The sequence below is a fragment of the Ammospiza caudacuta genome, chromosome 2 (genome assembly GCF_027887145.1).
Source record: "Ammospiza caudacuta isolate bAmmCau1 chromosome 2, bAmmCau1.pri, whole genome shotgun sequence".
NCBI lineage: Eukaryota > Metazoa > Chordata > Aves > Passeriformes > Passerellidae > Ammospiza > Ammospiza caudacuta.
Window position 1 is genome coordinate 120,409,822 of NC_080594.1, and position 143,027 is coordinate 120,552,848.

Consider the following 143,027-nt stretch of genomic DNA (forward strand, 5'->3'; position numbering starts at 1 on the left):
TGGATTACAAATCCATGATTTTAAGCTACTGAATCCCAACCTTCTGGTTGTACACACCAGCAACATTAATTATGCTTTCCCCCCCTCCTTTTTAAGGAAAGCCTATCAATAGACAAAAAATAACAAATTTGCCAAATGAGGGCCACACTCCTGAGCAGAAATGTAAGAAAATAAACTGCCAGGTGATTCCTTGTCATTGTTGGCACTGATATTCTCAGGGTGGGAATGTTTTGGCTGACAAATCCATGATTTTAAGCTGCTCAGCTGCTGGAATAACATCCCTGAGTTATATCTGACCCAGCCTCAGGCTCTGCTGGTATCTTGGTTTGAAAAGCCAGGTGTCTGCTAAGGAAGGCAGGAGCCTCCCTTGAAATGGAAAATGTAAACCCCCTTCCTCCAAATTATTGTAATTTTGAAATTAAGGGGCTCTCAGGCAAAAATATGGGAATAGGAATAACAAAAAGAAAATTAAAAATACAAATGCAATAGTACAAAAAACAAACAAAAAAACCACTGACAAAGTAGGAATAGGAGCTGCCCCCCTGTGTGCCAGGGCGGTGTCCCAGCCCCATGCCAGGGGGCTCAGCCCTCCTGCAGTGCCAGCTGTGGCTCTGCTGCAGCAGGGATCCTGCACAAGGGGGGAGTTTTCCTCTGCAGCTCCGGGGAAGAGGCAGCTGCTCCTCTGGCAATGCAGGGGGCAAAGGCTGCTCTGCTGTCCCAGCACCTCAGATTGGATCCAGGCAGGAATGCTTGGCTCCTCCCCTGGGCGGAGCATCTCCCCATGGGATGCTGGGATTGGATCAGCCCTGCAGGGACACTCAGTGGCCATGGACAGCAGAGATCTCCTGCAGGGAGGGTTGGCTGTGGGAGAGAGAAAGGAAAAACTGCCCCAGGAACAGCAGAGAACTGCCCCACCTCAAAAAATGAAAATAGAACACACACCCCCAGCTAAACCTTTCAACCTGAGGCAGCTGGGGTGGCACAAAGGCCTGGTCTCTGTCACTGAATATTTGTGGGCATTTCCAGCTCTCTGCTCCCCTGAACCTTGGAAAACTGAGGCAAAGCAGAGTGTGGAATGTTCAGCTGGATTCCTGACACCCCCAAACCTCCCCTTGCCTTTACATCTTTGCCCTGATTTTGGGAGCAGCTTCTGCCCAAGCTCTGCCTCCATGAGGGCCTGATAGGGACAAGGAATCCATCACGGCCCTTCTCATAATTTTTAAGAAGCTTTTGCCCTGCCAAAGCAAAGAAATTAAAAGCTGTGGCATGAGAAGGACATGGAAAGAACCTGCTAGGAGAAGGGCAATTAATATTCTTAAATTAAAAATTGAAAGATCGTCCATCATCTTCAAAATTCAGGCACAGCTTAGCTGGGGTTTGCAGCTTCATCCCCACACTTTTCCTGCCTTTATCAGCCTCCAGTTTTTGGTGTTGGACAAAAATCCTGGATTTGCTGAAATCAAAAATCTTGCTCTTGTCTTTGGTGAATTTGTTGCTCTGTTTCAGATTTTAATTTTTTAATTTTTTTTAATATGGAAGAGGAAGGAAGGAAGAAAATTATGAATCCTGAGAATTTCCTGCCTCTCCACGGGGGTGACAAGGCATGAGGGAAAAGCCAATTCTGAGGAGAACAGATAGCAGGGACTTCATGTATCCCCTCAAACCCTCTTCCAAAGCTGTACAAGAGGGATAAATGGGATATTTTGTGGAATATATGGGATATAAGTGGAATAAATGGGATATTTTGCCTCTAAGCCTTCCCTCTTCAATATCCAGGAAGCCCAGGAAGGACACAGGCAAACCCACATGGCAAGTGAGGAAAAAACCCTGAACAAACCCTTTCAGAGCAGCCCAATCCAGCCTTCCACACATGGGTGGCCTGGGAAAAGCCTTTCCCTGACAGAAAACAGTGGAAAAAGGTATTTAAAAAATGATATTTGAGTGGGGGAAATCAACTCTCACTTGTAGAGCATGAGCCAGATTGCAAAAATCATCAGCTTTTACTCAGGCAATAAAATGAGAGTCCAGGACGTCAGTGATGAGTAATATTAATGTGCTGTGTGAAGAAATGTTCTGGGAGATGAAAAAACTTCCATTTAATGTTTTCCTAAGTGTTGCTGGGTTCAGCACAGTCCTGCAAACCTGACCAGCTCTTCTGTCTCTGAGTGGAAGCTGAACTTTTTCCAGAATCTCCTGGGATTTCGAGATCTACGTAGGAAAGTTTTATAGAGAGGCACTTTGGGTAGCACAGAACAGACTGCAGGAGCCCTGAGGACAGAAAATTCAACTGAAATAATAGAAACAATAAGCAGAAAAAAAGAGATTTTGGGTGCTTTCATGCAAAACAAGAGCACAGGATGCTGCACCATGAGTGGAAGAAAAGAAAAAGAAAAGAAAGAGAGCAATGTCTGCACTTAATTTTTTTTTTTTTTTTTTTTTTTTGTCTTGAGGAGGAAAAGCCAAAACACTGGAAAACCTGAAGGTTTTCAGGCAATTTACCACAAAAACCTTTAGTTATGGAATCATCCTGTCCCTCTATGTCCAGCAAGAGAGGGTTGGGAGGTGAAATATCTTTTAAAGAAGCAGAACTATGCAGAAAATGAAGTTTTATTGAGGGGTCTTAAAGCTCTGGACAAGGTTCATTTTCCAAGAGGCTTAATTCTGGGGATGGATTTGGGAAGTTGGCATTTTTCTGTTTATAAATATCTTTGTTGCTCTGACTTTTGTTCTACTTCTGGATCTTGCATCAGCTCCCATAGGGAAGGGACTGTCCTTTTTATATCTTTTTTTAAGCCTTCTTAGATATTTATTCAGCATTGAAAACCCCAAAACAGGGTATTTAATATCCCAGTTGGAAAAGGCCTCTTTTAGGTTGGAAAAGACCTCAAAAAATCAAGAGATTTGGCAAAGTAATTCCCACTGATTCTGTGAGATCCCCCAGCAAACCTGGGAATAAATCCAGCAGCCTGACACCTGGATGTGCCAGTGATCCCTAAATCATCCTTTTTACTCAGGAAAACAACTTTTATCTTTTCCAAATCCAACATTAACCAAGGGAACAAAGTTCAGGGAGCCTTTTTTTAATAAAGCAACAGTGAAAAAGCAGCATTGCCCTTGGTAAAGGGTGTGAACTCCTTCAGTGCAGGGGAAAGGCTGGCAAAAAATCTCCACATTTGCTCTGTGTGACTTGGAAATTCTCTCCAAAACAGGCTCTAGGTTTAACATTTATCACAATTCTTCTCATTTTGTTTATCTACAACTCACAGTGCATTGTGCACTGCACTGCAATCTCATTTATTAAAAAAGATTAAGGTGATAGTGTGGATAAAATTCTTACTTAAATAACATTTATTGTAGAAAAACCACTCTTTGCTGCCTGAAAACTCATCCCTCATTTTCACAACATTTCTGCTTCTCATCACTAAAATTAACAGCTCAACTTAATGACCCAAAGAAGGGGTTATTAATTTTGGAAATCAACTTGTCTTGCCCTCCATGACCACGTTTTGCTAAATGTGTCCAGTTCTTTACATGGTAGTGGAAGAAAATCATCCATGAGCGTCCTCCCTGCAGGGAATGCTCACAGGGAAGGGGGTGGGATGAATAATTTCAAGTTCAGAGAAGCTTTTCCTCGCTGGCCATCAGCACCACAGCCCAGGAAAGGATAAAAGGTTTTGTTTGCACCAAACACCTTCAGGGAAGAGAGCAAAAAAAGCTGGGCAAGGAAGGAGCTTTCCCAAATCTTCCCAAAGTCAGTGGGATACACATTTGAGGATTTGGACAGAAGATCAAACATCACAGAACACTTGGAGTTGAGCTTTTAAGATGGAAAAGTAATTTTTTTAGCATTATTTGCCCACTCAGGTAATAGAATAGAATCCCAGAATCCCCAAATCATTGAGGCTGGGAAAGATCTCCAAGGTTATTGAGTGCAAGCTCTGCCTGATCCCCACCTTGGCCCCAGCCCAGAGCTCCGAGTGCCACATCCAGGCCTTGGACACCTCCAGGGATGGGCACTCCGAACCTCCCTGGCATTGAATATTTCAGCCCAAACTTATATTTTAACATTAAATCCCATATTTTCCCAGTTTTTACTGATGTAAATTATTTCTCTCTCTCAGCTTGGGCACCTTACTCTGAATTTGATGCTGTTGTAATCGCAGACAGGCCTTTTCATCGGTGTCTGTGCTAACCATGAATTGAATACAAAAGTGGAAAATCAATGTGTTCTGACCCAAACTGGGCTGGAAACGTTGGATTTTTCAGGAACAAGAGGGAATCAAGTCAATCACCTTGCAAGCAATGAAGAGCATTGATCTCAGCCAACAGCCAGAATTCATTTTTAAAGGTTACTGAGGGCTGAAAGCGATACTTGAGATGTCATGGAGCAATAATAAATAATAACACAAATAAAATGAAAATGTCAATATTTAATATATTAATAACATAATAATAAATAATAACACAAATAAACAATAATATTCATGTTTAATATAATAAATAATAATATAATAACAAAACAATCACATGTAATAACATCATAATAAACAATACCATACTAAATAATAACATAAATAAATATTATAATAGTGTTGATATTTAATATAATAAATAATAATATAATAACAAAATAATCACAATCACAAACATGTTAAACACTAGTACAAATATCAGTTATTTCCCATGTCTTTTAACCCAAAAAATAAAGTTTATTTACATCTTTAAAATCTCTCACAAAAATTGAAAAGCATGTTATGCATACAAAATAAAAACTCAGTCATCATTGCAAAACAAAAAACTAAAAAAAAAGAAATTAAAAATCAATTATTTTTTAAGAAAAATCAATAAAATCCAACTAATTTTAAAAATCACCAATAATAAACTTACACCACTTTTCAACTTATTAGGAAAAAAAAAAAAACAAAAATAATAAATCTCTCAAAACCATCACACCTAAAGTCCAAAAAACCCCTAAAAATTACTAAAACCCTTTAAAAAAAACCCAACCAAACACAAGGAGGGAGCCCTGGGGAGCCCACACCAAGTGCTGCTCACGACTCCTCTCCCATTGACCCTTCCACATCTCCAGCAGATTTGACAAAGAGAGGAAATGTTCTCCAGAAAACAACATTTCCCACAGTTGTCTTTAATTGCTGCTGCCCTCTGCATAGGAGGTTTTATTTTTACTGTTGCCTGATTGAAGCTGTGCCCAAAATCTCAGCCCCCAAATTGCCCAATCGAGCAAAAGCCAGCAAATGAAATCCATGCAAAGAGACTATTCTTGTTCTGTTATTATTTGGGTTGTTCCCACATCCCACAGCGCACTTTCCCATTAGCAGGGTTGGGAAAACAGCTTTTAGCAGCTGCTTGTTGGCCTGGTGCTATTTGCTTTATACAGTTTATTACTATTAATACTATTATTATTATTATTATTATTATTATTATTATTATTATTATTATTATTATTATCTTACTATTATTATTACATTGTATATAATTATATATTATATTATATTATATTATATTATATTATATTATATTATATTACATTACATTACATTACATTATATTATATTATATTGTATTACATTACATTACATTACATTATATATTTTCTTAGATAATATATATTATATAATGAAAATAATATAATATATACTATATATTATATACTATATATCATATAGTACATTTATTTTATACAATATAATATATAACATATAACAGATAACATATAGTATACAATATATAGTATATAGTATATTATATATTACATAGTATATATTATATATTATATATTATATATTATATATTATATATTATATATTATATATTATATATTATATATTATATATTATATATTATATATTATATATTATATATTATATATTATATATTACATATTACATATTACATAGTATATATTACATAGTATATATTATATATTATATATTATATATTATATACTATATACTATATACTATATACTATATATTATACACTATATACTATACATTACATACTATATACTATATACTATACATTATATATTTATTATATATTATTAAGATATATTATATATTATATATATTTATATTTTATATATATAATAATATATTTATATATCTTTTTTTATATATCTTTTTTTTTAATAGCAGAAAAGTGTTAGAAAGGAAAGCAGGTAAATTGACAAGCAAATTTCTGTTTCTATCCGTGCACCAGGCAATAAATTTTACAAGCTTTAGATACAAAAGCAACACATCTAATCTCATTAAAGATTAATTAATGAAACAGGAAAGAAGAGCCAGAGAGAGAAGAACATCCTGATTCTTCTTGGGATGCTTCCCTCAAACCCCCTGATGTTGTCCTGGCAAACTCCTGGTGTTTAAAATCCCAGCACAGGAATCTGCTGTGCACATCTACTCCTGGTTTCCCTGTTCTTTTTTCCCAAAGAAAATTGGAAATTGCTCTGATTTTCCAAAAAAGAGAGTTGTTCTGCTCTGCTGGGGTACATGAATGAAAAGAAAGAAATATAGAATAAATCTGGATTTTATAACTTAATTTTCTACATTGTACTGTGGCAAAGAGCTTTCATTCCCAGCACTGCTGCTTCTTCCTTCTCATCCTGATCTCAGTCTCAAATGGAAGCAGGATGGAACTCCTCATTCCTCGTCATCCCAGTGGGAGAAGCATTCTCCTCCTCTCCAGGAAATATAATATCAAAATAGAAATTCAAATATCAAATAAAATATCAAAATTTTGGCCAGTTTTTGCAGAGGGAGGTAGAAATCCCTACTCCTGCTGAAATCAAAAGTCCTGTTGCCACCAAAGCTCATTTTTTTATGTCCACAAGGAGAGCATTTCCCTGGATTTTGAGGGGCCAAGGAAAGGAGACCTTCCAAGCAACAAAACCAATTTGAGGTTTAAAAACCTGAGATTCATCTATATTTCCTTTATACAGCTGAATTTCCATTCTCATTTAAGGGTCACGATCATCACTAAGATCAGGAGGAAGGAAAATGAAGAAGTTAAAAATTAGGCAAAAAGATTATTTGAGGCAGATTTATTCTCAGTTAAAAAAAAAAAAATCTCTGACTTGCAGCCAGTTCAGATGTTGTTCCGAGAGAATAAATCTCCTGATAACGCCACAATTTCACCTTTTTAAAGCAGAACTTCTAAATCATAGCACTGTTTTATGAAAACTCTGTGTGTACACAGCAAATTTTCCCTCTTTTGATACAAAGTGACTGTTTATTCCCTCAATGCCTTATTTATAAAGGCCTCACAAAACAGCCATTCACCCACCAGTGACTCAGATTTTTGGGACTTTCCTGCTCGTCTGGGAATAATGTTTATAATACAAATGTCTGGTTAATGAAAGGGCATTTTCTGTGTGTCACTGACCTTTGTGTGCTGGAAGGAGCAGGGAAACAGCCCCTGGAGCTCCTCCTTTGCTCTTGGAAACTCGGGGTGACAGCGGCAGCGTTTCATTAGCAGGTGACACTGACGGGGCCTCTTCTGATCAAGCTTTTTTTTTTTTTTTTTTTTTTTTTTTTCCAACCAACATTTTCCAGCTTAACGCTTTGCTTTCCCTGGAGTTGGATATTGTAATTAAATAGAATTGGAAGTTGAGGTTTTGAGAGGTTTTCCTTGTTTTTACGCTGCCCAATCCATTGGGGGGGGGAGGTTTGACAAATCCATGAGAGTGATGTCATGGTGTGAGCAATGGCACAACATGAACACTTAAATTAATTACAAAGAAAAGGAATAATTAGCTGAATTACTTTGTTTGCCTCACAGCTGAGATGGACAAAGAAGAATTTGAATAAGTTAGGGAATTAATTAGGGGAAAACCCTTTCTTCTCCTCAAGGAATGGTTGTTTCTAGTGGGTGGGTGTCTTAGTTTGAAAAGCCAAGTGTCTGCTAAGGACGGCAGGAGCCTCCCTTGAAATGGAAAATGTAAACCCCTTCCCTGTGGATTGTTATAATTTGGAAATTAAGGGGCTCTCAGGCAAAGATATGGGAATAGGAATGACAGTTCTTTATTAGAAAAGAAAATAAAAATAAATGAAATAAGACAAAGCAACACTGCCAGAGTGAGAGCAGTCCCTGCCCCCTGTGTGCCAGGGCGGTGTCCCAGCCCCATGCCAGGGGGGCTCAGCCCTCCTGCAGTGCCAGCTGTGGCTCTGCTGCAGCAGGGATCCTGCACAAGGGGGAGTTTTCCTCTGCAGCTCCAGGGGAAGAGGCAGCTGCTCCTCTGGCAATGCAGGGGGCAAAGGCTGCTCTGCTGTCCCAGCACCTCAGATTGGATCCAGGCAGGAATGCTTGGCTCCTCCCCTGGGCGGAGCATCTCCCCATGGGATGCTGGGATTGGATCAGCCCTGCAGGGACACTCAGTGGCCATGGACAGCAGAGATCTCCTGCAGGGAGGGTTGGCTGTGGGAGAGAGAAAGGAAAAACTGCCCCAGGAACAGCAGAGAACTGCCCCACCTCAAAAAATGAAAATAGAACACACATCCCCATTTCCAACCTCAGACAATGAGAAAGGTCTGATCCATGGATTCCCCATCCTTGTGGGGTGTGCAAGGAGCACTGGATGGGTGACAAGGTGGGGATCAGTCACAAGTTGGACTCGGTGACCTTGGAGGGCTTTGCCAACCTCAGGGATTCTGGGATTCCACGGTCTGGAGGTGGTTCCTGCACATCCCATTTGTCTCTCTGAGCACAGGGAATTCCTGTGTCCCCACTGCTGGGACAGGGACACTTTGAGCTCCCCCCACGCTGCACTGGGATGTTTGTGGTGACTGCAAATCCTCCTTTCATTTGTGTCCCATTCCTCCCTCCCTGCTTCTTGCACCAGAAGATAGCACAGCCTCAGTAATTCCCTTTCCAGGACTTCATTGGCTTTTCCACTCACTAATACCAATTTCCCTCTTCAATATCTTGGCATTTACCCCCTCTTAAAACCTTATCTCTCTGACCCCCTGTGGGAGGAAGAGCCTAAAAACAGGTGACAAAAACACTGAAACCAACATCAGATATTTCTGAAAGGCAAAATTTTGCAAATCATTTTCCCAACTTGAAGCTTCTCTCAGCATTTCAATTCCCAGAAGGACAAAAGAAGGTTGGAAGTGTCTCCTGGTGTCAACAGCCTCAGTGTCCAATCTGAACCTCCCCTGGTGCAGTTTGGGGCCATTTCCTCTCATCCTTTCCCTTGGGAAAAGGGACGCGCCCTCCCCTCACTGCTCCCTCCTGAGAGGTTAAAAAGAACCCAATTTTTAATTTCTTTTGCCTCTCACACCTGAGTATGAATCCTCCTGTCAATGCCCTGCATTTCTCAGGGTTTTTTTTTCTTTTTTACACATCCTCTGTTGCTGTTACTGAAAGTTGGGCACAGAAGAAGAGAAACCAAGTGGTTGAAGGGTGCAAAGAGTAAAACAGAGCCTTGAAAAACATCGGCCAAACACAGATATCAAATAAACTGAAAAAGGAAAAGGACTTCTGCTCTCTGTTTCACTTCTCAGGTACACTACATTTAAAAGTCAGCACTGGCTAAAAGGGCTTTTTTAAGTAGAATCCCAGGATGGTTTGGGGTGGGAGGGACCTTAAAACCATCTCATTCCACCTCTGCCAGGGCACCTTCCACTGTCCCAGGCTGCTCCCAGCCCCAGTGTCCAACCTGGCCTTGGGCACTGCCAGGGATCCAAAGCTTCTCTAGGAATCCTATTCCACGGCTCCTCACCCTCCTAGGGAACTATTCCTAATTCCCAATATCCCACCTATCCCTGCCCCCTGGCAGTTTAAAACCCTCTCTCACACTCTCAACCCTCTCTCACACTCTCTGCCCCTATAAAAAGTCCCTCTCCCTCCTTTTTATGATCCCTGGAAGGGGCTCTGAGGTCTCCCCAGAGCCTTCTCTTCTCCTGGTGGGCACCTCCAGCTCTCCCAAGGAGAATAAACACCCACAAACCCCACTGGAGTGCTCTGGGAGCAGGAACCCCATGGGAAAAGTTTAAAAAAATACCACTTTTTTTTTTTTTTTTTTTTTTTTTTTCTGGCTGATCTGCTGCTTGTGGCTGAACAATGTGCACTTAAATCTGCCAGTGCTCGCCGTGTTTCCATCAGCTTGTGTCCCATTGTCCATTCTCCAGTGTCATTCAGCCTTATAACATCTGAACAAAACCAGGGCAGCAGGAGTGACTGGTGATTAACTGCCCTGGGCCTTGTCACCCCAGGGAAAGCAGAGATTGAGCTCAGGGAATTTCTTTAATTAATTTTAACCTCACTGCCTTCAGATCTGCATCTCCAAGTGCCGTGGTTTGGAAGGGCAGAGCTGGGAGCCAAGGGCTGATGTGGAGATATAAATTTATATATTTGTATATGGGCACAGCATTGACTAAAAACTTCTTGGAGCCTTTTCTTATTTCTCAGGGCAGTTTCTGGCACAGGCATTGACTTTCTTCGTGCCTCCAGCTCTCTGGGGATGAGATTCCAGCCAGGAAACAGCCAGAGAAGCACCTCAGCACTACATGGCAGCCTCAAAGTAAGGCTTGGATGGCCCTGACTGGGATGGTAAAAGAGAATTCCAGAGTTCCTGAGGCTGGAAAAGCCCTCCCAGCCCATGGAGTCCCAGCTGTGTCCCATGCCCACCTTGTCCCCAGCACATTCACCTCACTCCTGGTGCTCAGTCACCTCCTCAGATTCTCTGCACAGCTCAAGGAGGTGCACCAGGCTTTAAAAAGGGATCAAATTCTGTTTTATGGACACCTCTGGGCAGCCTCATGGGACCTGGGAATGAGGGGCCCTTGTTTCCAAACAGGATGGTCCAAGGAAGGAGAAGAAGCTCACAGAATTCTGGAAAAGGTTGAGGCTGGCACAGCCCTGCCAGCCCATGCAGTGCCAGCTGTGCCCCATGGGCACCTTGTCCCCAGCCCAGAGCACTCAGTGCCACCTCCAGGGCACACCTGCAGGGATGGGCACTGCAAAGCTCCCTGGGCAGCTCTTTCCAATATTTAACAACCTTGTCCTTGGAGAAATGCCTTCTGAATTCCTCCCTCTTCCCTCCTATACTCAATTCCAATCCAACCTTTAGACATCTACACCAAGAGTAGAATTTGCCCTGTGACATTTTGGAGGCCAATGATGTTCAGCAGCCTCCCTGAAGATGAAAACCAAAGGATGTGATAACATCCCAGTGAACCTTTTCAGCTTCTCCAAAAATAAACTTTCACACCTGCAATTTTTGCCCTGAAACCATGAGCTGGAACATCATAAGGGGCTGCCCAGGGAGCTTTGCAGTGCCCATCCCTGCAGGTGTGCCCTGGAGGTGGCACTGAGTGCTCTGGGCTGGGGACAAGGTGCCCGTGGGGCACAGCTGGCACTGCATGGGCTGGCAGGGCTTTGCCAACCTCAGTTATTCCAGGATTTTGTGAGCTGTTTCTCTTTCTTTGGGCCATCCTGTTCAGAAGCAAGAGTCCCTCATTCCCAGGTCCCATGAGGCTGCCCATGAAACGGAATTTGACCCCTTTTTAAAGCCTGGTGGACATCCTTGAGCTGTGCAGAGACTCTGAGGAGGTGACTGAGCACCAGGAGTGAGGTAAATGTGCAACACCCCCCCCCCAGCAGCTGGGTAACGAAGGGTAATGTTCACTAATTTGTTAATTATGGAAGTTTTGCAGCTCAGTGCTTCATATTGACCAAATTGCCAGTTTGGCTCTGCACAATTACTGTCTGCCTTGATAAATATCCCTTTAATTGGCCAAGCTTGCGTGAGATGAACTTTTAAATCACAGCATTTCCACACAATGCAGTGTGAAATTTCTTTCCTCCCTTTTTTATTTTATTTCCCCTAGAAATGAGTCACAAAGAACTGTGTTTAAGATATATTGCTATCTCCTTTTTAAGTGGAGTCAGAATGGCTGCACCAAAGCCCAAACGTTGCCAGCATTTGGTGCCAACACTTTGATCCATCCACATGAACTGGATATAGACATAAGAGCTTACTAAACAAACTGGACAGAGTCCCAGTGGGAACACTCAAAAATGTATTAATCAAAGTCAAGCGGCAGAGCAAATTGAACCAGTTCATTAATTATGAAAATTCTCTCACCAAGTGGCATGTTGTTAACTGTGTGAGGGCTTAACACGTTTCAATCCGTGGGCTTCCCTCCCTAGGTGCAAAATTTAGTTAGAAATTGGAGTTTTCTTCTTTTTTTTCCTTCCCCTTCTGTGGGTTTCTAACCAGGAAAAAAGGGTAGAGCCAGCAGCATGGACACAGCACTGGCTGCAGGAAGAGGCTTTGCAAAGGTCAGTGCTGAAAAGAGCCGAGGGAAAATGGGATGGTCAAGAATTTTGAGAAGAAAACTCTTGAAGGAAAGGTTGGAAAAAGACATTTGGGGTCATCCAGTGCCGCCAGCACCACCCCAAACCCTGTCCCCAAGGGCCACGTCCAGATTCCTCCTGAACACTCCCAGACTCCAAACCTCCCTGGGCAGCTCAGCCCAAGCTGTGACCACCCTTGCAGGGAAAAATGACTTTTTATCTCTAATCTGAACCTAATTAGAGGATTTATCTGGTCACCTGTTACCTCTTAAATAAAGACCAGAAAGCCACAGGTGCCCACAATACCCATCCACATTGTTTTTCCTTGCTCCCAGCAATGGAACATTTGCTTCCAGATTAAAACCTGGGGGGGAAAATGCATTTTTAAGGTGTCTTTTGCTGAATAGGGCCTCAGACCAAATTGCTAGAGACAGCCTGAGATTCCCAGTAGAGATGCAAAGGTGATTTGTTTACAGTCCCTTTAGAAAAGGGGAGCAAGGTGAGTGGGAATTATCAAGTGTTGGAAAGGAATATTGGGTTTGGGATGCTGGGCTCACATATGGATGCTGCAATTATCAGGTTCATGATATTGAAATTTTCTCATCTCCTGGTTTCTAGCACTTCTGTAAATCACAGATCTTTAGAAAAAACATAAAAGAATGTGGTTTCAGAGCTTTTTGCTTTTCAGAGTGATTTAAATAAACACATTTCTAGCACAGGAAAGAAGAGAAAACCTCAATTCCAGCCCTCCAGAAGTCGGACATGAGGCAGCCATTTGGGATTCCTCTGTAATCAATAAGGACAGGCAGGTCCCAGGGGGGTTCATCCTCCCAATCCCACTCACCTCTCCTGGAATGGGATCAATCCTGAGCTGCTGCCTTAAATTAAGGCCTGAACTGTTGGAACCCTGGTGCTGAGAATTCCAGACTTTCTGTGCTGCCAGGCACTGACCCCTGGAGAACACTGCACTGACCTGAGGGCCTGGAGAAGCTTCCAGAATGGAATGACAGAGCTGGGATTGTGGGGTGGAGTTTGAACAGAAGTGTGTGATATCACAGGGTGGGAAACTCAGAGTTCAAGGGTTTAGAATACAGGGATAGACAGAAAGCAAGATGGAGGTTTTGGGGTGGAGGCTGCTCCTCCTTCATCTCCTTCATCTCCTTCTCCTCCTTCTTCTCCTTTCCTTTCTCCTTCTCCTCCTTCTTCTCCTTTCCTTTCTCCTTCTCCTCCTTCTTCTCCTTTCCTTTCTCCTTCTCCTTCTCCTTCTCCTTCTCCTTCTCCTTCTCCTTCTCCTTCTCCTTCTCCTTCTCCTTCTCCTTCTCCTTCTCCTTCTCCTTCTCCTCCTTCTCCTCCTTCTCCTCCTTCTCCTTCTTCTCCATGGTTTTGGGTGGTTTTGTGTTGTTGGACAAAAAAGTCCCCATTGAGGGCACGGGTGGTTGGGTGTTGGGTTAAAAGTGAAAATAATTGAGGTGTCATTTCTCAATTGGACAGTTTATCCTTCAAAGGCCTTGGAGAGAGAAATGCATCACCATTTTTTTACCTTGTTAGAGTAAAATACTGCAGAGCTCAGGGTTTGTGAGACTGTGACAGAGATAAGGACTCATAAACATCTGAGTCCCAACAAAAAATACCCTCTCACACATTTAATCCCAACCTTAGCAGAAAAGAAGCAAAGAATCCATTACTGAACCTGGAGGCCACCAAAGATTTCCAGGAGGATTTTCACCCCCAGTGAATATTCACATGGTGTAAAATATCCCTGGCTTTGACCCAAAGCATTCAACAACACTTAAGAAAAGGATGTGGGCATTCAAACTCTGCTCCTGTAATCCAAAATTACTTCCATAAATTCTCTAATCTGCACTGACTAATTTTTAAAAATTGTTCTAAATTTTTCCTGAATTTTTTTTTTGTCTTCTTCTCCATATTGAAATTAAATTTAAGGCTGGGAGTTCAACGTTTAGGGTGAAATTAAATTCTCTTTTGCACAGTGCTGTTGATTAATTATTATCCACTGAAACCCTCCACAGATTCCAAGGTGTGTCACACATCTACCAAGTGAGGATATGGGAAATATTCCAAGAAAAAGGCACGTCCAGGAGTTAAATCCAAGCTGTTTGTAACCTGTAAATTCAATATTAGGGGAGTTACCAAACAGGAGGCTGAGCTTTGCTCAAACATTGACTGAGATCCTGAGCTTTGGCTGAAATTAAAGGATTTTTTCTGGGAATAACTGAATTTTATCCCTGCAGGTGTCTGGTCAGGGAAAGGTGATCATCTTTTTGCTTTCCCTAAGGAACAGTCAGATGAAAGATGACTTTTTTAGTCCCTCATTATCCCTAAATTCTCCCAAACCCCATAACATTCCTATAAAATCCCCCTTTTTTTTTAACAACAGCAATCAGGACTTAAAGAGACTGCTCAGTATATTTAATTATTATGTATTTAATGCTATTATATTATATTATATTATATTATATTATATTATATTATATTGATTAAACTATATATTAAATTATATAATGTTTAGTGTATATTATCACATATAATACAGACTATATTAAAATGTATTTTATAATAATAATAGTATATTTTTATATGCAATGTGTAATTTTTAATATTGATTAATTAATATAATTAATTAATTTTATCTGCTTTTATCCAGCTGTTCCCATCCTGGGAATATTAAACATGGTTTTTTTGGGAAGCCACTGAGGAGGATTCCCAGGAGGAAAATTTGACTCTCCAAGAGCCTGGGGGAAAGGGGGAAATTCCTTTGGTCCCACTGCAGAACCAGGGCAAGGTTGTGCCTAAATCCTTGTTTTTTACAGGGAAAATGGGATTTTCCTAAATATCTGAAGTGCTAAAAAAAATAAAAATCAAGTCTGAGGCAAGAGAAAAACCTGCTTTGCTCTGTGGAGTCCATGAATAGGGAAGGGTTTATCCTGAAATGAAGTGGGGGCTGGTTTATTAATGAAAATAATAAATTGGGCAAATCTCTCTTTGTGTGGTTATGGAGAGAAATGTTCTTTTCTTACACCTATAAAATCCTCAAAGGCACTGCTAACACAGACATGCAGCATCATCTAGTGACCACAGCAGGATAAGGCAGGAAAAATTTGGGAATGACCTCCTATACACACATTTAAGGCTGAAGATGAGATAAACACCTGGATTTTATTCCCTTGTTTCATCAAGGTTTTGTTGCAGCCTAAAATTAACCACTTCCTACAAAAAATCCACTAGATGGAAAATCTCTCTCCCTAAAAACAAAAATTAAAAAAAAAAAAAGTTTCCCAGATCTCACACAACAAAAATAATCAAAAAAGGAACGTGAAATTCTTGGAAATTGTTGCTGTGTTAATAAAAAATTTGCATTTCATACCCTGCTTTTAAGCAGGTGTAAAATCATTGAGATCTCCATGGTACAGAGTGAGAATTATCTGTGTCTTTATTTTAGGGTTCAGAAATTAGTCTAAAGCCTATTAAAATCCAGGAAATTAAATATTTTAATTAATAATTTTATTTAACAATTGGTGTCTACCCTACCTGACTGCATGAAGTTCTACTTCAGCAGAATTAATTTTTCCTTCTTTTTTTCACATTTAAGTATTGCTTTTATTTTATGGAAAAAGCCATCAGAGGCAGATCATTTCCATCTGCTTTTTTTAACCACTTCCACGCTCCAGCTGCTCCCCAGATGATTTCTATCATTGACCCACGGGACAAAATTCACGATTCCATGAGTAAACAAATTACAGGCAATGAGACCAAAGTGGGAATTTGGTGGCTGTGGACATCAGCAATTCCAGATCTAAACCCCTGGGGGCTAATTTGGAATGTGATCCACCCCCACTAATCTTGGAAAAACTCATCCCAGCCATGACTGGAGGGAAGTTGGAAGCAGAGTTCTCCTTCTTGGGTCCCACCCCATGTGTAGAACTTGGAGCTCTGGGAGGAATTCTGCAGGAATTGGTGGATTTGGGGGTTAGGGGGAAGTTTTGGTGCTGGGACTGGCAATTTTATTCATGCTCAGTGATTTGAGGGGTCTTTCCCAACTTATGGTTCTGTGATTCTCTGAATCAGCCGGGTTTGCACAGGGATCCCCTTCCAGGGATGGCTCTGGAAGGAACCTGGACACAGGGAGTGAGTCCTGAGGGGATGGAACTCAAACCACAGGGGAAGGCAGAGGGGATCAGAGAAAAGGATTGACAAAATCTGGATTTGGGTTGGGAGGGAACTTAAAACTCATCCCATTCCACCCCTGCCATGGCAGGGACAACTCCCACTGTCCCCAGTGTCCAGCCTGGCCTTGGGCACTGCCAGGGGTGCAGGGGCAGCCCCAGCTGCTCTGGGAATTCTATTTCAGCCTCTCCCCACCTTCCCAGGTGGGAATTTCTTCCTAATATCTGACCTGAACCTGCAAAATGTTCAGTGTGGAGCCATTCCCTGGGTGCTGTCCCTGCATCCCCTGGCAATTGTCTCTCTCCAGCTTTCCTGGGGCTCCTCCAGGCCCTGCAAGGCCACCCTGAGCTCAGCCCAAAGCTTCTCCTGTGCAGGTGAGCAATGCCAGCTGTGCCAGCCTTTCCTGCCAGCAGAGCTGCTCCATCCCTCTGCTCATCCTGCTTCCAAATCCCTCCATCCATCAAGGGTTCCATGCCAATCATCCTCCCTGATTTCCCCAAATGATGCTCCAGGAGTCTCAACAGGTGAACATTTAATCCCATTATTTCCTATTTTATGGGTAATTTTCCCTCCCAGCCCCATGGAACAACTTCATTGAATCATTATGGATCTCTTTAAGTCTGGGTGACTGAAAGCCCCCATGAAAATTCATCTGATTATTTAAAGAAATTAATTTAAATGAATGACGTTTTGGGGATCCAGGTTCCCCCAGTCTCCAGAAATTCCTAAACATGGGAAAGGAGCTGTTTTGAGGCATTTCTGATATGATTTGGTTTTGCCTGAAAATCACTCAAATCCAAAGGCTGATCTATCTGCCAGAACAGAAAAGCTCTAATTTTGGGAGAGTGGAAAGATTCCCCATAGCTGCTGAACTATAAAAATGTAGACTCAGGGAAAACAAATAAAATTAATAATTCAGGTAAAAGAAATATCTGATCTACACATCTATTATTATAAACCTCTCTGTTAATCCACCTCTTTAAATAATATATCCGCCACAAAAAGGCATAATCCTCCACCGAGAAAAGAAAAAAAAGGAGTTAATTATTGTGATTTTTGAGGGCAGGAAGGTGAAACATCTCAAATTTTCCCAGCCAGATGCTGTCCTGACAATGTGAGGATCCCCCACCCTTGCAAGAGCCGTTTTGTGTCCATATGTGCCAATTTTGGTCCTTTGAAAGCCTTCAGAAGTCAGGTTTAGCACACATGAGTGCAGCTGATACCTTTGATTGAGGATATTGTTATTGCTGCACACACTTGTGTCACATTTGCTCATCTGAGAGCACCCTCGGAGGAGTTTCTGCAGCACAGCCCTTCCCTGTTTGATTTTACACGTGTTTGTTTTCCTGAGAGGCTTTTAGCCCTCAGGTAAGGATTAGACAATGATTTGGCTGCCTTAAAAGACAGGAAAAAAATAGATTCTGCTGTCGTCCTCAGCAGCCTTGTGTTTTTTACCACACTGGGGATGCTGCTTCTTCCAGAGGATGAAAAATTGAATTATTTTGGTAAACTGAGGCACAGAATCTCAGATTATGAGGAGCTGGAAGGGATCTGGTGGAATCTGAAATGCAGGGAACTCTCAGAACTTTGGGCCTGGCAGCCAAAGCTTAGAATGAAACCCAGGATTTGATCTGAGGCCTTGGGAAAGGCTCCCAAACTGAGGGGCTGGAAGGGACAATGTGGATTTGGGGTTTAAAGCACAGACAGGTTAAGCTGAGGAAAGGGAAGTTCAGAGTTTTAGAGTTTCAGATATAAAAATAAAAGCAGTTCCAGAGGTAAACAAGGAGTTGAGAATGCAGCACTGTGGGTTTGTGTGTCAGAACATGATTGGGTAAGAAAGCTCACACTGTACATGGGTCCATGAGATGAAATATTGAAGGATCGGGTCAAAAACATAAATATCCTTATTAGCAGTGTTTTATTGGTCAATAAATCCATAAAACGTCTTGTAACTGAGGGTCTTGGGCCCTTCTGAACCATGCAGTGAAGGTGCGAGCTGAACTCACCCTTCCTGCCTGTGTAGAAAATAAGAAAAATAAACTGTATCATCAAAACCAATTCAGAGGTCCCATCTCAAATTCCTTCTACAATTCCCCACAAGTGAATTATCCCAGGATCCGTGAGGATCATCAAGTATAGCTCTTCAGGGAGTGGCCCAAACTGGGACCAGCCAGGCGATTTAGCGCCAGGATTTCCACCTCAGTGCTGAGGGGAAAGCTCACACACAAAATTAAGATCTGGGGTCCTCGACACGAGGAAGTTGTGCAGCTCTTGGAACAGATCCAGAGGAGGCCATCAGTGGATCCCAGGGCTGGGAGAGCTGGGGGTGCTCCCCTGGAGAGGAGAAGCTGCAGGGAGAACTCAGAGCCCCTGGCAGGGCCTGAAGGGCTCCAGCAGAGCTGCAGAGGGACTGGGGACAAGGCCTGCAGGGACAGCACCCAGGGAATGGCTGCCAGTGCCAGAGGGCAGGGCTGGGTGGGATCTTGGCAATGAGGAATTGTTCCCTGGCAGGGTGGGCAGGCCCTGGCACAGGGTGCCCAGAGCAGCTGGGGCTGCCCCTGCACCCCTGGCAGTGCCCAAGGCCAGGCTGGACACTGGGGACAGTGGGAGGTGTCCCTGCCATGGCAGGGGTGGCACTGGAAGATCTTTATTAAGGTCCCTCCCAACCCAAATGCAGATTTCATTATTCCTGCTCTGATTCCCTCTGCCTTCCCCTTGTGGTTTGAGTTCCATCCCCTCAGGACTCACTCCCTGTGTCCAGGTTCCTTCCAGAGCCATCCCTGGAGGGGATCCCTGTGCAAACCCGGCTGGGAATGGCCCCAGTGCCAGAGGGCAGGGCTGGGGGGGATCCTGCCCGTGAGGAATTGTTCCCTGGCAGGGTGGGCAGGGCTGGCATGGAATTCCATCCCTGCATCCCTGGCAGTGCCCAAGGCCAGGCTGGGCACTGGGGACAGTGGGAGGTGTCCCTGCACTGGATGATTTTTATTGTCCTTTCCAAGCTAAACTTTGCCATGATTTTATGATTCTGGCTTTGACAGCAGCACAAGCCCCAGGCCTGGGATCTCTGCCTGAGCAGAATCAGGATTTGTGTGGAGGAAACCTGGCTGGGAAATGGCTCCCAGACAATTTGTACCTCAGGAACAGCAACAAGTGCAGGAGGAAATGTTCTCTGATTCAAATCCCTGACATGCCAGCAAATGGTGTTAGAGATTCATTCTGTGATAAGTGGAATTAATGCCCAGGTTTCACCAGATGTGTGTAAAGAAGAAATTAAACATTTTTAGGGAACCAGGTGACTAAAAAATGAAGCCCCCACTGTTGATCAAAGCATCAGCACAGAGCTAATCCTGAGGAGAAACCATCTGGTTTGAAAGCATTTGGTTTCAATATGGGGGAAAAAAGCGAACTTGGGCTACTGATCAACAGATCTGGCTTTGCTTCTGCTGTTTTATTAGTAATTATAGCAGAGAAAATCAGAAAAGCCAACAAAGAAAGCAGCAAGGAAGCACCAAACAGAAGCTGTGGCAGGGTGAGGCAGAGAAAAAGCTGAGACAGTGAATTTTTAATGCCAGCACTGTCAGAAAATCCTGGAATCTGTTGCAAAGATGCTTCTCCTGCTTTATCCAAAGACATCAGACATTGATCCAAGCCTCTGGTTCAAACTGGAAACACCTGGTGGTGCTCAAACTTCTGCCCAAATGCTTGAGGCTGAAAAGGGGACAACAGGGGTTCTCACCCACTTCTGGGAGATGCTCCAGAGCATTATTTTCTTTTCATTATTTCATAATTTAAATCAATTTTCTATTGCATTAGGTGTTGTAATAAATAGGTAGAGCTGACAAAGGTGGTCAGGGAGTCACCCTTGGTGCTGTCCCTGGGGCCTGCCAGGCTCTAAATGAGCTCAGCAGAGCCTCAGTCCATGATTTTTCCACCACAGTGGTCACAGCTCAATGTGTCATCAACAAAATTTGCAACGTAAAAAATATTTAATTTCATTTTTTCCTCACCAAAAAGCAGGAGGAAACCACTGTGCCAAAGTCACTGGTTCTTCCACGAAGCTCAGCCACTTTTGAATGACACAACCTTGGCTGGGCTGAGTCCCTTTAGCCTGGAATGGGATAAGGATTTGTCTGGTGATGCTGCCACATTTGATAGCTAATTATGCTAATGATGTTAATGATGATGTCCTGGATTGCTGCTGATGGGGGGGAAAGAAATGTCAAATAATTCAGCTTGGAAGGACCTGGGGAAGAAAAGGAAGTTTCAGGGAGTCCTCACTGCAGGCTTGCTGTAAAAATGAGCAAGTGGGGCTTTTTATAGGGACAGAGACAGGACAAAGGGCAAAAGTTTTTAAGGGCCTTGTGTCGATTTTTTTGCTTCTTTTCTGCCAAGGTCAGGATTAAATGTGTGAGAGGGTATTTCTTGTTGGGGCTCAGATGTTTATCAGTTCTTATCTCTGTTGCATCTCACAAACCCTGAGCTCTGCAGCACTTCACTCCAACAAACTAAAAATGGAGCCCTGTCTCTCTCTCCAAGGCCTTTGAAGGACAAACTGTCCAATTAAGAAATGACACCTCAATTATTTTCACTTTTAACCCAATACCCATCCACCCGTGCCTGCAATGGGGACTTTTTTATCCAATGACACAAAACCACCCAAACCCATGGAGAAGAAGGAGAAGAAGGAGGAGCAGCCTCCACCCCAAAACCTCCATCTTGCTTTCTATCTATTCCTGTATTCTAAACCCTGAAACTCTGAGTTTCCCACCCTGTGATATCACACACTTCTATTCAAACTCCACACCTTTAATCTCAGTTTTATTATTGAATTTTGGAAGCTTCTCCAGCCCCTCAGGTCAGTGCAGTGTTCTCCTGGGGGTCAGTGCCTGGCAGCACAGAAAGCCCAAAATTCTCAGTGACGGTGGTTCCAGCAGCCTTGGGCACTGCCAGGGATGCAGGGATGGAATTCCATGCCAGCCCTGCCCACCCTGCCAGGGAACAATTTCTTCCTAATATCTGATCTGAACCTGCAAAATGTTCAGTGTGGAGCCATTCCCTGTGTGCTGTCCCTGCATCCCCTGGCAATTGTCTCTCTCCAGCTTTCCTGGGGCTCCTCCAGGCCCTGCAAGGCCACCCTGAGCTCAGCCCAAAGCTTCTCCTGTGCAGGTGAGCAATGCCAGCTGTGCCAGCCTTTCCTGCCAGCAGAGCTGCTCCATCCCTCTGCCCATCCTGGAGCCTCCTCTGGGCTCTGCAGCAGCTCCAGCTCCTCCCTGGGCTGGGATCCAGGTTTGGATGCAGTAGGAAGTGGGAATGCTCTTACCTCAGTGGAGCTTTGGAAGTGTCTGCAGCTGACAGGAATTCACAGTGAATTAATATCATGCATTGGCACAGCTGAAAATTCCTGATTATTCCATTTCCACAATTAGCAGCCAACACAACTGCCCTGAAATCATTTTATCCCGTCAAATCTCTTCTGGGACACCTCTACTTTTGTAGTTTTTGTGATTTATTTTACTGCTGGGGCTTTTTTGTGCTCTATGACTCAAACCAATAAAGTGACTCCATGCTGGTGATAAAAGCTTTGGGCTGGAGGAATCTCACTGTCCTGATGGATCAGGGCAGCTCTGCCTCCCAGACAGAACTCATGGGAAAAGATGAAAGAAGCACATTCCCATCCTTTCTTCTTCCCTGAGGAGAAAATATCCCTGGAGCCTTGCAAGAAGTGGGTGTCAACCCCTATGAAAATCAGATTATAATGAGCTGGCAAGGCTACTATTGTTGGTTAAATGAGCAACACAAGACTGACATGTAAACAAAACTGAACGTTTTGATTTTTAAACCAGGATTAAAGTCGGTTTTCAGTGATCAGGACTCTTGGCACAGAGTGCTCCAAACACCACCTCAGACATTTTTCCTTCCCTTTCATTTCTTAAGGCATTAAAATGAGATTTCATCATGTGAGCACGGGTAAACAAAACCTCGGGACAGCACTTAGGACCCAGCCTTTGTTCAGTTCTAATCTCCTGAGCTTCTGGCTCTGTCCTGGCTGTCCTTAGGGAGATCGAGGTGTTCCTTTTCTGTGCCCTGTTTGTTCCCAACGTTCAGGCCCCAAACCCATCCCAAAGGTGAGATTTATGAGATTTACTGTACCCAACACCAGCTCGGGGCTGTTTGAGGGACACGGTGCAGGGAGCCTTTGTGCACTCTGCCAGTGACACATTAACCCTCACTTGGAGATATTCCAGGTGTTTATTTCAGCCATCTGAAGCCTAAATGTACAGATTTCCAAGAGCTGTCACAGTTCAGTTGTTGTTTATTTTTTGTCTTTCTTTTTTTGGGGTGTGCAGGGTCAGAGTTTCAGCTGCTCATTGAGACACAACGTCATAAAAATCATAAAATCACAGGATGGATTGGGTTTAATCCATGAAGTAAAAAAAAGATATTAACAAGTCTTTTGTGGAGAACAAATTCACCCATTTTCATCTTGTATCCAAAAAGTAAAAAGCTACAAACATCTCAGATCTGCAATGGGGAGTGAGGCCCAGCTCAGTGTCTCAGTTGGCAAACACCTGAAAACTTATGCCTCAAAAACTTCCTTTAAAACTAAAACCTGCCCTTTTTTTCATACCAAAAGCCCTGGGAGAAGGGGTTACACGAATTCAGATATTGCAGGAGTAGCAGCTGACATCTGGCAGAATAAATTAATTCCTGCTTTTCTTCTGAGCCTCAGTTTTAAGCAGCTGGTCCTGGCCTGGAGGACAAGATCCTAAAATCCAGCGAGTCCATGTATACAAAAATAAAGTTGTCAGCCTCTAAAGTGATGTGAAGAGGATGTGGAGCGAGAGGAATCTCGGAGGGAGGTTTGATTTTTATTTTTCTATTAAAAGCACAAAGCATTTTTGCCATAACTCTGTTATTTCTCACCGTGCTCGTGCGTCCTCGCTCTGAGTTTTTCCTCCCGGAATGATAAATTGCAAATAATTTTTTACTCCCGAGATATTTCCAAAGGGGAAAAAACCCCTGACATTTAAAATCTGCATGCTTAGCAGGTCATTAATTACCTCATTTAAGAGCTGACAGGTCTCATGTCAGGCTCGACACTGTTTTTCAAGCTGTCACACCCACGCTCTGCCTAAAAGCTGTGGAGTACAAGCGTCATCGTTTATAATGCAAAAAGGGATCATTGATTATGCCCTGATTATTCATCATAATGCTTTCTTTCATGTCTACTTAATCATTGTGGTTTCTTGGAATATGCAAACCTTTCAGGCAAATCTTGCTGTGGAGCAATCCAAACAAGCTGGGAGCTGACACCAGCTGGGCAAATAGGGCAAAAAGAGGGAACAATGCAGGGCACAAACCCCACCTCTGCTGCAGGAAGGGGGTTTGGGGTGGGGTTAGGGAGAAAGGACCTGTAGCATCTGCAGGGTTGAGTCCCAGTGCTGGAGGAATTCCTGGCTCGGGGTTTGCTGTGATGCCTTTGGGATGATTGTGGCAAACCCGGCCCTCTCCACACAGGGGATCGGAGTAAAAGCATCAGGGAAAGAAAATTCACAGAATTCCAACAATTCACAAAAATAATTTGCATTGAGGTTGGAAAAGCCCTGCCAGCCCTTGCAGTGCCATCTGTGCCCCATGGGCATCTTGTCCCCAGCCCAGAGCACTCAGTGCCACCTCCAGGGCACACCTGCAGGGATGGGCACTGCAAAGCTCCCTGGGCAGCCCCTGCCAAGGCCTGAGCTCCCTTTCCATGAGCAAATTGCTGCTGCTGTCCCAGCTGAGCCTGCCCTGGCCCAGCCTGAGGCCGCTCCCTCTGCTCCTGTCCCTGTTCCCTGGAGCAGAGCCCGACCCCCCCGGCTGTGCCCTCCTGGCAGGGACTTGTGCAGAGCCACAAGGGCCCCTGAGCCTCCTTTGCTCTCTTCCCTCCTCCTTTTCTCTTATCTTTTGTTATCTCTAGACATAACAGTGAGGTCAGATAATTATTTCCACCAAAAAATTCCCTTCATGACTCTTAAGATATAATTTCTAGGAAAAGCTGATGTGGCGGCAAAGTCTTCCAAAGAAAAGGAATTTTTTTCCACTAAGGAGTTCAGGGATGGTGAACACCTTCCTGGAACCCTGTGGATGTTCTTGTTCTTGGGGCTGTTGCTGCTGCCAGACTGATTTGTTGAGGCACTCATGTTCCCCACTCGTGCTGCACACCTGGACTGGCAGTGCCACCAGCACTGTCACAGTGTCACATTGAGTTTTCACTGATCCCAGAGCACCAAGCCCTGGAGCGAAGCAGAAGCTGCCTCCAAAAAGATATCCACTGTGCTTGGACCTCCACCTTTGCTCCTGTGAATGTGTTGTCAGGAGAAAGCTCAAACCTGAAAATATCAACCAGTGAGAGGAGCAGAGCCTGAGGGCCCAAGTGCTTTGGGGAAGAGCCTTGAGGAGCCTGAGTTTTTCTCCGTCTATAAAAGGGTGTGAGGGCATCTCCCAGCTCTGGCTCCAGCAGTGCCTCAGCCAGCAGAGGTGGAATTCACAGAACGCCAGAATGAAACAGATTGGAAAAAACTTCTGAGGTCATCAAGTCCAGCCTATGAGCCAGCCTAACACCTCCTCATCAACTGAACCCAGTGTCACATCCAGATCAACTAAACCCAGTGCCACATCCAGGCTTTGTTAAACACACCCAGGGATGGGCACTCCACCACCTCCCTGGCAGCCATTCCAGAACTTTCTCACCCTGGCTGCAAAAACCTTTTCCCTGCTCTCCAACCTGTGTTTCCCTTATAATTCCCTTGGAATTATCCCCAGGGAAGCTCTGTTTCTCCTGTTGAAACCTTCTTGCTTTTCACCTCTCTGAGCAGGAGATTGGGCTGTTTGGCTGATGGATAGCAAAGTTCTCGGAAAGGCAGAGCATCATTTTGTGGGATCCTGTGGGTTTTGGGATCACTGTGTGGCACAAGTCAGAGCAGGAGGCACCCAAAGCATGGATAGCTCCTTCTCTGTGATATGGGAGGCAAAGAGGGAGGGAGGACTTGGAGTTTTGATCCTAGAGGGGACCTTGTCACCTCAGGCAGGTCCAAAAATGCAGCACCTCCAAGGGTAGTAAAAGATGTTTATGATTTTAAAATGTTCTGAAACATCTGCTGTACCTTTACTAAAATAATGGCATATTTCAAACCATCTTCTTTTTCCTAAAGAGGCCACAGCATCAAGGGAGTTCAGATAAGATTAGATTAGATAAAATAAGAAAAAAATCCCTGGCAGAGTGGCCAAGCCTTGGGCTGAGCTGCCCAGGGAGGTTTGGAGTCACCGGAATTGTCCCAGAGGAATCTGGATGTGCCCTTGGAGACAGGGATTGGGGTGGTGCTGGTGGAATCTTGCAAAATTTGTATTCCTTCCTTGAATAAAACCTACTTAGAGAAAGAAATATCCATCTGCAATGCATTTATTTCTCTATGGGCAATTCTACAGTCCTCAGAATGGAGTTTTCCAGTTTTCCAAAGGAAAACTGAGACATACAAATACTAAAAGGCTGCACAAAACCCATGAAGAAAAATCAGGGATGCTCAGTTTGCTGCCTTGATGCCTTGTGCAGGCTGCCCCAGAGCAGAGGCTGGGCAGAGCTCCAGAATAAAGCAGGGATTTATTCACAGCATCTCCTCCATGGATGCACCTTGGGCAGCACCAGAGCCCAGCCAGGGCTGCACCCAGGATGAACCAAAATGGCCCCAAAATGCACGGCCGGGCACGGGCTCTGTCCCTGGGATCAGTTCTGCTCCATTTGCACCTTGCAGTTCATTGTCCCATTGCAGCTTTAGCCCTGCAGTCCCACCCTGCTTGTTTTTCTCTCTGCAGCCCACGGGGTTTGTGCTCCTGGGCTGAGATTTGGGTCATTTGTCCTTGGTGCCCAGCTGGAGCAGGAATTGTTTTGTGTCCCTGCTCTGTGCACAGAGCTCAGCATCCCTGAATGTGAACCTCACACCCACACACTAAAGCAGCACAGAATGTGAAAAATAGAAAAGCCAAAACCTGAGGCATCAACCTGACCAAATAAACTCTTCCTTCTTTGCAAAATGCAGCCTTGGGGACAAAGGGAAGCTGCTGAAGAGTCTCCAAAACCTCCAGGCTGAGAAAACCCCACCTTCAAACCCTGGAGTTTCTGAAGCAGTGTCAACGTTGAGATTAAAACTGAGAAAGGCATAAAGTTCATAATGGCAGAAAAAGTAATGCTGATAACATTATCTATGAGGTTAATTAATGCACAATCATTCCTGCTGAGCCTTTTCCTTTTGTTCCAGAGCGGGTTGTTTGCCGAGCAAACGCCATGAGATGTGTGAACCACCTACAGCAAATGTTCCTACAATGAAATTCTCAGCCCTAAGTGGGGATGTTTGCTCAGGTTTGATTTCCACCACCTGTGCTGGGTTTACCAAGCGGGCTGGGAGCCCTCCCTATCTTTTGTGTTTCCAGCTTTTGTTGCCCAACAGCCACAGCTCCTTCCCAAGTGTGGGAATGGGAATGGGTCTGGCTGTTTTCTCCCTCTGCCTGAAGTTCAGGGAAAAGGAAAGGGAGTGTGGAAAGGAGACTCCCAGCCTTTGAACTCTGGAAATGTGTTTTGAAAGCCACAGCAGCAATTGTGGAACAGGGAATCACAGAATTCTGGAATCATCAATATGGGAAGAGCCCTCCAGGATCACCCAGTGCCACCCCAGCCCCACCAGCATCACCCCAATCCCTGTCCCTGTCCCCAAGGGCACATCCAGCTCCAAACTCCCCTGACCTTCCTCTCATCCCTTGGACTGTGCAGGAACCTGACCTTTGGCTGGGAGGGACCATCCTGGAGACTCCTCACAGCCCTCAAGGTGCTGAGTCTGGCAGCAGAGCAATTGTGAGTTGGAGCAGCCTCAGTATTTGTTGGGTGGGTGTGCAGGAGCCCTTGGCTTGGATTGCCTGGAATCACCAGGGTGGGAAGGGACCCCCAGGACCACCCAGTGCCACCCCAGCCCCACCAGCACCACCCCAATCCCTGTCCCCAAGGCCACATCCAGACTGCACTGGGACAATTCAGTGACCCCAAACCTCCCTGGGCAGCTCAGCCCAAGGCCTGACCACTCTGCCAGGGAAATTTTCTGTGCCAGTCTCCAACCTGAGCCTGCCCTGGTGCCATCTGAGGCCATTTCCTCTCCTCCTTTCCTTCGGGACAGGGCAGCAGAGCCCGACCCCCCTCACTGCCCCTCCTGTCAGGAGTTCCTACCCATATTTTGTTCCTATTCCCTCAGAGGGGCAGTGCACCCCTTTTTTATTGCCATGTTAGTCGTGGTATTTACCAGAGCACTTCCAAAACAAACACACCTCCCCTCCTTTGTCAGCCCAATTCTCTGTACCTGCTGGGATATAAAACAGGATAAAAAGTTGGCTGGAGCAGATCCTGGGGTAAATCAGTGCTGGGGTTGAGGTGAGAGCTGCTGCTGTGCTGCTCAGGTTTTCTTTGAGCTTCTGGTCCTTATTTAAAAGGTGACAGGTAACCAGCTAATCTTCTATAGCTTCAAAATAGAGATTAGAAACAAAATTTCCCTGGCAGAGTGGTCAGGCCTTGGGCTGAGCTGCCCAGGGAGGTTTGGAGTCCCTGGAATTGTCCCCGAGCAGTCTGGATGTGGCCTTGGGGACAGGGATTGGGGTGGTGCTGGTGGGGCTGGATGGTCCTGAAGGGCTCTCCCACCTTGATGTGTCTGTAATTCTGTGTGATTCTCCCAGGACAATCTCACTTGTAAACACAAATTAATCCTCATCCCGGCGAGTCAGAGATCCACCTCCATAATCCAGGTCAGCTCCTGCTGCCCAAACACAGATTTTGCTGCCCCTTTGCAATCTCCTCATGGGTTTCTTGCTGTCAGCTCAACACCAGGACTGCAGGTGTGGTCCTGACCCCATTCCCTGCCCCCTCCTGCTGCTCCCCTCAGCCGTGGGATGCAGAGCTCTGCACAGCTGCCCTGGCAAGGAGGATGTCCCAGCCAGGGTGGCTGGAGCCATGATATTTTCTGAAAAATCCTTTTGCCAGGAATTTGTCTCCTGAGAAGCTGAGAGGCCTCAGGAACAAAATGTAAACAATGATTATCTGCTGCTGTGCGTAATACATTATTATATAATTTTATTATATAATTATTATATATCATACAATTGTTATATAATTATTATATGGTATATTTTGATTATTAATATATAATATAATTATTATATACTATAATATTATATTATAGTTATATAATAATTATTATATACTATAATTGTTATAATTATCCTGTAGCAGGATAATTATAATAATGATAATTATCCCATAATTATAATAATTATAACAATAATTATCCTGCTACAGGTGCATCTTTGATTGGTCTCATGTGGTTGTTTTTAATTAATGGCCAATCACAGTTCAGCTGTCTCAGACTCTCTGGTCAGTCACAAGATTTTATTATCATTCCACTCCATTCTTTTCATTGCCAGCCTTCTGATGAACTCCTTTCTTCTTTTATTATAGTTGTAAGATATAATTTATTATAGTTTTAAGATATAATTTTATATAGTTTTTATATAGCAAATTTATAGTTATATAATTTCATAATTATATAATATAGTTATATAATTTTGTATAGCTTTGATATAGTAAATTTATACTTATAATATATAATTATATGTTATAAATAATAGAATATATATAATAAAATAATAAATCAGCTTTCTGCAACATGGAGTCAAGATTCTCATCTCTCCCCTCATCCTGGGACCCCTGTGAACACCACCACAGGTGGCAGCTGCTCCATGTGCAGAGCTGAGAGCAGAGGACACAGAAAACCTCCGCGTGTCATCAAAGATCTTCTCATCAAGGAGGTTTTTACTCTTCAGGGTGGAAGCCTGCAGTTGTCTGCAAACCCTCAGGAGGCGTGGTGCCCACACTGCTGCACAAGGAGTGGAAACAGATGGAAACCTCAGCGCAGGAAGAGGAGCTCAGGCCAGAGTGCCTTTTCCTCATCCTGACGCATGTTCAGCGTGCTGCTCTGCAGGCTGGAAACCCTGGGTGGGCCACAGGAGTGGCTGCTGCTACTTCCAGGGTTGGTCAGGGCTTTTATTTCTTTCAGCTCAGGCTGAAGAGGTTCAGCATTTACAGTCCCAAGGTCAGAGCTGCTGCCAGTGACAGCCTGAAAAGCACAGCACCTTCTCACAGACAGGACAGCAAAGGGCAACTGAGCCCTGGCAGGTGTTAAAAACAGAGAATTGCAAAGTTATCAGGGTTGGAAGAGCCCTCCAGGATCACCCAGTGCCACCTCAGCCCCACCAGCATCACCCCAATCCCTGTCCCCAGGGCCACATCCAGACTGCTCTGGGACAATTCAGTGACTCCAAACCTCCCTGGGCAGCTCAGCCCAAGGCCTGACCACTCTGCCAGGGAAATTTTCTGTGCCAATCTCCAACCTGAGCCTGCCCTGGTGCCATTTGAGGCCATTTCCTCTCCTCCTGTCCCTTGGAACAGGGCAGCAGAGCCCGACCCCCCCGGCTGTGCCCTCCTGGCAGGGACTTGTGCAGAGCCACGAGGGCCCCTGAGCCTCCTTTGCTCCAGCCCCAGCCCCTTCCAGCTCCTCAGGGATTCTGCAGCCCCTTCCAGCTCCTCAGGGATTCTGCAGCCCCTTCGAGCTCCCTCAGGGATTCTGCAGCCCCTTCCCAGCTCCCTCAGGGATTCTGCAGCCCCTTCCAGCTCCTCAGGGATTCTGCAGCCCCTTCCAGCTCCTCAGGGATTCTCCAGCCCCTTCCAGCTCCTCAGGGATTCTGCAGCCCCTTCCAGCTCCCTCAGGGATTCTGCAGCCCCTTCCAGCTCCTCAGGGATTCTGCAGCCCCTTCCAGCTCCTCAGGGATTCTGCAGCCCCTTCCAGCTCCTCAGGGATTCTGCAGCCCCTTCCAGCTCCCTCAGGGATTCTGCAGCCCCTTCCAGCTCCTCAGGGATTCTGCAGCCCCTTCCAGCTCCCTCAGGGATTCTGCAGCCCCTTCCAGCTCCGTTCCCTGCCCTGGACACGCTCCAGCCCCTCCAGGGCTCTCCTGCAGGACCAGAACTGGGCCCAGCCCTGGAGGGACCCCAGCACAGAGGGACAATCCCTGCCCTGCTCCTGCTGCACACACAATTCCCCATCCAGCCCAACTGGACTATCCCTGAAGTGTTCAATGCCAGGCGAACATCCAGAGTGCCCAAATCCTCCAGGATTCACACTAAAACCTCTCACAGAATGAAAAGCAAAAACCACTTGGTTTGTGATTCACACAGAGCTCCAGGCGTGTGTACCATGGAAATGCAATGGAATCATGGAATGATTTCATTGGAAAAACCCTCCAAAACTATGAAGTCAACCATTCCCCAGCACTGCCAGGCCACCACTAACCCATGTCCCCAAGTGCCACACCTGCAGGGCTTGAAATCCCCCCATGAGAGGAATGGCAGATTTGTCTTTACAAACCAGCTCTGGGTCTTCTGGTAGATAAAACCAGCACTGGGAGAGATAAGAAACAATGGGAAGGGTTCCACTGAGTGATGAATGGAAAAAGAGATTTACCCTTACAAATAAACTTTAGGTTTGCTGATAAATGAAACTGCACATTGAAAGATGAAAGAAACAATGGGGTAACCCCTAAATTCCATAAGAATTAAAAATTAAAAGGGATTCTTGTACATTAGAGGGGAATCTCTGGTATCAGGTGTTTTGGGAAGTCTGAACCTCTCAAGTACCTCAGCCAATGGGGAAAGAGAGAAGGGAAATGCAGCCAGGAAATTGGGATAAAAAAGGAGGCTGCGTCCTCCAAAATCTGAGAGATCCCAGGGGAATGCCCCATGGCCTTTATTCTTTATTGGAATAAAGTAAAAGGACTCCTCTGTCTCCATTTTGGGCATAAACCTCTGCTGTTTGTGGATGAATTTTCCTAACACCCAGGAATGGTGATTCCACCACTTCCCTGGGCTGGAAAACCCTTCCTCACCTGGCATTGAACCCTGCCCAGGCTGGACAGTGTGAGGCTCAAGGCACCATCTCCTGCAAATCCATGAGCCCATGAATATTCCAAATATTTGGGAAGGACCAGCATCCCAGAGCAGTGCTGCAGCATGCTCTCTATATATATTTCATCTAATATCCAGGTTAATTTGCAGGAAAGTCTCAACACACACCCCCTGTCTTATTCCCTTGATACAGTTCTCTATAAATTAGTCAGAAGCATAATAAAAATTATCCTTACAGGGGGAAAGTTGTAAAACTCCTGTCTTTAAGACATTTCTTTGGCTCTGTAGTGATGTTGGGAGAATTACCCATGATATCACCTTTGGTTTGGGTTCTCCAAGGTGCCCAAGGCAATCAGGCACATGAAATGTTGATTTTCTTTGGGCACAGTTTTGAAAACTCCAGCTGGGTTTTTTCCCAAGCAGTTCATCCCCCTGGGAAAATCTTCCAGCCGTGGCTTTGCAGCTCCTTTCCCCTCTCAGCGAGAGCCAAGGAATTGTTTTAATTCCTCTGCAGGAGTGCATCAGCCCTGAGGTTTTCGTGGTGAGCTGGGAGAGGACTTAACAGCGCTATCAAACCTCAGTTGTTTTATCCCAACACGGCTGTGGTTTGGTCTTCAAACAAACCCAAAGATAAGGAAATATCGGCTGTGACCCTTCTTGCATCATGGATATTTGATGAGAGCAAACAGAGCTGTGTAATGGGTGATTCACACCTCGCTGCTGCGCCTCTAAAGGTGTTCCAAGGGTTTTTATTCCTCCCCAAAGGGCACTGGAAGCTGCCCAGGGAGGTGGTGGTGATGCCTCAAGTTTAGATTTTATGTTTTTTGGGTTCTGTGCTGCTTTAATGTGTGGGTCTGGATTCACATTCAGAGTTGCTGAGCTCTGTGCACAGAGCAGGGAGACAAAACAATTCCTGCTCCAGCTGGGCACCAAGGACAAATGACCCAAATCTCAGCCCAGGAGCACAAACCCCGTGGGCTGGAGAGAGAAAAACAAGCAGGGTGGGACTGCAGGGCTAAAGCTGCAATGGGACAATGAACTGCAAGGTGCAAATGGAGCAGAACTGATCCCAGGGACAGAGCCCGTGCCCGGCCGTGCATTTTGGGGCCATTTTGGTTCATCCTGGGTGCAGCCCTGGCTGGGCTCTGGTGCTGCCCAAGGTGCATCCATGGAGGAGATGCTGGGAATAAATCCCTGCTCTATTCTGGAGCTCTGCCCAGCCTCTGCTCTGGGGCAGCCTCACAAGGCATCAGTGGATTTGCCTTGGTGTCCCTGGGAGCGTCCCAGAGGCGTCCTTGGGGACAGGGTTTGGGATGATGATGATGATGATCATGGCACTGGATGATGCTGAAGGGCTCTCCCGTTGATTTTGAGATCTGCTCTCCCTACAGCCATAAGAGCATCCAGAGGATCCTGAACTGGCTTTGCTCCAATTCTCACAGTGAGTTCCTCATGAAAAACCTGGAGAAAATCAGCTTTTCTGCTCCTATTCTCTGCTTCGCTCCCTCTCTGGCTCCCCGGTTACAATCCCACATTTGATGATTTGGTTTTGCCTTAAAACAACACCAGGATGATACAAAGAGGAGAATTTCATTGCAGAGAAATTGCAAAAGGATCCTGGGAAGAGCAGGAAAAGGCACAAACCCCCATTCACGTCATGAATCACACAAGTTCAAACCCAAAAACAATTGCAATATTTCTCAACTCCCTCCAGACCTGACATTTAAAGCTCACATACATTTCCTGCAAGCCTTACAAGAGCTTCTTAAAAATATTCTTGGCTGCAGATAAGTGGTGAAGCACCAAATCCAAGCCGTGCACACCAAGAATTTTAACCCAAATATTCATTAGCCTTTACTCTTTAAAAAAAATTAAATTAAGGAATAAAAAATCTGTGTAAGATGCACACTGAGCCACATCTGGAGGATTATAAGGGAGAAATAAAACACCACTTGGTTTTGAGATGGATAATCAGGATCTTAAGGTCCTGAAATGCCACTGAAGTCCACTAAACAGATCATGTTTTTCTTTTAAACCCTATTGGATTTAGAATGATGTGCAGTTGAAGGAGTAGGACACAGAGCCAGTCCTTCTCCCTTAAAAACTCATCATGACTAAGTCAAACTTGCAAACCCAGAGAGGATTTACCTAAGAAAGGCTCCTTAAGACTGAAATAATAAAAGTGTTGAGCAGTTGTTAAGCCTGGCCTTAAGTCACAGAGTCAGAGAGCTTAGAGCAGACCTGGGGATTTGTACAGGGTAATTCCTGTGAGGCCCTGGCACAGGATTCCCAGAGAAATTGTGGATAGTCCCTCCCTGGGATAGCAGAAGGTGTCCCTGCCCATGGCAATGGGGTGATTTTAATGTCCCTTCCAACCCAAACCATTTGTTAGAGATACATATTGTAATATTGGCTTTTTGCAAATATTAAAATGGATTTTATAGTGTGGTGTTAAAGTAGCTTTGTTACAAAGATATGGGTTTTGTTTCTGTTGTTAATTAAGCTCAGTGAAATAGCTGATATCAGCATACTTGTGTTAAACTCCTTGCTTGGGTGGGATAACACCCAATGAACACAGGATGAGCACACCTGTACACATCTGCCAGCTATCAGCACTCACCCTCTGAAGGCAGGGTGGGCCAGGGCCCAAAAACTGAAGGTGATGATAAAAAAGGACTGAAACCACACCCAAGGAATACACAGGCTATAAAAAAGTGGACCCAAGAAGAAGATATGCTAAACAATTATTGGAACATGTAAACTGCTTTGGGGAAAAAAGTTTGGTATGCATAAGCATCTATGAATATGCAAAGGGCTGATGCAATGAAAAGGTATTTAAGGGGTATCCCTGATGATAACAGGGTGCTCTTGGCTGAGTAACAACCTTTGCTCTGTGCTCCTTGTCTCCTGTTGTCCTTTATTAAACTTTTTACATTTTCACAGGAGACTGAAGCTGTTTTTCATGATTCTCTCCATTCAGGAGTTGGAGCTCCCCCCCAATGCCAGTTTGTGGCTGCCAGGCACATCCCACACCTTTGGTGGGGACAGAGCTTGAAGAGAGTGAGCAGCAGAAGCATCAGGGCTGAGGAAACATCATCTGGCATCTTCCCAAACCAGAGAGAGGAACAGCAATTCCTATGGGAACAGACAGACTCCATCCCAGTGTCCAGCTGGGACAGAGACTCCAGGGAAAAGCCAAAAGCAGAGAACAAAGTGATGCTCTTGTCCCAGTTTGCATCCATTGGCGCTGTCCTTGTCCCGACCCTTCTGGAAAACGCTTCTCCTTTTGGCCTCCAGGACATCTTGAGGCAATAAAGCTCCACGAACCAATTCCACACTGCTGGGAAAAGCTCTTTCCTTTTGTTTTTTGGCTTTATAATCCCACCAGGCACCCCCCACTGTTTGTGTTTTGGGAAAGAAGATTTCAGCTTTCCCTATCTGCCTTCTCTGTGCTATTCAGGATTTTATAGGCACCCATCGTGACCCTTTCTTACCCCGTTTGTCCATTTTCCCAAACTTAAGGAAATTTCTATCTTTAATCTTCATTTCTGCAGGGATCACTTCAATCTCTGCTCTTTTCTTTAATTCTGCTGGATTTGAGAAGTGATGCCCAAAGCAGTGTCTGTTATTGTACTTATATTATATTATATTATATTATATTATATTATATTATATTATATTACATTATATTACATTATATTACATTATATTACATTATATTACATTATATTCCTATATTATGTTATATGATATTATATTATTTATTTATTCTATTCTAGTCTATTTTATTTCTATATATAGAAATATATATTATTTATATATAGAAATATACATATTTATTTAAATAAATTTATTTTATTTATATTATATCACTTACATATTCTATTCTATTCTATTCTATTCTATTCTATTCTTCCTGTTTGTAAGGATGTACATCCATGAGTTCTAAAGGGCACAAAAAATGCTCTGTTCATGAATTTTTGGCTCTTGCTGCGCACTGAAGCAGCATTTTCACCCACCACAACCCAACTGTCCCAAGGTGACACCTGTACCCTGCAGGCAGCCAAATCCCCAAATTAAATTTGCCAGTGAAATTGAAAGTGCCTCAGGTGAAGAATAAATCTGTAATGGCGTAAATCCATTCCTGAAGAAAAGGCTGGAATATGGCCAGGGCAGCTGGGATGGACCAGGACAGGCTGGATCCATCCTGGATGAGGCCACCACAACCCCAGGGAGCTCCAGGCTGGTCAGAGGGGCTGGAGAGCTGGAAAGGCCCTGGGGGTGCTGTGACAGGGGCTGGACACGAGCCCAGGGGTGCCCAGGGGGGCAGGAGGCCCCTGGCAGCTGGACTGGATGGGGAATTGTGTGTGCAGCAGGAGCAGGGCAGGGATTGTCCCTCTGTGCTGGGGCCCCTCCAGGGCTGGGCCCAGTTCTGCTCCTGCAGGAGAGCCCTGGAGGGGCTGGAGCGTGTCCAGGGCAGGGAACGGAGCTGGGAAGGGGCTGCAGAATCCCTGAGGAGCTGGAAGGGGCTGCAGAATCCCTGAGGAGCTGGAAGGGGCTGCAGAATCCCTGAGGAGCTGGAAGGGGCTGCAGAATCCCTGAGGAGCTGGGAAGGGGCTGCAGAATCCCTGAGGAGCTGGAAGGGGCTGCAGAATCCCTGAGGAGCTGGAAGGGGCTGCAGAATCCCTGAGGAGCTGGAAGGGGCTGGGGCTGGAGCAAAGGAGGCTCAGGGGCCCTCGTGGCTCTGCACAAGTCCCTGCCAGGAGGGCACAGCCGGGGGGGTCGGGCTCTGCTCCAGGGAACAGGGACAGGAGCAGAGGGAGCGGCCTCAGGCTGGGCCAGGGCAGGCTCAGCTGGGACAGCAGCAGCAATTTGCCCATGGAAAGGGAGCTCAGGCCTTGGCAGGGGCTGCCCAGGGAGCTTTGCAGTGCCCATCCCTGCAGGTGTCCCCTGGAGGTGGCACTGAGTGCTCTGGGCTGGGCACAAGGTGCCCACGGGGCACAGCTGGGACTCTGTGACCTTGGAAATCTTTCCCAACATCAGAGATTCTGGGATTCTCTGATCTGCTGGACGCTCCAACATCTCTGTGGGTGTCTGGGCTTCTCTTGCCTTTTCTCTGACCACACACCCCTGCACAAATTCAGAATTAAGTGACACCCTGTGGGGTCTGGCATTCCACTCTCTCCTTCTCCTTTAATAAAATCCTGATCATTTCTCACCCACATCACTGAGTTCTCAGCTCCTCCTGTCAGCAGAAGGGAGAAAAACGAAGAAGGGTTCTTTGTGCATTTAATGTTCTGCTGATTGGTGACAAAAATAAAGCAAAACATCCCTGAATATTCGTTATAAGATTTACAAGAAGACAACAGTAACTGCTGGAGGATAATCACAAAAACACAAAACTTTTGACTGCCAGAGTTTTCCTTTAATTTTCCTCACAATCTTACATGGTTTTGTTCAATAATTGTGCTGTTGGCTTAGGAGTCTCTGATGTAGCATTAATTTGGAAACTGTGAAAAAGTGACAATCAACAGAGTCATGGCAGATGTGGCCCAATAGCCACCAAAAAAAAAAAAAAAAAATACTCATATTGTTGAATTCTGCACTGTGTGTTATCGCACCAAGTTATTCCATAGGCAGCAGAATTAATAAATCCCATTTTCCAATGGGCCTGAATCTGCCAGATCCACTGAGATGGGGTTTGGTGTCTCCTGTCCTGTCCCAAGGGAAAGGAGGAGAGGAAATGGCCTCAAATGGCACCAGGGCAGGCTCAGGTTGGAGACTGGCACAGAAAATTTCCCTGGCAGAGTGGTCAGGCCTTGGGCTGAGCTGCCCAGGGAGGTTTGGAGTCACTGAATTGTCCCAGAGCAGTCTGGATGTGGCCTTGGGGACAGGGATTGGGGTGAGGGCACTGGGTGATCCTGAACTCTCGTCCACTTTGATGATTCTGTGCCATTCCCAAGAGTCTGGAGAGGAGAAGCTCCAGGAGAGCTCAGAGAAGCTGCAGGGAGAGCTCAGAGCCCCTGGCAGGGCCTGAAGGGCTCCAGCAGAGCTGCAGAGGGACTGGGGACAAGGCCTGCAGGGACAGCACCCAGGGAATGGCTGCCAGTGCCAGAGGGCAGGGCTGGGTGGGATCCTGGCAATGAGGAATTGTTCCCTGGCAGGGTGGGCAGGCCCTGGCACAGGGTGCCCAGAGCAGCTGGGGCTGCCCCTGCACCCCTGGCAGTGCCCAAGGCCAGGCTGGGCACTGGGGCTGGAGCAGCCTGGGACAGTGGGAGGTGTCCCTGCCATGGCCCTGGGTGACCTTTAAGGTTCCTTCCAGCCCAAACCATTCCATGATTCCACAATTCCATGCCAGGAATCCCCAGGGTTAGTGTCACATTCTGTCTGTCCTTTCTCTGGGTGACACGAACTCTCAGGGGCAGAGGTGACCAGGGCAGTGCCACCTTTGTACAACTGCACTAGGGAAAAGCTGATTTATGGCACGGGGATCTCAGAGCTGGACATCACTTAGGAAGAAGCCACCAGAAGAAATCCACTTTTAAATACAAACCCGGCTGAAATGCAACAGCCACAGCTATCGCTGAGGCAATCTGCCACTTGCCAACGAGAAAACCACAAGAAATGGCTAATAAAAACCGACCTCTGTGAAGCACAAAAAGCAAATGTACATTACTGTTATGTTGTGGTTAATTCCCAGACAATACTGCAAAATGAGGGTGAAGTGCTACTTCCTGTCACTGAAAGGCAGAGAAACCCAAACAGGGAGAATTCCTCAGGCTGAGGAATGCAGACATACATCATGTCTGCAGGAATCATAAAAAAAGATCAAATGCAATATTTTCTTTCAGTGCAGACAACAGCTTTGAGATTTTCCATCCAGACGGCCTCGAAAAGCGCCTCCAGCGTTTGCCAATTACTCCTGACAAAGACCATTTGGTAGTGAGTGATGTTTTCAGTGAAATAAAGCAGCGGAGAAAACTGAACATGATGAAAGGGTTCTTTTCCTGCCTCTGAAGTGACCGGGAGCCCTGTGCAGGGCTGGGTTTGCGCTTCCTGCCGGGGACAAACCCCGCGGGACGCGAGCGGGGAGGCGAGGTTTGTTCGACAGTAATAGGAAAGGAGCTGCTTTTCGTGTTCTGTTGAGCAGCCAGAGAGTTTCTGGCCATAAACAAAGGAGGAGTTGCTGGGCCTCCTGTTCCACATCATTCCTCAGAAATTTCAGGGCGTTAATGGAGGGAATGATTCCCCAGTGTTGAAGTGGGCAGAGGGCAAAGAGGCTGGATGGAGCTTTCTGCCATCAGCACTTGATTTATGAATCAACTGCAACCAAAAAGAACCAGGATATTCCATATTTTTAAACTAATTATTAGTATTTTATATTATTTATATTTATTTTTTGTGACGGTATTCACAGGGGTTCTTGGATGAGGGAAGAGATGAAGGATCTGACTCTATGTTTCAGAAGGCTTGGATTTATTATTTTGTGATATATATTACATTAAAACTGTACTAAAAGAATAGAAGAAAAGGTTTCATCAGAAGGCTAAGCTAAGAATAGAAAAATGAAGAATGATAACAAAGGCTCTGTCTCAGACTCTCTGCCCAAGCCAGCTGGGCTGTGATTGGTTATTAATTATAAACATTTAAGATGGGCTAATCAAAGATCTACTTGTTGCATTCCACAGCAGCAGATAATCAATGTTTACATTTTGTTCCTGAGGCCTCTCAGCTTCTCAAGAGGAAAAATCCTAAAGAAAGGATTTTTCATGAAAAGATGTCTGCAACAATTTTTAATTATTTATTAATCTTGGAGAGCTTCGAGACAGGTAAAAATAGCTCAGGCCCTCCGACTGTGTTTAAAGAATGATTTAAATAACTCACTGTCAGCTCTCTCTTGACTTTTCTCCTTCTAGACAGAGGATTGGGTCCATTTACCTGCACATTTGTATCTAAACTGTCAGGAGTTTTCGCCTCAGTCCTCTTTGCTGTCTGCTGGGCTCACAAAGCACCACAACCCTGCTGCCCCTACAGCACCAAATTAGCAGAAATTTGTCTCTTCCTCCCAAGGGGCGCAGCATCTTTTCCTGACTAACACAGCCCAGCAGCAGCAGCTGCTTTGTGAATTATCCAAGGAACGCTCCCATTTCCCCCTCCTTGACGTTCAACAGTCGCATTTTGTTATTGCCTTCCATCCAAATCTTGACCCAGCGGGGAGAGCAGGGGGAAGCTCCAGAGAATCTGGGTGCATTAACCACATTTTTCACGCTGTTTCATCTTGCAGGGGTCTGGGGTTTCTTTGTTTCACAAGGATCTGCCCATTTTCTCTAACAAAAACATTTTATTTGGAAATTAGGAATGTTTAACCTTTCAGGGTTTTTCAGTGTTGTTTCTCTCTTCCTTTTTTTTTTTTTTTTTTTTTTTTTCCTTGCTCTCCACAACTCCCTGACTGATTTTTCCAGTGGAAGGTGTTCCTGCCCTGGAAGGAACACCTGATTTTTCCAGTGGAAGGCGCTCCTGCCTGTGGCAGGGGTGGAACTGGAGGGTTCCTTAAGGTCCCTTCCAACCAAAAAAATTCTGGAATTCTGGGATAAACTGGTATAACAGAAAATGAGAGGTTTCCCACCTGGGATCTGTGTCCATATCCATCTGTGCAAGGAGCACTGACACCTCCAGGTGGACCAGTGTAAAAAGGCTCCAGCAATGCCAAAAAAATCCCAAAAGATCCCTCTTGATCCCTCCCCAACATCCTCTGCAGGCCAGACCAGCCCCGGCGAGCATCTCTGTCCTTGCAGAGCTCATCTCATGGGAAGGACACCCAAATTCCCCCAAATTCCATCCCTAGGACACCCAAATTCCCCCAAATTCCATCTCTGTCCTTGCAGAGCTCATCTCATGGGAAGGACACCCAAATTCCCCCAAATTCCATCTCTGTCCTTGCAGAGCTCATCTCATGGGAAGGACACCCAAATTCCCTGAAATTCCATCCCTAGGACACCCAAATTCCCCCAAATTCCATCCCTGGGACACCCAAATTCCCTGAAATTCCATCTCTGTCCTTGCAGAGTTCATCTCATGGGAAGGACACCCAAATTCCCTGAAATTCCATCCCTAGGACACCCAAATTCCCCCAAATTCCATTCCTAGGATGCCCAAATTCCCTGAAATTCCATCCCTAGGACACCCAAATTCCCCCAAATTCCATCCCTGGGACACCCAAATTCCCTGAAATTCCATCCCCGGGATGCCCAAATTCCCTGAAATTCCATCTCTGTCCTTGCAGAGCTCATCTCATGGGAAGGACACACAAATTCCCTGAAATTCCTTCCCTGAGACACCCAAATTCCCCCAAATTCCATCCCTGTCCTTTCAAAACTCATATCATGGGAAGGACACACAAATTCCCTGAAATTCTGTTGGGTTAAGCCTTTTTCTGACCCAGAGATGGGGTAACTGAGAGACATTTTAAAAACTTTTATTCTATTTTTAGCCTCATGAGAAGGGTGAGACAATGCAGATGTTATAATTCAGACCATCACAATCAGAAGCCAATTATTTCCTAATCACAATGCGCTATAAGTTTGTTGTTTATTGACTGTTGTGTACAGCGAAGTACACAAGGCACTATTACTAATATTACTTTAAAAATTAATGTATATAAATTTTATATTATATTATATTCTAATATTATATTATATTATATTATGCTATATTACATCACATTATATCACATTATATCACATTATATCATATTACATTACCTTACATTTCATTATATTACATTACATTATATTATATTATATTATATTATATTATATTATATTATATTATATTATATTATAATATTATATTATATTATATTATATTATATTGTATTATATTACATTACATTATATTACATTATATTGTATTATATTATATTATATTATATTATATTATATTATATTACATTACATTATATTACATTATTGTATTGTATTATATTACATTACATTATATTACATTATATTATATTATATTGTATTATATTATATTACATTATATTATATTATATTATATTATATTATATTATATTATATTATATTATATTACATTATATTATATTATATTACAGTATATTATATTACATTATATTATATTATATTACAGTATATTACATTACATTTTATTAAGTGTATAAACTTAAAATAAATTGATATAAACTTCTGTTGTAACACACCATACTTACTGTAATAAACTTATTTTGTCACACATTATATAAATATTCCATTAAACTTTAAAAATTTTCTATCAATCCATTTCCCACACAATTCCCTGTTGCTTTATCCCGGACAAGCTCTGGGAGCCAGCCCGGGCAGGCTGGCACAGCCTTGATGGCACCAGCCCCTGCTGAGAGTGGCCCTGGTCCCCTCCTCGCCTGCCCGGGGTCCCAGGGCCCGGCCGGCCCTGCAGGGCAGCCCCGGCAGGAGGGAGCCCTGAAGGGGCACATCCAGAGCCCTGGAACGTCTGCAAGGGATGCAGAGCCAGCTGGGATTCCTCCAGCACCGTGGGATGCTTTGGGCTGGGAGGGACCCCAAATCCCACCCAGTGCCACCCCTGCCATGGCAGAGACACCTCCCACTGTCCCCAGTGTCCAGCCTGGCCTTGGGCACTGCCAGGGATGCAGGGATGGAATTCCATGCCAGCCCTGCCCACCCTGCCAGGGAACAATTCCTCATTGCCAGGATCCCACCCAGCCCTGCCCTCTGGCACTGGGGCCATTCCCTGGGTGCTGTCCCTGCATCCCCTGGCAATTGTCTCTCTCCAGCTTTCCTGGGGCTCCTCCAGGCCCTGCAAGGCCACCCTGAGCTCAGCCCAAAGCTTCTCCTGTGCAGGTGAGCAATGCCAGCTGTGCCAGCCTTTCCTGCCAGCAGAGCTGCTCCATCCCTCTGCCCATCCTGCTTCCAAATCCCTCCATCCATCAAGGGTTCCATGCCAATCATCCTCCCTGATTTCTTCAAATGATGCTCCAGGAGTCTCAACAGGTGAACATTTAATCCCATTATTTCCTATTTTATGGGTGATTTTCTCTCCCAGCCCCATGGAACAACTTCATTGAATCATTATTGATCTCTTTAAGTCTGGGTGACTGAAAGCCCCCATGAAAATTCCACCCAGCCCTGCCCTCTGGCACTGGGAGCCATTCCCTGTGTCCTGTTCCTTCATCCCTTGGAAATTATCTCTTTTCATGTTTCCTTCAGGTCCTGCAAGGCCACAATGAGGTCACCCTGAAGTTTCCCTTCTCCAAAATCCCCCCAGTCAGAGGAAATGTTTCAATCTGCTCCATCCAAGGACATCGTTGGGAAGGATCTGTGCCAGAGATCCGTCAGGCCCCTCATTGTGAAGGAATAAAACACAGGAACAGACATTTCTCCACTGCAATCCCACTCATTAATCCATCAAAGTGGAGTTCCTGAAACCACCAGGGTTGGAAAAGACCTTCAAGATCATCCAGGCAATGATTTGAACTGTCTTGAGTGACAGTTCCAAGAGGAATGCCATGAGGAAACCTGCACAACAAAGTTAAATCCCAATAAAACTGAGAAGATAAAAGACTACAAACCTTCATGTTTCACTTTCAGAGCACGAAGAAAATGACATTTGAAGTATTTATCTAAATACAGTTATGGTACATCACTGGAGACAATGCTTTTTTCTGTTATAAATGTAATGCAGTAAATAGGATCATAATTGGACATGGATTTACTGTAACTCCTTGTTTCTCTGCGGTACAGCTGCATCATCTAGTGGACAGCACAGAGATTGCATTGGTTTTACATTTTATACAATTGATTTGGGATTAATTATCTTTGGTTTTCCCCTGAATACACTTCAGTGCAGTGCTTTCTAAAGCTGAATTCTGGGACTACAGATATCCACTACAACATGCAGTGAAATGAGCTGGAAATGGAATTTTTTTCTTCCCATTTCTGGAATGGTTTGGGTTGGGAGGGACATTATAAATTATTTCATCCCCTGCCAGGTTACTCCAAATCCCACCCAGCCTGGCTTTGGACACTTCCAGGGATCCAGGGGCAGCCACCTGACCCTGCCACTGTTTAAAGAAACCCATAAAGTTTTTTGGGGGTATTTTCCTGCGTTCCAGAGAATATTAAATCCATCACTTGAATCACTGACTGCAAACAGACATTACGAATTCTGCCCAAGTGTAGCACTTTTGGACAAGATCATTTTAAAAAGCTCTTTCTTTTGGAAATGTCATTGGCAGTGTTTTCATAGCTTATTTAAAAGCTTTAATTATCAGGCTGTGAAGTTGATACTCCCTTATCTTGTCCCAAACCAGACGGGCCTGAGGGCACTCGGCAGTGATGGATGAGCTGCACACATTACAGGAGAAAACTCTCAACTGGGAGCCACTTTCTGCAGGAGATCAAAGGAAATCCAGGGTTTATTGACATAAACTGACACAGCAAAGATTTTGTCAGGAGGTTTCATGTTTGTAATTTTTCAGTGACTTCGGTGACTGCACTAAATCAACACCTCTGTTAAAAACTAAAAAAAAATCAACTGTGCTATTTTTGCCTCGTGCTCTTTACACATGAAATCTGGCTCTTATTACCTAAACGAACCCAGTTTGTCTTTGAGTGCCTTCCCACTTCAGCCTTCCTTGAATCCCAGGATCACCAAGGTGGGAAAAGCCCCCCAGGATCACCCAGTGCCACCCCAGCCCCACCAGCACCACCCCAATCCCTGTCCCCAAGGCCACATCCAGACTGCTCTGGGACAATTCAGTGACTCCAAACCTCCCTGGGCAGCTCAGCCCAAGGCCTGACCGCTCCGCCAGGGATTTTATTTTCCCAATATCCAATAGGAATGAAATTTGAGGCCATTTCCTCTCGTCCTTTCCCTGCTCCAGGCTGAGCCCCCCCAGTTCAGCTGTTTCCCCCAGGATTTGCTTTCCAGCCCTTCCCAGTTGTTTTTCCCCTCTCTGGCCCAGCTCCAGCCCCTCAATGTCATTTTTTGGGTGACCCTGCACAAGCTGGGAGTGAATCCAACTCCCTGCCCTGCTCTGGCCCAGGTTTGCAGCACTCCAGGGCAGAAGCTGAGTTTATTCCCACTGTTGCTCAGATTTCAGCTTCAATCCAAAAGGGAATTTAGACCAAGAGGGAAATCAAACTTTTCTCTTTTTTTCCCCATAGTAAGGTCCCAGCTCAATCCTTTCCCAGGGAACAGAGAGCCAGAGTGAAATGTTATCAGCACATCACTGAGATGCTGTTTGCAGCTCAAAGTAGAGGCTGAGAGGGAGAATTTTCACTCTGAAAATTTGATTTATTCTGTAAAACAGGTAGAGAGCACTCCCAGGGCTGCTGTCTCCTCAGGCACCTCAGCTCTCAGCCCTGTATTGCACATAGTTTAGGTTGAATCAAAAAAGTTTAAGCTTAAATTTAAGGTATATTTATCTATATACACATAAATTGCTGTGCTCTGCCTTCTTTCCTGCACTTCCAGACCCCCTTTCCTGCTCTCCCTGGAGGGTGTGTGGGAGTTCCAGGAGCAGAGCTCATTTCCAAAGCACCTGGAATAAATGTGGAGCCCCCAGAAAAGCAAATCAACTTCTGTCAAACTCGTATTCACCTCGCCAGACACACTGTACAGGAGCTGTTCTTGAAATAAACATCCTCAGAAAAAAGAAATATATATATATAAATAAACCAGCCAAACAGCCTTATCTCCTTTAACTCTGGCACCGTTTTGTGATAAAATGATAAAATTAGAAACACAGCTGGTGGTAGAGAATGAAAAGGGGTTTATTAAAGGAAGGTCAAACAGTCACAGGGGCAGGGGACCTGCAGAAAATCTGGTGAGAATTCCCCCAAACCCAAAGGAAATCCCAGAATCCTTAAGGCTGGAAAGGACTTTAAGCTCCAAGTCCAACCATCACCCCATGGTCACCATCAAACCAAGTCCTCAGGTGCCACATCCACGGTTTTGGGCAGTCCCAGGGATGGGGACTCTGCCCTGGGTATGCTGTTCCAATGTTTTACACTCTTCCCATGAAAAAAAAAATCCTGTAAGAAATGGAGTTCCAGCTCCAGGAAGGATTTTAGAAAAATAAAACAGACAAGTCTGGTAGAAAATGAAATAATATCTTTACAAAAATAAACACTTTTCAAAATCACACCATGGAAAATAATCACAAGAGAATCCCAATTTCCAATTCCCAATTCCAATTCCCAATTCCAGTCCCAGGGATGGCAACTCTGCCCTGGGTATCCTGTTCCAATGTTTTACACCCTTCCCATGAAAAAACAATTCCTGCTATCCAATCTAAACTGAGCAGGGCCTAACGGGACTGATTAGAGAGTAAAATATGGTGGCAAGTGACTTAAAAACATAATTTAGGCAAATCTGGAGGTGAATTGGCCTCAGGGATGTAAGAAATGGAGTTCCAGCTCCAGAAAGGATTTTAGAAAAATAAAACACAAGTCTGGTAGAAAATGAAATAATATCTTTACAAAAATAAACACTTTTCAAAATCACATCATGGAAAATAATCACAAGAGAATCCCAATTTCCAATTCCCAATTTCCAATTCCCAATTCCAGTCCCAGGGATGGGGACTCTGCCCTGGGTATCCTGTTCCAATGTTTTACACCCTTCCCATGAAAAAACAATTCCTGCTATCCAATCTAAACTGAGCAGGGCCTAACGGGACTGATTAGAGAGTAAAATATGGTGGCAAGTGACTTAAAAACATAATTTAGGCAAATCTGGAGGTGAATTGGCCTCAAGGATATGAGAAATGGAGTTCCAGCTCCAGGAAGGATTTTAGGAAAATAAAACAGACAAGTCTTGTAGAAAATGAAATAATGTATTTATAAAAATAAACACTTTTTAAAATCACATCATGGAAAATAATCACAAGAGAATCCCAATTCCAAATGAAGTTTCTGCAGTTTAAATAAGGGTCCTGCCCTGAAATGCCCTTTAAAAAAATTCTCTTTTCTCCAAACCAAGGAGCTCAAACTCTTCACTTCAGCAGAACCTTTTGTGTGAAGGTCAGCAAAGAACAAAATTAATCTGATGAAATTTAAATTATTCTTTGCTGCTCAAATCCATTGAAAGAGAAATAATCTGGCAACAATCCCTGAGCAATTACAGCTGTCTCAGCTCCAGGGGGCTCAATCTGTTCCTAAATTCAGGTTGCAAAGAATCTCAGCTGATTTTTGAAGGATCTTGAGGTCTTCTGAGCGCAGCATTTCCACCAGAGCCAGGTGGGTTTTGAGGTTCTCTTTGTCCTTTTTCAACTGGGAAATCTGGAGTTAAGACAAATGGGATGAAATGATTCAAATTTTTGATTATTTAATAGGACATGAAGAGAAAAATCTGTGGAAATCTGTAAGGATTTTATTGATTATGGTAAAATAGTGGGGTTTTTTAATTTCACAAGAGAAACTTTGATAGTAAAAAGGAAAAAAAAAAAAAAAGAGGGAAAGGGAAAAATCATCAAAATCTCATTCAGAAAATTACATTGTTCTGCTAGAGAAAGGAATCTGAGCTCCCTTGTTTCCCAGATTACCTGGATAAGGACATGCTGGGTCTCCTCTATTAAAAACTGACAAATTTTTGCTGCTGCAGCCAAAGCCTGCTGCTCATTCCTGGCTGAAGAGACATCACCAAGCAGGACCCTCCTCCAGCAGGCACTGCAACCAAAATGTTTGAAGAATTCAGAATCCAGAACGATTTTCTGCCCTCCCCAGCTGGATGCCAAACGTGGCTCTGCTGCCCTGGCCCTCACCGGGGCTCATAACCCAGCCCAGGGATTTATTTTTAGTTCTCAGATCAATTTATTCCACTCAGCAATGAATCTTCAAAGCACAAACAACTCTGAACAAGCCTTTGCTCATTAATTTATTCCCTCATTTCATTTATTCCAAGCAAAGTGCAGGTAATCATTTCCCAGCCCTGATGTTTGAGGCAGATTTGCCATTTGGAATTTGGAATAAATGCTCCAAGTGCACTGAGAGTCCCTGAGGATAAATTTCAGCAACTTCCCTGGCCCTGCAATTCCAGCCTGTGGAACACATGACTCAAGGAAATCAAAACAGGTTAAAAGCATTTAAAATTTCATCAAACCAACAGGAAAAAGGCCTGAAAGGAGTCTGAGCCTTGAGGGAATATCTGGGGCTTGAAATAGAAAGGGAAAATAATACAGGAAAGGAAATCACCAAAGCAGCAAAAGGGGAGGGAGTTTACAGCCAATGGTGTTCTCTGCCTTTCTTCTTTTCATTTCTCACCTGGGCTCCACAAATCAGACACAGGAGATCCAAAAATTGTCCCAGTGTGGCACTCACAGCCAGCAGGGAACAAAGAGTGAGGGGAAACAGAAAATATTGAATGGCTGGGAAACAAATCCTGGGAGGAGCAGCTGAGGGAGCTGGGAAAGGGGCTCAGCCTGGACAAAAGGAGGCTCAGGGGGGACCTCAGTGCTCTGCACAGCTCCTGCCAGGAGGGGCAGGGAAAGGAGGAGAGGAAATGGCCTCAGATGGCACCAGGGCAGGCTCAGGTTGGAGATTGGCACAGAAAATTTCCCTGGCACAGTGGTCAGGCCTTGGGCTGAGCTGGGACCTGACTGTGGGGGAAAAAAAGAAAAGCTTGATTTCCCTCTTGGTCTAAATTCCCTTTCATATTGAAGATGAAATCTGAGCAACAGTGGGGATAAACTCAGCTTCTGCCCTGGAGTGCTGCAAACCTGGCCCAGAGCAGGGCAGGGAGTTGGATTCACTCCCAGCTTGTGCAGGGTCACCCAAAAAATGACATTGAGGGGCTGGAGCTGGGCCAGAGAGGGGAAAAACAACTGGGAAGGGCTGGAAAGCAAATCCTGGAGCAAAGGAGGCTCAGGGGGGACCTCAGTGCTCTGCACAGCTCCTGCCAGGAGGGGCAGGGAAAGGAGGAGAGGAAATGGCCTCAGATGGCACCAGGGCAGGCTCAGGTTGGAGACTGGCACAGAAAATTTCCCTGGCAGAGTGGTCAGGCCTTGGGCTGAGCTGCCCAGGGAGGTTTGGAGTCACTGAATTGTCCCAGAGCAGTCTGGATGTGGCCTTGGGGACAGGGATTGGGGTGGTGCTGGTGGGGCTGGGGTGGCACTGGGTGGTCCTGGGGGTCCCTTCCCACCCTGGTGATTCCAGGCAATCCAAGCCAAAGGCTCCTGCACACCCACCCAACAAATACTGAGGCTGCTCCAACTCACAATTGCTCTGCTGCCAGACTCAGCACCTTGAGGGCTGTGAGGAGTCTCCAGGATGGTCCCTCCCAGCCAAAGGTCAGGTTCCTGCACAGTCCAAGGGATGAGAGGAAGGTCAGGGGAGCTTTGCAGTGAGTTTCCTTCCTGAGACACATCAGCCATGGTGGATCTCCAGCTTTGACACTGGGGTTTATAACTTCTCCATCTCTCTCAAGCAGCGAGTTTGTTAAAAAACAAATAATTCTATTTTTTTCTTTTTGCTGGATTTTGATACTAGAAGCAAAATTTGACTTCCAGAAAAACTGATTTAAAATCTCACCAGGACACAAAAAACTCCAGATACTTACTCTAGGAAACCATGATCCTTTAGAATGGAAACTTTGGCCTTTCTCTGCTTGTCCAGTGGTGAGAAATATTTGAGGAGAGTATCTGCAGAAAAATACAGTTTAAATATTTAAATATTTAAATAAATTGTATGTATGAGAAACCACAATCATCAATTCTGAGAACAGATTTCAACCATATTTTTAATGTAGGACTAAGACCAAAACCTGTTAAATTTTGGAGAACTTTTCAGAATTCTCAAAAGCTATCAGCACTCTCCAGGATTGTGTGTCTATAACAGAAATCCTGACTCCACCTGAAGCTATGAAACACTCCAAGCAAGTCCAGTTTGTGGAGATCTGGATTTCAATCCTCACTGCTGCAATCTAAGACATCCAGCTGAAATCTCTACACAGATGTTGTTAATAATAACATTTTTTTAAAATAAAATGGTAACAAAAAATATTTTAAATTAAGCAAAAATTAAATCCTTAAAGAGGTATCAAACCCTTTTGCACTCCTTGAGAATTCACACACTCAGTTCTCAGGTTTTGTGCCTTTCAGTGCTCAGGCAATCCATGAATCCAACCTGCTGAGACATAAACACTGCTGTGAGGGTTGTCCATGGCAACAAATCCATATTCCAGCAGCAGCCTCTGATTGTCATGAGGTCCATAGCAGATCAAAACTTCCTGGTATTTTTTGCACGGCGAATTTGTCCAAATTTCATAGCTCCTTGTCTGCTCATTAAACCCAGCCTTGACCTTCAGGGAGTGAAAAATAAAAGGTAAAAGGGTGAAAAAGGAAACAAACCTTTGAATTTTGAAACCCCTGAGGATTGAAATTCTTGTTCAGTTGTGGGGACCTCTGGGGCAGACCCCAGATCTGCAGACACAGATGGTTCCATGCAGGGTTGGCCTCTCCTGTGCTGCCCCAGCCCAGCGGTGGCACCCAGAGCCTGACAAAGTGGGAATTCTCTCTGCACTGCCCCCAGGCTGCTCTGAGGCTGCAGCCAGAGGTGAGGTAACACAGGGACCCTGGAATTTGTGTCAGGACAAGGAATTTGTCTTGCTTTCAGCAGCAGATCAGGGGGTGTTTGCAAGTGGCTCCTCCCAACAGTTGGTTTGGATGCCAAACTCCCCCAGCCACTGTGGGCTCTCCCTGCACCTTGGCTGTGCTGCACAAACTGAAATATTTCAGTTATAGAATCACTGAGTGTTTGGGTTGTGAGGGAATTTAAACATCTTGTTCCACCCCTGCCATGGCAGGGACACCTCCCACTGTCCCCAGTGCCCAGCCTGGCCTTGGGCACTGCCAGGGATGCAGGGATGGAATTCCATGCCAGCCCTGCCCACCCTGCCAGGGAACAATTCCTCACGGGCAGGATCCCCCCCAGCCCTGCCCTCTGGCACTGGGGCCATTCCCAGCCGGGTTTGCACAGGGATCCCCTCCAGGGATGGCTCTGGAAGGAACCTGGACACAGGGAGTGAGTCCTGAGGGGATGGAACTCAAAGCACAGGGGAAGGCAGAGGGAATCAGAGCAGGAATAATGAAATCTGCATTTGGGTTGGGAGGGAATTTAAAGCCCACCCAGTGCCACCCCTGCCATGGCAGGGACACCTCCCACTGTCCCCAGTGCCCAGCCTGGCCTTGGGCACTGCCAGGGATGCAGGGATGGAATTCCATGCCAGCCCTGCCCACCCTGCCAGGACAGGATTCTTTCCCAACATCCCCCCAGCCCTGCCCTCTGAATGCATTCCCTGTGTGCTGGCACTGCAGCTCCTGAGGGGCTGAGCCATTTCTGCCCCTGTGAGATCCATCCCTGCCCTCCCCACTCCTCATCCACCACATCAATGCAGATGGCATTGACAGAGTGCACTTTATAAAAATAAAGAAATTTACTGCTCTATTTTGAGTCTCTCACCTGAACATTTGGGCTGTGGTTTAGCAAATCTAAATATGGTGCCAGTGCATAAACATCTGGCTCCAGGGAGAAACAGTCCCTGTGGGGATGCTCCATGTAGACTGTCCTGGTATTTACAGTGCACCAAGCCCACTCCAAAGCACTGAAATTAAAAATACTCCCTGTGCTCTCAGCAAATAAAGGCTGCAGGGAAGAGAAGAAAGCTCTGGAGGATCTGAACAGCTCTTGGATCATCATTTTCTGCTCCTGAGCTTTCTTTTTCAAGGGGTTTGGGAGGAGATTGATGACATCAGGCTCCAGGCAAGCAGGGCAGGTGTGAGTCTCGGGCAGAACATCCAGGTAGGGCTTCCATGGAGATCTGTCCCCAGCGTGTTTCTCTGCCATCAGAAACGTGCACAGGGCCAGCAGGGGAGACACAGGCGGCTTCCAGCTAGCGGGAATGAAAAATGCAATAAAAATACAATTAAAATTGAAATAGAATTTTGTTTAAAAAATAGAAATAAAAAATAAAAGGTAAAAATAAAAATAAAGAAGTTTTTCAAAGGTAAAAAAAAAAAAAAGGTAAAAAGGTAAAAGAAAAGAAAGAAAAATTAGAAAGAAAAATAAAATAAGGGTAAAAATAAAATAGAAAGGAAAATTAAAATAAATAAAAATAAAAATAAAAATAAAAATAAAAATAAAAATAAAAATAAAAATAAAAATAAAAATTAAATAGAAATAAAAATAAATATTAAAATAAATATTAAAAATAAATAAAAATAAACAAAAGTAAAAATAAAATAGGAATAAAAAGAATAAGAAAATAGAAAAATAAAATAGAAAGAAAAATAAAACAGAAAGAAAAATAAATAAAAGTAAAAAGTAAAAATAAAAAAGTAAAAGAAAATTAAAACTTAAAATTAAAAAAGTAAACATAAAAATAAAATAAATAAAAATAAAAGTAAAAATAAAAATGAAATAAAAATAGAAAAGAAATAAAAATAAAAAAGTAAAAAGTAAAATAAAAATTAAAAGTAAACTAAAAATAAAAGTGAAATAAAATAAAAATAAAATTAAAAATAAAAATAAAAATGAAAGAAAAATCGAGATAAAATAATAATAAAAACAGCAATGCAGCAGACCCGCAGAGGTGAGATGGGAAATGGACACAGCAGTTTTACCTCTCTCAGAGCTCTCTGAAGTTATAAACAGTTTCTATTTAAAACTTCTTTGTAGTTCATCTCCAAGTGCTGTGGCTGATTTCCAAGGGGCAATAAAAGCTGGATTTAATAACAATTCCAGGTTCACCCCTCGGGCTGGCTTTTTTCAGGAGACACAAGTATTGTATATTCCAAATTTTCCACATTTCCAATTTGTTCCTCACTTTCTCAAAGGCCCCGGCTCTGCAGCCCAGCTTTATCTTCCTTCTCCTATTGCAGCTGGCTCCCAAATGCCCAAAACCCCATTCCTAACTGGCATTTAGGGCCAGGCAGGCTCTGAGGCAGCTCCAGCTGCAGCCTGTGCCCTCTCCAGCTGTGCCAAGCTAAAAGGGGATGCTCAGTACTTAGCAGATGTTCAGGATTTAGCAAATGTTCAGGATTTATCAGATGTTCAGGATTTAGCAAATGTTTGGTATTTATCAGATGCTCAGGATTTATCAGATGTCCAGGATTTATCAGATGCTCAGTATTTAGCAAATGTTCAGGATTTATCACATGTTCAGGATTTATCACATGTTCAGGATTTAGCAAATGCTCAGTATTTATCAGATGTTTGGTATTTATCAGATGCTCAGGATTTATCAGATGTCCAGGATTTATCAGATGTTCAAGATTTATCAGATGTTCAGCATTTAGCAAATGTTTAAGATTTATCAGATGTTCAGTACTTTATCAAATGCTAAGTATTTAGCAAATGTCCAGGATTTATAAGATGTTCAGTATTTAGCAAATGTTCAGTATTTATCAGATGTTCAGGATTTATCAGATGCTCAGCATTTATCAGATGCTCAGTATTTAGCAAATGCTCAGTATTTAGCAAAGGTTCAGTATTTATCAGATGTTCAGGATTTATCAGATGTTCAGTATTTAGCAAATGTCCAGGATTCATCAGATGTTCAGGATTTATCAGATGTTCAGCATTTATCAGATGTTCAAGATTTATCAGATGTTCAGCATTTAGCAAATGTTTAAGATTTATCAGATGTTCAGTACTTTATCAAATGCTAAGTATTTATCAGATGTCCAGGATTTATCAGGTGTTCAGTATTTAGCAAATGTCCAGGATTTATCAGATGTCCAGGATTTATCAGATGTTCAGCATTTATCAGATGCTCAGTATTTAGCAAATGCTCAGTATTTAGCAAAGGTTCAGTATTTATCAGATGTCCAGGATTTATCAGGTGTTCAGGATTTAGCAAATGTTCAGTATTTAGCAAATGTCCAGGATTTATCAGATGTTCAGTATTTATCAGATGTTCAGTATTTAGCAAATGTTTAAGATTTATCAGATGTTCAGTATTTATCAGATGTTCAAGATTTATCAGATGTTCAGCATTTAGCAAATGTTTAAGATTTATCAGATGTTCAGTACTTTATCAAATGCTAAGTATTTAGCAAATGTCCAGGATTTATCAGATGCTCAGTATTTAGCAAAGGTTCAGTATTTATCAGATGTCCAGGAATTATCAGGTGTTCAGTATTTAGCAAATGCTCAGTATTTATCAGATGTTCAGGATTTAGCAAATGTTCAGGATTTATCAGATGTTCAGCATTTATCAGATGCTCAGTATTTAGCAAATGCTCAGTATTTAGCAAAGGTTCAGTATTTATCAGATGTCCAGGATTTATCAGATGTTCAGGATTTATCAGATGTTCAGCATTTATCAGATGTTCAGCATTTAGCAAATGTTCAGTATTTATCAGATGTTCAGTATTTATCAGATGTTCAGTATTTAGCAAATGTTCAAGATTTATCAGATGTTCAGCATTTAGCAAATGTTTAAGATTTATCAGATGTTCAGTATTTATCAGATGTTCAAGATTTATCAGATGTTCAGCATTTAACAAATGTTTAAGATTTATCAGATGTTCAGTACTTTATCAAATGCTAAGTATTTAGCAAATGTCCAGGATTTATAAGATGTTCAGTATTTATCAGATGTTCAGTATTTATCAGATGTTCAGGATTTATCAGATGCTCAGCATTTATCAGATGCTCAGTATTTAGCAAATGCTCAGTATTTAGCAAAGGTTCAGTATTTATCAGATGTTCAGGATTTATCAGATGTTCAGTATTTAGCAAATGTCCAGGATTTATCAGATGTTCAGCGTTTATCAGATGTTCAGCATTTATCAGATGTTCAGCATATATCAAAAATTGTCCCCGTCTGAGCATTCCACACCCCTGAAATGCTGGCACCACTCAGGATATTCACTTGAAAGCTCCACCACCCCTTCAGAGGGTTCATTCCTGCTGAAAACCCCACTGAAGGCCACCAAGTGTCACTTGTCACTTACCTCTCAATGTGCCCTCCCAGGCAGCTGCTGAGCACGGTGCTGGTGGTGAGCAAACACTTCTCAGGCAGTGAAATAATCACATCTCCTGCCTTGGAGGGAGGAGGAAAGAAATTACACACAAACCCAGCAAAAATCAAGTGGAAAGATTCATTTCATTACTGTGGGGAGTGGTGGGGTCACATTCCGGCTGCCACAGTCCAAAAGTCAGAAATTACATTCACAAGGGATTTCTGAGCTTTGCTTGTTGCAAAAATCATTAAATGTAAAAACCTGAAGGGCTCCTGCATCACCAACAGCATCACTCACCTGGAGAGCTTTTGTTGTCATCAATCCCCTGCCTGTCCCTGAAGAAGGAACAAAGGGCAGGAGTAAATAAATGCAGATATGGAAAATCAGGGATCAGGGCAGCAAGGAAAAGCTCCAAAAGAACAGGCAGCATGTGTAACAAAACATAAATTCAATTATGGACTGCTCCATATATAGGTCGTTTATTTTTCTCCAATTTCCTTTATTTTTCAGGATCTTTTCCCTGCATATCCTGCAGCATTTGCTGTCTAATTCTAGCAATTGTTCAGCTTTTTTTTCTCCCACTCATAGCAATTATTCACCTTCTTTTTCTCCATTTTTTCCTCACACAAATCTTTCATCACCAGCTGCAGCTCTTGGTTTCAGAGTTTGAACTGAACTTTAGCATTTCTTGTCACAATATTTTTCTCTGATCCATTCTGTTCTTTCTGCTCTATAATATTAAAAAACATTTAAAATAAAACCTAGAGAAAGAGAAAAAATATAAGTATAAATCTTTGCAGTAAAGATTACTAAGTGAACCTCAGCTCTCTGCTGAACTTGCTTGGGGATAAAAAGATAAACAAATTATAACAAGGTTAAATTCCAAAAACTGTATTGTTCACACTTCAAATTTTGGCTTTTTCAGGCCTCCATTCTATTTTTTCATGTTAAATTGACATTCCAAGAATCCTTGGAAGAGTATCAGTATCTTTTTTTTTTCCTGATGCCAGACAGGGGCATAATTCAAAATGAAAGCAGGAATCTAAAATTCTTAGAAGATTCAGAAATTTGTACCATCAAGAAATAATTAAAGCATTACCCCAGAACTCTGCTGGCCTTAAATTACTGTCTTCAAATCCTCTCTCTTTTAGCCACTTCTTAAGTTTTATGTATTCCAGCTTGTGACTGCAGTTCACTAAAAACAGAAAAATAAATTAATGCTGTTAAAGAGCATTCTGATAGACAATAAAGGAAACATAAACATTTTACTGCATAGTCAGAGAAACTGTATTTTGGACATTTTAAAGCATAACAAAATGGCAAGAAAGAATTAAACTAAATAAATTTGGGGTCTGTGGGCACTGGGAAGTCTCAGAAATGTGTGAGTTATTCAGCATATCCAAGGAATTTTAGAATAATGTAATATTTGCCATTAGGCAGAAAAGTGAGCTCAGAAAATTCACCTTGCTCTGCTTGGGACTGTAAACTAACACTCAGATATTTGCATATAAAAAGCTAACATTTATGAATGTAATTTTCCAAGCACAAAGGCTTTTGAAAATATAAATAATAAAGTGACACCTTGAGGAACAATTGGTTATTTTCTTATTTAACTTCCAGGTATGATGATACCTCCATCCATAAAACTCTTCAAGTGTTTCCTTCTTCTATTTCGACCTGTCCGACCTCTGCTTTTCTTCATATTAAGCAACAGATTTTGCCTTTTTTACACAACCTGAATTAAAAAAAAAAATTAAAAATAACTGATTTAGAAACATTTAAAGTCAAATTTATTACTGTGAGGGTGGGCAGGCCCTGGCACAGGGTGCCCAGAGCAGCTGGGGCTGCCCCTGCATCCCTGGCAGTGCCCAAGGCCAGGCTGGACACTGGGGCTGGAGCAGCCTGGGACAGTGGGAGGTGTCCCTGCCATGGGGATGGGATGGGATGGGATGGGATGGGATGGGATGGGATGGGATGGGATGAGATTGGATGATATTTCATGGACTTATGGAATATCCTGAGTTCACAAGGATGATCCAGTGCCAGCCCTGCCCTGCCCAGAGCCCACCAAGCCCAGCCTGGGCATCCCTGGCAGCGCCGGCCAAAGGCTCCTGGAGCTGTGGCAGCCTCGGGGCCGTGCCCATTCCCTGGGCAGCCTGGGCAGTGCCAGCACCCTCTGGGGGAAGAACCTTTCCCTGATCTCTTTCCTTTTGCTAAAATTGCCCTGAACTGAAGCTCGAAGCGCAGCTTTTCCCTGCCAGGACGGAGGGGCCGCAGGGAGCCGGGATCACCCACAGGCGCTCGGCCTCCTCAGAGGCCGGCCCTCCATCACATCCCGTTCCTTTGGGTAGAAAATCCTCAGAGATCATCGAGTCCAAATCCCATCCCCTATCATCCCATCCCACCCCAGAACTGGGAATCCTGTGCTAACCAACCTCCATTCCCCGCTCGGCACAAACCCCCGGGCTGGGAGGGACAGAACCGGCCCCGGCAGCGCTGCGGGAGCGGAACTTCCTGAGGGACCGCCCGTGCTCCGCGCACTGCCCCGGGAGCCCCAACCGCGTCCTCCCCTGCCAGCCCAGACTGTGATTCCCGAGTCTCTCCCGGGCTGGAATTGCTCCCCGGTGTCCCAAACCCACCTGCAAAGGGGACACGAGCAACGACATTCCCTCGCTGTCCCTCTGCGCGAGTGCCCGCCCGCTCTCCCGCCCCTGAGGCGGGGCTGCCCCGCCATCTTAGGGGCGTCTCCATCTCCCTTCCCCGCGGTGTGTGGCTGTTTGTACTTTGGATAAAACGTGCTCTGTCCTCGCTGTGTGGAGCTGAGGGACGAGGGAGAGGTGCCCGCGGTGCTGGAGGTGGGTGATGGGGTTCTGGGTGTCCCCTCCATCGGACGCTTCACTCCGGTGTCCCCCCCGAGGGCGTCGGGGTTGGAGGCGGCGCGCGGGTTCCCTCCCGTGAGGGGGACGGGAGCAGGGGGACAGAGGGAGACTTGTGGTGAGGGGAGAATGGCGTTCCTGACCCTGGGGCGTCACTCTGGAGATTCCTGGAGTGTTGTATATTCCCTGGATGCCTGCTTAGGGTTACAAGTAAATTAGGAAGAGAGAGATGGTAATGATGTGAAAAGCCAGCGTTTAAACTTGTTTTTGTGGGGGAAATGCAGCTTTTTAAATGCACTGTATCTGTTAGAAAAGCAACAAGCAGTTTTCGGATGCTGTGTTACACAACCAGCCATTGCAGTCGGCCTGTGCTCTGCTGTTTTTCCCGGAATAGGCTGTAAGTGTTCCGCCTGCCTGGCACTGGAAGATAAAGATACCCCATCCTTTTTTTAATATTGTTTGGGACCTTAAAGATCATCCAGTTCCAGCCCTTGCCATGGACAGGGATACCTTGCACTAAACCAGGTTGCTCAGGTTTGGAGCCTGAAGTTTTCAGCAAAACTTGAGCTGACCCAATTGAATGTTCCCAAAAGGTGGAAGGTCTTTCTGTGAGGTGTAAGTGCAGAAGAGCTTACTCCTACATAAAGCTAATTTAGTATGAAAAATTAGTCACTGGTAATTTTTAGTCGAGACATTTCTTCTTTTTACCCATCACTGGTTGGCTTTTCTTCAGAACACTTAACACCAGATATCTCTGTGAATACTTCGTGTTGCCTTAGGAATTTACATGGCTTGCGCAGAAATGTAGTTTCACATAATCCAAGATGGAATTTTAAATAATACTTTAAAGAAAAAACACTTACCTAGGGAGGCTCCACACTGCTGGAAATGTTCCAGGCCAGGTTGGATGGGAGTGACCTGCGATAGTGGAAGGTGTCCATGGCAATGAGATAATCTTTAGGGTTGTGAGAGTTTTAATTTTTGGTTTCTCTGGGTTTGGATTGAAGGCACTCAAAATGGTGTTTCATGTTTGGATTTAAGAGTTTATTATTTGTTATCAGTAAAACAGTCTTACTACTGTGAGTTCAGCAGCTTTTCATTAGAAGGCATAAAATGGCCAACAATCTCTTGTTCCAAGGTCTTTTATGACTAAACTCTCCAATTGAGAACTGACACCTGGATTATTTTCCCTTTTAACCCAATAACTGATCCCAAAGAGCTGCAATGGGGACTTTTCTGCCCAATTACAAAATGCCACCCAAACCCATGGAGAAGAAGGAAGAAGAAGCGTGAGAAGCAGCCCAGGGCAACACCCTGTGCCCTCCATCTTGCTGCCATCCACAACACACTAAAAACCCCAAAACCTCAATTTCTCAGGAAGTGATACACCTACACTGCTCTCTATAATCTGTTTCAGTTTGGTGGATTCAGTCTATTCTGGAGTTTAGGAGACTTTCTCCATGGATGAGAGTCAGAGTCAGTACACCCCAGAGCAGACAGAGGAAGTGCCCTGGGTTTCCACAGTCCCTTCCAACCCAAACCATCCCATGTTCCCAATTCCTTTCCAGGCAGCCATTTTGTGTGTGTGACTGGCCTTTTCCTTGCTGCTGGCAGTTCCCGTGCCCTTGGCTCCCGTTCCCAGGGGACAATGTCCAACGTGCCGGTGGCTGTGGTGACGGGCTCCAACAAGGGCATCGGGCTGGCCATCGTGCGGGCGCTGTGCCGGCAGTTCCCGGGGGACGTGTACCTGACCTCCCGGGACCCCGGCCGCGGCCAGGCCGCCGTGGCACAGCTCCAGCAGGAGGGGCTGCGCCCGCTCTTCCACCAGCTGGACATCGACGACCTGCAGAGCATCCGAGCGCTGCGCGACTTCCTCAGGGACAAGTACGGAGGCATCAACGTGCTGGTGAACAACGCCGGCATCGCCTTCAAAGGTGGGCAGGGCTCTCCTGGGGTGCTTCTGTGCAGAGGGCAGGGGGTGCACCCAGCACTTCTGCTGCATTTCTGCTTGGGCAAACTTCCCATCTTAGGGATGATGTGAGAACGGTGTGCCAGGGGAGGGTCAGATTTGATCCCAGAAGGAATTTCTCCATGGAAAGGGAGCTCAGGCCTTGGCAGGGTCTGCCCAGGGAGGTTTGCAGTGCCCATCCATCCCTAGAGGTGCCCAAGGAGGGCCTGGACTTCCTCAAGGAGAATATGGAGGGATCAACGTGAACAATGCTGGTATCGCTTTTAAAGGTGGGAAGTGCTCCTGTGTTCTGTGGAGAGGGCAGTGGGTGCATCCAACACTTCTGTGCCAGTGCCACGCTGCATTTTTGCTTGGGCAAACATCCCATCTTAAGGATGGTGTGAGAACAGTGTGCCAGGGGAGGCTCAGCTGGGACAGCAGCAGCAATTTGCCCATGGAAAGGGAGCTCAGGCCTTGGCAGGGGCTGCCCAGGGAGCTTTGCAGTGCCCATCCCTGCAGGTGTGCCCTGGAGGTGGCACTGAGTGCTCTGTGCCCATGGGGCACAGCTGGCACTCCGTGGGCTGGCAGGGCTTTGCCAGCTGTAACAATTCCATGTTTCTGTCAACATGCTTCCCTGAGGGTTGTGTTTGCACCGCGTGGAAGTGCTGAGGCACACAGGGCGGTGAGCTGGGCTGGGTTCGTTGCCTCAGTGCCCATCTCCATTGGGAATGGCTCCCTGTGCCTCAGGCAGCTGCTGTGTTCTGTCTTCTCCACCCCCTGCTCTGTTCTGTGCACTCTCTGCTCAGGGATTCCAGCTGATGGAAAAGCACCTTCATTGTCCCTGGGTGGGCTTTGCTGTCTCCAGGCCATTCAGCCACCTCTAAACCACTCAAATCCCGCTGTGCTGGGCAAGAATTTAACCCTTTCACCTCCCAGTGGGCAGAAAGGCAGGGAAAGTGAGAAGGACCCAGCAGTTTCAAGGTGGAAGGATAAATTTTTGTTGAGTGTATGAAATCCAGAATCAGAATTTGCTGCAGACAGAGCAAATCACAAGTCTGGCTGCTGGTTTTATGGAGGGGATTGTGCCCCTGTTCCCCCCTCAGGTCAGACCCCACCTGCAGAGCTGCCCCAGCCAGGGAGGAGCTGGAGCTGCTGCAGAGCCCAGAGGAGGCTCCAGGATGGGCAGAGGGATGGAGCAGCTCTGCTGGCAGGAAAGGCTGGCACAGCTGGCATTGCTCACCTGCACAGGAGAAGCTTTGGGGTGGCCTAATTGGGGCATTCCAAGGGGGAACAGCTTCACACTGAGAGAGAGCAGGGAACTTCTTGTGGAGTGGGAGTGCAGTGATGATCTTCTGGCTCTTTTGCTTGTTACTTTATAGGAAAATTGCTTAAGATCAGCTTCTTGGGAGGCAGCTCTTAATAGAATTGTCTGAGCTTCAGGGTGTGCTCAGCAAGGATTCCAGCAGCAGTTAAAATATCATTTCCAGATGTTCAGCCTTGACTTTTCTCAAACTGACAACAACTGAGTCAGCAGCAGGTCACAGAATTTAGGAACTGTTAAACTTTAACTGTTAAAACTGTTTTATGTCGCAGACATTTTTTCACAGAAATCCTTTCTTTCAGATTTCTGTGTCTTCTGGAGGGCAGAGGCCTCAGAAGATAATGTAAACAATTGTTATCAGCTGCTGTGGAATGCAACAGGGGCATCTTGATTGGCTCATTTTCTATGTTTATAATTAAGGGCCAATCACAAAGTGCAAGCTAGGGACTGAGTCCTTGGACGCAACTTTGTTATAGATTCTTTTTTTCTATTCTTAGGCTAGCAAGCTCTCTGCAAACTTCTCTCTTTATTCTATTTAGTATAGTCATAATGTAATATATATCATGTATCAATAAATCCAGCCTTCTGATCAAGAAACAAGATTCACCATCTCTCTCTCACCCTCAGCGACCCACTCAGGACGCTGTAATATCTGGTGACCCCTCGTGTCAGAGCAAAGATTAATTTGATAAGACCAGAGGAGCAAAATTGCTGCACTGGGTAAAAATCCTGTATGTGTAGCATTTGATGGTTGCTTTGAAGTGACCACAAAAGTGGATTCAAACCAGGAGCTGAAGAACTGAAGATCCTGATTTGGACAGAGTTCACAGCCAAGGCTGACCACAAAGAGAACCTTCTTCTGGAAAACCTTCAGGAAACATGATAGACAAGAGCAGCATACCTGCAGAGCTGGCCAGAGCAAGCTGGACTTTTGAAAAAGGTACTGTTCACTTTTCTATCCCTGAGGGTTCAGCCGCGAGAAAATTATGGCTGTTTATATGGGGGAGATACCCCTTGAAGTACGTGGTTCATTTTACTCCTTCAGGGAAGAAGCTTATTGCCCTCTGGAAACACTGGTGTAGAGAAGATGGGTTTTTTCTGACAGCAACAGATCTCTGAGTTCTTTTGATGGGCAAAGCTTTTTGGGTTCTTTACTGATGTCCTATATGCTTTGGATGTTTTTGTCTGGGAGTGCATGGACTCGATTATCCAGTGCGTCTACAGTCAGGGACGTCTTTTGCCTTCTATCTACCCAGCATTTATAAAGCTTTTTCCAGTTCTGAAATGCAGAGCAGCTACCTTTCAATGGATTTCTAACTGTTACGGCCAGGCCCCGTTTCCACCACCCCTGGTGGGTGATGACATTCTGCTTCCCAGCCCCCCCTGCTTCACGGAGGGGGGGGGGGGTGAAACTGCGCTGCGTGAAGAAGTTTTTTTTACTCTTGCTCCGGAGCATGCTCAGATGGAGTTTTCTCCTTCCCCCCTTCTCTCTCTCCAGGGGGATGGGAGGAGGCTGCGCCGCTCAAGCCACAGCCCAGACTCCACCTCCTTCAGACATGGGGGCGGCACCAGTCTCTGAGGTTTCTCCGCCTCTGCCAGCTCCTTCTCTCCAGGAGATCCCGTCTCCGCCGCTCCAGGCGGTCCCGCCCACGGCTCCACCGGCCTCCCCGCCCCTGCCAGCGCCTGCATCTGATGCTGCAGAAGATACAGCACTTCCGGTCCCTCATGAGCTGTTGCTAAGCAACAGCGATGCTCCGCCGGCGCTTCTCCCGGCTCCAGCGCTGCCCGTGTCGGCTCCACGGTTGCGCGTGTGCACTCCGACGGAGACCGCGGCTGCGCCTCCGCAGCGGACCCCAGAGTCAGCGGCAGAAGACGGCGCCAACCCCGTGCCGTGCCTGCCGCCGCTTTCAGAGCCAAGGGACGCAGCAGCAGCGGCGTGTTCCCGCGCGTCCCCGCCGCCTCAAACCGAGACGGTCCCTGTTCAGGACGGTGTGGGAGACGGCCCCAAACCCGCGGGAACCTCGGGGCAGCCCGCGGCTGCTCCTTTCTCCAGCGTGATTCCCTCCTCGGCCGGCTCCTCCGCGGCCAGAGCCACTGCCGCGCTCCAGGCCAGCCCCAGCGTCACCCACAGCCCCGCGGGCCCGCCCCAGGAAGCGGCCCCGGAGGCTGGTCTCTCCTTCCGTGGAGCGGGGGCTGCCCGCCAGCTGACTCTGGGGGCAATCTGGCTGCCTGTTTTTAAGATCAGCATTCTCGGCGGGTTCGGGGGTGGTTTCTCGGGGATGGTCCCATGGCGGCTCCCATCTCTGCCGCCTCTCCTGCGTCCTAGTGGCATGGGGGGGCAGGTGCACCCCGACAGCCCTGCCTCTGGTCCCCAGCCCGGAGGGGGTGTGGATGATGAAGCCATGGGGCGGATGAGAGACAAACTCAATGCAGTGCAGGGGAAGATGGTACAGCTGGAGGAGACCATAGCTGGTTTGCTGTGGGGAACAAACATCTCCGGACCCCAGATGGCATTTCTGGAGAAGGCTTCTATTTCCCTGCTGCTGGCCTGCCTCAGTGGTATTGGGGAAAGGAAGCATCTCACTACCCAGTTTGGCCTGGGCCGTTGGGCTCTGGAGGTTCCTGGGCTGGGCCCACTGCGTGGCCTCCTTATGGTTTTGGGGATTCTGGTTTCTCCTACTGGCCCCTGTTGTGGGCCAGTTTTGGGGTTCCTGGTCCAGCATGGGCCAGGGCCCCCAGGGCCTTTCCTTCTCTGGCACTGCTCTGCTCGGCTGCTGCTTTTTTGCTTTTCGATTAAAAAAAAAAAAAATTAAAATTAAATTAAAAAGATTGAAAATAGCAGGCAGCAGCTCTGAAGCACTGAAGCATTGAAGGGCCAGAAAAGGACATTCCAAAATTGTTTGAAATTGTTTAAAATTGTGTTATGACTGTCAATGGGTTTTTGATAACTATTGATGGGATTCTTTTTGCAGCAAGTTTGTTTCCAAAAAGGACTCTCAGATGTCCAAAAGAAACAACTTCAGCTGATGGACTGTTCCTGAAACTCAGCTGCATGGACTTGAATTTGCTTTGCATTGTTTTTTGCATTTCCTTGGGTTGTAGGATTGTTTTGGTGATTTGTTGGTGTTGTGTGTTTTACAGGTGAAGAAATTTCCTGTTCATTCCACATCAGCATTTTTCTTTTAATTTATACAATTTAGAAAGGTGAGATGTCGCAGACATTTTTTCACAGAAATCTTTCAGATTTCTGGAGGGCAGAGGCCTCAGAAGATAATGTAAACAATTGTTATCAGCTGCTGTGGAATGCAACAGGGGCATCTTGCTTGGCTCATTTTCTATGTTTATAATTAAGGGCCAATCACAAAGTGCAAGCTAGGGACTGAGTCCTTGGACACAACTTTGTTATAGATTCTTTCTTTCTGTTCTTAGGCTAGCAAGCTCTCTGCAAACTTCTCTCTTTATTCTATTTAGTATAGTCATAATGTAATATATATCATATATCAATAAATCCAGCCTTCTGATCTAGAAACAAGATTCACCATTTCTCTCTCACCCTCAGCGACCCACTCAGGAGGCTGTAATAGTTTCATTATCAGTTAAACTGTTTAACTGATACGGGAACTGTTGCTGTGAGTATCAAGCACACAGGGTGTAACATCTGTGTAAGAACTTGCTGTGATGCTTCTCCCATGGTTACCAATTTTGCTTCCCACATTGGTATTTCTACCCAAGATTGTTTCTTGCCTCACCAAGTTTTTGCTGCCATCCCAGAATTTCTGCTTTCCTTTTTGAGTTGTAGCATTATGTGCTATTGCAGCCTGTCAAAGATTAGATTTGCCATTAAGTTTTGTTATTTTGGTTTTGTGCTGCATTTCTCCAGCTAAGTCCTTGAACCAGCAAAAACTTTCTGTATCAAATGGTGCTGGAGCTGTGGTTGTCTTGTGGATGAGCCTCTCTGGGAAGAGTTGTCTAATAAAGCTTCTTAAACCATGCAATTTCAGGATGTTCCCTTATACCCTGTTAGGCACATGAGTGGGCTTTGGGTGTAGGGAAGTTCTCCCTCACAAGGAAGGCAGGATATGGAGCAGGATTTGGGGTTCTGTAGGATTTCAGTTCTCCCCCTGCCATAACCCTGGCCATGGCTCATGATCTGGCTTCATGTGTGAGATTTAAATGCAAGCCAGTGATTTGCAAATGAGTGTGGGTCATTAAACGTGTCTTACAACAAAAACCACATCAAATAATGACCTGTTACAGTTTCTCTTTTGAACTATCACATCCAATAATGACTTGTTACAATTTCTGAATTGTCATGGATTTGGAAACCATGAGCACCTGCCCAGTCTGTGATCATGTACCTGTTTTCTAAGTATTAAAAACAGCAACTAAGATAAACATTTGGGGTTTGGCAACTTCTATTCAAACAGTGTTACAGTTCTAATTTTTGTTATTTTTTTTCCCCTCCTTCCTTTTATGACCAGTTCATGACACCACTCCATTTGCAGTCCAAGCTGAGGTTACACTGAAGACAAACTTTTTTGCAACCAGGAATGTTTGCACAGAATTGCTGCCTCTTATGAAGCCTTATGGTGAGTGAAACATAACAAGTGGAGAAAGAGTTTTGTTTGAATTTTGGCCCTTTTCAATGGGAAATCCTCTCCAGTCTCAGGCTCTGCAGCAGTGTTCAGATGTGTTTGCTGCTATAAAGGAAATGTGGTGTCTCCTAATATTTAAATGCATTGAGGTTTTCAAGGAAAAAAGAAGTCAAGTAGATGAAAAACAGGTTTTTGTTTCCTGAGGGAGAAGGAATAAACAGAGTGAGTGAATTTGGGGAGGGAGGAAACAGTGCCAAGGTTGCAGTCTAGTGCTCTTGTACTGCATTGAAGGATGACTGTTAATAAAGTCATTAACAGCATTAATTTCTGTGGCTTTTAAGATTAAGTCACCAAATTCATCACCAGAAGTGGCAGGTAAGAGGGGAAACAGTGAAACATCATTTTGGAGATGAGTGATTTACTGATTCAGCTGGCTTGTCCCTTTTACTGAAGTGCTGGGAGATAAATCCTTGAATTTGTAAATCTCCAGGTGATATTTCTGCTGTAGTAAGAGTGTACCTGCTGATTGTAAAGTTGTTTCCTGGATGTTTATCTGAGACTTTTGCAGGTTCACACCTTAAATTAACTCTCATGGTATTTACTAGAAATCAGAACATTGAGTTCATCTGATTTTCCAGGAGCTCTGCAAAACAACCCAGCTAAAATATTTTGCAGATATTGACCTGAGGAGTGAATCCAGAACTGGAGAGCAGCCCCACTTCAGTGGTGGTGTTCCCAGGGGTCCCAGGATGAGGGGAGAGATGAGAATCTTGACTCCATGTTTCAGAAGGCTGATTTATTATTTTATTATATATATTATATTAAAAGAAAATTACATGCTAAAAGAATAGAAGAAAGGATTTCATCAGAAGGCTTGAAAGGAATAGAAGGGAATGGAATGATAAAAATTCTTGTGACTGACCAGAAAGTCTGAGATAGCTGGACTGTGATTGGCCATTAATAAAACACAACCAAGATGGACCAGTCAAAGCTGCACCTTTTGCATTCCACAGCAGCAGATAATCATTGTTTCTCTTTTCCTCTGAGGCTTCTCAGGAGAAAAAATCCTAGCAATGGATTTTTTCACAAACTATGCCTGTGACAGAAAATGTGTGTAAATAATTGATTTTTATTCTCTTTTCAGGCCGGGTGGTGAATGTCTCCAGCATGGTGAGCTGCTCAGCCCTGCGAGGCTGCAGCCAGGAGCTGCAGCAGAAATTCCGCAGTGACACCATCACTGAGGAGGAGCTGGTGCAGCTCATGACCAAATTTGTGGAAGACACCAAGAGAGGTGTCCATGAGAAGGAGGGCTGGCCAAACACTGCCTACGGGGTGTCCAAAATCGGGGTCACCGTCCTGTCCAGGATCCAAGCGCGGCTGCTGGACGAGCAGAGGAAGGGCGAGCACATCCTCCTCAATGCCTGCTGCCCTGGCTGGGTGAGGACAGACATGGCAGGTCCCAAGGCCCCCAAGTCCCCCGAGGAGGGGGCTGAGACCCCCGTGTATTTGGCCCTTCTGCCTTCCAGTGCTGATGCTCCTCATGGCCAATTTGTCAGTGACAAAACTGTCAAACCCTGGTGAGCTCAGGGATGGAAAGGCTGAGCTCATTTTCCTGATTTCGTTCCTCACTCCATCATTCCCTTTTCCCTCTCCCCTGGGATGGGTCTCATGGAGCTGGGATCAGGAAGCAGGTGCCTTATCTCTCATCACAGTAGAATTTTCCAGGATCCAGAGCTGTTCTGGAGGCTGCACAGGGGTTTCTAAAGAGGATGGGGCTGTTCTAGAGCTGTGATCTGTCTGGGGGGAGGCTCAAGACCAGAATCGCTGTTGGACAGACATTCCTTACTATCAGAACTAAATGGAATTAGGTGACAATAAAAATAGCACTGATCCATCATTCGTAGCCAAACATAATCAGTTGGTGTTATTAATATATCAATAAATAATTACTGATTTATATTCTGGTACTTAATTATTGTGGTACTAAAAACTTAAAAACTCAAAAAATATGTTTTCATTCTCTGCAGCAGAGTTTGTGGCTGGGATTTGTGATGTGTGCATTGGAAACAGAAAATAAACTACAGACCTGACACAGCAAAGTGTTCCTCAGTTCCTTTATTGCACAGCCAGAAGTTTCCTTAATAAAAGCTGAATTAACTGCTCTCCAATTAGCAACAACAACTGTAAGTGATATGGAGAAGCTCCACATTTGTTGAAATGTTGCTTATTGCCTTTCAGACTCTCAGAGTTGAAAAATTGCCTATTCTGAGACTGAAGGAGCTGGAAACAAGTGCCCATAAAGCTGTTGTTAGTAATGACAAATCAATAACGGGTTTGTTAATTGTTAATCAGGAGTCAGGGGGTGATGCTGGCTGGCTTTGACATTGGCCTCCCCCAGAAGAGCTGGGGCTGGGAAGCCTTGGAGTGTAAGGCATTGGGAATAAATATTGTGGGGGAATATTAATTGTTTATCAGCACAGAACAAAGGGCTGGTTACAAGTTGGTTTTTTAAGCATACAGGAGCATTGTTTTTGTGAGGAATTACCTCATCAGTCATGGCCCAGAGCCCCTGGAAGGGAAGGCCAAAAGTTCTCAGCGAAATCTATTCTGTGGGAGGAAAAAAAACCTCAGAGGCCTTGGGTTTAGGGGAAAACTTACAAAAGTTGGAACCCTGGCTGCTGAGAATTTCAAGCTTTCTGTGCTGCCAGGCACTGACCCCCAAGAGAACACTGCACTGACCTGAGGCTCTGGAGGATCTTCCAAAATTCAATAATAAAACTGAGATTAAAGGTGTGGAGTTTGAATAGAAGTGTGTGATATCACAGGGTGGGAAACTCAGAGTTTAAGGGCTTAGAATATAAAAATATATATAGAGCAAGATGGAGATTTTAGGGTGGAGGCTGCTCTTTCTTCTTCACCTTCTCCGTGCGTTTGGGTGGTTTTGTGTCATTGAACAGAAAAGTCCCCATTGCCAACTTTGAGTGATGAGTTATTGGGTTAAAAGTGAAATTAATTTAGGTGTCATTTCTTGATTGGACAGTTTAGCCTTAAAAGACCTTGGGGACAAAGACAGTGAGCCATTTTTGTACCTTGTAAGTGAAATACTGCAGAACTCACAGTTGGTGAGATTGTAACATGGACAAGAAGAAATAAACATTTGAGTCTGAGTATGAACTATAATCTCAAGTGCCTTCAATCCTCATCCCACAGAAGAGAAAAGAAACCAAGAACTGGCACAAAAGCTGTGAAAGTTTTGGCTGCTACACTGTAATAACCCTGCTGATGAGGAAAACCAGTTTGTGTGTGTCCTTGCAGTTGTGTTACTGGGACCTCAGCAAAACACAACGTGGCTCTTGGATTTAGTCAGAGCTTCGAGACTGAATCCTGCAGTGGGGAATCCTGCCTAACTCTTCATCCCTCAGGTGCTGCCTGAGTCACTGAGCTTCAAAAGCTGCTGTTCCTCCGTGTGGCATCTGCAAACATGGCAAATACACCTTGGCCTTGGTTTGTGCAAGGGCTATGCAGGAGCCTCATTCACAGCTGGCCTGCAAGCAAAGCTGAGTTAATTGAACAAACAACAATGGATGATTTCTGAGTGCATCATAGCAAGGAAGAAGACAAAGCCATCAGCATGGAAACAGGTTAGAAAAGATACATGAAAATCTTTGTAAGCTACACTACGTGCATAAGTAGATGTGTATACGTGCCATATTGAATTTCTGTAAAACTTTGCCAGTTATACTGATGTTAGTTGCTTTGCACCAATGAATTTAATAAGTTATTGTGATGTAGTTAACGACTTAAGATCAGGCTTTGTTAAGAGTATATAAGCTGGCAAACACACAGCATAAAAAAACTTTTCTTCTTGGACCCTGATCATGTGTGTATATGTTACATCCGACATAACAGTGACGCTTTTTATTGTACAGAAGCATTCCACTGCTTTCTTGCAATATCTCTTAGCTTTACCATAACTACTTCTCTTTCATTCAAAGCATCAGTCATCTTGTCACTTCATCTCTTCTTCTCTACTACACTTCTTTTATTTTCATGCTTTACTTAGCTATTGGGTCAGAAAGTTTCAAAGCCGTTCTGTGCATCTCTTTTTCACACAGCAGATACAATTACCAATGAACACAAATCACAAAACCATTTTTCACAGAGCACAAAGACAGACGGTGCTGAAATTGTCTCCGTGCCCTTCCAAATGCACCTGGACAGCGGCCCCAGGGGCTGGGCTGGGCTGCCACGATGTCACCCCTGGGCCCAGCTGTGTGAGATGTGACACTAAACCCACAGGATTTCATCTATTTGGGATAAAGAAACGAGGCTTTAAATGTCCTTGGGATAGAAAACCACCTTGGATTGCTCCAAATATTATCTCCTGGGATTGTTACATTAATGTTTTTATATCATAGACCATAATATAAATATTTAATATGAAATAAAAAGAAATTGTTTTCTAGTTTTATTTATTCATTCAATTTCCTCTTCATTTTTCTGTTCTTATCATTCTTAATGTTCTTATTCGTCTTCGTACTACTCTTTCTTACTAGCCTTCTTCTTTGCTACTTCTATGTATTTTTAGATTCCTATTCCTACTCCTATTCCTATTCCTATTCCAATACCTATTCCAGTTCATCTAAATACTTCATATTCTTATTCCTATTCCTAGTAGTCTTCTTCTAAGAATTTCTAAATTCTTATTCCTATTCTATTTCTATGGATCCATAAATAAGGCTTCTCTGTCTTGTCTTCTTCATCTTAGTCATCTTCCTCTTTGTTGTCGTCTTCTTCATCTTCTTCGTCTTCTTTGTCTTCGTCTTCTTCATCTTCTTCATCATATTTGTCTTCATTCTCTTAGTCATCACCTTCTTCCTCATCTCCTCCATCTTCTTTGTCTTCATCATCTTCTCCTTTTTCTTCATCATTTCTCATTCTTCCTCGTTTCACTCCTCGGGCCGTGGCCTCAGGCAGGGACAGCGGAAGAGCCCCCGCAGCGCCCGCAGCGCCCGCCTGAAGCGGGAGGGACGTTTCCTGGCCTTGGCTACACCAGGCAACACCTCCTGAGCAGCTCCGCCCCGGGCAGCAGCTGCCGGCTCGGCCTCCGTGGGACAGCCCGGGGCAGGAGAGGCGCTGGCCAGGGCAGGGGCTGCCAGCTGGGACACCTCTTCCAGAGAAGAGTCTGCCCAGAGCAGTGACGGCAGGGACTTCACTTCACCTTCCTCCTCCTCTCTCTCGCTGTAGGCGTCCCTCTCACTGCAGGGCTCACTGGAAAAAGGCGATGTCTCCTGGCTGCCCTCCAGGAACAGCCGTGGCCCTGCCAGCTCTGACCCTGGCACTGCCCACTCCTCTTCCCAACCCACACTGTAGATGTCCCACTCAGGGCAGGGCTCACTGTCCCAAGCCGAGGTCTCCTGGCTGCCTTCCAGGGACAGCTGTGACCCTGCCAGCTCTGACTCTGCCCCTGCCCACTGCGGCTGCTCCCCGGGGGCCGGGAATGCCAGCGGGGCAGGGCAGGGCCCGGGGGGGCTGTGCGGGGCAGGCGCCGCCCCCGCTGCCGCCTCCTCAGCAGCTCCGCCCCGGGCAGCGGCTGCCGGCTCGGCCTCCGTGGCACGGCCCGGGGCAGGAGAGGAGCTGGGCAGGGCAGGGGCTGCCTCTGCTGCCACCTCTGTGCCCACGGGGCTGCCACAGCGGGGCCCCTCTGCGGGACAAGCCTGGCTGCCCTCCTCCTTCACTGGGCCCACACTGGCTCGCAAGAAGTCCCAAGAGCTGGAGCTCACATCATCCTCCAGCTCGGACACTTCTTCCAGAGAAGAGTCTGTCCCTTGGGACAGCTCTGACTCACTTTCCCCTTCCTCACTGGAAGTGTCCCAGTCACTGTCCCAAGGCAAGGTCTCCTGGCTGCCTTCCTGTGCCAGCTCTGACTCTGCCCCTGCCCACTGCGGCTGCTCCCCGGGGGCCGGGAATGCCAGCGGGGCAGGGCAGGGCCCGGGGGGGCTGTGCGGGGCAGGCGCCGGGATCTCTCCCCTCTCTGCTGGGCCTGTTCCTGCCACTGCTGGATCCTCACTTTCTTCCAGCTGCCTCTGCTCCTGCGGCTGCTGCCCGGCTCCCTGGATCTCCAGCAGCACCTGGCTCACGATCACACAGCTGATGAGCCACGCTGAGTGCAGCAGAGTCTGGCTGCAGCCTGGGGGGCTGACAGGGGCAGGCACTGGGCTCTGTGTCCCTGCTGATGGCAGCTCCTTCCTGGGGGCAGGAGGCTCTGCTGCCTCTTCTGCCTCAGGGGCCACAGGCTCGAGGGGCTCCTCCTGCTCAGCAGCTCCCGCTGGGGCAGCAGCTGCCGGCTCGGCCTCCGTGGGGCTCTGTAGGGAAGGAGAGGCGCTGGTTGGGGCAGGCACTGCCTCTGCTGCCACCTCTGTGCCCACGGGGCTGCCACAGCTGGGCCCCCTGCGGGACAAGGCTCAGGCTCCTCCTCACTCACTGCTAGCAAGGATCTGTCCCACGTCTCAGAGCTGTTGGCATTTCTCCACTGGGACAGCTCCTGCCTGCTCACATCTCCCTCCCACAGGGACAGCTTTCCCTCACTGCCATCGTCCCACCAGGGCAGCTCTGGGGCTGCAGCGTCTGCTCCTTGGCACAGCTCCTTGTCACTGCTGGCTCTCACCTGGGACAATTCCAGCTCTCTCCTGTCTTCCCACTGGGACATGTGACAGTGCACATCTTGTCCCCATGGTCAGAGGTCTTGGTACCTCTCACCTTCCCTCTGGGAAAGCTCTTGGGCATCGTCCCACTGGGAATCATCTGGGACACTCACATCTCTCTGCAGGGACAGCTCGTGGGATCTTTTGTCTTCTCCCCATCCCAACTCCTGCTGCCCTCTCATGTCTATTTCCCACTGGGATATCTCTTGGGTTGTGAAACATTCTTCCCCCTCGCACTCCTCTTGGTCCATCTCACTGAGGACTCTGCCCATTTTCTTTCCCTTCCTAGAGCTCTTGGTGTTTCCCACCTCTGCACTGTGAAACTATCCCAACTCCCACATGTACCTGGCATTGGTACAGCAAGTCTTGGCTGCTCCTGGATCTCCACTGGGACATTTCTCGAACTCTCGGTACTTGTCTCTCGTACGTCCTTTGCACACCTTCCCACTGGGAAAGCTCCTCCTCACTGTCACCTTCCCACTGGGAAAGCTCACAGTCCACTCGGGCAAAGGGCCTCTCCTCCTCCTCAGTCTGTGACAGGGGCAGCACTGACCTGCCCACTGCCCCCGACCACTGCCCGCTGGGGGCCTCCAGCCAGCTGGGCAAGGGGCTGGCGACCGGGAGTTGGAGTTGCCTTTGTCCTCCTCGCTGTCCTCGTCTGTCGCTGTCGGCCTCTGTCGCTGTGGGCGTCCAGCGCAGACAGACACAGGGAGCTGCTTCCTGCACAGAGAGCGGCTCTCCTGCGACTGGGCACCGCAGGGCTCTGCGCCCCTTAGACACCCTCAGCCAGGCCGGGGCTCCCTGATGTCACAAGGCTCTCTGGCCACCACCACGTCCCACATCACAAAGGGCCCCGACACCGTGTGCCTGTGTCACCAAGGGCCACCCGGGGCAGCCCAACATCAGTGCAGCAGCCAGGAAGTTGCTGGGAGCAGCCCCGCACTTGTGGCCTTTGGCCCTGCTGTGCCCAGAGCCCTGAGAGGCTTTGGCCACTCTTAGAAATGATCAATCGAAAGCCAAATTATCAAAAATGCTGAAAGATTTATTTATCTTTTTCTGTGACCAAAATGCAGTCCTCAAAACCACCACAGCCAAAGAGACAGCGTCGAGTCCGGGTTCGGCGCTGGGTGAGCATAGATCTGACCTCTACTGCGTCCGATCCCCTCTTGCTCACAACAGCTGCTTTTAGAGAGGATGTTTTATGCAGTTTAGTATGCCTGAGGCCAAGGAGTCCAAGTTTCTTTTGTAACTTTGCATATTCATAGTTGGTTCTTTCACTGTGCAGAGCTGGACAATCGCCATTTCCTGGGTGATAGCCAGCGTTGATCAAATCCCAGGAAGATGCGTACTCACATGTATCTTTCTGACGGCTTCTGCTATCTTGATCGATGCTAATCAACAGGGCAATGATCCCTCTTAGGTGTCTTCCATGGCTCAGGATGGCGGTGACCATTGTGCTGGGTGGGTCTATTCATAAGCTAAATGCCGATCGTTATCCTGCCCCCGTCAGGAATTTCAAAGTTTGAATAGATGTCTGCCTCTCAGGCTGCTTGTGGTCAGAGACTCGTTTGGATCTCACAATCTTTATAAAATACATTCCTTTATAGCATGGATTATTTCTAACATATATTACAGCCACACTGCCACAGGACAGCCCCAGCCCCACAGCTCTTCATCCTCGTGTTCTTCCCAATGGGAGAGCTGTTTGTTGTCATCCTCTTCCCACGGGGACATGTCTTGGACATCATAGTCTTCCCCAAACCACAGCTCTGTTTTGCGTTTGACGTCTGCTGGGGAAAGCTTCTCATCCTCGTAGTTAACCCCATGGGACAGCTCTTTGTCACTGTCACTGTTCCCCTGGGACAGCTCTTTTTCATGCTTCTCTTCACCCAGGGACAGCTCCTTGTAACTCTTGCTGTCCCCTCGGGAGAGCCCATTGTCACCTTCCACTGGGGACAGCTTCTCGTCATTGCTGTTTTCCCTGGGAAGAGCTTGATGGCCTCTTCCAATTTGGACAGCTCACGGTCACTTGTGGTGTCCTCTGGACCAACCTCGATGTCCTCTTCCACTTTGGACAGCTCCTCATCAGCTGGGCCATCCCCCAAAACCACCACGATGTCCTCTTCCACTGGGGACAGCTCCCGGTCACTTGTGCTGTCCACTGGAAAGAGCTCACTGTCATCTTCCACTGGGGACAGCTCCAGGCCACTCTTGCTGTCCCCTAGAGAGAGCTCGATGGCCTCTTCCACTGGGGACAGCTGTGGTCAGTGCTGCTGTCCCCTGTAAGGCTCTCGATGGCCTCTTCCACTGGGGACAGCTCCTCATCGCTGCCATGTTCCCTGTGGGACAGCTCGTTGTCATTGCTCTGTCTCTCCAGCTCTGTGCCTGTGAGGCTGTGCCCCACGGCTCGAGCCCCCGAGGGGATGGGCAGCACAGGCAGCAGCTGCCAGCTCGGGGACACTCGGGCTGTGCCCTCCTGGGCCACCCTGAGAGGGGCAAGAACATGGGACAGAGATGGCTCCCTTGGCAGAGCAGACTCTGGCCCTTGCACTGGCCTCTCCTTCCTGCCTCCTCCCTGACTCTCGGCCTCCTCTGCAGGCTCAGCAGTTGGCTTTGGGCAGCAGGGGAGGTGGGGTTCCCCTTCCCTTGTCCATCTCTCTTTCCATCCCAGCCATCCTCTGCAAAGCCATCCAGGGAGATGCTTCCTCCAGACAGGCAGCAGCTCCCTGGTGCTGCGTGCCTCCTTTGGGACAGCTCAGTGGGACTGTCCTGTGCTCCTCAGCAGAGCCCTGCATCCTCATCCACTTCCCACTGAGAGAGCCCTTTGTCCTCATCTGCTTCCCAGGGGACAGCGACTTGGACATTGTCAGTCCCTGGGTTCACACACAGGAAGGAAAAACGAGACCTGTTAACCTGGAATCAGGCGGGGGCTGCGGGGGCTCTTCCGCTGTCCCTGCCTGAGGCCACGGCCGGAGCAGCGGCACAGACACGGTGCTGACAGCAGCGAGTGCTCCCAGAGCTCCCGTCCTGCAGGGCTGCGCCTCGCACTGCACGGACAACACCAGGGGGAGCTGGGGCAGCGAACGGGAGCAGCGAGACGAGGAGGGAGAGGAGAACCAAAATGAAGACAAACAGCAGAGATGAAGAATGCGAAGAGGAACAGGATGGAGAACATTTTCAAAATTCAGTAAGGAAGAATATTATTAAGAGGAATAGAATAGAATACAATACAATACAATACAACACAATACAATACAATACAATACAATGCGATACAATACAATAATTATGGAAGAAGAGAAGTAGAATGAGAAGAATAGGAAAAATAATTTAGGAATACAGAAATGAAGATAAAGTGTAATGGATAGCTCTGTTAGAACATACTTAGCATTTAGTACATATTGTATGTTTATACAACAATTCATGATATAAAAACATGAATATACAATAAGTTCTAATTACTATACATTATAATGTCCAGGAAATCACCAGTTCCAATTACTTAAGAATTAGCATGTTTTCTAATAAAGTTTCTGAAAAGGCACAAGAACAGAGTGCCCAGGTTTCATTTCTGTCTCTCGGCGGTGCCGATGCATTTTCCCAGGCAGTGGCACGGAGTCCCCTGTGAGCAGGGAGTGCTCAGCCCCAGCGCAGCGGGAGAGTTGCCGGCCGGGCGGGCAGGGCAGGGCTGGCGCTGCTCTCTGCAGCTGAACTGAAGGCGCCCGTTGGGGCCGGCTGAGAGAGAGCTGTGCTGGGAGAGAGCCCTTGGCAGCGGGGCTGTGCAGCCGCCAGAGCGGAGCCAGCACAGCCCCGCTGGGACGCTGCCCGTGGCCCGGCAGCCCGGCTGGGGCCGTTCCTCAGCAGCCCGGCCCGCCTGGAGCAGCCCCGGCCCGGCGGGAGGGGTTCCCCCGCTGCAGCCCCAGCCGAGGCAGCGGCAGCAGCAGCCGCTCTGTGCTGCTCACACCGATCCCTGGGCAGCAGCTGCTCGGGGCTGTGCGGCCACAGAGCCCAAAGCAGCGCAACCAAGCCTGAGCAGCGGCTCTGGGGCTCTGCTGCTCCTGCTGGGCAGCCCCACAGGGCTCAGGGCTGGGCAGCCGGGGCTGGAGCCGCTCTGGGCACCTCCGGCCTCGGGGCTGCTCCTGTGCTGCCCCAGGGCAGGGCCTTGCTCCGGCATTAGGGTTTCTTTCTTCTGGGATCACTCTCACAGAATCCCCAAATCCCTGGGGCTGGCACAACCCTGCCAGCCCATGCAGTGCCAGCTGTGCCCACCTTGTGCCCAGCCCAGAGCACTCAGTGCCACCTCCAGGGCACACCTGCAGGGATGGGCACTGCAAAGCTCCCTGGGCAGCCCCTGCCAAGGCCTGAGCTCCCTTTCCATGGGCAAATTGCTGCTGCTGTCCCAGCTGAGCCTGCCCTGGCCCGGCCTGAGGCCGCTCCCTCTGCTCCTGTCCCTGTTCCCTGGAGCAGAGCCCGACCCCCCCGGCTGTGCCCTCCTGGCAGGGCGTACAGAAGGATTGTTCCTTTCTTAGGCCCTCTCCTCCTCCTCTCTGCTTTCCAAAACCAAATAAGAATCACTGAAGGATGAGAAATCTCTCATGAGTATTTGTTACTGGATGCTCTGCATTTCCTCTGTCCACAGGGACAGCCAAGTGTTCCCTCCTCCCTTGCCCAAAATCCAACAGCAGAGAGTCCCCAGGCCAGCGTTCTCTCTGGGGGAGCAGCAGGAGGGAAGTTTGAGGATTCTGCAGCTCTGACAGAGGGGAAGTGTCACATTCACATTCTCTGAAAAATCCCTTCACCCAGGATTTTTCTCCTGGGAAGCTGAGAAGCTTCAGAGAAAAAGGAAAACAATTCTTATCTCATTTGCTTCTCCTGTGTAGTGCTCATGTGGAATGTTTGGAGATTGTTTACCCACAGGTGATTGTTTCATTGGATTCTGCTGTGAATTATTTTCACTCATTGGCTGTGTTGGGACTCTGGAGAGAGTCAGGAGTTTTCATTATTATCTTTTTAGCCTTCTGTAAGTATCCTTTCCATATTCTTTAATAGGGTTTAGTTTGGTATTCTTTAATATAATATAGTATCTTAAAATAATAAATCAGCCTTCTGAGAACATGGAGTCAGATTCATCATTCCTTCCTTCATCTGGGAGAACCCAAATACAATAGGGAAGGCAGGAATTCTCCTTTCTTTCTGTCTTTTCCACACCAAAGGAGACTCCTGCAGTGGAAATAGGAACTGTTCATGGTGGAGCTGCCCTGCAGGGCTCCAGCCCAGAGGAGAGGCCTGGGGGACACCAGGTGTGGTCCCACCTGCAGGCTGGGCTCTCCCCTGGGTCACTCAGGGGCTGCTGGCTCAGGGCAGTGAAGCAGAGAGAAACCATCCAGTCAGAGGTGAAATTTGGCAAGAGCTGTGTGGCACAGACCAGAGGCAGCACTAATGAAAGGTTCAAAGTGTTCAAACAGCCTCGTTCTTCCCAAAATGCAGTGATTTGTTCTGTGGTACTGCTGTAAGCGTGTGACCCACACTGCTCCCCTAAATCTACAAACCTTTACCACTGATGGATGCCTTTCCCTTGGAATGGACAACCCACTTTGCAGCGTGCAAGACACACAAACACAAGCGCACACTTAATTTAAGAAGGAGTAAATAATGCAATACAATCATTATAAAAGGATTGGCCAATAGCAGAACTTAAAATCACACTGCAGAATCTCTGCTGGTTTGTGCTTTTCCAGCTTGGCTGTTGTCCATCACAGAAGCAACAAACAGAGGCATCTTCAGGTTACTTCATTCTCTTTGCCACATCCAAGTAAGCGTATTCAATCTCCTGGTCAGCAGGGCACGTGTTTGTGAATTCATCTCTTGCATATGCATTTTTCAAGTATCTGGAAATCCCTGTCATTTCAGGTGGGAAGTGAAAATTTCGGTATTTTTTTGCAACGACCTTTCATGAAAAGAAAAAAGGATAAAGAAGAAAAACATCATTGCACATATAATCTGCAAATCCCAAAACATCCCAAGCCTACTCTTTATGCCTGTTTTTCATTTCCAGTGTGTGGGTCTGGTGTTGTTGGTGAGCAAGGGCAAAGAAGGAAAGACACAAAAAGAAGACATGGGGTGGAGAAAGTTGCTGAACTCCCTGTAAAGGATTTGTTTTGTGTCTATATCTCTATTTTTATCTATATCTTGCTAAAGATGTGCAAAGCCACATGGACCAGTAGAACAAACTGGAAGAGATCCAGGTTAACCCAGCAAACTTAAGCTAGAATGAACAGAATAAACCTACAGGAATAAACTTGAAAACTTTCACAGAAACACATGAATAAAAAAATTTAAAAGATGAATTTTAAAAAATGAAAAATATGAATTAAAATGTTAAAAATATGAAATAAAACTAGGTATTAAAAATAAGAAAATATAAATTAAGAATATAAAAATAAAAATATTTAAAATTAAAATTTAAAATATTTAATATGAATATTTAATATGAAAAATATTTAATATGAAAAATATTTAATATGAAAATATTTAATATGAAAAATATTAAATAAAAATATGAATAAAATAAGAAAAATATGAATTAAAAGGCTTAATTTCAAATGATCAGGGAAGACAGCTCTTGGCTGAGCCCCGATCCCTGCCTGCAGGCAGCAGGGCTGATGTGGCAGTGTGACGTTCCTCCTGCCTCCCTCTGCAGACATCCCCTGACCCAGGGGATTCTCCCCATGCTGGCCCTGGCTGCTTCCCAGGGTTTGCTGTGCCTGAGTGTGGGAAGGGCTCAGCCCTGGCTGCTGTCTGCAGCAGGATCAGCCAGGACACGGCTGGGCAAAGTTCTCCCTTGTGGAAAGAGATTGGATCCCCTCTTCCTCTGGCAGAGTGGGAGTCTAACAGGGAACTTCCTGAGGTGACCTTGCTGTTTAAAAGCAGTGAAATTCCAGTGTGGCCATTTCTCTTCCAGAGCCTTGCAGAGTAGAATCACAGAATCACAGAATGGTTTGGGTTGAAGGGACCTCAAAGCTCATCCAGTGCCACCCCTGCCATGGCAGGGTCACCTCCCACTGTCCCCAGTGCCCAGCCTGGCCCTGGGCACTGCCAGGGATGCAGGGGCAGCCCCAGCTGCTCTGGGAATTCTCCAAGGCCTCCCCAGCCCGCCAGGGAGGAATTCCTCATTCCCCATACCCTGTGTAACCCTTCTCTCCTTCAGCTCAAGGCCATCCCCCCTTGTCCTGTCCCTCCATGTCCCTCTCCAGCCTTCTGGGCTGTGGCAATGCCAGTCCCAGGCCACTGGAGCTGTTCAGGTGTTGGGGTTCCCCTGACTTCTGGGCCCTCCCGGGGGGCTCCTCTGTCAGGGGAGACCCTCCTGGGGTGGTTTGTGTCAGGAAAGAGAGATGTACTGGATCTTTTCAGTCTTCAGATTCTTGTTTATTGTTATCCTACCTAGAGTTTTGCACGCTGTCCACACCAGGCTTAGTGCACTGGAAAAGCACCACAAAAATGGCCAACAATCTCTTGTTCCAAGGTCTTTTAAAGCTAAACTATCCAATGAAAAACTGACACCTGGCTTATTTCCCTTTTTAACCCAATAACTGATCCCAAAGAGCTGCAATGGGGACTTTTCTGCCCAATTATAAAATGTCACCCAAACCCATGGAGAAGAAGGAGGAAGAAGAAGTATGAGGGAGAAACCCAGGATGACACCCTGTGCCCTCCATTTTGCTGCCATCCACAACACATTAAAAATCCCAAAACCTCAATTTCTCACCAAGTGATGCACCTACACTGCTCTCTATAATCTATTGCACACCTTAGTGGATTCCAGTCTATTTTGGAGTTTAGGAAACTTTCTCCATGGATGAGGGTCAAAGTCATCCATGACTTTGACCAGAGCAGACACAGAAATATTCCCTGTGCCCTGGGTTTCCACACTCAGGTTGTGTGGATGCCCCACAGTCCTGCAGGAGGAGGCTGGGAGCCTTGCCTGGGAGGCGCTGGGTAGAGGCCAGCCTGTCAGAATTGGAAATTAAACATGGCAGAAACAGAAATGGGGATGGACAGTATAAGGTAGCCTTCCTTGGCTGTGCTCATGTGCACCTTGCATGTGAAACCCAGATGAGAACACCTCTGCAGCCCTGCATCCAGCACTCACCTCAGCCCCGTGCCTGAGAGAGGCTCAGCACTGCAGCCACAGCTCAGATAGGAAACAGCTCCTCCAGACCTGCAGCCACCCAAGTGAGGATCCCCCTGGCTGTAGGGAAACAGCCTCAGTGTCCCTGGGTGTGCCCCCAGAATAGAGAAAGGATCCCTCTGCCAGCTAGTGCTGGAACCCAGGGCACAGGGAATGCTTCTCTGCCTGTCCTGGGAAGTCCTGATCCCCAGGAGAGCACTGCCTTTAACCTGACCCAAAGGAGAGCACTGCCTTTAACCTGAGCCATGGAGAGCACTGCCTTTAACCTGAGCCCCAGGAGAGCACTGCCTTTAACCTGAGCCCATGAGAACACTGCCTTTAACCTGAGCCATGGAGAGCACTGCCTTTAACCTGAGCCCAGGAGAGCACTGCCTTTAACCTGAGCCCAGGACAGCACTGCCTTTAACCTGAGCCATGGAGAGCACTGCCTTTAACCTGAGCCATGGAGAGCACTGCCTTTAACCTGAGCCAAAGGAGAGCACTGCCTTTAACGTGACCCAAAGGAGAGCACTGCCTTTAACCTGATCCCCAGGAGAGCACTGCCTTTAACCTGATCCCAGGAGAGCACTGCCTTTAACCTGAGCCATGGAGAGCACTGCCTTTAACCTGATCCCCAGGAGAGCACTGCCTTTAACCTGAGCCCCAGGAGAGCACTGCCTTTAACCTGAGCCCAGGAGAGCACTGCCTTTAACCTGAGCCCAGGAGAGCACTGCCTTTAACCTGATCCCCAGGAGAGCACTGCCTTTAACCTGACCCAAAGGAGAGCACTGCCTTTAACGTGACCCAAAGGAGAGCACTGCCTTTAACCTGAGCCATGGAGAGCACTGCCTTTAACGTGACCCAAAGGAGAGCACTGCCTTTAACCTGACCCAAAGGAGAGCACTGCCTTTAACGTGACCCAAAGGAGAGCACTGCCTTTAACCTGACCCAAAGGAGAGCACTGCCTTTAACCTGAGCCCAGGAGAGCACTGCCTTTAACCTGAGCCCAGGAGAGCACTGCCTTTAACCTGATCCCCAGGAGAGCACTGCCTTTAACCTGACCCAAAGGAGAGCACTGCCTTTAACCTGACCCAAAGGAGAGCACTGCCTTTAACCTGAGCCATGGAGAGCACTGCCTTTAACCTGACCCAAAGGAGAGCACTGCCTTTAACCTGAGCCCCAGGAGAGCACTGCCTTTAACCTGAGCCCAGGAGAGCACTGCCTTTAACCTGATCCCCAGGAGAGCACTGCCTTTAACCTGACCCAAAGGAGAGCACTGCCTTTAACGTGAGCCATGGAGAGCACTGCCTTTAACCTGAGCCATGGAGAGCACTGCCTTTAACCTGAGCCCAGGAGAGCACTGCCTTTAACCTGAGCCCAGGAGAGCACTGCCTTTAACCTGAGCCCAGGAGAGCACTGCCTTTAACCTGAGCCCAGGAGAGCACTGCCTTTAACCTGACCCAAAGGAGAGCACTGCCTTTAACCTGAGCCCAGGAGAGCACTGCCTTTAACGTGACCCAAAGGAGAGCACTGCCTTTAACCTGAGCCAAAGGAGAGCACTGCCTTTAACCTGAGCCAAAGGAGAGCACTGCCTTTAACCTGAGCCCCAGGAGAGCACTGCCTTTAACCTGAGCCAAAGGAGAGCACTGCCTTTAACCTGAGCCCAGGAGAGCACTGCCTTTAACCTGAGCCCCAGGAGAGCACTGCCTTTAACCTGAGCCCCAGGAGAGCACTGCCTTTAACCTGAGCCCAGGAGAGCACTGCCTTTAACCTGAGCCCAGGAGAGCACTGCCTTTAACCTGAGCCCAGGAGAGCACTGCCTTTAACCTGAGCCCCAGGAGAGCACTGCCTTTAACCTGATCCCCAGGAGAGCACTGCCTTTAACCTGACCCAAAGGAGAGCACTGCCTTTAACCTGAGCCAAAGGAGAGCACTGCCTTTAACGTGACCCAAAGGAGAGCACTGCCTTTAACCTGAGCCAAAGGAGAGCACTGCCTTTAACCTGAGCCAAAGGAGAGCACTGCCTTTAACCTGAGCCAAAGGAAAGCACTGCTTTTAACCTTCATCCATGGAGAGCACTGCCTTTAACCTTCATCCATGGAGAAAGCTTCCAAAAAGCCTTTGGGATGAACTGGAATCTGTGTTTGTCAAGTAGGCATTGGCAGAGTTTATCACAGGGTGAAAAACTCAGAGTTTGGGGTTTTTGGTGTGGAAGTGGGTGGGAGATAAGGTGGAGGATTTGGGGCATTGTCTGATCTCCTTCTTGTTCTTCACCTGCTCTGTTTTCTGCAGTGTTGGGGGCACAGAGGGATTGGTGAGAAAGAGCCACAATCAGATGTTGTTTGAACAGACAAATAATTAGTTACTAGGTGTTAATATTATAAAATAATAATATTTTAGGTAGAAAGGTAGAAATAAAATACATTCTAAAAGTTAATTGAACAAAATAGCTTTAAAAGACCTTAAACCTGTGTGTCTGGTGACTTTTGGTGCCTTTTTCTTCATACACTGAGATGCAGAGGAGTGCTAAACTATTGATAAGAGAAAAATAAACAACAGCCTGAAGACAAAGAAACAAAAGTCCCATCCATCTCTCAATCCTAGCACAAAACTTTTTAAGGATCTCCCCATCAAGGGATTTTTTTGGGGAGAGGTTTCCACAATCTAGAAAAGGATTTCAGAGCTGCTGTGCTTCCCTTCTCTGCAGGAGGCTAAAGAAGCAAATGCAAACCTTGATGATGTGGAGCTTTGGCAGGAGGTTGCAATCTGCTAAAGTGAGCTCATCCCCGTCCAGGAATTTCCGGCTGGAAGCAGCGATCTCCTCCCTGCTGTAAGCATCGATTTCATCTGGCAGGGGGCTATTTAAATAGTTGTCCAGCTTCTTCAGGGCTTTAAGCAAAGATTTTTCCAAATCTGGGTTAAGACAATAAAAAGATCATTCAAGGCTGTACCAAGGTCCCCGTGACACCAAGCGACTCCTGCATCGTGTCTGCTGGCACCAGCCCAGACATCTGGCTGTGCCAGCTCCTGCAATTCCCTGATCCAAGCTTAAACCTTAATGCTGGGATAAAGGCTCTAAGGAGCTAAAGGGAGTTCTGGGAAAAACCATCCTGGGGCTGTTGTTACCAGGAATGGCTCCTCAAACCCCTCTGTGGGGTGGGGTTTGGCTCCGTGGCCTGGCCCTGCCTTCACACTGACTGCACTGCTGGCCCAGGCAGGGCAGCACAGCTGGAGCGACAGCAGCAGGTCCTGGGGTGCCCCTTTGGGGTGTCACAGCCAGGCTGCAGTGACAGCAGCAGGTCCTGGGGTGCCCCTTTGGGGTGTCACAGCCAGGCTGCAGTGACAGCAGCAGGTCTGTCACAGACATCTTTTTATGAAAATCCTTTCCTTAGGATTTTTTCCTCCTGAGAATCTGAGAGGCCTCAGGAACAAAATGCAAACAATGGTTATCTGCTGCTGTGGAATGCAACAGGTGCATCTGGGATTGGCCTCATGTGGTTGTTTCTGATTAATGGCCAATCACAGTCAGCTGGCTCGGACAGAGAGTCTAGGACAGAGCCTTTGTTATCTTTCCTTTCTTTTTCTGTTCTTAGCTTAGCCAGCCTTCTAGTGAAACTTCTTCTATTCTTTTAGTGTAGTTTAATGTAATATATATCATAAAATAATAAATCAAGCCTTCTGAAACATGGAGTCAGATCCTCGTCTCTTCCTTCAACATAAAACCCCTGTGAGCACGGTCACACAGGTCCCTGGGACGCCCCTTTGGAGTGTCACAGCCAGGCTGCAGTGACAGCAGCAGGGCCCTGGGATGCCACTTTAGGGTGTCCAAAGCCAGCCCAAGGGTCAGGCCTGAGAGCTGAAGGACACAGACAGAACCCTGGAATGGTTTGGGTTGGGAGGGACCTCAAAGCCCATCCAGTGTCACCCCAGCCATGGCAGGGACACCTCCCACTGTGCCAGGCTGCTCCAGCCCCATCCAGCCTGGCCTTGGGCACTGCCAGGGATGGGGAGACCACAACCAACCTGTGCCAGGGCCTCACCACCCTCACAGGAAAGGATTCCTCCCTAATATTTCATCTCACCCTTCCTCCAGCCTAGGGCCATTCAAGGTGCTCACGAGGCTCCTGCTTTGGGGATGTGCCAAAGGCTGGAGTCCTCATCATTCATGGAAACAGGGAATCCCTCACTTGCAGAGGGCTGGGCTGTTGGCAGAGCTCTGGGGAAGGTGCAGCCTCACAGACCCCAGGGCTGAAGGAGTGAGGAGAGGCTGGAATTGGTGCTGCCCTGGTGACAGCAGCTCTGCTTCCACCAACTCTTGGAATCCTGCACTAAAGGAGGGAACAGGCACAGATTTCCAAAGCCTCCACCCTCTGGAATATCAGTTTGAGCTGAGCTGGAAATGGAGCATCCCCAGCAGTGTCCTACAGCTGCACAGGAATGGGTTCTCCCTCCCAGGGCTGATGACAGGAATGCAGCACCTACTTTCATTTGCGTCTTTTCTTGGGTTCTTTATAAATGCAGAGAATTTTGCAAAGACATCATTTCCTGCAGAGTTCGACTCGGGGTGCTTCGGTGCAAGTTTTGGGTACCTGAGAAGTTCAGAGAAACAAAAAGAAGTGACCCAATTATCCTTTTTTTTTTTTTTTTGTCTCCATAATTAATACACATTTATTTGTAGGGTGACCGCATAGAGCCACACAGGACTCAAAAGGAACCATCCTAAACTAAAAATCCCTTATTCTAAACCCTACCTAAATAATCTTGTCCTGAGGGCAATGGGAAATGATGGTTATTGCTGCAAGCACTGCCCAAACAGCCCAGGCTGTCTCCCAGGCTTTCTCCTCCAGAGCTGAGGCTGCCTGGTCATGCGTGGATCCTGCCATGAGGAGGAGTGGAGGGAAAATCCCCACTCCCAGGAGCTGCTGCTCCTTGGGCTCCTGGCCCAGCCCACTCAGGCCATCAGCAGGCTGGCAGCAGCCAGGGATGGAGAAAAATGGGAAAAAGCGGAGGCAAGCAGCTGCTTGCCTGGTTTAAGTTTGGCTGCTTGAGAAGGGAGCACAGGGAGAGGGCTGATGTCCCTTCCTCTGATATCCCAGAGGAGAGAAGGTCTCTGGGGTAGGGGACACAATGCTGGGACAACAGAGGGACAGAGGGGTTTGGGGTGAGGTGGGAAGAGCTGCTGGGGTGGGGGAGGACAAATCTGAAACTGAGACCCTCGTGTGCAGCCTGGTGGGCCCATGTGGACACTCTGAAAGAGCCCCAGCACTGAGGGGAGAGGAATGGCAGATTTGTCTTTTCAAACCACCTCTGGGTCTGCTGGTAGGTAAAACCAGCACTGGGAGAGAAAAGAAACAATGGGAAGGATTCCACTGATTGATGAATGGAAAAAGAGACTTGCTTTTACAAGTAAACTTCAGGTTTGCTGATAAATTAAATTATAGACATTGAGAGATGAAAGAAACAATGGGGAAGAAAAACCCCTAAATTCTGTAAGAATTAAAAATGAAAAGGGAGGGTTATACATTAGAGGGAAATCTTTGGGAAATCTTCAGTATCAGGTGTATTGGGGAGTCTGAACCTCTCAAGTACCTCAGCCAATGGGGAAAAACCCCTAAATTCCATAAGAATTGAAAATGAAAAGGGAGGGTTATACATTAGAGGGGAATCTTTGGGAAATCTTTGGTATCAGGTGTTTTGGGAAGTCTGAACCTCTCAAGTGCCTCAGAAATGAGAAAAGAGAAAACAGAAATGCAGCCAGGAAATTGGGATAAAAAGGAGGCTGTGTCCTCCAAAAATCTGAGAGATCCCAGGGGAATGCCCCATGGCCTCTCCCTTTATTGGAATAAAGTAAAAGGACTCCTCTGTCTCCATTTTGGGCATAAACCTCTGCTGTTTGTGGATGAATTTTCCTAGCAGAAGCGTTCACTGCCCTCAGCTTCACAGAATCCCAGAACCAGCAGGAAACACCTTCAGCACCACCCAGTCCCACCATCCCCACCCCAAACCATGTCCCCAGGGCCCCATCCAGACCACTGGAACCCTTCCAGAGATGGAGATCCACCCTGGGCAACTCACTCAATACCTGACCACTCCTGAAGGGAGCACATTTTTCCAGTCCCCAATCTGAACCTCCCTTGGGGCCATTTCCTCTCATCCCTTCACGTGGGACCCGGCAGGAGAGCCCAGCCCACCTCACCGCAGGGTCCCTCAGGTGGTTTTGGAGAGCAGAGAGGTGACCCTGAGCTGCCTGCGCCCGGTGAGCACCGTGAGCTGTGTGGTGTGGAGAGGGGAGCCCCAGACCAGGCCAGCTCGGAGCAGGAGCAGCCCAGGTGTCCTCAGGATGGATCCCACGCCCTGGGAATGGCCCAGCAGCGAGCTCGGCATGAAGGGCAGCAGTGGGAGCAGCACAGCCGTGACCTGGGGACAGCCTGGGGACAGCCTGGGGACAGCCTGGGGACAGCCCAGTGACTCCCCAGCCCCAGGTGTGTTTCAGAGCCCCCCTGAGCTGGTCGGGAGTGCGGTACCGGGGCGGCGCCAGCTTCTCCTCCAGGAACTCCTCAATCTTGTTCACGTCAGTCTTCACCTCCCCATCGAAGGTCATGAACGGGGGGTTGGTGCCTGGGGCCAGGTTCTGCAGGTCTGCAGGTTTTCTGGGAAAGGAAAAGCCATAAAAAGTCCTGTCACGGACATATTTTATGAAAAATCCTTTTGCTAGGATCTTTTCTCCTGAGAAGCTGAGAGGCCTCAGGAACAAAATGTAAACACTGATTATCTGCTGCTGTGGAATGCAACAGGTGCATCTGGGAATGGTCTAATGTGGTTGTTTCTGATTAATGGTCAATCACAGCCCAACTGTCTCAGACTCTCTGGTCACTCACAAGATTTTATTATCATTCCATTCTTTTCCTTTTCTAACCTGCTGATGAAATCCTTTCTTCTATTCTTTTAGTATAGTGTTAGTATATAATTTTCTTTCAATATAATATATATCATAAAATAATAAATCAGCCTTCTGAAACATGGAGTTAAGATTCTCATCTCTCCCCTCATCCTGGGACCCCTGTGAACAGCACCACAAAGTCCCTCTCCCTCCTTTTTATGAGGCACTGGAAGGAGCTTTAAGGTCTCCTCAGAACCATTTCTCCTCCAGGCTGGACACACCCAGCTCTCCCAGCCTGGCAGAGAAGAGTCACCCTTGAAAATCCCCGGTTTTGGGAAAGTTGTGCTGCACGGTTAAAATGTCAGAATCAAAAGCCACAATCTCACCTTTTCAGATCCACGGTTGTGACATTAAAAATGACACCTTTGAGCCACAGGATCATGAAGAGGCGCTGAGAGAACGGGCAGTTCCCAATGCTTTCCCCATCACTGCCAGCCTACAATTGGAAAAATTACAAATGATAAACACATCTGTGTGTAAATCACAGCAGTCCCCCCAGAGGAAACAGCCTCCACCTCATTTGTCTGTGTGGGCATAAATCTGCACAAGTCACCGCAAGATTAAAATGAGTTAAATCAGTTTATGACCACAGGAAAGGAACAGAGAAATATTTACCAGCCTAAGCAGAGATACGATGTCTAAAGCACTGAAGGGAACAAGCAGAATAAATCAATTCATTTAGAATTTCAACCTGAAGGGCAGTGGGAGCCCTGGAGAAGGTGGCCAAGGAAGTGTTGCTCTCAGGTAATTTATATTGCAGTTTGTGAAGAGGCTTTGTTAAAATGAGGCAGAGTCTTGCAGAGGTGCTGCTGAGAATTGGTGTGACACTGCATGAGATCAGGGGTCTCATTTTTAAGCCCTTCACATGATTCTCCTAAAGCACAGCTTTAAAATTGAGATTAAATCAGGGGCAGAAGTACTAAAACCCAAGTGTCTCACAGTTAATAAGTTAATTCATTAGGATTTGCAGCCCTTATAAGCCAACAAAACACAGAATCAAACCAGTTCTGTTTGTCCTTTTTCCCTCACTCAGTGCTATGAAATAAATCTCAAATACAGCAAAAACTCCTGCATAAACAAACACACACTGCACAGTGCTCACCTTCACAAACACAGCAATAACTCCTGCATAAACAAACACACACTGCTATCAAAGAAATCTCAAATATATCAATCTCAGTGCTGATATCAAATAAACATCAAAAGAAATCTCAAAGAAATCCCAAATATATCAAAAACTCCTGCATAAACAAACACACACTGCACAGTGCTCACCTTCACAAACACAGCAATAACTCCTGCATAAACAAACACACACTGCTATCAAAGAAATCTCAAATATATCAATCTCAGTGCTGATATCAAATAAATATCAAAAGAAATCTCAAAAAAATCCCAAATATATCAAAAACTCCTGCATAAACAAACACACACTGCTATCAAAGAAATCTCAAATATATCAATCTCAGTGCTGATATCAAATAAATCTCAAATCTCAAAGAAATCTCTGCTGCTATCAAAGAAATCTCAAGTACCTCAATAACTCCTGCATAAGCAAACCCACACTTCACAGTGCTCACCTTCACAAAGAGCTCAATGTCTGGAATGAAGGGCCTGGCCAGGGGCAGGCAGGAGCTGGAGGGATGCATGGCAAAGGGCTGGATAAATTCTCTGGTTCTCCCTGTGAACCTGAGGAATCTCCTGGAGAAATCCCTCCAAAACCACTGGGAAAAGCAGGAGTGCCTCCAGCACTGCCAGGGGATGAGAGCTCTCAAAAATGCTGGGCCAGCTGTAAAGTACTGCTGGCTTAGAAAAGCCTTGTTTCTGTCAGGAGTGCCTGGTTTTGTAGGTGGCAAAGCTGAGAGCTGCTCAAAAGCTGCCATTGTGGTTTTCCTCCCACTCAGAGCAGTGCTCTGCAGCCAGGAGACACAAAACCGCTGTGGAACTTGGAAAACTGAGCCTGGAACGCTGCCAGCAGGGCTTAGAATGGAGGGTGTGCATTTAAATGTGCATTCTAATGTGCATTCTAATGCACAACAGCTCCATCTGGTCTCATCCTGCCTCTGGTGCCAGGTGTCACCCGCCCCAAAGGGAAAAGCAGGGGCAAAGTCCCATGGTGACCCCTGGGTGCTGGCAATGGACAGGAGTCTCATGGTGAGCCCAGGCTGTGCCCAGGGCAGGGGCAGCAGCCTGGGGACGCTGCTGGGGACAGGCCCTGTGTGGAGGAGCAGGCTGGGGCATCTGGATGGCACCAGCTCCTTCCTGCTGGAACCCTGGTGCTGAGAATTCCAGACTTTCTGTGCTGCCAGGCACTCACCCCCAGGAGAACACTGCACTGACCTGAGGCCCTGGAGAAGCTTCCAAAATTCAATAATAAAACTGAGATTAAAGGTGTGGAGCTTGAATAGAAGTGTGTGATGTCACAGGGTGGGAAACTCAGAGTTTCAGGGTTTAGAATACAGGAATAGACAGAAAGCAAGATGGAGGTTTTAGGGTGGAGGCTGCTCCTTCTTCTTCCCCTTCTTCTCCATGGGTTTGGGTGGTTTTGTGTCATTGGATAAAAAATGCCCCATCCATTGTGGGCACGGGTGGTTGGGTATTGGGTTAAAAGTGAAAATAATTGAGGTGTCATTTCTCAATTGGACAGTTTATCCTTCAAAGGCCTTGGAGAGAGAGACAGGGCTCCATTTTTAGTTTGTTGGAGTGAAGTGCTGCAGGGCTCAGGGTTTGTGAGACTGTGACAGAGATAAGAACTGATAAACATCTGAGCCCCAACAAGAAATACCCTCTCACACATTAATCCTGACCCTGGTGGAAAGAAGTCAAGACTGCACAGCCTTGGAGAGAAAGACAGTGAGCCATTTTGTAGCTTGTTAGTAGAATGCAGAAGAACTCACAGCTTGTAATCCAGACAAGAAATAATAAACATCTGAGTCTGAACACGAAATGCCATCTCGAGTGCTTCAATCGTGAGCCGGACAGAGGCAGAAGCCAAGACCCAGCTCCTTCCCAGCTGCACCTCTGGAGCTGGAGGAGCTGCCACCGCCCTGCTGCCCCTGCCCAGCTGTGCTGCCAGCTGTGCACCCAACACCAGCCCACACTGGGATGGGCTGGGAGGGACCTCAAAGCCTCCAGTGCCACCCCTGCCATGGCAGGGACACCTCCCACTGTGCCAGGCTGCTCCAAATCCATCCAAACTGGCCTTGGGCACTGCCAGGGGTGGAGAATCCACAGCCTCTGCAGGCGCCTGTCACAGATGTATTTTATGAAACATCCTTGTGCTAAGATCTTTTCTCCTGAGAAGCTGGGAGGCCTCAGGAACAAAATGTAAACATTGATTATCTGCTGCTGTGGAATGCAACAGGTGCATCTGGGATTGGTCTCGTGGTTGTTTCTGATTAATGGCCAATCACAGTCCAGCTGGCTCAGACTCTCTGGTTTTATTATCACTCCATTCCTTTCTATTCCTTTCAAGCCTTCTGATGAAATCCTTTCTTCTATTCTTTAGTATAGTTTTAATATATCTTTTTCTTTTAATATAATACACATCATAAAATAATAAATCAGCCTTCTGCAACATGAAATTAGGATTCTCATCTCCTCCCTCATCCTGGGACCCCTGTGAACACCATGAGAGGCACCCAGTGCCAGGCCCTGCCAGGCTGTGCTGGGCACCCTGCTCCCTGAGGCTCCTGGAGGGTGGAGAAATCCAGAGGAGCTGAGCAGCTTTGGGCAGCTGACCCAGCCATGGCAGAGCTGAGGTGACCCAGGGGCCTCCTGAGATGTTTGTCCTGAGGAGCAGCAGGATCCTGCTCTGGTGGCACCTGCAGTGCCCTGGGCACCAGGAGGCACCAGCTGTGCCCGGGGTGGGCGCAGAGACACAGGGAGGGGACAGGGACAGCCCTGGAGCTCAGTGACACCCACAGGGCTGGGAGCTGTGCCAGGAGAACCTGAGGGGGTTTGGCTGATACCAGCACAGGAGCTCAGGCTGATCCCAGAATCAGAATCCCAGAATTCAGCTCAGGCTCAGGCTGATCCCAGAATCAGAATCAGAATCAGAATCAGAATCAATATCAAAATCAGAATCAGAATCCCAGAATTCAGCTCAGGCTCAGGCTGATCCCAGAATCAGAATCAGAATCATCAGAATCAGAATCAATATCAGAATCAGAATCCCAGAATTCAGGCTCAGGAGCTCAGGCTGATCCCAGAATCAGAATCCCAAAATTCAGCTCAGGCTCAGGCTGATCCCAGAATCAGAATCAGAATCAATTTCAGAACCAGAATCCCAAAATTCAGGCTCAGGAGCTCAGGCTGGTCCCAGAATCAGAATCACAATCACAATCAGAATCAGAATCCCAGAATTCAGGCTCAGGAGCTCAGGCTGATCCCAGAATCAGAATCAGAATCAGAATCAGAATCAGAATCAGAATCAGAATCAGAATCAATATCAGAATCAGAATCAGAATCAATATCAGAATCAGAATTCCAGAATTCAGCACAGGAGCTCAGGCTGATCCCAGAATCAGAATCAGAATCAATATCAGAATCAGAATCCCAGAATTCAGCCTCAGGAGCTCAGGCTGATCTCAGAATCAGAGTCAGAATCAGAATCAATATCAGAATCAGAATCCCAACATTCAGGCTCAGGAGCTCAGGCTGGTCCCAGAATCAGAATCAGAATCCCAGAATTCAGGCTCAGGCTCAGGCTGATCCCAGAATCAGAATCAGAATCCCAGAATTCAGCACAGGAGCTCAGGCTGATCTCAGAATCAGAATCAGAATCAGAATCCCAGAATTCAGGCCCAGGAGCTCAGGCTGGTCCCAGAATCAGAATCAGAATCAGAATCAGAATCCCAGAATTCAGGCCCAGGAGCTCAGGCTGGTCCCAGAATCAGAATCAGAATCAGAATCAGAATCCCAGAATTCAGCACAGGAGCTCAGGCTGATCCCATAATCAGAATCAGAATCAGAATCCCAACATTCAGACTCAGGAGCTCAGGCTGATCTGAGAATCAGAATCAGAATTCCAGAATTCAGGCCCAGGAGCTCAGGCTGGTCCCAGAATCAGAATCAGAATCAGAATCGCAGAATTCAGGCCCAGGAGCTCAGGCTGGTCCCAGAATCAGAATCAGAATCAGAATCTCAGAATCAGAATCAGAATCGCAGAATTCAGGCCCAGGAGCTCAGGCTGGTCCCAGAATCAGAATCAGAATCAGAATCTCAGAATCAGAATCAGAATCTCAGAATCAGAATCAGAATCGCAGAATTCAGGCCCAGGAGCTCAGGCTGGTCCCAGAATCCCAGAATTCCTGAGGCAGGGAGAGCCTTTCAGCACCACCCCAATCCCTGTCCCCAAGGCACACCCAGAGTGCTCGGGGACAATTCAGGGACCCCAAACCTCCCTGGGCACCTCAGCCCAAGGCCTGGCCACTTTTGTGATATAAATTATATAAATTTAGATTAAAGTGTATAAAATTAATAATTAATAAAATAATGAGTCAATCTTAATTTTATATAAATGTACCTAAACTTTATATAAAATTTAGATAAATCAATATAAATTTCATAAAGTATATCAATTTATATAAATTTATATGATCACTATAATAATTAATCAATCAAACATAATTTTATATATATTTTTAAACATTTTTTATAAAATTTAGATAAATTTATATACATTTTATAAAGGTTATAAATTTATATAATTAATATAATAACTAATCAATCATAATTTAAGATATAAGATTTATAAAAATTCTATATAAATTTACCTAACTTTTATATAAATCTTATATAGAATTTTTATAAATCTTATATAAATTTTGGAATCTTATATAAAAATTTATATTATGTTTATGCTATTTTTATATTAATTTCATATAAAACGTTATATATAATTTTATATAAATTTTAGATAAAATTTAGATAAATTTATGTAAATTATATAAAGTATATAAAGTTATATCGATTAATATTTATCCTTTTTATTTATTTATATATCTATACATATATACACACTATTTATATCATTTAATAAAAATATATAATATTGAATATTTTAAAATATATACTGGCTATAAAAAAAGTTTTAAAAATTCAAAATTACTTCTGTCTGGCAACAGTGCTGCTGTTAAAAAATGCCATAAAAATTAAAATTGTAATTAATTTATGTTCACTCAATGAAACTCTTATAAAAATTTTATGTTCTATTTGGGTCAGATCCCATCCAATCCAGAGCTTTTTGTCAGGAAGGGATCACCTGGAATTTTTCTCCCTGGTTTTATTCCATGGCCTCAGGTGGAGAACAAACACCCAAACACTGAATTTTACAGAACCCTTTTGATGCCACCTACTGGGCTTGAAATGTTCCAGGCTCAATTTTAAGATTTTTAAGATACAGCAGCTGCAATTAAAAATTCATTATCAGGGAGAAAGTCCCAATTTTGCCACTTATTATTCCAATGATTTTCAATAGCCCCAGAGCTCTGGCCCACCAACACCCAGCTCTAAAATCAGATATTTCAGCTGCTGTTTATTTTCTCAGCCAAACAGCAGAAAAAAACCCCCCAAAAATATGTTTAAGTTAAAATGTGGCTGGTGATTTCTGCAGATAAATTGTATTTTTGGCACTTGCAGGGTTGATTCTTGCTGTGTGTGACATCCCCAAATGGAAATTCAACAAGAGAGGTGTGAAAGCAGCAGCTGGACACTCCTTCAGGTAAAGAAAAGAAACGAATTTTCCTTTCATTTTTTTCAGTTAATTAGCACTTTCCACTATCCCAGTTTGCCCCAATTAAGTTGTTATTATTTATTTATAAGTTATTATTCTTTATAAGTTATTAATATTTTTTATAAGTTGTTTCCTTCCTCCTCAGGGGCATGGAAAGAACCCTTCAGAGCAGCATCCAGGCACCATGAACTCAGTGCTGAACAAAAATTGAATGAAAATTCTGCTCCTCACTTAAAATCCAGCAGAAATTCTATTCACAGACCATGGGCAGGGCTCAGGGAATGCCACAGGATTTTTGGAAGTGTTTTTATAAAACTCTGGGTGGATTAAAGGGTTTTGACCCAAAGGAGACACCAGGGGAAGGGGATGGAAAGAACTGAGAGCAGGGGACGGCGATGGAAGGAATGAACTTTACACTAAAGGTGATAAAAGGAATTAACTTTACACTGGAGGTGATAAAAGGAATTAATTTTACACTAAAGGTGATAAAAGGAATTAATTTTACACTGGAGGTGATAAAAGGAATTAGCTTTACACTGGAGGTGGCAAAAGGAATTAACTTTACACTAAAGGTGATAAAAGGAATTAATTTAACACTGGAGGTGGCAAAAGGAATTAATTTTACACTAAAGGTGATAAAAGGAATTAACTTTACACTGAAGGGGATAAAAGGAATTAAGTTTACACTAAAGGTGATAAAAGGAATTAAGTTTACACCTGCACAGAAAGGAATTAAGTTTACACTGAAGGTGAAGAAAGGAATTAAGTTTACACCAAAGGTGACAAAGAGAATTAACTTTACACCTGCACAGAGAGGAATTAGCTTTACACTGGAGTTGAAGAAAGGAATTAACTTTACACTGGAGATGAAGAAAGGAATTAACCTTGAAAGGAAATAACTTTCTACTGAAGGTAGAGAAAGGAATTAACTTTACACCTGCACAGAGAGGAGTTAACTTTACACTGGAGGTGAAGAAAGGAATTCATGAACAAATTAGGAATTAAAGAAAGACATGAATTATCTTTACACTGGAGGTGATAAAAGTGATGAAGTTTACACCTGCACAGACAGGAATTAACTTTACACTGAAGGTATGGAAGGAATAACTTCAACTTTACAACTTCATAGAAAGGAATTAACTTTACATTTGCACAGACGGTAATTAACTTTACCCTGGAGGTGAAGAAAGGAATTAACTTTACACTGGAAGTGAAGAAAGGAATTAACTTTACACCTGCACAGACAGGAATTTACACTTGCACAGAAAGGAATTACCTTTACACTGAACATGAAGAAATGAATTAACTTTACACCTGCACAGAGAGGAGTTAACTTTACACTGGAAGTGAAGAAAGGAATTAATGAAGAAATTATGAATTAAAGAAAGAAATTATTTAACTTTACATTGGAGGTGATGAAAGGAATTAACTTTACACCTGCACAGAAAGGAATTAACTTTACACTGAAGGCGATAAAAGGAATTAACTTTACACCTGCACAGAAAGGAATTTACACTTGCACAGAAAGGAATTAACTTTACACTGAAGGTGATGAAAGGAATTAACTTTACACCTGCACAGAAAGGAATTAACTTTAACTTTACACTTGCACAGAAAGGAATTAACTTTACACTGAAGGCCATAAAAGGAATTAACTTTGCACCTGCACAGAAGAGAATTAACTTTACAGTGAAGGTGACAAAAAGAATTAACTTTACACCTGCACAGAAAGGAATTTACACTTGCACAGAAAGGAATTAACTTTACACTGAAGGTGATGAAAGGAATTAACTTTACACCTGCACAGAAAATAATTAACTTTAACTTTACACCTGCACAGAAAGGAATTAACTTTACACTGAAGGCGATAAAAGGAATTAACTTTACACCTGCACAGAAAATAATTAACTTTAACTTTACACCTGCACAGAAGAGAATTAACTTTACTCTAAAGGTGATAAAAGGAATTAACTTTCCACCTGCACAGAGAGGAATTAACTTTGCACCAGGTTTATCCTGGCCATGGATGATCTCCTGACAGCCACAATTCCATTTTTAAGCCTTCCCACTCTGTTTTGCTTTCTGGGATTTGATATTCTTGCTTTCATGCAGCGTTGGAGTCGATCTCCTGCCATTATTTTATTTCAGGATTCATAACTTGTGTGCTCAATAAAGCTCTCAGCTGGAAATTGTCCTTTGAATGCTCCTGGTCCTCAGGCCATGTCCGGGATTTAAAAAGTTGGATATGTTGGGTGTTTATGGGATATTTTTAACATTTTATTTATGGATATTTATGACTTTAAGTTATTTATGTTATGGTATATTTATTTATTTATTTATTTATGGGATATTATTTATGTTGTGGGATTTTTTTAATATATTATTTATGTTATGGGATATTTTAACATATTTATTTATGGGATATTTATTATTTATTTATGAGATATTGTTTACGTTATGGGATATTTTTAACCTATTTATTTATGGGATATTTATGACTAAGTTATTTATGTTATGGGATATTTATTTATGGGATATTTTTTATGTTGTGGGATTTTTAAATATATTACTTATGTTATGGGATATTTTTAACATATTTATTTAAGGGATATTTATGACTTTAAGTTATTTATGTTATGGGATATTTATTATTTATTATTTATTTATGAGATATTATTTACGTTATGGGATATTTTTAACATATTATTTATGTTATGTTTATTTATGGGATATTGTTTATGTAATGGGTTATTTTTAACATACTATATATTATGGGATATTTTTAACATATTTATTTATGGGATATTTATGACTTTAAGTTATTTATGTTATGGGATATTTATTTATTTATGGGATATTATTTATGTTGTGGGATTTTTAAATATATTATTTATGTTATGGGATATTTATTATTTATTTATGAGATATTATTTGTGTTATCAGATATTTTTAACATCTTATTTATGTTATGGGATTTTTATTGTTTATGGTATATTGTTTATGGTATATTATTTATGTTATGGAATATTTTAAACATATTATTTATTTATGGGATATTTTAACATATGTTATCGGATATTTTTACTATTTTATTTATGCTATGGGATATTTTTAACATATTATTTTTAAGATATTATTTATGTTGGATTTTTATGGGATAGCTCCCTCAGCCCTGTTTTTCTGCACTGAGCAGTGCTCACAGCTCAAGGGGGTGACATCCACCTGGAAATTCTAATTCTCTCTAGACCCCAGAGAGCACAGTGGGCCTGAAGCTGTAATTTCATAGAATTATGGAATGGTTTGGGTTGGAAAGGACCCTAAGACTCATCCAGTGCCACCCCTGCCATGGCAGGGACACCTCCCACTGTGCCAGTGTCCAACCTGGCTCTGGCACTGCCAGGGATGCAGGGGCAGCCAGGGGTTTTTGGGAATTCTGTTCTATTCTATTCTATTCTATTCTATTCTGTTCTGTTCTATTCTGTTCTATTCTATTCTGTTCTATTCTGTTCTATTCTGTTCTATTCTGTTCTATTCTGTTCTATTCTATTCTGTTCTATTCTATTCTGTTCTATTCTGTTCTATTCTGTTCTATTCTGTTCTATTCTATTCTGTTCTATTCTGTTCTATTCTATTCTATTCTGTTCTATTCTATTCTGTTCTATTCTGTTTTATTCTATTCTGTTCTATTCTGTTCTGTTCTATTCTGTTCTATTCTATTCTATTCTATTCTATTCTATTCTATTCTATTCTATTCTGTTCTATTCTATTCTATTCTATTCTATTCTGTTCTATTCTGTTCTGTTCTGTTCTATTCTATTCTATTCTATTCTATTCTATTCTGTTCTGTTTTGGGGGGGAATCCTCCTCCCACTCTCCCAGGGCAGGATTTTCCCTCTGGATGCAGCTCCCTCTCTCCCCTGGCTGCCTCAGGGCTCTTTTCTTCTCTCCCTGCTTTATTTACTGCCCATGGGGAAATAATTACTGCACAAATTAACTTAATCACTCTGTAAGCCATTAAATGTTTTTGATGCAGAGGGAGAAACTCTCCTTCACTAAGAAGCAACTTTGTGGCACTCAAATTTTTACCTGTGGCCAGTTGCTTTATAAATAATGAGAAACAAAAAGCCCAAACTCAGTCCTGCTATTTAGATCAAATGCCCATTTAAATTTGATTTTGATATTAAAACCTGCCCAGAATTTCTACACCCTTCCTAGTTCTGGTAAAGGTGATAAATAAATGAACTATTAAATGAGAATTCTGTAAAGTGAGCAAAAACCAAGGGAGTGCAGGTGAAAATTAAAATGTGAGATGTCTTGTATTGCATTTTTAGAGACTGTGGTTTACCAATATTCACCTTATTTACAATTAATAAATTAAAGATTAAATTTATGTGTGAAAGCACTCTTTACAAAAAGAGGAAAATAAACAAATTCTGTGATTTTCAACATTGCTGTTGCATTGGGCCAGGCCCCTCATGGTGTCACAGGAATTTCCAGCCACAGCCATGGCTCTCTACAGTTGTTTGGTTTTTTTTTTTAAATCCCTAAAATCCAATGAAATTACAATGGCAAAGTACAAATTTCAGCTTTCTTTTCTCAAATGTGTCTCCCTGCACCAGACCTGCAGTAAAAGCCACTGCAGCAGCTACAGGATTTAGCAGAGGCTACGAAAATTAAATGGCAAAATAAATGGGAAATTAGATTGTGGAGTGAAAGTCTGAAAAACTTGAGCTGCAAAACTTGAGTGTGAAAAACTTCAGTAGAGCTTGGATTAATCTTGCCCAATTTGGGAGCATCCTTCTCCTACAGCAGTAATTGCACTTTTGCAATTCTGGTTTGCATTTTGGGCTGTCCTTGGTTGTGATTGGAGTCAGCACCATTTGTTTGCTTTTTCAGCAGATGATTGATGATGATTATGATGATGATGAATTTTTGTCTTCTTTTAGGAGGAAATTCCTCCCTATGAGGGTGGGAAAGCTGCCCCATCCCACAGCCTGCTGTGATCACTCCTCTAATCCTCCCCCAGTCTAATTCCAGTTTTCAAGACGATTTCCAAGCCTTTGCAGGAGCGGAAGAAGCCCCGAGCCCTTTGAGCAGGGCAGGTGCATCAGTTCCAGGGCAGAGCTTTGGGTGTGCCAGCAGCAATCCCACCCTGCTGTGCAGGGAGTTCTGTGCCCAGGAGTTTGTTCTCCGGGCCCAGGCCGTGGAATGAAAGCACGGAACGCTCCAGGCGATCCCTTCCCGGCAGGAATGTTCTGGAAGCACTCCCAGGTCACAAGCACGGCCCAAGGCTCTCACCCTTAGCCAGGGCAGCAATCTGGGCTCCGGCCCTCCCTGCTGCTCCCGATCCCAGCTCAGCCCGGGGACAAAAGTGCCCACGTCCCCTGGCACCCCTGGCAGGGAATTACCGCAACAAAAGGGGTTCTGTTCCTCAAAACGGGCTGGGCAAAGGGATCAAAGGGGATTTCCTGCTCTACACTGCATTCACACAGCCTGCAACACAGCTGGGCCAAGCCAAATACAGAAATGGCACTAGAAATGATATAAAAACTACCTATGTAACTCGGAATTAATTTTAAAAACAAATTATATGTATTAATTGATATGCATATTATTTTATATATGCATAAATTCTTTGTAAGAAATTATATATATAATTATATATATTATATATTTATACATATAAAATAAAATCACATATATTATATTATATTATATTATATATTATATATCATATAATATGTAATATATAATATGTAATATATTATATATTATATATTATATATTATATATTATATATTATATATTATATATTATATATTATATATTATATATTACATAGTACATATTACATTATTACATATTATATATTATATATTATATATTATATATTATATATTATATAGTACATAGTACATAGTACATATTACATTATTATATATTTATATTATATATAAAAATATAATAATATATATTATTTAATATGTTATTATATACCTATATAATACAATTATATATGTTATGTAATAAGTTCAGTAAAAAATGAAATTTTAAATTCTATGTAATGTAATAAATACATATAAATAGTAGGTATATAAACTATAATATATATAATTATATATAATATATATAAACTAAAAATTGTATTTATAAATTGTATGCATATTAATTTTATATGTGTATAAATTATATGTAATGAATTATATGTAATAAATTCAGTGAAAACTGAAATGATAAATTCTATGTAATATAATAATAGTTACATAAAATAAATATTTAATTAATAGTATGTAAATACTAATAAATAATAAATAGTATGTAAACTATAAATAGAAACAAGAAATAGTATGTAAACTATAAATTATATCTATATATTATATAGATAAACTATAAATTATATTTCTAAGTTGATATGCATATCAATTTTATATGTGTATAAATTCTTTGTAAGAAATTGTATGTAATAAATTCAGTAAAAACTGAAATTATAAATTCTATGTAATATAATAATTAATACATAGAAATAGTATGGATATAAATGATAAATTATATATAATTATATATTATATTTATATATATTTGCTGTGCATATCAATTTCATTTATGTACATATATTCTATGTAAGAAATTTTATGTAATAAATTCAGTAGAAATTGAAATTATAAATCCTATGGAATGTAATAATTAATACATAGTAATAATATGTAAACTATAAATTATATTTCTAAATTTTAAATTGATTGCATATCAATTTTATATATGTGTATAAATTCCTTGTAAGAAATTCTGTGTAATGAATTCAGTAAAAACTGAAATTGTACATGCTATGTAATATAATAATTAATACATATAATAAATACATAATTAATGGTATGTAAATGCCAAATACTAAATAGTATGTAAACCATAAATAGAAATACTAAATAGTATGTAAACTATAAATTATATATAATTATATATATTATATATAAAATTATAAATTATATTTCTGAATTGATTGCATATCAATTTTATATATGTGTATAAATTCCTTGTAAGAAATTATGTTATAATTTCATTAAAACTGAAATTATAAATTATTTGTAATATATGTAATAAATTATATGTAATATAATAATGCAGATAAATAGTATATGTGTTCTAATAAATTATAAAATAAGTTTAAATCAATAATAATATATTAATTTATTAATAATAAATTAACTAATTTATGTGATAGAAATTAATACGTATAAATTCTATACAATACATACAAACAAAATAAATATAAATTATATGTTTAAAATACCTATGATTTGTGCTGGAAACCAATAAATAAATAAGAAATACTAAAGAATAGTAAGAATACTTAAAGAATTCTAAGAAATACTGAAGATAAAGAAGGTCCTTTGTGCAGCTTTGGGTAGAAAATACTTTGCCAATGATATTCCTAATTTAAATCAAGAGGTAAAAGTGAAACATTGGAAGAGTGTGGGAGGTTTTTTCACCTCAAATCATTTGTGATGTTTTGGTCCACATAGAAAGAATAAACTAGAAAGAATAGAAATAGAATAAAGGTGATGTTTTGGTCCACATAGAAAGAATGAAATAAATCCTGTCAGCTGCAGTGGGAAGGTGCCCTCCAAGAACATGTAAAAATGGAATAAAATTGAATTTCCATTCCCAGTGTAACTTCCAATTCCCATAAAAATGTTGAATAATTTTGGGTATATTTGGAGCCTGTTTTGAGTTTCATCTACTCCATTATGAAAAAACTGATTTTTCTGTATTTATAAAACACAGAAAATTTTAAAGATCATTTCCACAGCAGCCAGCAGGGAAATGTCAATGATTCACCAAGACAAAATGGGAATTTCTCTGCAATCTGAGTCAATGTTTAACTCATTTATAACTGCCCCATTTGAATAACTCAGGGAAGGCTCCACTTCCACCGCTCCCATTCTGCTGCTTGGCTCTGGTCTCTGACAACTCCACTTCTGAATATTTGCAATATTTTTATATGTGCTCAAATATGGAGAGAAATGAAGCAAAAAGGGAAATTCCACTTTTGTCCTTGTGCCTCCACCAGCAGTGCCAGGCTGTGGAAGCTGTTTCTGGGAGAAAATCGGTATTTTTAGGAAAGAATTAAAACTTTCAGTGCTGAGACAGTGCTGCCACTGAGAGCAGCTGAACAGAATCCCTTGAGCTGAGTTTTGATCAGGAAATAATCAGATTGCAAATGGAAATGCACACAGGGCCTCAGCACAGGGGGACATTGGATCATCTCAGCAAAGAGATTTTTATTTAAAGAATGCCCTTTCCAAAGTTCCCCTGATGTTTTTAATAATTTGATTTTAGTACAGTTATATTTTGCAAGTAATTGGTCAAATCTCTTTCCAGAACATCACTCCCCACACTCTGATGTTTTATATTTGTGGATGCCAGGAGTTTTCTAGACTGGTTTGTTATTCCTCCACAGAAAACATCAATATGTGGTGGTGTTTGTGGATCTCAGGATGAGGGAAGAGATGAGAGTCTTGACTCCATGTCTCAGAAGGCTGATTTATTATTTTATGATATATATTAAATTAAAAGAAAATTATATATTATAACTACACTAAAATAATAGAAGAAAGGATTTCATCAGAAGGCTTGAAGGGAATAGAAAAGAATGATAATAAAATCTTGTGACTGACCAGAGAGTCTGAGCCAGCTGACTGTGATTGGCCATTAATTAAAAACATCCATAAGAGGCCAATCCCAGATGCACCTGTTGCATTCCACAGCAGCAGTTAATCAATGTTTACATTTCATCTCTGAGGCCTCTCAGCTTCTCAGGAGAAAAGATCCTGGCAAAAGGATTTTTCATAAAAGAATATGTCTGTGACAATCAATCAAACCTCAGAAAAATTGAATATTTTTTGGCAGAGTGAGAACTCCCTGGCAGAGCTGCAGGATGATCCCCTCATCCCAAAATGGTGACATTTGGAAGAACCCTTCCAGCTCGCCCAGTCCCACCATGACCACCTCTGAGCCATGTCCCACGGGCAGGGGGACACCCCGGAGAGGCTCCTGAGCAAGGCTGGGGCTCTCCCACGGGATTTGGGGGCTGAAGTGGAATTTCAGACAAGTGAAATTCAGCAGGAGCCGAGGGGGCTGAAGTGGAATTTCAACCCAGCAGGGCCTGAGGGCACCAAGCAGAACGTGCACCCTCGGCCCGCTCTGTGCTGCTCACATAAAGAGCAGTTGTGCAAAGACAAAATTCAGGGGCAGAGGCCCCAGGGGTGGAATTTGGCACTGGCTGATGTGTCAGGAGACTCTGCTGGTTCCAGGCAGCCCCAAATCCAGGCTGAGTCCTGGGCCTGGATCAGGAGAGGGCTCCCTGCTTAGTGAGGGGCTTACGCTGCACGTGACCCTAAGCCTGTGCTTAAAGCACAACACATGGTGTGGGCTTTACTGCAGGGAGGAAATAAAAATAGGAATAGGGCCAGGAGCCTTTGAAGACCTTGACTTTCCTTCAATTTTTTTTTTTTTTTGGGCTAAAACCAACCTTCAAACCACAGAGATGGGCCCTGGGGATGAGCAGGGGCCTGAGGCCTGAACAGTCCTGGGGGAACATAGAGATTATTTAACACTTCCACAGAGATTATTTAACACTTCCAGGCAAAGGATTACTCCAGGAAATGTTTTCCCAAAGGGGTTGTCATTCCCTGATCCCTGGCAGTGTCCAGGGCCAGGTTGGACAGGGCTTGGAACGATCTGGAATAGTGGAAGGTGCCCTGCCATGGCAGGGGTGGCACTGGGTGGGCTTTGAGGCCCTTTCCAACCCAAACCAGTCAGTGGCTCTGACTAAATCATACAAAAATAACTTAGATGCAACTTTGTATTTCTGATCACTGATTTTTGTCTGTTGGTTTATGTCAATCTGGAAAGGATGTTGGTCCATCAGTTGTCTAAATCCCAGAATTACCAAGTGGGAAGAGCCCTTCAGGATCACCCAGTGCCACCAGCACCACCCCAATCCCTGTCCCCAAGGCCACATCCAGACTGCTCGGGGACAATTCCAGGGACTCCAAACCTCCCTGGGCACCTCAGCCCAAGGTGTGACCACTTCCAGAAGGAAAAATTGTTTCTAATCTCCAACCTGAGCCTCCCCTGGTGCAATTTATGATAATTTATTTCCTCTTGGGACACAGCAGCAGAGCCCAACCCCACCTCACTGCCTCTCCTGTCAGGGAATTGTAGGTCTCCCCTGAGCCTCCTTTTCTCCAGGCTGAGCCCCTTCCCAGCTCCCTCAGCCCCTCCTGGAATCACGGAACCACAGAAAGGTTTGGGAGGGACCTTGCAGCCCACCTCACTCCCACCCACAGAGAAGCTGCTGCTCATGGAGCCCCCAGCAACAACCCCGGGAGTTATGAATGGAATTTGTAATGCCAGCTCCTCTAAGCTGCTTTAGGGAACCTGGAATTGCCATGTTCCAGCTGAAACAAAAAACAAAAAACATTCAAAGGGAGCTGTGAGAGGGCAAATACCCACAGGAAAGGAGCCAACTTCCTGCTCAGGCTTGGGAGAAACGCTGCTCTGGAGATTTTGTGCAGCCACAGAGCCCAAATCAGCACAGCCAGGCCTGAGCAGCAGCTCTGGGGCTCTGCTGCTCCTGCTGGGCAGCCCCACGGGGCTCAGGGCTGGGCATCTTTCTTCTGGGATCACTCTCACAGAATCCCCAAATCCCTGAGGCTGAAAAAGTGGCATTCACATTCTCTGGAAAAATCCCTTCGCCCAGGATTTTTCTCCTGGGAAGCTGAGAAATCTCAGAGAAAAAGGAAAACGATTCTTATCTGATTTGCTTCTCCTGTGTTGTGCTCATGTGGAATGTGTTTGGAGATTGTTTACCCACAGGTGATTGTTTCATTGGATTCTGCTGTGAATTATTTTCACTCACTGGCCAACTGGGGTCAAGCTGTCAGGACTCTGGAGAGAGTCACAAGTTTTCATTATTATCTTTTTAGCATTGTGTAAATATCCTTTCTGTATTCTTTAGTATTCTAGAATAGAATAGAATAATCGATAATTATATTATAATAGTATATTATTATTATTAATATTAATATTATTATTATTATATTATAATATAATTCTTTAATATAAAATAGTATCTTAAAATAATAAATTAGCCTTCTGAGAACATGGATTCAGATTCATCACTCCTTCCTTCATCTGGGGGAAATGCAAATACAATAGGAATAGGAAATACAATAGGAAACACAAATACAATAGGAAAAGCCCTCCCAGCCCATGGAGTCCCAGCTGTGCCTCATGCCTACCTTGTCCCCAGCTCAAAGCTTTCAGAACTCCCCAGTTAAAAAAGCAGAAGTCTCACTTAAAATGCAAATGAAAATATCCAAAGGAATGGTGGAGAGAAGCAACTTACAAAAAAATGTCAGGGTTTTTAAAGATTTAACTTTTTTTAAAAGTGGCACCTTGAGGTCCAAGGAGTGGAGCTCAGGAAGGAGAAAAAGACGGAGTGAGGAGAAGGGAGCAGAACCCCCAGGTGTGGAGCTGGTGGAAGAAAAGGGAACAAAACCCCCATTTCCATTCCAGCTGGGCACAGACCCTGCAGGCAGGGATGCAGCTGTTCCCATTCCTGTACTCCCAGCAAAGCTTTCCCTTTCTCATTTTTCAGCTCTTTCTGTGACTCTGCACAAGTTACAGGGAGTGTAAAATCACTCAAGGGTATCCGAGGAGCAGTGCAGGGAAATTCTGCACACAGAAATCTTTCATTTCCCTTACTGAGATCACTGAAATACTGAGCTCCTGTGGTGAGTCTGCACCAAGAAAGGCCCAGAAAGAGCTGCCCCCCTGCATTTGGACACAGCACAACAGCTCCGGGCTGTGTGCCACACTCACCTCACCCAGTTACACCCTGAGTGAGGAGGAAAAATCCAGATTTTCAGCACCAGCACCTCCTCAGTGGTGACAATTCCAGTGTTTACACCAAGCACCAGGCGCAGCCCAGACTCCACGGAAAGGACATCCAGGTGTTCAGGGAGCTGAGCTCCTGCTGCACATGGAATTCTCACCTACAGCACTCAAAATTCAGTTGCTGCTTCATAATGCAAGTTCTATTTAAGGCCCAGATTCATCACATCAGAGAAAAGAATGATTTTTTTTTTGTAGGAAACCCCCATTGCCATTCCAGCTGGGCACAGACCCTGCAGGCAGGGATGCAGTTGTTCCCATTCCTGTACTCCCAGCAAAGCTTTTCCTTTCCCATTTTCCAGCCCTGTCTGGGACTCTGCACTGCTCTGTGCAAAGTCACTCGAGGGTATCTCAGGGAAATTCTGTCTCTGATGAGAATGAAATCATCCTCTGAATGGAGAGAAATGATGTAGAGACCAAGAATGCCACCAAAGTGGATAAATCCCCCTGCTTCTCCTTGGATAAAATCTATCACCTTGTGCTCATGGCCAGCTTTGACTAAAATCCATTTAACCCTGAAACTGAGGGAGATGAGCAAGGCCTTGTGCTCCAGCTGGGCTGTTTGGCCAAGTGTTTGTGGTACAGAGAAATCCTTGGGCATCTTTGGAATTCTGAAGTCTGCAGCTGTGATTCTGTTGAGTTTTTCCATCCATAAATAATTAGATAGCAATTTCAATTTAGAAATAAGCTCTTCAGTCTTGAATAAATGTTCTGTTGCTTAAAAATCAATGGAGTGAATTTGAGTGAGAGTTCAAGTATATTCAAATGGTAAAAAAGAAATAAATTCTGACATTTACAGAAGTTTTCTGATCAATAAAGAGCTTTGGCTACAGAAGGGGAAAAAGCCCTTGAGGAGCAGAGAGCACAAGGTACCAGGGACACTGAATTCCCAAGGAAAGGATATCTGGGTGACCTTGGGGAACATTTGCCTTTGGAACACCTGGAGTAAAGGGTATTGTTACCGAAAGGAAATAAATGCCATTGTTCCATGAGCTAATGGAAATCAGGGAGCACCCGGTGAAAGCCTCCAGGGAATTCTGGTGTTCTGTTCTTCCAGGGGTTCCTCCTGAGGCTGATGATTCTCAGAACATTATCACTGCCACAGCATCTTAATGTGGGCCTGGCCTGGGGTAATCTTCCCCAGCAGGGGAACTGCCAGGATTATTCCAGCTCTGTTCCTGTGCTGTTTTATTACACATTTTCCCCCATTTTGGGGTTTATTTTTATATTTCTCTGTATATCTGTTGCGCTATCAAACCATGGCATGGCCATTTGGGTGCCTGGGGAGACACTGAGCTCTCCAGCTGGATTTTTTTTCCTTTTCCTGGAGAAACTCATGCCAGCCTCTGACTAAAAACTAATCCAAGCCCAACTACAAAAATCCAGCTCCAGGTGAGGTAAAATACTCACCTTTGTAGTACAGAAATAATTAGAAAAGCAGCTGGATTGTTTTCTAGGCATTCTTAAATATGAAGCCCATATAAATATATTCTTAAATATGAAGCCCATCACAAAAATGCTCCTCCCTTCTCCTTCTGCCTTTATTAATTCACAAATTTTTTCAAAGCCCACGTTTAATCCTGATATTTGGGGACCACAGAGTCACAACAAATGCTCTTGTTCTCTAGACTGCTCTCTTGTTTTGGCTGTGATTTCCTCCCATAAAGTGGAAGGCAACACGTTTTAATACTAATTTTAATATTAATATTGTTTTAATGTTAATTTTAATTTTAATTTTAATTTTGACTGTGAATTCTGGCTGGCAGAAGCAGCCTCAGCCAGCTCAGGAGGGACAAGATGGGATTGTTTGTGGAGGAGAAGGTTCCCAAATGCCTTCTGCTTCCCCAGGTTTATTTCCTTAGCTTTATGTTTGTCCCAGTTTGTCCCACCCTGCTCCACATTTTAGTCCAGAGGGGTCAGAGAAGAGGGAAGAAATCAGCTCCAGATGCTTCCAACACACCAAAAATCCCCGTTGATAAAGGCTCTGTGGATGGCTGCTGTTCCCATGCCAAATCCCAGGGATTTTGGGGGGATTCCAGGCACAGGATAGAAAGGTCTAAAGCTCTACTCAGTAAAATATCAGAAATTTGGTTTAGTTTTCCCCTCCTTTTTTTTTTTCTTCCCCTATTTCCCTGTAACCCAAATCTTCCCTTCAAACAAACAGGAACTGGGCAATTCCAAGTGTACTGACTGTGAATTCAGCCTTGCCAAAATTTGGGACAATTCTCTAAATGTCGCCTATAATTCGTGTTAGAAAATAGAAAATCGCAGCATTGCATTTGAAATGACATTTCCCAGGTTCTTCCCTCCCAGCCCCTATGACGAGAGCCCCTCTCCCTGCACTTTGGAGATCTGAAAACCCGCGGGGAGCTCCTCACGCCAGCGATTCCTGAAGGAACGGGGAGGCAGGGACACGTTTATATCGGGCGTTAATGACCAAATCACCTTAGCCAGGCTGGCCCCGCGCCTGCCACACTCAAATTCCTCCCCACAGGATCCTCTGGAACACCTGGGATAACGGGAATTGTTACCTAAAGGAAATAAATGCCATTGTTCCGTGGCTAATGGAAATCAGGGAGCACCCTGAAAGCCTCCAGGGAATTCTGGTGGTTTGTTCTTCCAGAGGGTCCTTCCTGAGGCTGATGCTTCTCGGAACATTATCAGAGGAAGGGGAGCTTCCCTGCGGAGATTCCCCGGCAGCCCCTCAGCCTTACCTTGACGAAGAGGGAGATGTCGTGGTCCTGCTTCTCCTCCTCCTCCTCCTGCTCCTGCTCCTCCGGGGCGCCCGGCGAGCCCGTCCCGTCCTCCCGGAGCTGCTCCCGCTCCCCGTTCAGGCTCCGATCCCAGCCGCTCTCGGGGCCCGGGGCTCCGCTCCCCGCCGGGGCTGCCGGTGCCCGCTCCGCCTCCGCCTCCGCCTCGGCACCGGGGCCGCCCGGGGCCCGGGGACAGCCGGGCAGGGCCCCGCGGCTCTGGGGAGCGTCCGCGCTGCCCTCCGCGGGGACCGTCCCTGCTGGGACAGCATCCTCGGGGACTGTCACAGGACCTGGGACAGCATCCGCGGGGACTGTCACATCAGCCGGGACAGCATCCTTTGGGACTGTCACATCATCCGGGACAGCATCCGCGGGGACCGTCCCTGCTGGGACAGCATCCGCGGGGACCATCACATCATCTGGGACAGCATCCGCGGGGACCGTCACATCACCCGGGATAGCATCCGCGGGGACCGTCACATCATCTGGGACAGCATCCTTTGGGACTGTCACATCATCTGGGACAGCATCCGCGGGGACTGTCACATCATCTGGGGCTGCATCCTCGGGGACTGTCACATCACCTGGGACCGTGTCCTCAGGGCCTGTAACATCACCTGGGACAGCATCCGCGGGGACCGTCCCTGCTGGGACAGCATCTTCGGGGACTGTCACATCACCTGGGACCGTGTCCTCAGGGACTGTCACATCACCCAAGACAGCATCCTTGGGGACTGTCACATCATCCGGGACAGCATCCTCAGGGACTGTCACATCATCTGGGGCTGCCTCCTGCGCTTCATCCTTGGGGATTGTCCCTGCTGGAGCAGCCTCCTGCACCGCATCCTTGGGAACTGTCACATCATCCGGGGCTGCCGCCTGCACCGCATCTTCAGGGACTGTCCCTGTCAGGACTACATCCCTGGGGACTGTCACATCACCCGGAGCTGCCTCCTGCTCTTCATCCTTGGGGACTGTCCCTGCTGGAGCTGCCTTCTGCACCGCATCCTTGGGAATTGTCCCCAACGCCTCCTGGGTGACTGTCCCTGCCGGGGCTTCTTCCTGCCCCTCGTCCTTAGGCACTGTCCCTGCTGGAACTCTCTCCTGCACCGCATCCTCGAGGACTGTCCCCAGCCCCTCCTCAGAGACTGTCCCTGCCTGAGCTGCCTCCTGCCCCTCGCCCTTGGGGACTGTCCCCAGCGGGGCCGCCCCCTCCTCGGGAACTGTCCCTGCCTGAGCTGCTTCCTGCGGCTCATCCTTCGGGACTGTCCCCAGCGCCTCCTGGGGGACTGTCCCAGCGGGGGCTGCCTCCTGCACTTCATCCTCGGGAATTGTCACATCTGCCGGGGCTGCCTCCTGCACCGCATCCACGGGGACTGTCCCCTCTGGAGCTGTGCCCGCGGCCTCCTCGGGCTCTGTCCCCGTCGGGGCTGCCTCTTGCATCGCATCTTCAGGGACTGTCCCCGTCGGGGCCGCCTCCCTCGGAGCTTCCTCGGGATCTGTCCCGGACGGGGCTGTCGCGACAGCGTCCTCGGGCTCTGTCCCCTCTGGGGCCGCCTGTCCCACCGCCTCTCCGGGCTCTGCCCTCGATGGCGCTGTCCCCTCTCCTTCCCCGGGCTCTGTCCCTGCCGGGGCTGTCGCCTCTGCTTCCCCGGGCTCCGTCCTCGATAGCGCTGTCCCCTCTCCTTCCCCGGGCTCCGTCCTCGATGGCGCTGTCCCCTCTGCTTCCCCGGGCTCTGTCCCTGCCGGGGCTGTCGCCGCAGCCTCCTCAGGCTCTGCTTCTGCCGGGACAGTCGCGGCCGCCTCCTGGGGCTCTCTCCCCGCCGGGCCTTCCTCCCTCACCTGGGGCTCCGTCCCCGCCGGTGCCACCGCCTCTCCCTCAGGCTCCGTCCCCGCCGCTGCTGCTTTCTCGGGCTCCGTCCCCGTCGGAGCAGCCCCTGCGCCCTCGGGCTCCGTCCCTGCCGGGGCCGCGGCTCCGTCCTCGGGCTCTGTCGCTGCCGGGGCCGCCTCTTCCTGCGCCGTCCCCGCCGGGCTCTCAGCCGCGTCCTCGGGCTCCATTCCCCCCGGGGCTGCCCCTTCAGGCTCCGCCGCTGCCCCCGCCTCTCCCTCGGGCTCTGCCCTGCCCGCCTCGGGCCCGTCCGTCACCCCCGGCTCCCCGCCCGGCCGCCCCTCGTGCCCCGCGCTGTCCCCGCTCGCTGTCCCCGGGCTGTCCCCGCTCGCTGTCCCCGGGCTGTCCCCGCTCGCTGTCCCCGGGCCCTCGGGGGAGCCGCTGTCCCCGGGCGCCCCCTCCGCGCTCAGCCGCGGCCGCTCCGCGGGCCCGTCCGGGGGCTCGGCCGCCCCCTCGGGGCACAGCCCGGGCCGAGCCCCCTCCCGCGGGACATCGCTGCTCTCCGGGGGCCGCCCCGGGCTCTCCGCCATGCCGGGACCGCCGTGAGCGCGGGACGAGCCGGAGCAGCGGAGCGGCCGCGGAGCAGCGCCGGGCACGGCCGGGGAACGGGGGCGGTGCCTGCGCGGCGGGGCCGGGGCTGCGCTCCTCCCTCCGCCTGCCCCTGCTCCGGGCACTGCCCCTGCCCGGGCACAGCTCCTGCCTGGGCACAGCCCCTGCCCCTGCCCGGGCACAGCCCCTGCCTGGGCACAGCCCCTGCCCCTGCCTGGGCACAGCTCCTACCCTGTCCCACCGCTCCGGGCACAGCTCCTACCCTGTCCCACCGCTCCGGGCACAGCCCCTGCCCTGTCCCACCGCTCCGGGCACAGCTCCTACCCTGTCCCACCGCTCCGGATACAGCCCCTGCCCTGTCCCACCGCTCCGGACACAGCCCCTGCCCTGTCCCACCGCTCCGGACACAGCCCCTGCCCTGTCCCACCGCTCCGGACACAGCCCCTGCCCTGTCCCACCGCTCCGGACACAGGTCCTACCCTGTCCCACCGCTCCGGGCACAGCTTGTACCCTGTCCCACCGCTCCGGGCACAGCCCCTGCCCTGTCCCACCGCTGCGGACACAGCCCGTGCCCAGCCACGCTGTGCAGCGGGACCGCGGCGCACCGAGCGCTGCCACCCCCGCCCGCCGGCACCGGAGCCTTTGCAGAGTGGCCCAAAATCTCCACTCTGTGCTTGTGTGTGTTGCCAACACCTGCTCGGGGCTGCCCTCGCACCCCTCGCCCCGTCCGTGCCCTGCTTTGCTGCTCGCAGTCCCCAGGCCGGCTCACACCTGCGGGCAGGTGCGGCTGGGGCTGTGCCGGCCTCATTTCCCAAAGCAGCTGTAGGAAGGAGCCCTCTGCACACCCACACCGCTGCTGATGCTCTGACCCGGCACAGCCCCGCGGTCCTGCACGGCTGGGTAAAAACACGGATGAGCCGCTTCGGGCTGCTCCAAAGGCTGTTAAAAAGGGAGATGTGTCCTTATCAGCTCGCGAAAGTTGTAAAAGGGAACAACACAACGCTCTGTGTAAGGAAATAAACACCTGGATTCGATGCTTTTAAGTAATTTTCATTCATGTGCGAGGATCCTCTGCGAGCTTGCATTTAAATGGGGTGGGAAACGGCGTGTCCTGAGCAGAGCCATCAGCTGCTGAGAAAGAAGTCAGAACTTTTCCTTCAGATGAGGAAAATAATCCTGATTTTCGAGGTGCTGACAGAACAGCGGAGGCAGAGTTGGCTGACCAGAGTGAGGTATCCTAATTAAAAAAAAACCCGACAGTTAAACAGTTTTATATTTGTATATATACTTTTGTATACATACAAATAGTGTATATATATATAGAGAGAGAGTGTATATATATATATATATAGTGTATATATTTGTATATACACTTTTTATATTTGAGTATATAATCCCATTATAAAATATAAATATTTTTACATTTAAGAGGGAACAAAGCAGGGATAGAAGCCGGGGTTTGGAGTGGGTGTGAAGGGGGGAGATGCAGCCGACAGGAGCGGGGAAATCCTGCAGAATAAATCATTGCAGCAGGTCAAACACTCTGCCCCGATAAAACACGGGCAGCCAAATCAGTGAACAATCCTGCAGCTCTTTGATGCTGGCCCGGAGGTGCATCCCGAGTGAGACAGAAGAATGGAGGCAGCTGTGCTCAGAAGGAACATCCCTGGAAGATGATTTAGGAACAGAGGGTCATCCCTGGAAGATTTAGGAACAGCGGCTCATGAGGATTTAGGAGCAGGAACTCAGCACCTGCCAATGAAGGTATTGCAGGTGAGACAATCCTGAGGCAATTATCTCCCCGATCTCTTACGGGGTTTGATAGCACTAGAATGACACAACTCGGTAACTTCTGGAGAGATAATACTGGTTTATTCATCCTCAGCTGAAGGGCTCTTAACCTTGGCCTGAAGGCTGGTCATGTCAGAGAATTCCAGAAGGGTTTGGGTCAGAGGGGACATTAAAGATCATCCCTGCCATGATCTTTAATGATGATCCCACTGTCCCAGTGTCCAGGCTGGCCTCGGGCACTGCCAGGGATCCAGGGATGGAATTCCATCCCAGCCCCTGCCCACCCTGCAGGGAACAATTCCTCATTCCCAATATCCCAATATTGAATATTTTGGGTTCTCACACAGCTCCTTTGGGTCCATCAATATTTTGAGTTCTTACACAGCTCCTTTGAGTGATTGAACATTTTGGGTTCTCACACAGCTCCTTTGAGTTTGTCAATATTTTGGGCTCTTGCACTTCTCCTTTGGGTGATTGAATGTTTTGGGTTCTCACACGGCTCCTTTGGGTGATTGAACGTTTTGGGTTCTGGCACATCTCCTTTGGGTGATTGAACGTTTTGGGTTCTGGCACATCTCCTTTGGGTGATTGAATGTTTTGGGTTCTGGCACATCTCCTTTGGGTGATTGAACGTTTTGGGTTCTGGCACATCTCCTTTGGGTGATTGAATGTTTTGGGTTCTGGCACATCTCCTTTGGGTGATTGAATGTTTTGGGTTCTCACACGGCTCCTTTGGGTGATTGAATGTTTTGGGTTCTGGCACATCTCCTTTGGGTGATTGAATGTTTTGGGTTCTGGCACATCTCCTTTGGGTGATTGAATGTTCTGGGTTCTGGCACATCTCCTTTGGGTGATTGAATGTTTTGGGTTCTCACACGGCTCCTTTGGGTGATTGAATGTTCTGGGTTCTGGCACATCTCCTTTGGGTGATTGAATGTTTTGGGTTCTGGCACAGCTCCTTTGGGTGATTGAATGTTTTGGGTTCTCACACAGCTCCTTTGGGTGATTGAACGTTTTGGGTTCTCACACGGCTCCTTTGGGTGATTGAACGTTTTGGGTTCTGGCACAGCTCCTTTGGGTTTGTGCCAGGTTTGGCTCAGGTTCCCAGTGTGACCCAGGATTTGTGTCCTGCCGATCAGGTGGAGCCCCAGCAGAGCTGCCTGTGCCCTGTTCCCTGCACAGCTTATCCATTAACACACGATCCTATTTTCCTTTATTTACCCGTTCCCTGCCTTCAGTTCTCACAAGGTGAGGATTTCAAGGCCAACAAAGCCCAAACCCTTTCAGTGATAACCAGACCAAAAACCAACAGAAATCCCTTTCTGTGCTAAGCCGTGCCTGCCGCGAACATCGGCGCGGGGTTTAAGCCTAACAAAAGATTAACTCGTTAAACACTCTCGGGAGCCTTACAAAGACAGAGCTGAGCACTAACAGCTCCCCAGGCTGCCGCTGATTCTCTTGGTAGGACACAAACTTCAGGCGGAGTGTTTGAGGCCATCGCGGCAGGAATCATTTGTTAGGGATCTCCCTGAGCTCTCCCTCTCTCGATTTTTGTCATTTTGCTGAACTGAGCTTGTGAGGGCACCGGGACAGGGGGGGGGAAGCAGGGACAGACAGAGCCGGGGACAGGTGAAGAGGTCCCTTGTCACTTCTGGGTTTCCCGAAGGAATTTTGGGAATACAGAAATGTTAAACCCAGACCTGTCCCAGGGGCATCCCGGAGCTTTGCATTTCTTGCTCCCCTCACTCATCCCTCAATTACTTAACAATTAATTAATTAATTAATCCCTCGCTCTCCGCGCTCCCCCCCCCCCCCCCCCCCCCCGTTCCGTCGAGCTCTTTACACCCCATCTGTTCCTAAAGCAGCCCTTGGCTAATAAATGTGATTTTCGGAGCTCGGCTTCGGGGAGGATTAGCGCACACTTCTTTATTAAAGGATGAGTGGAGGCATTAATTAATTAATTAATTGATGCTCACAGATGTCAGGCTTTAGCCACAGCCGAAGATCCCCTCGCAGTCTGGTGGGGACAACTTTTATCCCCGGGGGGTTTTAATTAGGCTGGACTCGCTCGGATTATTGGAACTCCTTTTTCTTCCCCACTGCAGACCAAAGTTGTAATATTTTTTTACAGCCAGAGATAAGGAAAAAAAAACCCAAAAAACTCCTTTTGCTTCGGATTTTTTGCACTGGGAATTAGAGGGAAGTCGAGGCTCCAGAAAAAAGGGGGGAATTAAATTGGGTGTCCCCAGTTTGGGATGGAGGGAGGGATTTGTCAGGGTAAACACAGACAGGTACAAACTGCCTGGCTGGAGAAAAAAGAAGCACTTGTGGTATAAAAAAATTATCTATATAAGAATATGAATACTGTATTATCAATACTTATATACTAATACCGAATATTAATACACTTTGAGATGGAAAAAAATAACCCCAGACCCCTTTATTTGTGTATAAGCCAGTCCTATATCCTATTTAAAATGCTATTTTAACTGTGGGAAAGGCAAAGTTGCAAGTGAAAGAATTCTATGGGAGGACTAGAATTCTTTCCTGCTTTCAAAACACATGGATGTTTGTTCCGTTTGTCCCGGGTTCCTTGATTTTCCTGGTGTGAAATTCCGATATCTCGTATTCAGAGAGGAGGAGGAGGAGGAGGAGGAGGAGGCGGCTGCTCCGGGGCTCGGGACAAAGGCAGGAACGTTCAGGGCACAGGGGAATCCCGGCTGCTGCACTGGGCAGCACAGAAACCCCCCAAAAATCTCCCCAAAAATGAGGCTGAACAAGCAGAGAGAAGGAGGAGATGCTCCGTCATGCCGAGCCCCACTCTTCCTTCTGGTTTTACTCAATTCCTGAATCCCCGGCTCCCACAGGAGCACCCGGAGTTACATTCTGAAAAAAATCATTCTGGAATGTGTTGAAAAACAGCAACAAAGCTTGCAAAGAAATCAAACTCAGTCACTTTCATTATATTCAAGTACTTTAAAGCTGCTCATTGTCCAAAAGAAGCTTCGATTTTCCTTTTCTGCTCATTGTCCAAAAGAAGCTTCGATTTTCCTTTTCTTTTGGTTAAGCAGCACAATTATAATGAAAAAAATAGAATAATGAAGCCAAGGTAAAAACCAGACACTATATATTGTTTTTTTAGTCTAATTCAATCAAATCGTGGTTTAGGATTAAATTTGGAATTTGAAAAGCAGCAAAGTCCTGGTGATTGCCCTGGAACCTCGTGTTGGCTCCTTTTGGACAACTCCAGGCTTCTGATTCTGCTCGGGAAATCCCTGCCGAGCTCTGAATTCCCTGCTCCCATCGCTTCCAGAGGCTCTTCCTGAATTCCTGGATTCCTGAATTCCTGGATTCCTGGATTCCGGGATTCCTGAATTCATGGATTCCTGAATTCCTGGATTCCTGGATTCCGGGATTCCTGAATTCCTGGATTCCTGAATTCCTGAATTCCTGGATTCCGGGATTCCTGAATTCCTGGATTCCTGGATTTCTGGATTCCTGAATTCCTGAATTCCTGAATTCCTGGATTTCTGGATTCCTGAATTCCTGAATTCCTGAATTCCTGGATTCCTGGATTACTGAATTCCTGGATTTCTGGATTCCTGGATTCCTGAATTCCTGGATTCCTGCCTTAGGGAGGGACCCCCAGTTCCAAACCCCTCCTTGCTCGGGGGATCGCTCAGGTGTTTAACGCTGAGAGCCTTTGCCAGGCTTATTGAGGAGCTGGGATTTCATTATTGCCTCCTCTTCATCCTCTTCATCCTCTTCATCCTCTTCATCCTCTTCCTCCTCCTGGAATTCGGGAGGTGAGTGTGGAAAACGACCCCGACCTCAGCTGGATTTCACCTGCTCCAGGCAAATGAGAACCAGCCCTTAAAATAAAATGGCAAATAAATCTGCAAATAGATCTGCAAATAAAACTGCAAATAAAACTGCAAATAAATCTGCAAATACAACTGCAAATAAATCTGCAAATACAACTGCAAATAAATCTGCAAATAAAACTGCAAATAAATCTGCAAATAAAACTGCAAATAAATCTGCAAATAAAACTGCAAATAAATCTGCAAATAAAACTGCAAATAAATCTGCAAATAAAACTGCCCCGAGCCCGGTGCCCGGGACACCTTCAGGCTCGGAATGAATTAAATAAACTCGCGTTTTCCGGGCAATAAACGCTGCTTTCCTCACAGTGCTCCGCAAAATTCGTTAGCGAGCCTTAATTAGAGCCATTTTACTGGGAGCCTGGAAATAACTCCAGGCTTTTGGAAGCTCCCAGAGGTTTTGTTCATTTTAAATAAAGTGTCCAGATTGTCTTGAACTCCATTATTTTAACTCCTGCTTCATCAAACTTTGATTTCAAATGTTTCCTATTTATTGTGCCTATTGTTTCTTGATATAATTTCTTGGAATATAACCCCTAATCACACTTCACTTGATTTTTAAAAAATATTCTTGTTTTAAATTTAATTTCATCTTTCACAGCTTTTATTTTCCCCCTCCATTCTGCACCACTGCCAATCGATCTTGGCTTTTATTCCAGTTCTTCTTTGCAAAACTCAGGGAATTCTTATGTTTAATATGTATTTTAAAGGAACTGTTGGGGCTCAGGGGTGATGCTGGGGTGACAGCAGGGCTGGACCATCCTGAAGGGCTCTTCACACCCCAGGGAATTTGTGATAATTATGGATGTGGGGAATAAAACCCGGAATATTTCAAAGCAGCAATGTAAATATTCGAGTTGCTGATGTAGAAGAATGTGACATGTGCAGTCAAGAGGTACAAGGAGAATTTGTCTTATTCATAATGACCATTTTATTTTATTTTCATGCAGGTTATGCCACAATCCTTTCCTTTTCCCTTCTCCTTTTCTTTTGCTTTTTTCTTTTTTCTTTTTTAATTTTCTTTTTCTTTCTTTGTCTTTTCTTTCTTTCTTTCTTTCTTTCTTTCTTTCTTTCTTTCTTTCTTTCTTTCTTTCTTTCTTTCTTTCTTTCTTTCTTTCTTCTCTTTTTGTTTCTCCTTCTTCTCTTTTTTCTTTTTCTTTTTCTTTTTCTTTTTTTTTTCCTCTTCCTTTTTCTCTTTTCCTTTTCCTTTTCCTTTTCCTTTTCCTTTTCCTTTTCCTTTTCCTTTCCCTTTTCCTTCCCTTTCAATGATTTTTCCTTTTCCCAGGATTAGGACCTGCCCTTGCCCTTTCTCCCAGCAGCTCTGGCAGAGGTGTTACTGAAACGTTCTCACATTTATTTGGTTGTTCCCTCAGCAGCTCTGCCTGACAAACCCGTTTGTGCCCCAGCACCCGTGACCGAGCCCGGCTGTAAATCAGTAACCGGGGCTGGTACTGATTGCTCTGGAAGAAATAAAAGAATAAAAATAAAAACAAGCTCCAAGGAAGCTCTTAGCTCTCCTGTTATTTCTCCTCCCCACCTCATTCCGGAGCCGAATTTTATTTTATATTTTATTTTATTCCAGCCAGCTCCATTTCCCTTGTGAAACGTGGCTTTTTTGAGGCAGATCCCTGCCATAAACTGTGAAGTCCACTGTGCTGCTTTTGTTTCATGGTGGTTTATTTCTATCTTTCAAAAGGAATTCTCAATTTATAACCAATATTTTATTTTTTATTTTATTAGTTTATTATTATATAATAAAAGAATATGTAATTACTAAATATAAATATAAATATAAATATAAATATAAATATAAATATAAATATAAATATAAATATGATATATGATATATGATATATGATATATGATATATGATATATGATATATGATATATGATATATGATATATAATATATAATATATAATATATAAAAATTATTATTATTATTACTACTACTACTACTACTACTATTATATTTTCAATATTCTATTTTATTTCATTTCAGCCAGCTACATTTCCCTTGCGAAACGTGGCTTTTTTGAGGCGGATGCCTGCCATAAAACAACACCACTGTGCTGGTTTTGTTAAACAGCATTTGATTTTAATCTTTCATTAGAAAGATGGAAATAAAATGCTGTTTAAGAAAAATTAGTTAAATCCAGTATTTAATTAAATTAAATATAATTTTAATTTTTATTATTGCAGTTGGGGTTGGGGCTGGGATTGTGCCCCTCAGGTGATTTCCCAGCTGCAGAGCTGCCCCAGCCAGGGAGGAGCTGGAGCTGCTGCAGAGCCCAGAGGAGGCTCCAGGATGGGCAGAGGGATGGAGCAGCTCTGCTGGCAGGAAAGGCTGGCACAGCTGGCATTGCTCACCTGCACAGGAGAAGCTTTGGGCTGAGCTCAGGGTGGCCTTGCAGGGCCTGGAGGAGCCCCAGGAAAGCTGGAGAGAGACAATTGCCAGGGGATGCAGGGACAGCACACAGGGAATGGCTCCACACTGAAAAATTCCAGGTTTAGATCAGATATTAGGAACAATTTCCTGCCTGGCAGGGTGGGCAGGCCCTGGCACAGGGTGCCCCTGCATCCCTGGCAGTGCCCAAGGCCAGGTTGGAGCAGCCTGGGACAGAGGACGATGTCCCTGCCATGGATGGGATGAATTTTTAGGTCCCTCCCAACCCAAACCATTCCATGATCTGTGATCCTGCCCTGCCCTGGAACAGCTCCTGCTTTTGCCAAGGGCACTTTGACCTTTCCAGGCCGTGGCTCCCTCACAGGCCGGCCCTGCTTGCTGCATCCCTCCTGCCAGCCTGGCATATTGCACTAAAAATCCTCTTCAGCAAAGTCTCCCTTTTACTTTCTGAGGTAAATTACCACTTTTTGAGGTGCTTTTCCTGTGCCAAGCAGCCCCTCTGGGCTGATTTCTCCCACACAGGTTGCTCCCCCCAAGATTGTCCCACACCCACAGGCCTGAGCGTCCCCAGCACAATCCAGACACTCAAAGGGAGTTTATAAAGTCCCCCAAATCCCAATCCTTTGATTTAACCTCACTCTGAGCAAAGCGGGTGCCCTCCAAAAGAAAACAGACCTAAAGGAAATCCCCAGTCTCGTTTAACAGTTTATTCTGATACTAAATGTTAAAGTTATGTTTAATTTCTTGCTGAAATCTGTTTAATCACTGGGGCCATTTGTTCTTGCTCTGTGACCAGAACTCTGCTGGTGCTCCAAGCTGAGCTGGAGCCTCTCACTATTCTTTGTGCTCAGCTGAGCACATCCAGCCCTGGAAACATCTCAGGAGTGGCTTTTTCCCTCCTAAAGCTGCTAAAAGGGGCTTCACACCTGGTCCCGACCTCTTCCTAAGGAAAATGTTCATCTTGAAACAACACAGGCTGCAGGGACAGCAATTTCTTGCTGCTGGGTTTTGCTTCTGAATTTGTTGAATTCTGTGGAACAGCAGATTTCAGGTGGAAAATGTTCACCAGATTTTCTAATTTTTTTTGTTGTTTTCTTTCTTTTTTTTTTTAAGTTATTTTTGAATAGATCACTATTTTAATATTTGCTGGTGTTTTTATCAACAGCATTCAAGGAATTCACCATTTACATTCACTACTTGCAGCTGCATTAGCTGGAAATATCTCGTGACTTTTTAAAGCAAAATGCGCAAGCTGAAGGTTGAGGTTGGATTTTAGGAAAACGTTCATGGACAGAGCGGTGAGGTTTGGGATGAGCCGCACAGGGAGCCTTGGGGGCACTGTCCCTGTCCCTGGGAGTGTCCCAGACGTGTCTGGGTGTGGCCCTTGGGGACAACGTTTGGTGCTGCTGGGTGACCTTAAAGGTTTCTTCTCCCCTCGATAGTTCTGTGATGTTCATTCTTTCTCCGTTGAATGATAATCAATATTTTATTCTATTTTATTTTATTTTATAATTTAATTTCATATTTAATTTCCTTTTATTTTATTCTATTTTATTTAATTTCTTTTTTCTATTTCATTTCATTTCATTCTATTTTAATATTATATTTTCGTTTATTCATTTTTTTAAAATTTCATTTTATTTCATTATGTATATTATATTACGTTACGTTATATTATATTATGTTATATTATATTATATTATATTATATTATATTTCATTTCATTTTATATTATATTTTATATTTTATTTTATTTTTATTTTCTTTTATTCTATTCTATTATATTTGATTTAATTTCATTTTATTCTATTTTATTTATTATTTTATTTAATTCTATTTAATTCCATTTTGGTTTCTTTATTTTAACTTTATTTCATTATATTTTTATTTGAAATTATATTTTATTATATTTTGTTTAATTTAATTTCATGTTATATTTGATTTTATATTTTATTTACTTTTATTTTATTCTATTTAATTTCATTCTATTTTACTTTATTTCATTTTATAATTTAATTTCATATTTAATTTCCTTTTATTTTATTCTATTTTATTTAATTTCTTTTTTCTATTTCATTTCATTCTATTTTAATATTATATTTTAGTTTATTCATTTTTTTAAAATTTCATTTTATTTCATTATGTATATTATAATACGTTACATTATATTATGTTATATTGTATTATATTATATTATATTATATTATATTATATTATATTATATTATATTATATTATATTATATTATATTATATTATGTTATATTATATTATCTTTCATTTCATTTTATATTATATTTTATATTTTATTTTTATTTTATTTCCTTTTATTCTATTCTATTCTATTTGATTTCATTTCATTTTATTCTATTTTATTTAATATTTTATTTAATTCTATTTAATTCCATTTTGGTTTCTTTATTTTAACTTTATTTCATTATATTTTTATTTGAAATTATATTTTATTATATTTTGTTTAATTTAATTTCATATTATATTTGATTTTATATTTTATTTACTTTTATTTTATTCTATTTAATTTCATTCTATTTTACTTTATTTCATTTTATATTTTAATTTCATTTTTAATTTCCTTTTATTTTATTCTATTTTATTTAATTTCTTTTTTCTATTTCATTTCATTCTATTTTATTTAATATTATATTTTCCTTTATTCATTTTTTAAAATTTCATTTTATTTCATTATGTATATTATATTACGTTACATTAAAATATATTATATTATATTATATTACGTTACATTATATCATATTATATTATATTATATTATATTATATTATATTATATTATATTATATTATATTATATTATATTATATTATGTTATATTATCTTTAATTTCATTTTATTTGATATATTTTATATTTTATATTTTATTTTTATTTTATTTCCTTTTATTCTATTCTATTCTATTCTATTTGATTTAATTTCATTTTATTCTATTTTATTTAATATTTTATTTAATTCTATTTAATTCCATTTTGGTTTCTTTATTTTAACTTTATTTCATTATATTTTTATTTGATATTATATTTTATTATAATTTGTTTAATTTAATTTCATATTATATTTGATTTTATATTTTATTTACTTTTATTTTATTCTATTTAATTTCATTCCATTTTACTTTATTTCATTTTATATTTTACATTTTACGTTTTCTATTTTCTATTTTACATTTTCCATTTTCCATTTTATATTTTACATTTTATATTTTACATTTTACATTTTACATTTTATATTTTACATTTTATATTTTATATTTTACATTTTATATTTTACATTTTATATTTTATATTTTATATTTTACATTTTATATTTTATTCTATTGATTTTATTCTATTGATTTTAATTTTTATTTTAATTTTTTTATTTCATATTTTATTTGATTTTTCATTTTTAAATTTCATTTTATATTTCATTTTTACATTTTATTTTCTATTTCATTTTTGAATTTTATTTTATTTTTCATTTTATTTGATTCTATTTTCTATTCTATTTAATTTTATTTTATTCTATTTAATTTTCTCTCGTTCCATTCTGTTTCATTGCATTGCAGGCAGCCGCAGGCGGATTTTTGGGGGCAGCCGCCAGCAGAGAAATTCCCTCGGCACTGCCGGGGCTCCACGGCCGCCAGATGGAGGTGTCCGTGCCGGGAACCCTCCCGGCCCCTTTCCCGCGGGAAACCACCGGCGTTAATCATTAGCGTTAATTATTAGCGTTAATCACGTGAGAAATGCACGTATTTTCTGATTGGCTTTTCGCAAATATTCAAATGAATGTTGTATGTGTTGTGTTAGAAGGTAATGCTGCATTCATTCTCTTAAGTAGTGTGTTAAATATAGTTTTAGGTTATAAGAAATGTTCAAATAGAAACGATGCTATGTAAGATACTTTTTTTAAAATAAAGGACTTGCGGTGAGACAGCAGCCACAGGACACCGGAATCTTTCCGAGAAAGAGAATTCATTGCTCCATTATCAGAAGAAATGAATTTCTTCCCGCCCGAAGGCGCCGTCAGGATCCAGAGGAAGGAGCTGACCCTGCCCAGACAGAATCCTGTGTTTGAATGGAATTTATGCACCATGGATGAGCTGTATGAATATGCAACAGGTTATTGTTGTTAAGGGTTAATCCTCTGTTAACGTGGGGCCTTTTTCGGGCTTGTGCTGCCCAGAAAAAGGTACCCAGACATCCATAACTCTTTGTATTTATTGTCTCATATCGTCCTAATTCAATTTGTCCAAATTGTTATTACCATAATTGTGTTACTATTTTTATAACCACTTTATTACTATTAAACTTTAACAATTTTAAAAACAAGTGATTGGCGTTTTTCACAATCATTAGCGTTAATCACCCTCACTTACACTCAAACCGGCCCCAAACATTGCAGGAAATTCCTTTTTTTGGCCCCAAACATTGCAGGAAATTCCGTTTTTCCCCCTCTCTCGCCACCTCTTCCAGCCAAAAGCACCATCGCGTTCCCTTTCTAGGAAAAAGAAAAGATGGAAATTAAATCTCACATGAGGGAGATTCAGCTTGGTATATTTATTTTTTCTCACGTCTGTGGTTGAATTAATGCTGAAAGCTTTGAAGATCTTAGGGCAGAGAGGTCCTTTGGTCCTGGAGCCCTGCAGGGCAAGATCTCAGTTCCAATTAATTACATAAAATACAATTAATGACATAAAATGCAATTAGTGGCATCTTTTCCCCTTCAGATGTGCCACCTGAAGTGGTTATTGTGAATATTTCCCGGGGGTTTTCCTGCCAGGCTGCAGGGACGGGGATTTCTTGCTGCCAGGTTTTACTTCTGGGTTTTCTGAGTTCTGTGGAACAGCAGATCTCAGGTGGGAATTCCTCAGGTGGGATTTCTCCAGGGGGCTGCAAAGAATCCAGAGATGCTCCTCAGAGGGGAAAGTGTCACCAGCCCTGTCGTGAAACACCTCTGGAAAAAAAAAAAAAAGTCAAAATTGGCTTTATTTTGGCTGGATTTAGCATTAAACACCTGGCCTTGCTCAGAGAAGTTATTTTCTTTCAAGAGACCATTTGTCTGCATCTGAGAGGACGAAGATTTTATGGCAATTAGCACAAATGAGCACAAAATCATCTTTTATTTAGCTTATCCCTCAGAAAAATACTTAAATTACTCCAAATCTGTCAGAGAGGCTGAAGAAATTTGGTGTGGGATGTTTGGAGATGCACAAATGTCACAATAACTTGAGAAAAAGTAACTTCATAAAGTAACTTCATAAAGTATCTTCATAAACAATAACTTCATAAAAAACTTCATAAACAATAACTTCATAAAAATAACTTCTTGAAAATAACTTAATAAAAAACTTCATAAAAAACGGTAACTTAATAAAAAGCAATAACTTCATAAAACTCTGTGACCTTTGAAGCTTGGGCCTTCTCCTGGAAGGTGGTGCTAAGTATATATAAAAATAAACGGAAGGGTAATATTATAGAAGATATTTTATATAGATACAGGCACATTATATTAAAAATATAATAAAAATATTTGTCCAGGTCTCTTAGGTCAGACTAACCAGCCAAGCCCACCAAGGCTGGGTCAGCTGGTGCCTAAGGCAGATAAGTGAATTATAACACACAGTGGCAATTTTCAGCTGACTTGTAAGTCTTTGAGTGAGGAATTTTTATATTCATGTGGCATTTTTATATAAATATTTAATATTTATCTTATAGACCATCCAACCTGGCCTTGAACACTTCCAGGCATGGGACATGGAGCTCATGTCTTTCTCTCTCTAGCAATAATAAAGTATTATATATAGAAACTTATATATATCTATATACATACAGTATATTATTATATACAGCAAATTTTATAGGTATTATATACACTATGTTATTTATATTCCCACATACACAGAGTATATCGTTACATAAAGCACCTTTTTATGTATTATATACTGTGTATTAGCATAGACATACAGCATAGTATACACAGCATATTTTTTAATATTATATTACACATAATATAGCAAAATGTTATAAAGACAGTACATACACTATAGGATATATATATATATGTATATTATATGGTAAATTATATGGTAAATTAGATATGGTATAATATTGTATGGTATTATAATATATATGGTAGTATAATTATAATATATATGGTATATTATATTAATATATGGTATTATAACAATATATGGTATATTATGTGGTAAATAATAAGGTATACGGTAAATAATATGGTATGTGATAAATTTTCAGCTAGAATATATTATATATAGTAGGCACGTGTATTACATACACAATGTATACAAAATACACAGTACAGACGGTAAATATAGTATATTTTATACATATATATTTTATTTTGCGGGTGGGAGCCCAGCCGCTCCCTCACGGCGCTGCCCTCGCCCAACATGGCGGACGTGGCCTCACGCCCCACCTGTTGCCGCAGCGGCGGCGGCTTCCGATTGGCTGACACGGCCCAGGGTGGGCGCGGCGGCGGCTTCTGATTGGCTGCTGCAGGGCGGGGGCGAAGGAAACAAGATGGCGGGCGGGGGGTGGGAGAAGCCGCCTTCGCGACGTCGCTGCTGCCGCCTCCGCTCGCCTCCGGCCATGGAGGAGCCGCCGCTCCAGCAGCCGCCGCCGCCCGGGGAAGACGAGGAGGAAGGGGAGGAGGAGGAGGAAGAGGAGGCGGACGCGGAGTGGAGCTTCGTTGACCGCGAGATGGAGGCGGTGGCGCTCCGCGATCTGCCCACCGCCACCATCGCCTGCAACCTGGACCCGCGCGTCTTCCAGGACGGCCCGTGCCGGGTGAGGCGGGCCGGGAGCCGGGAGGGGGGCGCGGGCTGCGGGGCCGGGGCTGCCGCGGGTCTCTGTAGGAGAGAAACCTCCGGGGAGCGGGGAATGAGGGGCGAGGCTGTGGCTGCGTGTCCCGCCCGTCCCCTCGGTGCCGAGCCGGGCTGAGCTGAGCCCGCTCCGAGGGTGGAGCCAGGAGGGGCCGGGCTCGGCTCCGGGAGCGGAGGGAACGGGCTCGGGCTGGGCCAGGGCAGGCTCAGCTGGGACAGCAGCAGCAATTTGCCCATGGAAAGGGAGCTCAGGCCTTGGCAGGGGCTGCCCAGGGAGTTCTGCAGTGCCCATCCCTGCAGGTGTGCCCTGGAGGTGGCACTGAGTGCTCTGGGCTGGGCACAAGGTGCCCACGGGGCACAGCTGGCGCTCCGTGGTGCCCAAACCTCGGTGATTCCACGGGACTTTCAACACCAGCAGCTGTTTTACCTTCATTCCTTTGATTCCTTCATCCTTCGGGGTGAAGCTGTGCATGAAACAGAAACGAAATCAAAAATCCCTGCACCCCCTAGGCTGAGCTTTGTGCTTAAGGTTGTGTTTGGTGCGCCCGATGTTGTGGTTTTATTATTGTTTTCTTGCTTTTGCTGTCAAACCCTTTCATACTGGAGGAGGTGCTTAGTTTTTAAACGGATTTGAATTAAACAGAATGGACTTGAAAGATGGGGCAGTGGTGACAAATGAAAGATGGGGCAGTGGTGACAAATGAATTTGAGTCTCATCATCTCAGCACAAACTGTGTCGTCTTCACCATGCACAGATCCTGCATAAATTACATTTCTAAGGTAAAGAATGGGAGAACTGCCTTGAACTTGAATACATGTCTGTCTCCAGGTGGGAAGAAAGGTCTCAAAGTTTTAGAAATAACACAAAACTCAAAAGTAAGGCAGGTGGAGGTCCTTGGAAGGTAGGTGCACACAGACTTTTGATGGATGAAAAATCGGTTTAGGTGTGTGGTCACTGGATTTCAGCACTGAAATACATAATTTAGCTTCGTTTGATCAAGTGACAGAGCTGGCAAGAGCTGATAACTCTTGAAAGCTGGAAATAAATGACATTTTTAGGAGCCCACATGGACTGGCCACGTTTTTAATTTATTTTGTTGGCCACGTGTCAGGCAGGTGCAGAGAGGGACAGTGGAACGAGGCCCTGAGGCTGAATCCCAGATTTTGGAGGTGTCAGAGGTGCCCTCAGCATTTGGATGGTATAAGAAAAACAAAGTTTTATTAAAAATGAGGAAAATACTGCAATGTGCCATGGTTTATCCAGTTTTGCAGAGCTTTTGGTGCTTCTGGTGTCCCAGGAATGCAGGAGTTTTGTCCCTCAGGTGTGTGAGGTGATGTGGTCACACTGAAATGTCACTGAACCACCTGGGAGGGATTCCAAGGTCATTTTAAAAGCTGCACTTGCTTAGGGGGTGAACTTTAAGAAAATCCCTTTGGTTTGGTGCAGAATGTGCCCAGAAAATCCCAACTTGTGCAGCAGAGCTGTGGAATGTGGTGCTGATCAAGGGATCCCCACGCTCAGTGTTTGTAAATATTCTGAATTTTGCTGTGTTTGGTTGGTTCCACTCTGTGAACACTCTGCTTTTCCCAGCAGATGGAACACTCCTAAAACACCTTTTCCTTGCAGTTAAATGGGAATTTTTCTCTCCATTGAAATGGGAATTTTTCTCTCCATTTAAATGGGAATTTTTTCTCTGCAGTTAAATGGGAATTTTTTCTCTGCAGTTAAATGGGAATTTTTTCTCTGCAGTTAAATGGGAATTTTTCTCTCCATTTAAATGGGAATTTTTCTCTGCAGTTAAATGGAATTTTTCTCTGCAGTTAAATGGGAATTTTTTCTCTGCAGTTAAATGGGAATTTTTCTCTCCATTTAAATGGAATTTTTTCTCTGCAGTTAAATGGGAATTTTTTCTCTCCATTGGAATGAGAATTTTTTCTCTCCATTGAAATGGGATTTTTTTCTCTGCAGTTAAATGGGAATTTTTTCTCTCCATTGAAATGGGATTTTTTCTCTCCATTTAAATGGCATTTTTTCTCTCCATTGAAATGGGATTTTTTCTCTCCATTGAAATGGGATTTTTTCTCTCCATTGAAATGGGATTTTCCCCCTCAGAGGGCCCCTCAATAATCCTGGATTGCCCTCTTTGAGGAGGTTGATCCAATCAAAGGTGAGACAAGACAGGCGCTGTGACTGTTTCTATTCTGTCCCTCCCAAATCAAGGATTGTACTGCAAGCGCTGCTTGGATTTTCCTCCTCTTCCTCCTTTTCAGTTTTTCAATATTTTTTATTGAGGTGTTGATAATCCCAGTTGAGAAACCAGAAGTTTTAAATGGTTTGTGGGCCGTCTCTTAAACCCTGACCTTCCTGTTCATTTTGTTAAATGACAATTCATTCTTAGAAGAAATAAAAATTCTTCATGCCCAGGTTCTTAATGCCAGCCCCAAAACCTTCCAGAGTAAAAAATTCAATTTACCCAAGCGCTTCCTCTCGAGTTATCCAAATCACAGTCAGGAATTCCTTTAGGTTCTGGATTTTTTCCTTTTATTGAAGTACAGGAAATTACCACAGATAAAACCCTTTCTTCTCATCTTCAACTTGGCAAATTACATTGGAAAAATTGGGATTTTCTGAACCTGATTTCCACTTTGGATCTGTAACTTCAGTGTTGGCTGTGTGCTTGAGGAATTGGAATTCTTGAATTTCATTTTTAAAACTGTTCCTGTGTACTCATTTATTTAAGAAAATGTATCAGTAAATAATTTCCAATTGGGTTTTTGTGGTTTTCCATCCTTTTCATGTGATATTCCATTTTTAGGAGCTGTTTTTTTTGAGGAATTTGTGCTCTCAGATCCAAGCAGGTGAAACATTTCCCTGGCTCATCCCCAGGGATGTGTCAAATTTTAATGTCGTTTAAATAAGTTTTAATATATAATAATATATATCAAACAAGGGAAAAGTTTTAAAGCAAAAACTAATCCTTCTTTATAAGTAATATTGTGTAATTAAATTAAAATTCCACATTACAAACCACAAGTAGTTAGTAATCAAGTTAAAAGTGAAAATAATTTAAATATCATTTCTTAATTAAACAATTTATCCTGAAAACCCTTATAAAAATACAACTTCATTTTTAATTTTTGGAAATAAAATACTATAACATTCAGAGTTTGGGAAACTGTAATATAAATAAAAACTAATAAATAAAAAATCCCATCCCACACATTTAATCCCAACCTTAACCAAAAAACCCCAAATCCAGTTTCCATTTCCCCTTAAAGTGTCATTTCTTAATTAAACAATTTATCCTTAAAGCCCTTATAAAAAAAACCAAATTGCATTTGTAATTAATGAAAATAAAATACTATAAAACTCACAGTTTTAAATATAAATTAAGATTATAATGTAATAACTGTGATATAAATAAAAACTAATAAATAAAAAAATCCCATCTCACACATTGAATCCCAACCTTAACCAAAACCCCAAAACCATTTTCCATTTCCCCTTAAAAGTGTCATTTCTTAATTAAACAATTTATCCTTAAAATCCTTATAAAAATACAGCTCCATTTTTAATTAATGAAAATAAAATTCTATAAAACTCACAGTTTAAATAGAAATAATTACAATATAATAACTGTGATCTAAATAAAAGCCAATAAATAAAAAATCCCATCTCACACATTTAATCCCAGCCTTAACAAAAAACCCAAAGCCATTTTCCATTTCCCCTGCAAGCATCATTTCTTAATGAAACAATTTCTCCTTAAATCTTTATAAAAATACAATTCCATTACAATTAATGAAAATAAAATGCTGTCAAACTCACAGTTTTAAATATAAGTAATATAATAACTGTGATATAAATAAAATATCCCATCTCACACATTTAGTCCCAACCTTAACAAAAAAACCCCAAATCCAGTTTGCATTTCCCCTTAAAGTAGCATTTCTTAATGACACAATTTATCCTTAAAATCTTTATAAAACCCCTGCATTTGTAATTAATGAAAATAAAATACTATAAAACTCAGTTTTAAATATAAATTATAATATAATAACTGTGATATAAATAAAAACCAATAAACACAAAATCCCATCTCACACATTTAATGCCAACCTTAACCAAAAACCCCAAATCCAGTTTCCATTTTCCCTTAGAATCATTTCTTAATGAAACAATTTATCCTTAAAACCCATACAAAAATACAGCTCAATTTTTAATTAATGAAAATAAAATTCTATAGAACTCCCAGTTTTAAATAGAAATAATTATAATAACTGTGATATAAATAAAAACCAATAAACACAAAATCCCATCTCACACATTGAATCCCAACCTTAACCAAACCCCAAATCCAGTTTCCATTTCCCCTTAATATCATTTCTTAATGAAACAATTTCTCCTCAAAACCCTTATAGGAATACAGCTCTAATTTATGAAAATCAAATACTGTAACATTCACAGTTTGGGAAACTGTAATATAAATAAAAACTAATAAATAAAAAATCCCATCCCACACATTGAATGCCAACCCTAACCAAACCCCAAATCCAGTTTGCATTTCCTCTTCAAGCATCATTTCTTAATTAATTTATCCTTAAAATCCTTATGAAAAAACCAACCAAATTGCAATAAAATACTGTAAAACTCACAGTTTAAATATAAATAAATTATAATAACTGTGATATAAATAAAAACTAATAAGCATAAAATCCCATCTCACACATTGAATCCCAACCCTAACCAAACCCCAAATCCCGTTTGCATTTCCTCTTCAAGCATCATTTCTTAATTAATTTATCCTTAAAATCCTTATGAAAAAACCAACCAAATTGCATTGGTAATCTATGAAAATAAAATACTGTAAAACTCACAGTTTTAAATATAAATAAATTATAATAACTGTGATATAAATAAAAACTAATAAGCATAAAATCCTGTCTCACACATTGAATGCCAACCTAAACAAAACCCAAAACCAGTTTCCATTTCCCCACAAAGTATCATAATGAAACAATTTATCCTGAAAACCTTTATAAAAATACAGCTCCATTTGTAATTTATGGAAATAAAATACTATAAAACTCACAGTTTGGGAAACTGTAATATAAATAAAAACTAATAAACAACAAATCCCATCTCACACATTGAATCCCAACCCTAACCAAACCCCAAATCCAGTTTCCATTTCCCCTTAATATCATTTCTTAATGAAACAATTTCTCCTCAAAACCCTTATAGGAATACAGCTCTAATTTATGAAAATCAAATACTGTAACACTCACAGTTTGGGAAACTGTAATATAAATAAAAACTAATAAATAAAAAATCCCATCCCACACATTGAATGCCAACCCTAACCAAACCCCAAATCCCGTTTGCATTTCCTCTTCAAGCATCATTTCTTAATTAATTTATCCTTAAAACCCTTACGAAAAAACCAACCAAATTGCAATAAAATACTGTAAAACTCACAGTTTAAATATAAATAAATTATAATAACTGTGATATAAATAAAAACTAATAAGCATAAAATCCCATCTCACACATTGAATGCCAACCTTAACAAAACAAAACCCAAAGCCAGTTTCCATTTCCCCTCAAAGTATCATAATGAAACAATTTATCCTGAAAACCTTTATAAAAATACAGCTCCATTTGTAATTTATGGAAATGAAATACTATAAAACTCACAGTTTGGGAAACTGTAATATAAATAAAAACTAATAAATAAAAAGTCCCATCCCACACATTGAATCCCAACCCTAACCAAACCCCAAATCCAGTTTGCATTTCCTCTTCAAGCATCATTTCTTAATTAATTTATCCTTAAAATCCTTATGAAAAAACCAACCAAATTGCATTGGTAATTTATGAAAATAAAATACTGTAAAACTCACAGTTTTAAATATAAATAAATTATAATAACTGTGATATAAATAAAAACTAATAAGCATAAAATCCTGTCTCACACATTGAATGCCAACCTAAACAAAACCCAAAACCAGTTTCCATTTCCCCTCAAAGTATCATAATGAAACAATTTATCCTGAAAACCTTTATAAAAATACAGCTCCATTTGTAATTTATGGAAATAAAATACTATAAAACTCACAGTTTGGGAAACTGTAATATAAATAAAAACTAATAAATAAAAAATCCCATCTCGCACATTGAATCCCAACCCTAACCAAACCCCAAATCCAGTTTGCATTTCCTCTTCAAGCATCATTTCTTAATTAATTTATCCTTAAAATCCTTATGAAAAAACCAACCAAATTGCAATAAAATACTGTAAAACTCACAGTTTTAAATATAAATAAATTATAATAACTGTGATATAAATAAAAACTAATAAGCATAAAATCCCATCTCACACATTGAATCCCAACCTTAACAAAACAAAACCCAAATCCAGTTTCCATTTCCCCTCAAAGTATAATTTCTTAATGAAACAATTTATCCTGAAAACCTTTATAAAAATACAGCTCCATTTGTAATTTATGGAAATGAAATACTATAAAGCTCACAGTTTGGGAAACTGTAATATAAATAAAAACTAATAAACAACAAATCCCATCTCACACATTGAATCCCAACCTTAACCAAACCCCAAATCCAGTTTCCATTTCCCCTTAATATCATTTCTTAATGAAACAATTTCTCCTCAAAACCCTTATAGGAATACAGCTCTAATTTATGAAAATCAAATACTGTAACATTCACAGTTTGGGAAACTGTAATATAAATAAAAACTAATAAATAAAAATCCCATCCCACACATTGAATGCCAACCCTAACCAAACCCCAAATCCAGTTTGCATTTCCTCTTCAAGCATCATTTCTTAATTAATTTATCCTTAAAATCCTTATGAAAAAACCAACCAAATTGCAATAAAATACTGTAAAACTCACAGTTTAAATATAAATAAATTATAATAACTGTGATATAAATAAAAACTAATAAGCATAAAATCCTGTCTCACACATTGAATGCCAACCCTAACCAAACCCCAAATCCAGTTTGCATTTCCCTTCTCTGAGGGCCGAGAGCGGCACCAATTGTTCCTGTAAAAACTGAATTTCTCTGAAAATCTCTGGCTTTAGGGCTGGCAGAGATTCGGGCTGGGACAATTTTCCCTGAAATTCCATGGAAATGTCGCTGGGGTTTGAGCGCTGCAGTTTCCATCCCAGCGCGTTCAGGGGCGCTGGATGTGGCGCTTGGGGACGTTTTCGGCGTTTAAAAATCAGATTTTGAACCTGTCTCCATATTTCACACCACGTTTTGTCCTATTTCCATGGTGGCTCTGCTGGGAAAGTCGCTTCTGCCTTGAATGGCTGTGTGATAATTACCTTAATCTGCTCATTTCTGCAAATTAATGAACGCAGCAGCAAATTTTCCATAATTAACAACGTAAATTCACAGAGAAACTGAGAGCAGGCAGTTCTGCCGTGGAACAGCTTTTCTCTGGGAAAACTTCCCTGGAAAACTGAAATGTTGAGGAAATGTTGAGGAAATATTGAGGAAATGTTGAGGAAATATTGAAGAAATATTGAAGAGATATTGAGGAAATATTGAGGAAATATTGAAGAAATAGTAAGGAAATATTAAGCAAATATTGAAGAGATATTGAGGAAATTTTGAAGAAATCTTGAAATCTTGAGGAAATATTGAAGATATATTGAGGAAATATTGAAGAAATATTGAAGAACCATTGAGGAAATATTAAGGAAATATTGAAGAAATATTAAGGAAATATTAAGGAAATTTTGAGGCAATGTTGAGGAAATATTAAGGAAATGTTGAGGAAATACTGAGGAAATTTTGAGGAAATACTGAGGAAATATTGAAGAAATACTGAGGAAATATCAAGCAAATATTGAAGAGATATTGAGGAAATATTGAAGAAATATTGAGGAAATATTGAAGAGATATTGAGGAAATTTTGAAGAAATCTTGAAATCTTGAGGAAATCTTGAGGAAATATTAAGGAAATATTGAGGAAATATTGAAGAAATATTGAGGAAATATTAAGGAAATATTGAGGAAATATTAAGGAAATATTGAAGAAATATTAAGGAAATATTAAGGAAATTTTGAGGCAATGTTGAGGAAATATTGAAGAAATTGAAGAAATATTGAAGATATATTGAGGAAATATTGAAGAAATATTAAGGGAATCTTGAGGAAATATTGAAGAGATATTGAGGAAATATTAAGGAAATATTGAAGAAATATTGAGGAAATATTGAGGAAATATTGAAAAAATATTGAAGAAATATTAAGGAAATATTGAAGAAATATTAAGGAAATTTTGAGGCAATGTTGAGGAAATATTGAGGAAATATTGAAGAGATATTGAAGAAATATTGAGGAAATATTGAAGAAATATTAAGCAAATATTAAGGAAACATTGAAGAGATATTGAGGAAATATTGAGGAAATATTGAGGAAATACTGAAGAATCTGAATTTCCTGCTAATCTCTTCCTGCCTTGGAATCCCTTTACCTCACCTTTTTGAAGCTCCTTAGATTAAAACCAAAACAGTTTAAAAGCTGATTGCTATAAAAATAAAAAAGTGGTTTTACATTTAGAGATTTTTTCACCACAGCCCTGATTTTGGCCAAGTTTCCCTCATGGGAATATAAAATGAATTATTGGCACCTGCATCTGTTTTGAGGGTTTTCATTCTTTCTCTGCCAAAAAAAAAAAAAAAAAAATCAATCTCAATTTTTGTGGCTGTTTCTACATTTGAATGCTTCTGCTTTCCAAAAAACCAAAAAAATCTCAATTTTTGTGGCTGTTTCTAGATTTGAATGCTTCTGGTTTCCAAAAAAAGAAAATCAATCTCAATGTTTGTGGCTGTTTCTAGATTTGAATGCTTCTGGTTTCCAAAGAAGATCAATCTCAATTTTTGTGGCTGTTTCTACATTTGAATGCTTCTGGTTTCCAAAGAAAATCAATCTCAATTTTTGTGGCTGTTTCTAGATTTGAATGCTTCTGGTTCCCAAAAAAAAAAATAAATCTCAATTTTGTGGCTGTTTCTAGATTTGAATGCTTCTGGTTTCCAAAAAAAAAAAAAATCTCAATTTTTGTGGCTGTTTCTAGATTTAATGCTTCTGGTTTCCAAAGAAAATAAATCTCAATTTTTTTGTGGCTGTTTCTACATTTGAATGCTTCTGGTTTCCAAAAAACCAAAAAAATCTCAATTTTTGTGGCTGTTTCTAGATTTGAATGCTTCTGGTTTCCAAAAAAACCCCAAAAAATCTCAATGTTTGTGGCTGTTTCTAGATTTGAATTCTTCTGGTTTCCAAAAAAAAAAGAAAAAAAATCTATTTTTGTGGCTGTTTCTAGATTTGAATGCTTCTGGTTTCCAAAAAAAATTAAAAAATCTCAATTTTTGTGGCTGTTTCTAGATTTGAATGCTTCTGGTTTCCCAGTAAATCTCAGGGTTCAGAGGGTGCTTTCAGTCCCCTCTCAATAATCTGGATTTGCTTTGAACCCTAAAACCACTCCGGAAAAATGAGAATTCTTCCACTGTGAGGTTTTCAATGGAACTTGTGCGAGTGATTTGAGGTTTGTGCCACACCGGGACCTTCTGTCTCCAAAATAATCATTTCTGTGTCACCGTTACTGCTGCGTCAAAAATCCACTCCTTGGAGTCCTCAGAAAATTTTGGGGATTTTTTTTTTGGATATTTGGGAATATTTTGCCAATTTTTAGGTCCAAAAATCAGAATTTCATTCAAATTTTTCCCACAGGAATTTCTCCCCTTTCCTGGGTTTTTTTGGTCCTTTTAACCCCGATTTTTTTTTGGTCAATTTTTTGTCGATTTTTTGCTGATCAGTACTTCAAACAAACTTTTATAGGTAAAGATAAAAATGGAAATAGATAATATTTATATATTTATTTAAATATTTGAATAACTCTTGCTGCACAAGGTGGTTGTTGGGTGCCTCAAAAATACCAAAAATAGAATAAAATACCTGAACCTGGAAAAGCAGTGTTGGAAAATTGCCATGGATGGGTTTGAGGTTGCAGATATTAACAAAATATTGGAGATTTCAATATTGGAGATAAAAATATTGTTGGAAATATTAAAAAAAAGATTTCCCTGCTATCCAGAGCTCAGAGTGTGGAGGGAAGATCCCAGAATTCACAATTTCATTTTCCTGGAAAACCAAAGGGAAATTGAGGAAAATGTTGCTGAAATCCTTAGGAAGGCTGAGCTGGAGCAGGGATTTATTATTAAAAAAAAATATTATTTATAATATATAAATCATGTTTATAAATGGCATAAACATTTATAAATAATATTATTTATATATTATTATTTAGGAATTTATGTATTTATTTATTTAAAATAATATTATTTATTATTTAGTCTTATTATTTATTTAAATTATAAAGACTAAATAATAATTTAGTGATAAATTATTATGACACCACATAACAGATTATATATTATTATGTTATAATACTATAAGAAATTAATAATTTAATCATAAATTTTGATAGTTTATTAAAATAAAATGTAATAAATCTTTTAATAAATATTTTTTAAAGCCTCCATAGATGCACCTTGGGCAGCACCAGAGCCCAGCCAGGGCTGCACCCAGGATGAACCAAAATGTTCCAAAATGCACATCTGGGCATTTTTTATTTATTATTATCAGCAGTCACTTTTATTTTTTATTTATTATTATCAGCAGTCACTTCTTAATTTATTTTTATTTATTATTATCAGCAGTCACTTCTTAATTTATTTTTATTTATTATTATCAGCCGTCACATTTTAATTTATTTTTATTTATTATTATCAGCAGTCACTTCTTAATTTATTTTTATTTATTATTATCAGCAGTCACTTTTTGATTTATTTTTTTATTTATTATTTTCAGCAGTCACTTTTTAATTTATTTTTTAATTATTATTATCAGCAGTCACTGATCTGTCCCATGCAGAGCAGGATTAAATGATAAAGTCATTTTAGCCCCAAAAGTTTAATTCTGTGTCAGGTTATTGCTGCAGCAGTTCATTCAGTGGTTTATTCAGGTTTTAATTTATAAATAATATTGATTATTAATAAGTAATATTTCTTGGTGTTTTAACTGAAGGTGAGGAGAACTGAAGATGAAGGAAATAATTAAAAAACAATGAAGCAAATACATATATTGAATTGTGACAGTACTTTTAATGCTTCTGGGTTTTTTTTTGCTTCTATAGCTTTTAAAATGTTGTTTATTTTTCAATGTTTAATCAGAAATTGCAGTGGGGTCCGGGGGTTGTTCCTGTGTGAAAACAGAAAATCCTGGGATGGGACCCCAAGGATGCTGCAGGGACCTGCCTTTGGTGCATTCTGGGCTTTATTTGTGTTTGTTATTTATTTCTTTATTTATTCAGCATTTCTCAGGGCCCACCTGGGGAAGTTTTCATTGCTGCGGAGGTGCAGCTGAGCCCAGAGCCCTCAGGCCATCAGTGAATAATTCTCAGTGGCAGCAGTGGCAGCAGTGTGCAGGCACAGCAGGCTGCAGTGAGAGCAGCAGGGCTGAATCCTGGGCCAGGTTATTGCTGTGCATGTTCGGGTTCTAATAAGCAGTGTTGATCCATTTATAAATAATATTGATTATTGATAAATAACATTACTTGGTGTCGTAACAGAAGGTGAGGAGAACTGAAGATGAGGGAAATTGCTTCATGGTTTTTTAACTATTTCATATATTGAATTGTGACAGTACTTTTAATGCTTCTGGGGTTATTTTCTGCTTCTATAGCTTTTTAAAATGTTGTTTATTTTTCAATGTTTAATCAGAAACTGCAGTGGGGTCCGGGGGTTGTTCCTGTGTGAAAACAGAAAATCCTGGGGAGGGCCCCCAGGGATGCTGCAGGGACCTGCCTTTGGTGCATTCTGGGGTTTGGTGCATTCTGGGCTTTATTTGTGTTTATTATTTATTTATTTGTTTATTTATTTATTCAGCATTTCTCAGGGGCCACCTGGGGAAGTTTTCATTGCTGCGGAGGTGCAGCTGAGCCCAGAGCCCTCAGGCCATCAGTGAATAATTCTCAGTGGCAGCAGTGGCAGCAGTGTGCAGGCACAGCAGGCTGCAGTGAGAGCAGCAGGGCTGAATCCTGGGCCAGGTTATTGCTGTGCATGTTCGGCTTCCAACAGGCACTGTTGGTCCATTTATAAATAATATTGATTATTGATAAATAACGTTACTCTGTGTCGTAACAGAAGGTGAGGAGAACCAAAAATGAGGGAAATAATTAAAAAACAATGAAGCAAATGCATATATTGAATTGTGACGTATATTTCATTGAGGTTTTAATGCTTCTGGGTTTTTTGGGGTTTTTAGTTCTTTAATGTTTAATCAGAAATTGCAGTGAAGTCTGGGGGTGTTCCTGGGTGGAAACAGAAAATCCTGGCTTGGCTTGGAGGGGACCCCAAGGATGCTCCAGGGACCTGCTGGGCTTTGGTTAATTAATTCTGGGCTTTGCTTAATTAATACTGGGGTTTGGGTAATTCTGGGGTTTGGTTAATTCTGGGGTTTGGGTAATTAATTCTGGGGTTTGGGTAAATCTGGGGTTTGGTTAATTAATTCTGGGGTTTGGTTAATTAATTCTGGGTTTTGGTTAATTCTGGGGTTTGGTTAATTAATTCTGGGGTTTGGTTAATTAATTCTGGGCTTTGGTTAATTCTGGAGTTTGGTTAATTCTGGGGTTTGGGTAATTCTGGGGTTTGGGTAATTAATTCTGGGGTTTGGTTAATTAATTCTGGTGTTTTTGTTAATTAATTCTGGGCTTTGGTTAATTAATTCTGGGCTTTGGTTAATTCTGGGGTTTGGTTAATTAATTCTGGGCTTTGGTTAATTAATTCCGGGGTTTGGTTAATTCTGGGGTTTGGGTAATTCTGGGGTTTGGTTAATTAATTCTGGGCTTTGGTTTATTAATTCTGGGCTTTGCTTAATTAATTCTGGAGTTTGGTTAATTAACTCTGGGCTTTGGTTAATTCTGGAGTTTGGTTAATTCTGGGTTTTGGTTAATTCTGGGGTTTGGTTAATTCTGGGGTTTGGTTAATTAATTCTGGAGTTTGGGTAATTCTGGGGTTTGGGTAATTCTGGGGTTTGGTTAATTCTGGAGTTTGGTTAATTAATTCTGGGGTTTGGGTAATTCTGGGCTTTGGTTAATTAATTCTGGGGTTTTGGTTAATTAATTCTGGGGTTTGGGTAATTAATTCTGGGCTTTGGTTAATTAATTCTGGGGTTTGGGTAATTAATTCTGGGGTTTGGTTAATTAATTCTGGGGTTTGGTTAATTAATTCTGGGGTTTGGGTAATTAATTCTGGGGTTTGGGTAATCCTGGGGTTTGGTTAATTAATTCTGGGGTTTTGGTTAATTCTGGAGTTTGGTTAATTCTGGGGTTTGGGTAATTAATTCTATGGTTTGGTTAATTAATTCTGGGGTTTGGTTAATTAATTCTGGGGTTTGGTTAATTAATTCTGGGGTTTGGTTAATTCTGGGGTTTGGTTAATTAGTTCTGGGGTTTGGTTAATTAATTCTGGGGTTTGGTTAATTAGTTCTGGGCTTTGGTTAATTAATTCTGGGGTTTGGGTAATTAATTCTGGGGTTTGGTTAATTAATTCTGGGGTTTGGGTAATTCTGGTATTTGGGTAATTCTGGGGTTTGGGTAATTAATTCTGGGGTTTGGTTAATTAATTAATTCTGGGCTTTGGGTAGTTCTGGGCTTTATTTGTCATTTACTGATTTCTGAAGCCCTTTCTCAGTGGCCATTCGGGGATCTTTTCATTGGGGTTTTATCTCTTGTTCACCGGGTGCTTTTTTCCCTCATCAAACACAGAAATATTCTGGCAGTGATTGAAGTATGGGCTGTGTTCATTGACACTGAACGTGGGACAGAGCTCTAAAATACATTGAATTTTTTTTGTGGCTGTGATGCATAATTAAAGGATGGAAGTCACTGCCCTAAAATGTTTGGGGGTGCTAATACTAAAAATGAGGTGGTGAATGGGGTCTGTGGGCTTTCATTGTCCCATTTCTCCCACTGTGGAAAAAAAAAATAAGATGAAATAAGAATTAAAGTGTCCATTACAATGGAAATAGAAAACCAGAACTGAAATTTCCATTATTGTATTTCCAGTATTATGGACATAAGAAATAAGAATGAAAATGTCCATTGCTGTGGAAGTAGAAAATAATAATTAAAGTGTTCATTACTGTGGAAAAATAAGATGAAATAAGAATTAAAGTGTCCATTACAATGGAAATAGAAAACCAGAACTGAAGTTTCCGTTATTGTGGAAAAAGAATGTGAAATAAGAACTAAAATTTCCAGTATTATGGACATAGAAAGTAAGAATGAAAATGTCCATTGCTATGGACATAGAAAATAATAATTAAAATGTTCATTACTGTGGAAAAATAAGATGAAACAAGAATTAAAGTGTCCATTGCTATGGACATAGAAAATCAGAATTAAAATGTCCATTGCTGTGGAAAAAGGTGATGAAGTAAGAACTAAAGTCCAATACTATGGAAGTAGGAAATAAGAATTAAAATATCCAGTACTATGGTAGTAGAATATAAGAATTAAAATGCCCATTACTATGGAAATAGAAAATAAGAATTAAAATTTCCGTTACTGCGGAAAAAGAAGATGAAATAAGAATTAAAATTTCCATTACTATGGACATAGGAAATAAGAATTAAAATGTCCATTGCTGTGGAAAAAGAAAATCAGAACTAAAATTTCTGTTAACTGTTAAAAAGGTGATGAAATAAAAACTAAAATGTCAAATACTGTGGAAATGGGAAATAAGAACTAAAATGTCCATTACTGTGGAAAAAAGTGATGAAATAAGAACTGAAATGTCCATTACGATGGAAAAAGAAGATGAAATAAGAATTAAAGTGTCCATTGCTATGGAAATAGAAAATAAGAAGTAAAATGTCCATAGCTGTGGAAAAATAAGATGAAATAAGAATGAAAATGTCCATTGCTATGGAAGTAGGAAATAAGAATTAAAATGTTCATTACTGTGGAAAAATAAGATGAAATAAGAATGAAAATGTCCATTACTCTGGAAAAAAATGATGAAATAAGAATGAAAATATCCATTACTACAGAAAAAGATGATGAAGTAAGAACTGCAATGTCCATTTCTCGCAGGCTGTGATATTAAATAACGAGAAAGAGTTTCTGAAGCAGAACTTTAGGAGAGGGAATCAGTGGGAATTCCTGGGCTGGTTTTGCCCCACCTGGGCTGTTTTTGCCCATCCCTGGGCTGGTTTTGCCCCACCTTGGGTGTTTTGCCCATCCCTGGGGTGTTTTGCCCATCCCTGGCCTGTTTTTGCCCATCCCTGGGCTGGTTTTGCCCCACCTTGGGTGTTTTGCCCATCCCTGGGGTGTTTTTGCCCATTCCTGGGGTGTTTTGCCCATCCTTGGGGTGTTTTGCCCATTCCTGGGGTGTTTTTGCCCCACCTTGGGTGTTTTGCCCATCCCTGGGCTGGTTTTGCCCATCCCTGGGCTGTTTTTGCCCCACCTTGGGTGTTTTGCCCATCCCTGGGCTGGTTTTGCCCATCCCTGGGCTGTTTTGCCCCACCTGGGCTGTTTTTGCCCATCCCTGGGTGTTTTACCCATCCCTGAGCTGTTTTTGCCCATCCCTGGGCTGGTTTTGCCCATCCCTGGGGTGGTTTTGCCCATTCCTGTGCAGATTCCTTGGCCCTTGGTGCCATCCAGCTGGGACCAGCCTTGCCTGGCTCACGGAAACTCTGATGAAATTTGAATTTCTGGGGCTCCAGGATGAAGCAGCTGCAGGGATGGGCAGTGGAAAGAATGAGCAGCTCCTGCCTGGGGTTGTGAACCACAGAAAAACCAGCTCAGGGCAGGTGAGATCAGCAAAAACCACCCCAAAAAAATTCCCACATCCCCCTTGGGGAAGGCCTAGAATCCGTGTAAAGTACAAATAAACCCAAATTTGGGAGTTTTGCAGGGATTTATCCCGACCCCAAAGCTCAGAGCAGCTGAAGTGCAGGAATTCTCCTCTGGAGCTGCTGTCAGGAGAGGCTGGTCCTGAATCTGTTCCTTCCAAAGTGCAATTGTGAGCTTCCCACTGCTCTGAAGGGATGTTTGATCTGCTTTACCTGCAGGGATGTTTGTTTTATCTGTTTTACCTGCAGGGATGTTTGTTTTATCAGTTTTACCTGCAGGGATGTTTGTTTTATCAGTTTTACCTGCAGGGATGTTTGTTTTATCTCCCCTGCTGGGAAAAAGGCACTTCCAGACATTTCTCTGCCTGAATTTGGTAGGAGATGCAGAACTCTGTTGGCCTTCAGCAAGTGGGAGTTCCTAACCCAAAAATCACTGCCTGGAATACTGAGAAATTTAAAATATTTTCAGAGATTTATTTTCTAATGCTGATTTTTTTGCCCCTTTAATCAAAGCAGGTGGGTTCTTGCCATCTGAATAAATCAAGAAATAAAATGCACCCTCAGAGCTCTGTTGTTATGTACCTGAACAGCTTTAAATGGCACTAATTAATGGCTAAGATAATTACATTAACCTCACCAGAAATGCAGCAGATTTGGGATAAATTCCAGGCTCTTCTGTGGCTCCTTTTATTGTCTTTTATTATCTTTATTATTATCTTTTATTATTTTATCAGAGGTTTGGAATTAGATGATCTTTTAAGTCTCTTCCAACCAAACCATTCCATGACTTTTAGTAGTGCTTTTGAAATCCTTTTGAAAATTCCAGGTGCACTTGTTTTGTTCTTTGAAATGCAGAAACTTCTTGTAATTGCTCTGAGTTTTTTCCTACCCTCCCAGAACATTCTTAGAAAATATTTTGGAAGTTTCTCTTCCATTCTTCCTTGTGTGAGTGCAGTGGAAAATGTCATTCTTTAAAGCCCACGGGAACAGCAGCCTGCTCTGAGCAGCTCCTGTGTTCAAGTTGGATTTTTGATTTCCTTTTGTTTTTCCCTTAGTCACGGGGGATGTGTCAGAGGATGAACACGTCACTTCTGCTTGCCTGGGGTGATATCTTTAATATTGGAGTGAAACAAAGCCTGCTGTCATGTTAGAAGGAACTGGAAATGGAACCAACCC

General features: G+C 43.7%; 5 protein-coding genes across 14 annotated transcripts in view; 2 read left to right on the forward strand and 3 right to left on the reverse strand.

The window, feature by feature from the left end:
• Nucleotides 1–46,425: 46,425 nt before the first annotated feature.
• SETD4 (SET domain containing 4) lies at nt 46,426–57,221 on the reverse strand. 6 transcript variants are annotated; one of them, XM_058825656.1, is made up of 12 exons: nt 57,170–57,213; nt 56,112–56,265; nt 55,630–55,725; nt 55,130–55,260; nt 54,828–54,865; nt 54,522–54,610; nt 51,025–51,454; nt 49,690–49,864; nt 49,124–49,205; nt 48,783–48,863; nt 47,112–47,235; nt 46,426–46,848 (listed from the first exon to the last, which is right to left on the reverse strand). In XM_058825656.1, exons 5-12 carry the CDS (start codon nt 54,846–54,848, stop codon nt 46,714–46,716), a joined length of 1,137 nt encoding a protein of 378 aa, XP_058681639.1. In that variant the 5' UTR covers nt 54,849–54,865; nt 55,130–55,260; nt 55,630–55,725; nt 56,112–56,265; nt 57,170–57,213; the 3' UTR covers nt 46,426–46,713. The 6 variants fall into 6 exon arrangements, with proteins under 6 accessions (XP_058681639.1, XP_058681640.1, XP_058681637.1 ...); XM_058825657.1 differs by having other exon boundaries at nt 55,130–55,291; XM_058825654.1 differs by lacking the exon at nt 55,130–55,260 and having other exon boundaries at nt 56,163–56,265; nt 57,170–57,221.
• Nucleotides 57,222–67,525, forward strand: CBR1 (carbonyl reductase 1). 4 transcript variants are annotated; one of them, XM_058825662.1, is made up of 4 exons: nt 57,222–57,385; nt 59,021–59,340; nt 65,157–65,264; nt 66,415–67,525. In XM_058825662.1, exons 2-4 carry the CDS (start codon nt 59,055–59,057, stop codon nt 66,849–66,851), a joined length of 831 nt encoding a protein of 276 aa, XP_058681645.1. In that variant the 5' UTR covers nt 57,222–57,385; nt 59,021–59,054; the 3' UTR covers nt 66,852–67,525. The 4 variants fall into 4 exon arrangements, 2 of the variants coding, with proteins under 2 accessions (XP_058681645.1, XP_058681644.1); XM_058825661.1 differs by having other exon boundaries at nt 57,299–57,385; nt 58,975–59,340; XR_009276026.1 differs by lacking the exons at nt 57,222–57,385; nt 59,021–59,340 and adding an exon at nt 61,048–61,615 and having other exon boundaries at nt 62,174–65,264; nt 66,415–66,555.
• Nucleotides 67,526–77,725: 10,200 nt separating this feature from the next.
• Nucleotides 77,726–108,583, reverse strand: CLIC6 (chloride intracellular channel 6). Its single transcript, XM_058799908.1, has 6 exons — nt 108,489–108,583; nt 87,407–87,516; nt 86,665–86,790; nt 84,623–84,729; nt 82,872–83,053; nt 77,726–77,921 (listed from the first exon to the last, which is right to left on the reverse strand). Exons 2-6 carry the CDS (start codon nt 87,460–87,462, stop codon nt 77,760–77,762), a joined length of 633 nt encoding a protein of 210 aa, XP_058655891.1. The 5' UTR covers nt 87,463–87,516; nt 108,489–108,583; the 3' UTR covers nt 77,726–77,759.
• Nucleotides 108,149–110,945, reverse strand: LOC131572450 (collagen alpha-1(I) chain-like). Its single transcript, XM_058825630.1, has 4 exons — nt 110,783–110,945; nt 109,686–110,722; nt 108,489–109,631; nt 108,149–108,163 (listed from the first exon to the last, which is right to left on the reverse strand). The coding sequence occupies exons 1-4, from the start codon at nt 110,943–110,945 to the stop codon at nt 108,149–108,151; spliced, it is 2,358 nt and encodes a 785-aa protein (XP_058681613.1).
• A 14,701-nt stretch (nt 110,946–125,646) lies between these two features.
• RCAN1 (regulator of calcineurin 1) overlaps nt 125,647–143,027 on the forward strand; it is a 49,661-nt gene continuing 32,280 nt past the window's right edge. For both annotated transcript variants that reach the window (XM_058822631.1, XM_058822637.1), the window contains exon 1: nt 125,647–125,863. In XM_058822631.1, the coding sequence (XP_058678614.1) occupies nt 125,666–125,863 (198 nt within the window). In that variant the 5' untranslated portion in view covers nt 125,647–125,665. The remainder of the gene's footprint in view (nt 125,864–143,027) is intronic.

Coding starts and splice junctions, on each gene's coding strand:
- CLIC6 (XM_058799908.1), bottom strand. CDS start 87,462: ATGATCCTGTGGCTCAAAGGTGTCATTTTTAATGTCACAACCGTGGAT. Junction 86,791..87,406: donor ACAACCGTGGATCTGAAAAG/GTGAGATTGTGG, acceptor TTCCTTTCCCAG/AAAACCTGCAGACCTGCAGA. Junction 84,730..86,664: donor GAGAAGCTGGCGCCGCCCCG/GTACCGCACTCC, acceptor TGAACTTCTCAG/GTACCCAAAACTTGCACCGA.
- CBR1 (XM_058825662.1), top strand. CDS start 59,055: ATGTCCAACGTGCCGGTGGCTGTGGTGACGGGCTCCAACAAGGGCATC. Junction 59,341..65,156: donor CGCCGGCATCGCCTTCAAAG/GTGGGCAGGGCT, acceptor TTTTATGACCAG/TTCATGACACCACTCCATTT. Junction 65,265..66,414: donor GCCTCTTATGAAGCCTTATG/GTGAGTGAAACA, acceptor TTCTCTTTTCAG/GCCGGGTGGTGAATGTCTCC.
- LOC131572450 (XM_058825630.1), bottom strand. CDS start 110,945: ATGGCGGAGAGCCCGGGGCGGCCCCCGGAGAGCAGCGATGTCCCGCGG. Junction 110,723..110,782: donor GGACAGCGGCTCCCCCGAGG/GCCCGGGGACAG, acceptor GCCCGGGGACAG/CGAGCGGGGACAGCGCGGGG. Junction 109,632..109,685: donor AGGGGCAGGAGGCAGCTCAG/GCAGGGACAGTC, acceptor GATGCGGTGCAG/GAGAGAGTTCCAGCAGGGAC.
- SETD4 (XM_058825654.1), bottom strand. CDS start 56,232: ATGAAGAAAAGCAGAGGTCGGACAGGTCGAAATAGAAGAAGGAAACAC. Junction 54,611..54,827: donor TGACAACAAAAGCTCTCCAG/GTGAGTGATGCT, acceptor CCTCCCTCCAAG/GCAGGAGATGTGATTATTTC. Junction 49,206..49,689: donor CAGTGTTTATGTCTCAGCAG/GTTGGATTCATG, acceptor ATTTTTCTGCAG/ATACTCTCCTCAAATATTTC.